The 144179-nt window shown below is 30.5% G+C and overlaps 2 protein-coding genes across 3 annotated transcripts; one reads left to right on the forward strand and one right to left on the reverse strand.

Moving 5' to 3' along the window:
* The first annotated feature begins 56654 nt into the window (after positions 1-56654).
* Positions 56655-64546, forward strand: 7B2 (Secretogranin_V domain-containing protein 7B2). Its single transcript, XM_088270114.1, has 6 exons — positions 56655-56847; positions 58202-58319; positions 59206-59423; positions 60690-60841; positions 61901-62142; positions 62915-64546. Exons 2-6 carry the CDS (start codon positions 58242-58244, stop codon positions 62996-62998), a joined length of 774 nt encoding a protein of 257 aa, XP_088126240.1. The 5' UTR covers positions 56655-56847; positions 58202-58241; the 3' UTR covers positions 62999-64546.
* A 230-nt stretch (positions 64547-64776) lies between these two features.
* LOC148303330 (uncharacterized) lies at positions 64777-112234 on the reverse strand. Of its 2 annotated transcripts, none has more exons than XM_088270122.1 (2): positions 111781-112226; positions 64777-67987 (listed from the first exon to the last, which is right to left on the reverse strand). In XM_088270122.1, the coding sequence occupies exon 2, from the start codon at positions 67985-67987 to the stop codon at positions 67178-67180; it is 810 nt and encodes a 269-aa protein (XP_088126248.1). In that variant the 5' UTR covers positions 111781-112226; the 3' UTR covers positions 64777-67177. The 2 variants fall into 2 exon arrangements, with proteins under 2 accessions (XP_088126248.1, XP_088126249.1); XM_088270123.1 differs by having other exon boundaries at positions 64920-67987; positions 112152-112234.
* Positions 112235-144179: the final 31945 nt, after the last annotated feature.

Below are 144179 nucleotides of genomic sequence, written 5' to 3' on the forward strand. Positions count from 1 at the left end.
TTTTTCTTTTTGTGTGTTTTTTTTCTTCAATTAACATGTACAATAGGTATTTAATTAATTTTTTAACAATTTTAATATGTTGAATTTATTCATTATTTTTCTTTATAATTTTTGTAGTTCGGGCTTTGTGATTTGCTTAAAATATACGGTTCAAATAAAAGGCAAAAAAATACTTTGGTCCGAATTTTTAATTTCAAGAGCCTGCAGATTTGGATTAAAAATTACGAAATCCGCAGTTATTAAATTAAAAAAAAAACATTTCAAAAAGCTTTAATCCCTCAGAAATACGTGCAGTTACAGGCATCGGCACTGGAGTTGACTCGAACAGTACCAACACAAACAATTTGCTTGTATTCGGAATGTAAAACTTACTACTTGTTATTTGTCATGTGACGTAACCGCCCCATAGACCTATGTATGTATAATACATGCATATACGATACCATAACCTGGGTACGTATATGTGCAAGTTAGGCCAACACTGATGGAAATGCCTGTAGGTACCTATAGTAAAACATATGTCTAAAGCTATTCGTTGTTGTGTATTGAGTATATTTTTAAACTTCCTCTCTGATTTATTTTATTGGAATAATTAATTAAATGACGATCGTGGGTTATACAAAATAGGGTAAAGTTTACTTTTAGATTCTATAAATAAAATTCTAATTATACTTGCTAATAATTATTACGAATTCCGGGAATGGGTTGAAAACAAAATTATTTCTGAAGTGTTTTCGCCTTGAATAATAATGTGAACGTGGGAAGGTATCGTTATTGAATTATTTTGAAGGGTTATTTCCATATTAAATTATGGTTTCTCAGGGAAATTATTTGTCTCTCGTATATTTTCTACCTCTCACGTTAAGTTTTCATTTCTATTCTTGGATTGAAAGCTCGGAGTTTTGAGGGCTATGGAATATTAAAGTCCTTGTCTCTGTGCTGAAATTCGCTAACATATGTTATAAATAAACTATGCACTTTTAAACATAATGTTAAGAAATGTTATTAAATATATATATTTATATGTATATAAATATATATATATATATATATATATATATATATATATATATATATATATATATATATATATATATATATATATGTATATATATATATAAATATAAATATATATATATATATATATATATATATATATATATATATATATATATATATATATATATATATATATATATATATATATATATATATATATATATATATATATATATATATATATATATATAATATATATATATATATATATATATATATATATATATATATATATATATATATATATATATATATATTTATATAGGGTCCGCCATCTAAAGTTTTTTTTTCAACTAGTGCTTATTTCGTGAATGGTAACACTTAGCTCATGTCTGATTTGACAGATAATTAGTTTTATCCTTCCGCTAAGCGAATATGGTTGTGTATACGCTTGAACAACGCTGAGAAATATTGCGACATTACTTTGAAAATCATGGTAATGTTGCAGAATGTGTGCGAAAATTGCGTACGGTTTTTGGAAGAAGAGAAGCACCGTCAGCTCCGTATGTTCGTTATCTTGTGAAAAAAGTGAAAGAAACTGGCATCCTCATCGATAAACCAAAGCGTGAAAAGCCAAAAACAGTGCGTACACCCGAGAATATCGATGTTGTGGCAGAAAGTGTGCGTGAAGCGCCATCAACATCAATTCACCGTCGTTCTCAACAATTGAACATTTCGGAGACATCATTGAGACGAATTTTGCATAAAGACCTTGGTATGACGCCATACAAAGTCCAATTGGTTCAGGAGTTGAAGCCAACTGACCATCCAATGCGTTTTCGCTTCGCTGAGTGGGCCTGCGATCGACTTACAGAAGATGCCGATTTTGCCAAAAAAATCATCTTTTCGGATGAAGCTCATTTTGATCTTGGCGGGTATGTAAACAAGCAAAATTGTCGTATTTGGGGCACAAAAAACCCGCACGCATACATTGAAAAGCCGGTACACCCAAAACGAGTCACTGTTTGGTGCGGATTTTGGTCCAGAGGCATAATTGGGCCATTTTTCTTTGAAAATGAGCAAGGAGTGGCCGTTACAGTCAATGGCGATCGTTATCGGGCCATGTTGAACGGATTTTTGTTCACAAAAATTGAAGAAGAGGATATTGGCAACATTTGGTTTCAACAGGACGGCGCTACGTGCCACACAGCCGAAGCTACACTCGATGTTTTGCGCCCTGTTTTTGAAAAAAAAAAGTTATTTGGCGGACCCATATATATATATATATATATATATATATATATATATATATATATATATATATATATATATATATATATATATATATATATATATATATATATATATATATATATATATATATATATATATATATATATATATATATATATATATATATATATATATAAAATATTTAACTGGAAGAAAATATTTCTATATTTGATCATTATCGCAAGCAATTCAGTAGTACACATATTGTGCATAATTTTTATCACTCAACTAGCTGTATCTGACCATGGATTGCTATGGCTCAGTCTGGTTGAATGTAAAAGAAAGAAAATATAAAACACACATATCATAATACGTTTAATTTCACAATGCTTGTGAATCATTAGAAACGGTATGTGAAAACATTGGCTAGAATTGCACTGTCCATCAAAAGCGATGTTTAGTATTGGGTGCCTTGCTGTTACCTTCATCAGATGACGCTAGAATTGTGGTAAAAAAGTGATTAAAAAGGCATGTTTTTACTTCTCACTGGTAAAAAAATACCTGTCAAAGGTATATGAAAGACACGCGTATTTGAATGCAATGCAGTGTTAAAATTTCAAGCAATCGGTTATGTACTTGAGAAGAGTTAAGATTTTGAACAAACTAATATTTACATTTTTATTTTTTCAGACGTTTTAAAGTTAAAAATATTTTAACGCGTCTCCTATAACGTGATAAAACTCAAGAAAAAATCCAGGATTTATGAATAAGATTTGGAAGAACGCAAAAAAATTGTTGAGTATTTTTTAACTACTACTACTACTACTACCATCACGCCGTTTTCCCGCAGGGGTAGGCAGAAAGGATGGAACGCCACACTCTTCTCTCCTGACATACACTCCTCGCTTCCTTTACATCCATACATCTAGTCATACATGCCCTCCGATTACGCAGACTTTTACGCAGATTTTAGGTTCTGATTGATCTGATCGTGCCAAGTCTTTTTCGGTCGTCCTCGTTCTGTTTTCCCTCTCACATTCGCCAGATATATTTTCTTAGTCATTTTCTCGTTATCCATCATTATTATTTTATGTTACACAATATTTTCCATATAATGATGGAGAAACTTTGGAAGTATCTATATATTATTTTATATAATACGGAATTGAACGATAATGCATAACACACTTAACAAGAGAAGTAGTTGTTATATTGAATTGTTACAACGTAATTCTATTGAAGGGTAGAGGTTGTTGGGAATAATGCAAATGACGTTGATTACACAATCAGCTCTTCGTAATACGCTATAATATTATGCAACCAGCAATGCATAGTAACATATTTCGAGTATATTATTTATTGATTCGGCATCAACTTTGTGGAATTACATGTGAATTATTAAAAAAAAAAACACTTGTATAACCCGTCACGTCACAATCTTTATTAAGAGTACGTGTCCTTCGAACTAATTATGCGCGGAGTTCTCCTATGTTTCCAATGGCTAATGAGTACAACTCATGTTTTAGCCAAGTTGACATTTCCAATTGCGGAAAATCTGAGTTGAAAAGTCGAATGGTGAGCATATTGTCCTCCCAGGATCTTTAAAATCTATGCTTCTCAGCATTGTATGTATGTCCTTACTAGAATCAACATCACACACACACACATACACAAATTCATTCATTTGCTAGATCTTCACTGAATATTTTGTACTAATCTTTATGTTTCTGTGGTTAACTATAATTGGCTTGTTTAATGTATATCTTTTAATTGTTTTGTTTTACATATGTTGCAGTTGTTAACCCAAAAAATACCCCTTAATGAATTTTACTTCATTACACACGACTGGTGTCGAAAATTACAGATGCTTTTATCTACAGATGAATAGTAAAACTATTTCACCGGTAAATGAAAATATATGTAGTGTGCGAAACTAGTCGTGTGAAATAAAATAAAACTCATTAAGTGGTATTATACAAAAATATAATGTTTAAAAAATAATCAATATTTTTCGAGATTTAAAATGATCTTTCAATCTTTACCCTTTTAAAATAGGTATATTTTAAAATAAATTTCAGAATAAACATTTAATTAATTAATTGTAAGCATAAATACGTAATGAGCAAGACAACAATTTTCACAGTAAAAATATACAGTAAACAATTATGATTAAATTACACGTCATGATGATACATTTAAAAAAAAATTCATCACATATTTATTTAATTCACATATTTATCAATCTAGAGTGCAGGCCTGATAACTCAGGTTCAACCCTCGGTCTACCTCAAACAAAACTGTTTCTGGGTCCAGTAGACCCTTATGTAAAGTACGAGGAAGTACTTTTTTAATTTGTAATCCTCGTGAACGTTATGTACTGATGTTACATATGTTAAATCCGACATTAATTTCGGAATGGGTCCGTTAGACCAGTTTGATATACAGAGGGTTAATAAAATAAATATTGAGTTAAAACTGTGTTGATTCCATTTGGTAACTTTCAGAAGAGGAAGAATAAGAATTGATGCATTTCAGAGTTCATATATCAATTTGTTAAATAAATTTTATATAAAGATAAAAAGTATTATCTGCATTATACAAAGTAGACTGAATGCAGTCGAAATGGGATCTCTCCGACGAATGTGCGGTAAAACGCTGTATGATAGATGCTGTGAAATAAGGTAGGAATGCAAAGCTGCGATAAGCATTATCGACACAAAAAAAGATTGTTTTGATGGTTTGAACATGTGGAACGATTAAGCGAGGAAATATCGGTAAGTCTAATAAATGAGGCAAATGTAGTTGGAAAAAGACCGAAAAAAACTTAGCACGATCAGGTATATCAAATACTTGAAAGCGGTCAGGTTAGGGGTCGAAACAATCGGCGGGTGTGTATGAGGAGATGCATGAACGTGGAAGAGGCAAAGAATGTTTGCAAAGACAGAGTGGTGTGGCGTTCTATTCTCTCTGTTAGTTTAGTTAGGTAGTTATTAATAATATAAAAATATACGCTTGATGTAGGTACGTACCTGCAAAGGTATTATGTCTCAACATGTGGGTATTCGTTATCTGGGGTTCTGGAAATTCCGAACGAGTGGTATATCCCCCATTATCGATGTTACAAAACTTAGGAGAGTGTTATGGACGCTTCGGATGGATTACGTTGCATACCTGGCGAATGCTTACTGATAATATACAGTCAATTATTATATCCGTTGTTGAAGGTGAAGATTTTGGTTGGTAATTACGAAATAAAGATTTACTGCCAAGCTTACTTAGGGCTACTGCCGACGGGTCCTATTTAATAAGACGATGCGTAACAAAGGATTTTAAGTAATATTATTTACTACTGGTACCTACTTAATTTTTTCATGTAGATATGATGGTAATTTTACAATGAGATTATGTTTCATTATTAGGTGGTTTACAAAAAAAAAGGAAGTTGTTAGTACAGTAAAACCTCGATATAACGGACCTCTATTTAACAAACTTCGTGTTAATATTATTCATGCTGTAATTCAAGTGTCACCGCATGTAAACATTTTTTAGCGGCCACGATTATCACAAATTATATCTCAAAACTTCAAAAGTGACTACATAACTTGGTTCCTATTTCAAAGCAGGATAACCGAGAGCAAGTGCATCGATATCAAAAAGCAACGTCACTTCACGACGAGTGTCCGAATATACAAAATATTTTTGTTAGTGTTCTGTATTGTTTTTATATTTAAATACAGTGATATTTAAATAACCCAGTTTTATGATTTATTTACAACCTATTATTATAAAACAGGCTTTCGGTTTTAACGAATACCCCCTCCAGGTCCGTTATATCGAGGTTTCACTGTACTAACAACTTTTTTTTTTTAAATTTTCAAATTTTTTAATTTTTATATTCAGAAACGCATTTGATTTGAATCATACTCTTGCATGAAATTGAACATAATTTTTATCGGCATTAAAAATATAATAAAATAATTTAGATGTTATCTGCGTCCGTAGTATTATAGTGGTTAGCGCGTTTAGCTACGGTTCTGGAGGCCCCGGGTCCGATTCCCAGGGTTGGTTAAAATAAATATTAATACATTTTTGATATCTCAACACAGATTATGAAGAATATGGAAGTCTGGGTATTTATAGGGTTTGTCATAGGGTGGTGAAGTGATCACTTTATACATGTATAACATTCATCATTCCACCACCACACTACCACATTGACAACCACACTACTTAAATTTTAGAAGTCATGCTTATAATATGATCAATCTTACGACATTCCATGATCGAGGTCACAACAGCCAATAATTTAATATTTTAAAAAGAGACTTGAAACTTATTTTAACGCAATAAAGAAAAAAATCAGTTATCCGTCTAAATTGAATTAATTTAAAAATATATTTTCATAGCGAATTTCGTATATTTTTTCATTAATTAATTCGGAACTTATTTTGTAGTAATATTTATCAAATTAAAATTTTAATTTTACTTGGTTAGTACTAGTAATGGAAATAGTGATATTTACTGAATAAAATTTAAATCAAAAGCTTTATTTTTTTATATGGAAAAGTTCACCCCAACGACTGACGTCACATTTAGTAAAACGCCAATCCGCAGGATTTTATTTCAAGCTCGCATTAAAGCCTATCAATGAAAAGGGACAATACTTACTGTGTGGTGTAGATAAATCATTCTAGTAAAGCAGGTTCCCTTTTGATATATGTTTCTCAAATTATTTAACGGCACTTTGACTTGAGCATCTTATATGACGTTTTCGGTGGCTATTGATGTTCTTCGATTAAAACATTGAAAATTACGGCACGTAGACATTATTAAATAATGTTGTACAATTATCTATTTACAAGTAGTAATTAAAAAAAATATATGGTAGAAAAAATATTATAGTAATTGATTGAGGATTAAATTTTAAATGCTTTTTTTTTTATTTCAGGCAACACTGATTTAAGAAGTTTAATGTATCGGTGTCAATAGCATTATTACAAGGAAAAAAACATCCAGTCCGAAACTAAACACAAGACTTTTGGAAATCTAATCGTGACAAAAAAAACATCATTTTATGGTATGTATTAGTATATATATATTTATAATATTTCATAAAAATACAAAATAAAAATTTACCTTGAATCACAAATGACATAATTTTTAATGATTCATAAATAATATATTTTGACATCTCAACATAGATGAAGAAGAAAATGGTAGAATAATCGGGTATTTAAAAGGCTTACGACCTGTCAAGTAGGCTGGTTTAAGTAATCACTTTATGTACGTGTAACATTTTCCATAACCATTTTCCCATGATTGTACTTAAACCAGCCTATGAAAAATCGTAATCCTAATAAATACACAGACTTCCATATTTTTTTTCATCCATGTTGAGATGTCCTTATGTAAAAATAGCTCAGTACAAATAAGTAAGTAAGTGGAATAAAACAGAATTGTGAACAAGGATTTCCACACACCCAAAATGTTGTCAAATGTATTTATTGTTTTATATGGAAGCCATTATTTGTATTAAATAAATGATTCAATGATGGAGTTAAGATATTCTTGATTATTTGTTTGGTTGACAGATTCACAAGTAAGTATAAATAATAAAGCACTACATATTTTGTAGAGGGACCACAATTTCACCGAGGAATATTTTTCAAGCAATTGAGTTATTTTAGAAAGTGGAAGTGTAATTGAATTTGTCACGAGGTAACATCTCAAGATGTCTGTCGAAGGGATAAAAGCAAACCATCTTTATTCTCATGAACAGTAATATACAATATTGACAATGTAATGATATTATCCTAACACTGTTTTTCTGGTAACCCAGTTACTTTATGATAACGACGTCACAGCAACTAAAAGTAGAGCGTTCACGAATATATGATGGAATCTTTATTAAGTTTAGGAATGCCAATCAGGTTCATATTATTTTAGTTATTAATGTAAAAGCTAAAAGCCTATCAAGAACGTCTTCTTCTTTCTCCTTTTTATAGATTATCAGATTTGTTTGTTCTGTTTTTTATTTTGTAAATTTCCACTAGTGTTTGTACCCTGCTTAAAAATACAAGGTAAATAACGAGTAAAAGATTTTTACATACATATTTACTAAAGTGTTTTCAAAGACATATTGTATGGAAAAAATGTAAAGCAGTGCAGTTCAGCCGCTCTAGTTTTCCATACTATGGCTCTATATTTACTTGTACAAGGTAAAATAAACGTATGTATAAGACAGAAGTTATTACATATAAATTATAACAGAAAGTGCATTTCAAGTGCTTAAAAACTAACATTCATTAGCTCCGGGTACACACATGTTGATACAATACAACTTCTTTTTTCTTGAATGCTTTTCGCTTTGTGGCACATTTTATAAACTTTATAAAATAAAACACTTTAAACATACGTAAAGTGCATTATTTTATAAACTTTATAAAATGGTGCACTTTACGTATGTAGCTCATAAGTTGTCATTTGGAGTTGACGTATTTGCTACGCAATGCACAATAAAAACAACATTTAAGAGTTTTTTAAATCATATTTTTAAATCATATTTTCATATGGTGTACGGAGTACGTGGAAGTTTTTGTTAAGGGAAGGGTAATTAACTATCAGTGTTTCAATGTTTTAGAATTTAATACATAACCCTGATGATGACAAGGTTCTTGTCGAAACCAGTTGGATAAAGTGTACCATTAAAAAGTGGTTAGAACAAAGTTGTTTTATTTTATAAAGTCAACTAAATTTTGTTTATTCTGTTATCAGACTCTTGTGATGTGGACTGCCAGCTGTCACGCCATCGCTTTGGAGTCTTCCAAGTGGTCTTCTTCCGTCTTGGTTTTCTTGAAGATCAATTCGAGCCAATCTATTTTCTTGCATTCTATTGACATGGGCATTCCAGAATTGTCTTCATTGCCTTCCCCATCTGACTATATCCTCAGTGCTACATTTTCCGAATTTCCATATTCCTTATTCGGTCTTTTAACTTATTTCCGGTTTTGCACCTAAATGTTTTAATTTTTGAATTTCTTAGAAGAGATTTGGTGCTTGGGTTATGACCGCCATAGCTGATCTCAATTCGAGATGAGAAGAAAGGAAGGTTTATGGGTAAGGCCAGCTCCCTACCCATAAATTAATACCAATCCTCATAGAAACTTTATCGAAGAAAAATAAATGTCAATAACGATACAAAAATATGATTTGTGTGGTAAATTCATCAAATTTTGAGTGTGTCCAAATCCTTGTTCACAAATCTGAGTTTTTCCACTCAGGAGTCATTTTATATTAACATCTCGACATGTATGAAGAAGAATATGGAAGCCTAGGTATTCACAGGGCTTAAAAAAGGGGAAAAATCATAAAATAATTGTTTTTCATTTTCAATTTTTTTAATGAAGAATTGGCTATTGGCATTCTGAATATTCATTTATTTGTTCAAACTTTCATCACTCGCTGATAAATAAATTCTCCTTGTTCTAAATCATCCTTTTTTACAGCTTTATCCTGGTGATGACAATCCCAATCAGTATTCCATTAATCATCAACAATATTATCAGATAAAACATGACAAAATATTTTTTTATCTTTAACAAGTGGTCATAATTCCGCGAATATTTATTGTTATGGAAAGGGATCGTTTGATTGGGCTTTTATTTTCCGATAACTTATTATTTATCGTTCAAAAGGGTAATATCATAATAGCCGACATACAAAGTTGATCCCTTGAATTCGTCTTCCACTTAACAAAAAGGAAAATAGATTTAATTTTTTTCTTCAAAAATATTAGCAATATTAAAATATAACCACCCACCGAGGTATCTTACATGAGATATACACTAATATTACTAATATTTTTGTAATTAAAAGTAAAAATGACTAACCACAAAGAAAATACTTTAAATATTAAGTATATTGAGAAAAGGAGAATATTAAACTGAAAACACAAAAAGTTAGTAAGTTAATTTTTTCAAAGAAAAAATATTTGAAGCATTCACTAAACACATATAGCTTTCGAGTCTGTCTTTATACTGAAGTAGTTACCGCATTCGGTTACCTCGCTGGAGGTCCTTCGGAGTATTTTCATGCTAACATTTATTTCAAATGATCATAAATCTGAAGGGCAAACTGATTTCCTTCCCTTAATGAAATAAACTATCAAGATAATACTGTATCGATCCGATGTAGTTTCCTATGGACCATTGGGTAAGTACTTATACGCACAAGGGTTTTACAAAAAAATAATACAGTAAAAGCTAAACTCGCAGTTCACAAAGGAGTCCTGATTCCAGTTATAATGTATGGAAGTAAAGTATGTAGTTGGCTAAAGAAGGATGAAAGTGGATTGAATGCAGTCGAAATGCGATATCTCAGACGAATGTGCGGTAAAATGATATTTGATCGATATTCAAATGGTGAAATAAGGAAAGAATGCAACAATGAATAAAATAATGAAAGGTGTGTTTATATGGTTTGGAAATGTGAATATAATGAGTGAAGAAATTACAGTTGAACAAATGCATGGGGCGAATGTAGTTGGAAATAATAGCAGAGGAAGACCCAAAAAACACTTGGTATGATCTAGTATTTTAAATGTTTGAAGTCGGTCAGGTCGGTTCAGGAGTCGTAATAAACAGCGGGTGTGTAAGAGCAGATGTATTAATGTGAAGATTATATCTCTACCTACCCCTGCGGGGAAGTAACGTGATAGTAAGATAATAAAAAAAATACAGTCTGACAAAAAACAGTGATTAATAAATATGAACCGATGGATATTTACAACATTTTCAGTGTGTCCAAATGTTTGTTGACAAATTTGGATTATATTCAATTATGGGAGTATTTTTCATATTATTTTTTGACATCTCATCAAAGATGAAGAAGAGTATGGAAGTCTGGGCATTTACGGGCCTGACAACCGTCATAGGCTGGTTTAAGTGATCACTTTACACACGGGTAACATTCACCAATTCTACCCATTATTGACAACCACACTACTCAAATTCTTGGAAGTTCTATATATATGAACCCATTTTGAAACAGTGTTCTTAAATCACTAGAACTTCACTGGAGACATCTATTGGTAAGATGCAAAGAATTTGAGTAGTGTGGTTGTCAATAATGGGTAGAATTGGTGAATATTACCCGTGTGTAAAGTGATCACTTAAACCAGCCTATGACGGTCGTCAGCCCCGTAAATGCCGAGACTTCCATATTCTTCTTCATCTTTGATGAGATGTCAAAAAATAATACGATGGGTATTTGATTAGAAAAAGTGTTGAATTATATTAAAATATTCACTCTTGTATTTTTAAATTGAAAAAAGGGTTCTAAATATGCTAGTCAAAATTAATTATATTTTTTGGTAACTGTTTTCTGAAAAAAGAGAGTGATATACATGAATTCTACGTTTCATTTCCTCTGAACGAGACCCATTCGCCCACTACAAAATCTTTACTTTGATCAACTAAAGTACCGTACTGAAATTTCCAGAAATATTTCCAGCAGTATCTTTAGGCGGGTTTGTTGTAATAATGTTTTATTGTAAACAAAGAATACGGCTAACGCAATGTTACTAAAACGTAGAGCTTGGGATAAACCTTTAATTTAATACACCGTCAAACATACATTTTCAGAATTTTTACTCTTATACTCAGTAAAATGCCACAAGGAAAGGAAATTAATTACCATGCTTTAAGAAGGGTAACACTAAATTATAAGCTTAAATGATAAAAATGAAAATGATACTTTCTGGCGTTTCTCATGTGTGTGATTATAATCCAGGATTCGGACCTCACATACTAATAAAAGAGTTTCTGCTCAATAAAAAGCTTATTTTTATCTCACCAATAAATGTCTGTAGTGAAGTTCTAGTGATTCATGAACGATGTTTCTGAATTGGTTTAGATATATATAGAACTTCTGAGAATTTTAGTAGTGTGGTTGTCAATAATGGGTAGAATTGGTGAATGTTACACGTGTGTGAAGTGATCACTTTAACCAGTCTATGACGGTCGTCAGCCCCGCAAATGCCCAGACTTCCAATTCTTCTTCATCTTAGATGAGATGTCAAAAAATAACCTTAAATTTAATACACCGTCATTTATATATTTTCAGAATTTTTACTTTTATACTTACATATACTCAGTAAAATGTCACCAGGAAAAGAAATGAAAAACCATACTTTTTATGAAGGATAAGACTATTTATTAAGAAAGTAAAAATTTTATTACGGGTGCTAGAAAGTGTTTTCCTTGTTAATTTACTAAGTCACCTTTTTTTAAAATTTAAGTAAAGGTTATATACAAAATATTTTAAATAGTTCGTTATATGATTCTTTCGTTGTCATAAAGTTATGTATGGTTTACTTCGGACGGTTTAAAAGTTTATAAAAAAATTATGCAAGCAAAAAGAAAAATTAAATATTTTAAACTAAACTATCAACAATGTATTTTGTACATTAAAAACATTGTTTATTTTGTACTCTGGTAATATAACCCTCTCCTTATCATTTATCGTTCACTTTATGTTATACCAATTTACCAGCCTTTTACATTGGAATAACAAAGTATAAATTCAATGTCAGAATTAAAGAGCATCTAAAGTACCTATCTTAATAATAATAATTTTCTTAATTTACTAATCACCTTATATCTGAAGTCCAGAATTTTAACAAATTAAAGGGGCATAGAAATTTCACATGTAAATAAAACTGTTGTCGTTAAGATAATTTTGAAGAATTTGAAATAAGTAACGTAATTAATAAAGTCTTACCCATAATAAAAAAAACAATAAAATTTATATTCAAGTCCACTTTAAAAATATTCCTACTGTAATTGCTTTATCTTCTATCCCTCTTTTTCAAATAATATTAATAATATTTTTTTTCTTTTATATAAATAATTGACCATAGAAAATATTCTATTGTTGACATTTGACGAGATGTTGGAATGGTTATTCTGAAATCGGCAGTCATGAAATAGTGTTTTTAAGAAGTATTACACTTTTTGAATTACCTAACGTCCAAGTGACTCTGAAATCTAGCTACGGCTTATGCAACACCGCTTATCATGACCCTACTCAGGCTTCAACTTTTTAAGTTTTATAGCCTATGCCTACTCGTGAGTGGATTTTCTCTTTATGTTTAAAGTTACTATAATTAAATGTAATTTATGAGTGCAAATTCTAGGCAAAAACACTCGATAAGAAATATTACACAAAGGAAATGATAAATGATAAACATAGTGTTCTGCGAGTATCAACAATTATTTAACGTAAGAAAGCGTGAATAAATAAATACTTTGAAAACTATGTTTATGTATGTGTGTATATTAGGGGTTAATTAAAAAAATTCGTTTAAACTACGTCAAAAACTATTATTATCAGCCAGACTTGAATTCCTACAACTAGGCACGTAAATAATGCACAAATATCTTGCGTAGAGGCATTTTGTTGCTTAATAATATGATAAGGTAAATTCCATGAAAATAGTTGACACCTGAATTCCGCGAAGTATTTTATAGGGTGCGCCTCAAAACCTTAATATTCATACTAATACGGCGGTTTCACATGAAATCTCTAAAACTGAAAATGACATCAGACTGCCTACTGACGTCACACGATATGATTAGCGAAGTTATGAACCAACTGCGTACTGATGTGGCTATCGGTCGTAAACTGAATCCTGATGAAACATTTCGTAAAAAATAACGTTTATTTTATTAAATAATATGCACATAACTGCATAAAAAATAATTTTACCACGATTAAGAAATAATGGCATTTGAGATAGTATAATTTATTAATTTAAAAAAAATATGCGGAATCTACTTGCATATGATAACATCATTGTATTACATAAATTCATTAAATATTAATGGTGGAGAAAATATATTTTCCCGATTTAAAGAATGATTAAATTAAAGATATATTTTTATTCAATTAAAAGGAATGTACTGAAGGACGAACAACTTTCGGCATTTATTAATGAATATAAAACAATGCAGAATATTATGGATAAAATATGTTTTTTTCATTGTTGTTCTTGTATATTTTTATGTTGTTTTTGTTTATATTTATGTTGTTGTAATAACCAGCTAAGCCTATTATTGCAGGAGCTTTGTGTGCTGGCAGGATAGTAAGGTAAATGTGAAAATTACATAAAAAAATCAAACTTTTTGAAAATAAATATTTCTTAAATTCATCAAGCAATTAAATTATCAAGCAAAGAATCCGCGACGCCAGTTTCGCAGTGGAGCGTCTAGCCAATTACGCTACGACGCCCGTCATCGTCATAATCAAATTTGGATATCGAATATTATATCATATTTGGATTATTATCGACTGTCAAATAATGAAAATGTTTAATGGCTCTTATGATTTAATATTTTTGTAAAAAAGATTTTTGAATCTTTATTTTAGTGAATAGTTATTTTTTAATAGTTATTTTTTAAAATCTGGATTAACTATGGTTTCAATCCGGATTGTACTATAAATAAAAATTGTTTGAAATTTCAGATCGATTCGTAAAAGGGTAAAAGTGGTCCTAGTCACTATCACTTTTGAACGATAGGTCAATACCCCAATGCAATCTAAAACATGATTATTTAGAAAGCAGGTAAAAGAAATTGATATGAAGAACGAAAAATATTTCTACATTAAATTTTCCGAATAATTGAGACAGAGTCGTGCATGTAGTTTCTGATTATTATTTTTATTTCAAAGGTCTCTAGAAAACATTTAGATTTAAAAAATTCTTTGTATTGTAATTTGTAATTTTTTGTATTGTATTGTATTGTATGCATTTAAAAAATAAAGCTAAAGCGTTTTTTTAACGTTGTCTCATTTTTAATAAATTGAAAAGTTGCGTGCCGGCACAGGATGATCATTTGACCTTTTGGAAGGAAAAACGAGTGGTCTATTTGGTGAAAATAGGAGAAAAAATTGTTATGGATTATGAATACTAAAATCATTGAACTGTACAAAAATATAATTAACAGTGTTCGTAAAAACATGACGAAAATCACATCTGACAAAACTATTTTATATCAAATTACTTTTTCCAAACAAGGCGAGATAACATTTTTTCTTCTCAATGGGAAATAAAGAGATAACACGAGTTATGATATTATATTTTTTATTCCAGAGAACGTGGAACACGTGTGTAAAAGGAGAAGCACTGTCTTCAGCCTTGACATTTCACCTTTGCGGGAACAACATGGTCGATTATTTAAATTAGTCGTACACACGTCCTTTCAGCGGGAGTCCAGGATAAATAGGAATGAGAACACAGTAGTTTGTGGTTATTTTAACTAATCTAACCTTTTTGGTTTTTTAAAGTGCAATCAGTTAAGAAATGTACTCGATGTTTAATATTTATAAACTTTGTAAAATAAAAGTAGTTTGTTTTTAACTACTTTTTATTAGTAATTTTCTCCAACCGATTTCAGTAATTGTCAGTAAACAGGGTTAAAAAGTATATGTTTAATCCTGACGATGCCAAGGTTTAACTTGTCGAAACCAGTTCGAGAAAAGTACCAGTAAAAGGTGGTTGAAAACAAAAAAGTTTTATTATTAAATATAATGTTTATAAAATGTGCCGCAAAGTATCTGCGAAAAACATTCAACAAAAAGAACATTTAAACTAAAATGCTATGTTAATCTTAATTAATATTTAAATCCAAATCTAAATTTTGTTTCTGATAGACAAAAATGCGATGCTATTGGAGAACATTTTCTTTAAATGATATTATTATGTGACATATATAATTATTTGCATAAAAACCAAAGGATTTGAGTGGTATTTTCATTCCGTAGTATTGAGATCTCTGAATCTGTGGTTATAGGTTCCCTTTGAACCATATCTTTAAAAGTAAACCACTTAGACGTACCCGAAAAACAAAATTGAATTAAAGTACGGATACATTATAAGAACAAAAGCTTCATTGATTTTCAAACAAAAATGTTTGAACACCGAAAGCTCTCTTTCAATTTAAAAGATCTCTTATATTTAACTTATACTGGCTCAAAAATATCTTAAAATCAGCCTTAAAGTATTGAATTTAACTATTTGTGCAGAAATATCACAGTTAATGTGAAAAGATTAACAACAATTTAAAATTCAATAACTGTTTATTAGTTTACAATAAAATGAATATTGAATGGTAAAGATAAAAAAATACCATGATAATATGCGTGCACAGTAACACAATTTAGAAAAATATGTTGTTGAAAATTACACATTGCCAATAGTGGCCATTGTTGTTCATGCACTTCGGAAGCCAATTTTTGAACTCCGTCTTTGGCAAATGATTTTTTTTACGCATCGAGAGTTTAAACTTTTTTTTTGTACATTTAGGATTACAACAATTAACCTATATTTCATTGAAATCATGGTATGATAATTTATGCTTGTCCGCAAACAAATGAAAATTTTAAATAAGATTTTTGTTTTGTATTGGAATTTCACTTTATTCTATAGTTGACGTGGCGAGGGAATGGTTATTGAAATTACACGACTGCCGAAACTGGCAGCCGTATTTTTAAGTGGTATTACACAAAGTGAACGATGAATAATAAGGAGAATGATATGTATTACCATACCACAAAGTTAATAATGCTTTTAAAGAACAAAATAATTATATAAGAGTTACGTTATACTTTCCAAAATTTATTCAAAAATAGAAACATATGTATGTGTATATAAAGCATGTAGTCTTATGTGTAAAAGCAATGCATGAAAAAATTAATTGTTTTTCTCTGCCGAATAAATAAAATTCTGCTTGCACACCATAAAAGTGAACCCTTTCCATGACAATCACGGAATTAATGTTTTTATAAAATGCTTCGGCAGCAAATGCATGAAGCAAACCGGTGTCGAGTAATAAAAACTGAATGAGATAGGGTAATGAGAGAACACGACACCACTACCTCCACGCCCCTTCTGCTCACACAACGACCCGCTAAAATGTGGTAGATTTTCGTTCCCAACCCCATTAATTTGTTTTTAAATAAACGCTTTTTTTTTAATAAAAAATATGTTATTTGCTATTTCCAAAGTATGATCCAGGTATTTATTTGTATTTATTTAAGTTAATAAAATAAAAGTAGAAATTTGTTTGTAATCGCTTTTTTATTGGTACTTTTCTCCAACCAGTTTCGACAAGAACCCTGTCAACTGCAGGGACGACAAGGTTCTGAAGATGACAAGGTTCTTGCCGAAACCGGTTGGAGAAAAGTACCAATAAATATGTGGTTATAAAAAAAGTTCTAGTTTTATTTTATAAAGTTAACAAAATGTGCCACAAAATATTTGCAAAAAAATAATGATTTTTTTTTAATCTAGAGAAGATCGAGTCCAAGAATTATTGTCGATTTTTACACAAATTGACGAATTACCATAAAATCAATGATTATTTTTTATTTTCTTAAACACGACAACACTACCTCCAAGTCCCTTCTGCGCAATAACATCCCGCTAAAATGTGGTAAATTTTCGTTCCCAACACCGTATGTACATTTGTTTTTTAAATAAACGCTTTTTGGAATTGGATAAAAAGTTTTTTGCTATTTTAGATTTTTTTAATTTACCGAATTATCGACGATTTTTTAATAAATTGACGAATTATAATAAAAGAAAAGTTATTTTTTTATTGTCTCAACTAAGAAATTTTAAAAAAAGTGTATTTTGTGCAAAAAAACATAGTATTTAATATATAATTTATATATTTTTCCGTTAATATGTTATTTTCACATTTTATTACTATGATTGTTATTATACTTGAAGCTTATAGTTACTATAATTGTTATTATACTCAAGCGCCCTTGAGGTAGTATTATACGAAAATGGCGCTATATAAATTATCCAAATTTATTATTTTTATTATAAAAGTCATTTCAAAATAAATTGTTTGTTTTTTTATTATTGAAATTGATATGAATTAAGTGAATTAATTTTTTTATTGTTGTTTTAATTAAGTACCAAAAAGTAATTTGTTTAAGAATTTAAAATTGCTTATCATATTTTCACACAATCAATTAGCCGTTAAATTACTTTGGGTAAAATAAAATTCATCTTTGCTCAACCATAAATGTTAAAATATCTCTAAAGGAGATAATAAAAATGAAATCCTTAATCCTGAGAGATTTGCTCCGAAAATGAAACTCCCTTCAGAAACCTTTGTGCCTAAAATAGAACGACTATTTTTAGAACCACTTTTGATTTATGATGTCTGTACTGTACCTACATGGTAGCCGTTTTCGTACAATGGAAATTCGGAAATCTGTTCGAATTGAAGTGCGATAAACTGAATATTGTGTAAATTGTATTTTATTATGAAAATAATTTCCTTACTGAGTGGTTTTCTTTCTCCCCTTGGAACTCCAATGGCTATTTGTGATTTCTCAAATCCGTCTAAGGCTCTTGATTGTTTCAGGGTATATATATATATATATATATATATATATATATATATATATATATATATATATATATATATATATATATATATATATTATATATATATATATATATATATATATATATATATATATATATATATATATATATATATAAATATGTGTATATATAACATATATATATAAATATATATATATATATATATATATATATATATATATATATATATATATATATATATATATATATATATATATATATATATATTGTTTATGCATAAATCAATGCAAATAATTTCACAAACGTGCTTTTGCTGTTGCGAGTCCGATGCCATGGATTCTTTTTCCACCAGCAATTAGAAACTGTGTGAGTAAGATAATTCTTTGGAAAAAACTAAGAGCGCCTTTGTTGGGAAAATGATTTGTACAAAATTTTCATTAATTGAATCACAGAGTTTAATGCTACAGTAGAATTAAAGAGACATTGAGGTAATATTTAAATTGAAAAAAAAAATAGTTCATATTTACTTATAATTTGTATATTTATTTATTCGATAACCTCATTTCGATAAAACTGAAACCATGGTGAAGTATTGTTAGTTGCCCCGATATGTGCCGTCGAAAAGAATAATATTTTGTTGTATTTACGCGTCCCGAGGGAAGGATGGGAATTTTCCAACCTTACAAGGAAATATCTGTATTATGAATGAATGGATCACATCAACTAATATATTCATTTTTGTGCGGGCCACTTGAGGTCTTTGTGTTAGCTACATTCGTAGATAATATTTTGATATTAGATTTTTTTAATAATGTTCATAATAATTAATTTTATTGAGGCTGTCAAGTCAGAAAGTGAATCGAATCAAAATATATATTAGAATTTTCAGAAGAGAAATTACAAATTCGAAGAGTTTTCATGTTTTAGAAAATTGGCAAGAGAATGAAAAATTGAATTAAAAATAACAATATGAATTCAATTATTTTATATTATGATAAAAAAAATACACATGCATTTGTAATTCATTAAAAGTATAAATATAAGATATGTTATTAAAAGGGCACCATCTTTAAAATTAATCAAAATCATTTGAGTAGGACATGTTTTTTTTTTTTTAAAATTACTATTAATGAAAATTATTGATAATTTAATAGTGATTTTACTCCTTACTAGAACGTAAGCTCACATGGAATCAGAAACTTAATTGATTAGCGTGTCGAAATCTTATTTAGGAATGATGAATCTTATTTAGGATTTAGGAATGATGTAACACACTCAAAATGTTGTAAATAAATTATCTGGTCAAATTAAGCTTAAATAATAATGATGAAAATTATATTTTCTGACGTTTCTCATGTGTGTGATTATAATCCAGGATTCGGACCTCACATACTAATATAAGAGTTTCTGCTCAACAAAATGTGTCTTATCATCTCACCAATATATGTCTCAAGCGAAGTTCTAGTGATTCAAGAACAATGTTTCTGAATTGGTTCATTTATTTCCAAGAATTTGAGTAGTGTGGTTGTCGAGAATTGGTGAATGTTACACGTGTGTAAAGTGATAACTTAAACCAGCCTATGACGGTCGTCAGCCCCGTAAATGCCCAGACTTCCATATTCTTCTTTATCTTTGTTGAGATGTCAATTTATATATATATATATATATATATATATATATATATATATATATATATATATATATATATATACATATATATATATATATATATATATATATATATATATATATATATATATATATATATATGTATATATGAATATATATATATATATATATATATATATATATATATATATATATATATATATATATATATATATATATATATATATATATATATGTATAAATAAAATAACTTTATTATTTAATATATAGATATTAACCATTATAACATTCAAATAAAAGATAAATTCTTAACAAATTCGACCCGTGCTCGAAATTTTGTCTACCCCTGAGGAAAGAACCGATGAAATTAGGGAAAGTTGCGCATGCGGGTAGTGCTGTCTTTTTCACACAGCAATAATTGTATATTGCGCCGTCCCTGTCTGGCGTGGGCGGTAGCTCTACCTAGGCTCTTGTTCCCAGGCATTTTCCCAGCCATTCTATGCGGCAAACAGTTTTTGATAACCACACTTCGATAAAAGGGTAATATTAAAATGCCGACGGTAAAAAATCACCTTTGCAAATGATTACATCCTTTTACTCGGTTGCTAAAAATCGTTTTAGATGTTTTAAATTTGGGGCTCGTTATAAACTTAAAACCAGGCTAGGAGAGAATTTACTTTCAGAACATGTTTAAAAAAAGGTTCACACAAAAAGGTGAAACAAGTACGAGTAGAGATATACAATTTTGTATGAGTAAAATGAACTTTTCGTTTAATTTTTCGTAACTTTCCGTGATTTTTTTCCGTGATATCCTGATCTTACCTTTAGTCAGTATTACTGCGGGCGGTTCGCGAGCCGCCCCCGCTCTACGAATATAAGCCTCCTACACAGGACGAACATTAAGAACTTTTCAACGAAAAGAAAACCTTATTAATAACGGTTTTATTTAATATCGGCTCGCTTTGATGTCTTTAGAACAAGGTGGCTTTAGCAGAACTGGAATTTTCAACAGAAAACAACAAATATTATATCCAAATGCGCGTAAGAGATTTTCAGATCTCCAGTGATCATCGAAGTTTTAGATATAAAAAATTCTTAATTTCCAATGATAAGAACTAACTTGCAGTGAAAACTTATGTAAAATATGTGCAATAAACTCATGAATACAGTTATTTATTGTATATGAAGTTAAAAAAAAATATGATGAGCATACTGCATACTAAATATATGTTTTTTAATTAGTCAAATTATGTTACAAAATAACTTAAGAGCTTGTTTTTTTCCCAAAACCATGTTCATTTATTTTCACATAAGTGTAAACATATATTTTTTGGTTTTGTTGAGATAATTTATTTCAATGACGGGAGGAAATTTTAATGTTTATATATATTTAGATTTTTGAAGTCTTAATCACTCCTGATTTTATAGTTATATATATATATATACTTATTTATATATATATATATATATATATATATATATATATATATATATATATATATATATATATATATATATATATATACATATATATATATATATATATATATATATATATATATATATATATATATATATATATATATATATATATATATATAAATATATATATATATAAATATAAATATATATATATATATATATATATATATATATATATATATATATATATATATATATATATATATATATATATATATATATACATATACATATATATATATATATATATATATATATATATATATATATATATATATATATATATACATATACATATATATATATATATATATATATATATATATATATATATATATATATATATATATATATATATATATATATATATATATATATATGTAAGAATCGGTATGTTTGTATGAGGAGATGCATGAATGTAGAAGAGGTAAATATGTTGCAAAAACAGGTTGGTGTGGAGTTCTATTGTCGCCTACCCCTGTGGGAAAGCTGCGTGATACCATAAATGTAAAAAAAGGATTTTATAAACAACTACTTTCGAGAACATCTTAAGTGTATGTAATATACTTATGTAGATCAAAGAGATGAATTGTGGTATTGTGTTTAGTATAGCAGATTTGGTTCGCTACCCTCTCTAACTAAATTAATTTTCTTTTCTTTTTAACATAAAAAAAGAAAACAATTTAATTTTTTTTCCTAAAAAAAAACCTTGTGAAATATGGGAATTAATAAACGATTTAAGTTATTAGTTTTACTATCGATGTAAAGCTATATTTAGCCTCATTAAATTTAAACCATTGCATGATGTAAATCATTATTCTACTTGAAAAGTAAGCGAAGGTTGTATTTAATATAATATTCCTAGAATAAAGACGTCACCGGCAAAAATGATAATGATGGGCGCGAAGACGATCATCACGATTTGTAGACATGAATAAAATTAAACTGGTAAAATATTCAGGGAAAGGTATTCCGACTCCTGGTTGGCTTGGCGTGTTTCATAAACATTAAATTGAGAAATTTATTCTTTGCGTGGTTGGCGAACTCGCCGATTTCGTTATTATCCTATGAAGAATTATTCAAATTAGAGCTATATTAAGAATTTGAAACTAAAAATACAAGGCGTTCTGTAAGCTACCTCACGTACGTTTACATTTTACGTACTTTTTAGACGCGTGCTAATCAGTTGGAGGGAAAAGATTGACGATTATTTTTTTTCTCTTCTAAAATGTTGAGCTCATTCGTACTATATTTAGACACGACGCAATTTGATCAAACGAATTGAGTTAGTTATAATTATTATTTTTAACTTACTGTACTTGGCAAGGGTTACTGTAGTCTAGTCTGGTTGGACGGAAAAGAAATAAAAGATATAGCTTGATATTTTTATCTTTAATTTCACAATGCTTGTAAGTATGCAATATTTTACCAGCTGTCAAGAAGCGCCCTGCTGCATGAGAAATGTTTTTTTTAGTTTTGTGTGGGTGTTTTTACTGTAACGTTAAATAGATGTCGCTGCCATTGTGGAAAATACTTTTTTAAAAACACGTTTCTGCCTCTCACAGGTAAAAAAAATAACAGTAGCTGAGTTAAAATTTGCATACATAAATTATGTAAAGAAAGTAACTAAATTTTACTTACTTTCTTTACAAAAGTAATATTTTTTTAACGTAGGCCTTTTTCTTCGTTCATTTCATTTAGTTTAACGTGTAATTTCATTTTTAACTATTGACAAATATTCAACGGTATTTCCTATTACAGTGTTTTTGTTTGTCTAATCTACGATGAATTTGTATAAATTGTACGAATTTATTTTATCATTAAATCTATATTTATTTAGAAAATATACATATTTTCCAAATATAACGCACATTATAATAATATAATTTTTTTAATAATTATACAAATCATTAGTGGATTTCATGTCATTTATTTAAAAAACTATTTTTTTGGGCTATTACTGTAGCTAAATCTGTTGCAACAACTGATAGAATTATTTTCAATAAAAACGTTCTCACGCTTGACGCCCACTGAAAAATATTGATTATAATTTGAAAAATTGTCACTGAAATTTTTCTCAGGTATTTTACAAACAATATAAATATATTTTACATATAAATATATTGTATACAGCCAATAGTTCGATGGGAACGTGTAAAGTGAAGAAATAAAATAGCATTCTACATAAAATTTCTAACAATGAATTTGTACTTAAACTAGCAATTTAGTGCATTTCTTAATTTTTTTATTTATTATTTTTTTATGAAAAAATGAACGTTTATTTTAAACTGTTTAATTTTTCACAAAATAATTTGACTCACCATCAGAGGCGGTATTGTAACTCTTGAATTTTCTTGAAATATGAACTTATCCAATTTTCACTGATGTGTTTTGACTCTATATCATTTGTGGTCCATAGATTTTTGCTTCCCTATTTACTGTGATACCGAGATGTTTTGCTTGAACTGGTTCGGAAGGATATTTGCATATTCTCGTACACTGCGATGTACACGTGTTATATAGTGAATGCATCCTCTCAGATTTATTTCATTTACCGTTAGGTTACATACCATTGTAGAAAGTGCATAATTTAGTCTCATTCTTGATTCTATTTTATGCCGTGTGTTAGTTTATTCTGGATTCTCACAACCCCCTTTAGACTCCGTTAATGTTATTTAAGTAGTCTTACAAGTTTTGCTTTCTTTTTTGTAAAAGCTCGGTTACATCCTAAATTGAACTAAAATACATTTTTAAAGTTTTTCTCTCTCCTAAGACCAAAATATATGTTTAAAAGTATTCTAGTGGCATTCCGTCTAATAAAGTTTTTTGTAGACACAATTATTTTCGTAATGGTTTTTGATATATACCCAATATCTCTTAATTATTCAGTTTTATGCACAGTTTTTTTTTGTCACAGTGTATTGTTTGTTTTTTTCTGTCCATCGGTTGTCTGAACTATAGGGTCCGCCATCTAAAGTTTTTTTTTTCAACTAGTGCTTATTTCGTGAATGGTAACACTTAGCTCATGTCTGATTTGACAGATAATTAGTTTTATCCTTCCGCTGAGCGAATATGGTTGTGTATACGCTTGAACAACGCTGGGAAATATTGCGACATTACTTTGAAAATCATGGTAATGTTGCAGAATGTGTGCGAAAATTGCGTACGGTTTTTGGAAGAAGAGAAGCACCGTCAGCTCCGTATGTTCGTTATCTTGTGAAAAAAGTGAAAGAAACTGGCATCCTCATCGATAAACCAAAGCGTGAAAAGCCAAAAACAGTGCGTACACCCGAGAATATCGATGTTGTGGCAGAAAGTGTGCGTGAAGCGCCATCAACATCAATTCACCGTCGTTCTCAACAATTGAACATTTCGGAGACATCATTGAGACGAATTTTGCATAAAGACCTTGGTATGACGCCATACAAAGTCCAATTGGTTCAGGAGTTGAAGCCAACTGACCATCCAATACGTTTTCGCTTCGCTGAGTGGGCCTGCGATCGACTTACAGAAGATGCCGATTTTGCCAAAAAAATCATCTTTTCGGATGAAGCTCATTTTGATCTTGGCGGGTATGTAAACAAGCAAAATTGTCGTATTTGGGGCACAGAAAACCCGCACGCATACATTGAAAAGCCGGTACACCCAAAACGAGTCACTGTTTGGTGCGGATTTTGGTCCAGAGGCATAATTGGGCCATTTTTCTTTGAAAATGAGCAAGGAGTGGCCGTTACAGTCAATGGCGATCGTTATCGGGCCATGTTGAACGGATTTTTGTTCACAAAAATTGAAGAGGAGGATATTGGCAACATTTGGTTTCAACAGGACGGCGCTACGTGCCACACAGCCGAAGCTACACTCGATGTTTTGCGCCCTGTTTTTGAAGATCGCATTATCAGCCGCAGAGCTGATGTCGTTTGGCCACCTCGGAGCTGCGATTTGACACCGTTGGACTATTATTTGTGGGGTGCCCTCAAAGATAAATGTTACGCCGACAAGCCAGAGACAATTGACGCTTTAAAGGACAATATTCGTGAAGCCATTGGTGAAATACAGCTGCACACAATCGATAATGTGCTTAAAAATTGGACCGATCGTGTAGGCTACTGCATGGCCAGCCGAGGCAGCCATTTGAATGAAATTATTTTCCATTATTAACCGGAAGGATTGTACTTATAAATAAAAAAAGAAATTTGAGAAAATATTCAGTAGTTTTTTTTTATAGCATTTTCAAAAAAAAAAAGTTATTTGGCGGACCCTTTAGTAACATATTTTGTTTCAACGTGGGTTTTAATTAATTTTTTGATTTGGTATTCATTTTGCGGTAGGACATGATTCAATTTTAAATAAAGGCACTTGTTTATTACTGTTTGAGAAAATAAACAAATGTCTTTAATTAATATTTAGGTATTAATTATAAGAAGTATGAATCGCTTGAAAAATTTATGATAATTTATAAACTTGTTATTCTTATAAACAATCATGATGGGCATTTTCTGCGTTTATAAATTTAAAATACTTTTATTTTTTTAAATAAAAATGTTAATAATATTAGTATATAACTACTCACCGAGATTTTTATGTCTACCGGTTTCGAGACGTACCCGTCTCTTCGTCAGGACAATCACTACCACAGCATGCAAACAATACCACCCTTCACCACCGTAGCACTATTTACACACTCAAAACTACACAAAATGCCTAACACGTTAAATGTCTAACACATAAATATGTTATTTTAAATTCGACAGTATAACATACAAATTTTAGGCTTACCTATGATGTATACTGAAAGTATGGGAGGACTTGTGTTCAAACATGTGTTACAGATAAGGTAGTAAAATATTCTCCCTCAGTAAGGGTAAAGAAGTATTAATATTTCGATATTAGTTTTTCGCTACCGTAAAATGGGCACAATTACATTCCTTGGGTGGTTTTTATATTATTTAGGATAATGGCATTTTCTTCATACCTGTGCATATCTGAGTACCTTATATAATTAAAATGAAATAAAATTTCAAGAGCTTTGAGCTTACTTTAGTGTTATTTTTTAAATAAAGTAAAACAAATAAACACTCCTAAAATAATGGCATTGAAGATGTTGGAATAAAGAAGAGTTTTTAAATTTCCTGGATAGATTGGTACTATTGTAAAATACTCCTGTTCCTTGGTGAATGCAATATTTTTTTACCATTACAAGTATAAATTTTATCAATATATTTATGTCCGCAAGTGATGTCTCTTTTCAAATCAGCTTTTTAAAATTCTTTTCAAAACATTTTTAAGATGAAATATTTATGTTATAACTATCATAATATTCTCACATACGTCAATTACGATGAAAATTTAGCATGTGAGTGGAATCTCGACATCCGTGGAAACGAAGTTTTCTGATTTACGTCTTGTGTAATATAAAATAAAGGCACAAAGGCAGGATGCAATTTTCCAGGAAGTATTGCACTTTCCAGAGTTTAAAATCATCTATGGCGCCTCGTCGTCTTTATGGATAATTTTCCTACAACTTTCTGATAACAGGGAGGCTCTTTACAACACAACCATTTATAAAAGAACTCTATTTTATATTTATATATCTTTAAAAAAATAGAAGTAATGTATTTCTCAAATGTTTTTCGTAAAAACCACTATTTTACTACTTAAAATAAAATATGGTTAGATATTACAACTTCCTGTCGAATTAATTAATGAAAATAAATTGAGTAATGTAAGTTATGTATCTAAAAACATTCAATAAAGTGATTAGAGTATAACATTTTGGAGTTCCTTTTAAAATAAAATTAATACTTTCTTATTTCGCACACGTATCATGAAAAAGAGTATTACTGATAATAAAAATAGAAATGAATATTTATTATGTGTACCTAAGATTGCTTCAATTTTAAGACTCCATTAGAATATTTTTATTAAAATATCTCAACGTATAAAAATATCGTCTGCTCTTTTTTAAATTTCAGAATTCTTTCAGGACTCCTAATATTATTATCGACGGAGGGAGGGAATAGGGAATGCAAGCTTTGTTTTCAGATATTTCATCGGTATATCACACAGTAACGGTGACTTATAACGCGTCGAAAAATTACTAAAATGTATAAATTTATATCTTTGTAGATATGAATATATGAGTTTTAAGTTATTTATTTATTTGAGATAAGCATTATCGATAAAATAAAGAACGGTATGTAAAGATAGTTTGAATGAGTGAAAAAAGGATAGTTAAATTTATACTTGTAATGGTAAAAAAATATTGCATTCACCAAGGAACAGGAGTATTTTACAATAGCACCAATAACAAAAAATTTAGGTGAATGTGTTTGGCAATAGAATCAGAAGAAGACCAAACAAAATTGGCATAATCAAGTATTTCAAGGACTTGAATAGTCAGGTTAGGAGTCAGAATAATCGGCGGGTATGTTTAAAAAGATGTATGAATGAGGAAGAGGCGAAAATTGTGTGCAGATTGGTGTGGCGTTCTATTCTCTCTTTATACCCCTACAGCGAAATGGCGTGTTAGTTATTTAGTTAAGTTTAGTGTTACTTATTTAGTAACTTAAAGTTTTTTTAACTGAGAATATTATCTAATCGTATTTTATATGATAAGAAATTAATAACAAAAGACCGAAAATGATTGGTGAAAGCTCGCCTGGGTATTATATGTTCGTACCATAAATCAAGTCGCGCAATGACAGGAGCTAAGTTTAGCTTGAACCTTGACACGAACGAGGTGAAGGGAAAATAACTGCAGGGTAGTTCGTTGACCGAATGAAATAATATACCAAATTGTTTCCAAATACGTCATTTGAATAAAGAGACCCTTTTCTACACGTGTTGACTAAAGAAGGAAGTTAACATCGGGCGCCATAGACGTAGACCAAATTAGTATTTTGAATTCAGATTTGGGTAATATTAACCGCAGAAGCTGTAATGAATAACATTTCCGGGTGTAAGAGATTTATTTGTTTATTACGGAATTCAAAAATAAAACACAGAAATTCGATCGGAGCCATGTAAATGATTTTGCCATTTGGGAGCATTGAAATACAAAAAAAGCATTTTATCTTTTTTATCGTGTTGGAAAAGACCAAATGTATTTTGAATTAAGAAATAATAATATGAAATACAAATTTAATTGAAAAAGTATGAGAGTAATAAAAATAATTTAAATATATATCTGTATTTTTTGTTGTTGGATTAATTGTATACCATTTATTGTATAAATCGTGTTGGAGTTAGAATTTTTTTTATTGATTCGGCATATTATGGTAATAACCATCCATTTTCAATTTGAGTTTTACTTGGTAAATACCATTATTTCTTTAAATCTATTATGACACGTGTTTTGATGTATTCCGCATCACACGGTGTTTGAAAATGATAATGGAATACATCGAAATAAGTGTAACAATAGATTTTTATAATTAGGTGTATTTAATCTGTAAAACTTAAATAAAATATAAAATAAAACAATTTGTCAAACGTTCTTTCAATATAATATTTGAAAAAAAATAATTAGATTCGCAAACGATTTTGGAAACTAATTGGGTATATTATACCATATTATAAGCCCTATGGTGTATAGGGCACCATCTTAAATGGACTCTGCTTTAAAAACAGGGTGATCAGGTCCTGTGCTCCATATGAATATAGGAATGGAAAATGGAATACAGTTGACGTAAGTGAAAAAGATCAAGATTATTAATGCTGTATGGGAATGGAAATGAAGGTATTTATTTGGTGCTCACCTATATTTGTAAGTTCGTAATACATTGCATAAGCTGAAGTCAACGCGGTATTAAAAACAGGGATCTTGACGTAAGTGGAAAGATCAAGATTATTAATGCTGTATGGGAATGGAAATGAAGTTATTTGGTGCTCACCTACATTCGTAAGCTCGTACTAGATTGTATAAGCTCGAGTCAACGCGGTATGAAAAACAGGGATCTTGACGTAAGTGAAAAAGATCAAGATTATTAATGCTCTATGGGAATGGAAATGAAGGTATTTGGTGCTCACCTATATTCGTAAGTTCGTACTAGATTGCATAAGCTCAAGTCAACGCGGTATTAAAAACAGGGCGATGGAATATTTGTGGTGGGATACAGTTAACGTAAGTGAAAAAAACTTAATATTAATAATTAATGCTGTATGGTTACGGAAATGAAGATATTTGGTGAATACCTATTCTCGTAAGTTCGTTCTAGATTAGTAAGCTATACCATTACCTATAATACGTACAAGCGCTTTGAGTGTAAACATCATTTAAAATACTGTGGAACAATATTAGTAACTGTAAAATTATTAGAATTTTATTGTATTAAATGATGAATTTTTTATTTACGTATAACGTAATATATTATACTAAAGGCAAAGGGAGCTACTACTACTTCTGTACTATGTCAGTTCCATGTAATACTGATAGGAACTCACATTAATACTTTTGATTATGAGTTCATTTCTGGGAATGCCTTGCCTTTCCTGGAAAACCTTTGTTAGTAAATTATTGACCAAAAATGGAGCCTTGTTAAAGTAATAATTATTTCGCTTGGATGCTTTGTTGTTATCTAAATTCAGTAATTACATAAATATTTAACCCTTTTTAGTTGTTATTTTCTTAATTAAAAAAAAATATTTCGAATATGCACAATGCTTCTAAGTTATTTGTTTATACGTATAATCATCGTTTTCCCACCTTAGTATCGTCATTTGTAAGTGAATTTAAATAAGGGATTCTAGGTTCTAAAAGCAGAATAGTTTGTAATAGTGGGATATTATCACTATTTTGTTGTTATTGAGAAATCAATTAATATTCGAGAGTTATTTGATTATGTTGATATTAAATTTTCAATTACGATTATTGATTTAAATCGTCATCATGTTATGAACAAATGAACGGGAAAAATATGCAAAGCTTTTATCCTGAAATAAAAGAAAATATTCTATGAGTTTAAAATATATAAGACAAACGTCACAAAAAATCAGGATTTAAAAAAAATAAGAGTCTTATTTTTAGAACTGTGCCTTAAATAAGTTATTTTAAAACCAAGAAAACTTCGATTGTAATCAGCAATTAGTGTCTGTAGATCATGAAAACTTTATTATATCTGAATTTGTAAAAACGAGGGGGATGAGGGTCATTCGAATACTTAGGAATAAACTGTCATAACAGTTCGAAGTTAATTAATCAATTTAAATATATTTGGATTCATATCTTACACTCTGAATGGTAATTAAAAAATATATTAACATTGTAATTACAAAATATTAATATTTTATAATATCGATACTAAAATAATCATTAAAGGCAAAATAGAGGGTCGACAAGGTATAGGCATAGGACAGAGATCCTGGCTCCGGAATATACGAGATTGGTCAGGGATCAGGACCGTCGAGGTACTGTTTAGAGATGCCCAAGACAAGGACAATTACTCTCAAGCGATAGTTGACGTCAGGGAGACCTGTAATGACAGGCACAGAAGAAGAAGAATATCGATTATAATCACACATATAACAGCATTACCCTTATGTTTCTAAAAAAACAATTACTAATAAAAGCCATTAACAAAAACATTTCAAAACTTCTGAAAAAAATAAAGAAGTACAAATAATAATAATAATACTACAAAAAATATATTTATGACTAAATTTTTCTCCCTTTCATTTATGTTCCCCGATGAAAATAACATTCCACGTACTTTTAATTAAAAAATTGAAAAATTAAATGTTACAGTCAAATGAATCAAATATAGGTATCGCATTTTTAGACTTTTAAAAACAGCGGAGAAATGAAGAGTGATTTTGAATTACATTTTAAAGGCAATTATGATTTATCATAAATATATCATCGCAAATTATTTAAAAATGCTAAAAGTATTTTTAAATAAATAATAAAGAGAAAAAAAACATTCATTTCCGATAAGTACTTTTATGTCATTTCTATGTAAAATTTTCATGGATACCTTAAATGTGTGTAGATAGGCAGACAAACGAAAATGACGTATTGTATTCGTTAGTAACAAAAATCCTGCAAAGTTTTAATAGGCTAGATTTTTCGGCTAAATATACCCTTCGTTTGCTTTTGTTAGCTTAATCCCAACATGTGACCTTAATTTGACTCGTGCACGGCTACGTGACAAAGTAACAAGTTTCTGAACAAAATTCTCATTGGTTTTTCTCAAAGCACATGATACACGTGTTGCTTTTCATTATATTACAAAGCTTTTTGGGGAATTTTAAAGTAAAGCGTTGGGCTTCTATGACCAAAAATAATCAATTTCAAGGAATTTTTTAATACAAATAATTTTATAATGCAATCGAATACTTTGTGTTAGGGTGGAGCTTTCGTGATAAGAGTGATCTTACATTCTTTGATATAAAAACTTACATTAATAAATATCGATAAAAAAGTAAAGAGAAATGTTAACTATCAATTTTATACATTTATATAATTTAATATATCAATTTCATATTTGTGTATTATTGTTAATCTGACTTCTAGCAACACCAATATAATATGCAGAAAACAGTATTCAATGGCGTATATTCTCAATTTATATATCATAATCTTCCTCCCATTTTTAATGTTACCGAGACGTGTTTTCGCTAGTAAAACGTAATGATCGCTAAATTACTATTTTTGATTTTGTTATGATCTGTATTAAGTTGTTATCACCGTTATTCAAAGTAGTGTTCCAATGATCCAGAAAATTACCAAATACATAGTCAAGACAAATTTTAATCATTTAAATATGACTACTAAATATATAAAAATTGACTCAATACTTAAAAAAAGAGAAACACTTGACAGTAAATTTATACTTTATATAATTATAGTAAAAAACAACGGATTATTTTTGAACTTTATGAAATAGAACTACTTTGTTTTTAACCACTTTTTTTATTCATTTATTGGTTCACTTTTCTCCAACCGGTTTCGACAAGAACCTTATCGTCATCACGGTTTATGTACTAATTCTAAAACACTTTAAAAATGTGGTTAAAAACAAAGTAGCTTTATTTTATAAAGTTTATAAAATGTGCCACAAAGTATCTGACAAAAACATTCAAGAAAAAGAAACAGATAATTTTATTATGAAGAATTATAATTTTAACGAAAAAATGAAATATTTATACAAACATATCTTTTTAAAAGGATCTTATTTTTAAAGTTAAAGAATTTGAAGGAAGGTTTTATTTTTAAACATACTCTAATTCTTTTAATGTTAAATTCAATTTAATTTATTCGAAAACGGGCCATCAGGATCCGTGGGAATCAAGTTGAGGGTATTTACGGAAAATCGGATACACGAATAAATAAAACAAGGTTTGCGAGAATTTACAATTTTTGTATTTAGATTTCTTTTAATATTCTCGAAATTGAAATTAATGATTGATCCCGAAAATACATTAATATTCATGAATCGCTTTATTCAAAATTCAAGATAATAAACGCCATTCCCCGATATAACGTTCAATGTATATTCCTGAGCACCTCCAATCAATTATTCTGAAATCGTATCATCCTTTGAATGAAACGTCTAAATATAGAACTGAATAGGGCTTTACAGGAAAGTTTAATTAATCCAGGGTACTTCTGCAAAACTGAATGCCTTTCTTTAAAAAAGGGGGAAAAATAATAAATATGATTGAAAAGCTAGGTATTTGTTTTGAACCTGAGAATATTCAATTAAAACCGTTGGTTTCCATGAATTTAATAAATTCTTAACAAAATGGAATAATTTAGAAGTAACACAAGAAAAAAGATTATCCATCGTATAATATTTGCAAAAAATTTGTGTTCAAATATTTTTATATTGTAATCCTAAATAAGAAGTTGGTTACTAAGTAATTGCGAATTCAAGTGATACAATGCATAAATTTATCCGAAATTAATTCATAATAAATATTTACAATACATCGTGAACTGAGGTTATGAATTTTGATTGTCTGCACACTTAGGACTGTTAGAAAAGATGAAAATATTGATTATAAACGTAATCGCAAATTAAAGCATTTATATTTTTTTTAAAACCTCAATGATTTTCAAAAAAATAATTTCAATAATTATGGAATTCATTTTATGTTATCAAACATGTTCCCATTAAGTAAAGGTATGAACTCTTTGAGATTTTTTTCGATTTTGTTAAAATTAGCATAGAGTATACGTACAAACTCAGGCAACGTAAGAAGGCATCAAGTAAATAATATATCTGGCTTACATTTATCAATATTAGAAATATATTTGTAATCAATCTTCAAAAAATGTGAATACAGTTTTAAAAGTGAAATTATATTGTGTTTATCAATATTTTTTAATACCTAAGTTTTAAAAATGGAAATAAAGGATGGAAAAGGAAGATTTCAAGGACTGAAGTTCAAGTTAACACGTGAGTTTCAGTTATCAGCGAATCGACTGGATATTTTAGGCTGAATTATTTCAGCGATTAAATATGGTACCAATATATAAAAATTCACTACACACTGAGGTATTCGGGTCACCAGATGAGGTGAGGGTATTATATGATGATGCGTGAACACCTCGCTCTTTGTATTCTTCGGGAGATTGCTTAGCTATGAAAGTCGTACTGACTTGATTCAAGAACACTGTTTATTCATTTAAATTATAAATATAATTCATAGTCAAAGAATCTAAAACTAACTTAAAAATAAAAATAACTGGATTGAATAAAAAAAGTCTTAGCTCTGGATGCAGTTGGTCGAATGGGCAGGTTAAAAGAGAGCGATTGTAAGTGTGTAAGAACTTTTACGAGTATAGCCTCCTCTACGTCACTGTTGTCGTAAACTCACGGCTTGTTGTAAACTTGAAGGCTTGGCAGCTTTGCTCTCCGTTTAGGAACCTACCTGAGTCACCACAATCCGAAATTACACCACTTCTAGCAGTCATTCATAAAACACTTTTGTTTATTACGTCGGTTTTACAATAAGCTTTGAGTAAATTGATGTTGAATAAATACTAAGTGAAAACATGGCAGTAAATAGTGAACTTTTAAATAATTATTTTCTTCTTCAAATGTTAAGATTCTGATATTATTACAGCAAAAATCAAGAACTGCTTGTATTCCATTCTTCAGATTTGTGTATGAGATTAATTTAATTCTATTATAACGCGCTGTGGTTAGCCAATCACATAAATAGTAGGCTCTCCAAGTTGATGGCGCAACTACTGAAATGTAGTTAACTAGTTTGAGGGAGGTTGTTTGAAGAAGGCTGTACTCAAAGGAGCTAGCCAGAATTTATAGCGCGCACTTTGTACTTAAGTTAAGGTTAGTGTTTCAGAGCGTTGTTAATATGAGTTAAGGTAAATGAAATACGTATTTTGAAAATGTAACAAGTCTACTCTTTGTAATTTACAGGACAACTAAAATGGATCTTGTATAGAAAAACGAAAGCTTTTTTTTTATCTCGAGTGTCATTTCTTTTTCTTGTTTTAAATTTAAGTGTATAATTTGAGAGAGTAAGATGTTTTTAAAAAAATGTAAAATGGACTTTTTCAAATTGTATAAGGTGAATTAAATTTTTTATTATAAATTGTGTAAGGTGAAGTAAGGTCAATTTAATACGTTGAAATTAAACTTATAACCAGATATTTCTTAATTTGATTTTCTTTACACTTAATAAAGTTATAAAAAGGATAACAATTTAATTATTTGCTAGACATTTCTACTATTTACATATCTTAATACTTGTTACGCTGTTCCTCTCTAAAAAAGAGACAAAGCTCTTGTGCTTGGAAAGGGACTTACACTCAGTGTTTATTGTTCATACTTAAAAAGTTTTTTTATTGTATTATTTTTTTATATATTTTTCAATGATCAAGTTTAAAAGACATTTCATTTATTTAACACGTAATAAAAATGCAGAAACCAAAAATAAAAATATTCGCCAAAGAAAAATGGTGACTGATAAAAATAAAATAAATTTTACTGAATTTTGTACATAAATATGACTTGTAACATTTTATAAACATAGAGTTCAACATATCCTTTGAAACTATAAATCTGAGATTCAAGGGATTGTTGTTTATTGCGTTATTATTTATGTAGAGAGTTCCATCATTTTTAATTATTTATACTGTTACGTTCATCGTAGATCGTATTCAACAAGAATTTCTTTTATTATTTAAGAAGTGGGGTAAAACATGGAATGCCTGCTTAGTATTCTTCGTTGCGTTTTATATTGTACCTACATAACAGATATTTAATACATTTAAAACGACGTAAATATCATTTTAATGAAATTATATGTCAATTTTACAAAATAAATGTTTGGATTCAACAAAATTTTACAAATATGTCAACATACATAGTGTAAATATATGCATACTATATGTACATGTTTATTCCATCAGATGAAAATACCATCAAATCCAGTGGTGTTCTTCTACTTCTTCTTTTTAATGGCTTTTCACCCATCTTGGGTGTTATAGAAAGGCCAGTGGCGTTCACTGAGTTTAAAGTCAATGTAAGGAGTAGAGGTGGGTTGTAAAGTAATGTAGGCACTATTTGGTAATATAAGACAAGCACTTGTTGTGTTCCTGTATGGACCGCGAAAAAGTTGGTAAGCACTGTTTTTCCTCCTATATAGAATGTACACCCCTGGCTATATCTATAAAACTCGTTTGTATTAAATTATCGTTGTTATGGAATCAAAAATACCAAAAAATATATAAAAATTAATTTATTACAGAATGGAAAATATTTTTTAATTATTACTTTTTATTGAATTTTAGTATGAGATAATTATTCTTTGAAGAAATGTCAACGATATGTATTACATGAATAGTCAAAAGACTTTGTATGGACAAAAGCAATATATATATATATATATATATATATATATATATATATATATATATATATATATATATATATATATATATATATATATATATATATATATATATATATAAATATATATATATATATATATATATATATATATATATATATATATATATATATATATATATATTTACATATATATATATATATATATATATATATATATATATATATATATATATATATATATATATATATATATATATATATATAAATGTATATATATACATATATATATATATATATATATATATATATATATATATATATATATATATATATATATATATATATATATATATATATATATATATATATATATATATATATATATATATATATATATGTATATATATATTTATATAAATGTATATATGTATATATATATATATATTTTTTTTTTTATAACTCTTTATTCCAGCTTGACTAAGTGGTGGGTGCAATACTTAGTCAGCCATATATGTTTTACAACATTTTATTTAAACAATGAAATTAGAAATAAGAAGGAAATAAGAAATTGAAAGAAATAATAAAAAAATAAAAATAAAATAAAATAAAAATTAAAATAATAATAAATTTGGAGAGATGTAGACGAAAAATTAGCTCGCTGGCAAACGCAGCACTGCGCTCCAGTGCCGCCACATGTCCAGCCCCCATCTGTGCTCCACAAGCCGCTTTATGATGAGGTTGGAGCTCTTCATCAGCCTCTCCCGGAAGCCTGCCACTCGGTGCCTTAACAGGCCATCCCAATGTGGTAGGCGTGCTGTGGCAAACATACCACTCGCGCTGCAGTGTCGGGGTAACTTCATTAAAGCTCTGTAGCCGTTATTGTAGCATATTTTCATGCTCTTTAAGCTTCGTTGTGTAACCTTACACCATAGTTCGCTGCCGTATTGCTGCGTACACAACACTTGGAACAGTCTATTTTTTACCTGCGCGGAGCAGTGGGCAAAACGGCGTGTCAGCATATTGGACCGCACGCAATGAGCACGATACTGGCGCTTGATGTCCTCATCATCCGCACAGTTCTCCTGTAGGATATGTCCCAAATACTTGAAGCTACTTACCCGCTTAACTTCTTGTCCACTTATAGTTATGGGCGGTACCTTTAATGAGTAATTTTTGGGTTTAAATACCACAAGCTCACATTTTTTGGCGTTGTACTCTAGGCCGTTTTCTGTGGCATAACATTCACAAATGGCAATAAGTTTACGTAGGCCAGCTATCGATGGTGCCATCAGGACCATATCATCGGCGTATGAGATGGCATTCACTCTCCCTCCTCCTATGGAGCATCCCGCATTTACTTGGTTTAACCTATCATGTAATGCATCCACGTAAAGGTTAAATAGGCTAGGAGATGTGATTCCACCTTGTTTGAGTCCTCGCTGAGCTTTAAACGGAGTTGAGGTTTCGGTCCCCCATTTTACTCTATAAATGAGATTTTCGTTCCAGTTTTTTAACATGCATTTCGTCGTAGGACATTCAATTGATTTTTGTATTTTTTCTTCCAAAATGTGATGTACTACTGTATCATATGCTTTCCTGAGATCCATAAAACAGGCATATACTGGCGTATTTCGGCGCACATATATATTTATAGTATTTTTAACAGCGAAGACAGCTGTGTCCGTTCCCGATCCTTTTTTAAAACCAAATTGGTTGTCGGTCGTTTTTAGGTTTTCAACAGCTTTCTCCATCATTATGTTTTCTATGGTTTTTGCCGCCATGGTGGAAATCGCTATTGGCCTGTAATTTTCTTTTTCTGTTAAATTTCCCATAGGATTTTTTGCAATAGGTATAATTATTGACGTACACAGAGACTCAGGTATGAACGAGTGCCGGAACATTGCTGTGAAAGCTAGCGCCCACAGTACGTGTATTCTCGCGCTAGCATATCTAAGGTACTCAGCACAAATTTCGTCTCCTCCGGCGGCTTTATTACATTTCAGTGACCTAATGGCAGTCTGGATTTCCTTCACTTGTATAATGCAGGGACTCAGTGGATGCATATTGTTAGCATTTTTATTGTAAATATTACAATTTTCCGCACTTCCTGTTTTCTCATACATTGAACTGAAGTGGGCTTTCCATAGTTCGCTGATTTTTCCGTCACCCGTTATGTTATCAATTTCTGTGGGTCTTGTAGCTTTGGACGATCTCATTTTATTTGTTTGTTTCCAGAACATTTTGAAATCAGCAGTAAGCATATTCTTTGCCAATATATCGGCTTGTATCTGTTTTTTATTCTTCACCACCGTGCGTAGATTTGTTTTGAAAATACTTCGCGTTTCCGCTCTCCTCTGGGCAACTGGTCCTGTAGACGGTTTTCCCTCTATGAGCCACGCTTTGAAGGCATTTCGTGCATTAATATGGCTTTGTTTTACTTGCTCATTCCATCCTGGAATGTTTCCTGAATTTTGTTTTCCGCTTTTGGGCCCCCCTGCATTCACTTTAAATGCAAGTTGTGCGGCATTTCGCATAGCTTTTATCGTACTTTCGTAAAATTCTTTAATAATGAATTTATGATGTGGGTTTATACACTGTTCACATGTTAAAGCTTCGTAAGGAATTATTATTTTCTTAAAGAGCGACTCTGTCTTATCGTGGTATTTCTTCAGTTGTATTTGACTGTATTTGTTCCAATTAATTTTTTCCTCATTTATTTGAGTATTACTTTTAGATGTATATTTACACTTCATCTCCACTTGTATGTGTAGTGGAAAATGGTCGGACATCTGTTGGTTGTCGTCAATATGGATATTTGTGATCCGCTGTTCGAGCGTACTGGATATTATACAATGGTCCAACCAAGAGGTAGTATTATGCGCCTCACTGAAGAACGTAAAGGAGCTGATGTCGAGTTTTTTCACGTCATAGATACTATACTCGTTTTCCTGAGAAAAGGCATCTAATTCCTCCATGAATCTACTGTGTATGGGCGCATTGAAATCTCCCATACAAATTAACTCATTCACTTGAGTTTCATCTACGATAGCTGTAACTCGGCTCAAGATGTCCACAAAGACAGGCAGGTTTTCGTTGCAACATACTGGCATATAAACATTTACCAATAGAGTGACTCCGTGGCTATGTTGTATGGTTATTGCCGCCATCCGATCGTCACCACATTCGATAATAGTTACATTAGCAATTTGCTTCCTTACCAGTATGGCTACGCCTCCGTGTGGTCTTCCCTGAATTATTTCCTCGGAAGAGTTCATTGCTGATGTTCCAGTGGCCAGAAACTCCTCGTGGATACTATTCAGGAAGTTTAAGTCGTCCTTCATCAACCAGGTTTCTTGTAGGAGAAGAATGTCAACATTGTTGCAAATTTCGTGTATACCCGGTGCTATGCGATGTACTGATTTACAGTTGTAGGAACATATTCTAATGGAATTGTTCATGATGAAATATTAGTTTTTTTTTCGCTATAAAAAAATCGTCGTACAAAAGAGTACTGTGGCCAAATATCTCCGTTTAGTGTGGTACTATACATGGATTCAGGAACTCCTATTTTAAAAGTCTTATAATCACCCGATTTTGTTTGTAACTCCTCACATTTATGAACGTCCACATCTTTTGTTTTCAGAAAGTCAATGATCATCTCACAATTCGTTTCTAGACTTAATCTCGATACCACTAAATATTTAACATTTTCTATTGCCTTAAGCCCAGACGAGACATTACTGCCTCGTATGGCGTTTTTATTTTTGAATTTTGGGCGTTTATTATCGTTATTATTGGAGTTATTTTTACTCTTTGCATTTTTAACGATTGTCCACTGGCTAGAAGATTCAGTAATATTATTTACATTTTGAGTTTTGTTTTTAGTGACATCTGTCAATTCATTTCCAACTATTTCGCTATAGAGCGTTGGTGGCTTTGGGTCGCTGTTCACAGATGGCGTTATCTCTTCGTTCGGTATGAATTTTTCATGCTGTCTCCTACCTACATTATGGTGGTCGTTTACGTTATGTTGACGTTTAATTTCTGCCACTTCACATTTCAGAGATTGGATCGATTCCGAATTCTTTGGCGTTTCAATGTTTAACTTATGGATTTCGTTCTTAAGATATGTTAACTCTCTAAGTAGAGAACTCACATCGATATAGTCAAACGTGATGGGAGGCAGTCTATTGATGTTTAGCACAGCGAATTTGGGCAGAGTATCTGGGTCTGTCTCTCTCAGAATTTTAATAATATCGTTGATATTACGTTTCTTCTTACCTTCGCCCACTCTTCTGGTTTGTGCAGCAGGCACGTAGGTTATTAAGATTGCCTTTGCGGCATCTATTTCGTCTTCCTTGAAGAATTCACAAAGTTGGCACAAACTGACTTCGTCCATAACATCCATTTTCTGCTGGATAAAGGCCAACACCTCGTTCACCACAATTCCACAAGAACATCGCGACGTCTTGTCGTTCATTTTCATGTAATTGTTTTTGTTTTTACTCGTAAAAATAACTTTTATTTATTGATTTCGCGGGACGATAAAATAATACGTGTTGTGTACGCCATCTACCGACCGACGTATATTTGTATATATATATATATATATATATATATATATATTATATATATATATATATATATATATATATATATATATATATATATATATATATATATATATATATATATATATGTACATATATATGTATTTATATATATATATATATAAATATATGTGTGTATGTGTGTGTGTCTTCATACTACATGGAGACTTCATTTATATTTTACCAAATCAATATATTTCACTGTCTTTTTACTTTATACGGAAAATGTAATTAAGAAAATTTCAAAGAATTGATTATAATATTTCCCGGAAGGAAAATTTTCTGTAAGCTATTTCAAGGAAATGAGGGGATGACAATTCAGTTCACACCTGGTACAAAGGTTATTCCAAGAATCTTTACATGCCGCTACCGCATTTAGCGGGAAATTCTCCATTTCTTGGGAAATTATTCTATTCTTGTATTAAAAATACATAAAATAAAAAAAAATATAGTTATTTGACATATGAAATATTCAGAATATAAATCTACAAAAATAATATCAATTATTGTTTAATGGAAAAAAAACTTTAGGTTTCATTGGCGCCAATCGAAACCGACGGTAAATGTGATCTTTAAAAGTGAGCTTTATTATAAATATTTAAGTAGGTTACTAATTAAGATATGAAGTCATTTGATTATTTAAGGTCATCTTATTTAATGTCATTTTTATGATTTTCAAAACAAAAATAATGCATGTTTGAATTTGTAACATCATGAATACCTATATCATGTTACCTGAATACAAAACATTGAGGAAAAACAATTTTGTAAAATATATAAAATTCAAAATTCGTTATTAACTTTTAATTTGGAGACTCTTTTTTCATACCTATTTACAGTTAATATGAAAATTAATATCTTATATTAAAAGATTTGTTTTGTATGCTTTTTTTATTAGTCAAATTATATAAAACTAAAATACTTACTGGTGTTATTGTAAAATAAACAAAAAATAGAGTAGAAGTAAAATTTATTATCATAAATTAGTTCTTGATGCGATTTTAGGTTCATACATTTTTGGAAGAAAAAAGCAGAAATCAACCATGTATGCTTAATATTGTTTCATCAAGGATTGATAATAAAAGAGAATATGATAAAAGTTTTTTTTACTTGTGTTTATTTCAAGAACACCCAAAAAACGTTAAGAATATTTTTTACTCTGGCTTACATTAAGCATATTTTTGTTGCATCATCTTTTGACCTTTGCAAATGTATATATTGACATAATTGAAGATGAATTGTGAATAAGAATGATCACAGATCAAGATATTCCAGTACTGTAAGTAAAACCTACAGAATTAGGTTTGTGGAACGTGTTGAGGGTTGTAAGCAGCCACTCATCCCCCCATTTCCTCGTCTCCTTAACCTCTTTAAACCTCAGGCAAATAAATATCACTGTTAAATTTTATTTTAAAAAAATAAACAAAAATCGTACATTCCTTTATTCTATTTTTATGATTTTCGACTTTTCGGTTTTTGACCCTTAAAATGAATAGTTCATATCGGATCAATGTGACATTTATTAACTTAATCGTTAATTAAATATAAGTGACGGATTTTATGATAAAGGACATTATTACTTTTGTATGTATAGAAAATTGTGATTGTTCTTGGAACAATCACAATTTATTATGAAGGTGATAAATATAATTATTGCAAACTCGTATTCGTATCACACAGTAAAAATTAGAAATAAAAACCACCGGGTATATGTAGAACTTATTAGTCAATATCTTTGACGAATATAAATAAAATACACATTTTAAATAATAATTTTATTTCGTTAAGGTATATCGATCGGTATATATCGAAATGTATTGAAACACGTATCATTGTATATTTTTACGATATAGGGATATTAAAGTAGTATTATGTACAAAAGATAATGATACAATGATTAAAGAAAACACTTGTTTTTTACCACTTGTGTTTTATTATAGACCACATGTTTCAGAAGTTAAACTTCCATCATTCAAGTCTGTATAGTAACTTAAATATTAATATAAAATTGTTCTATAAATAAGGAGAGGGGAAAGTTAGGGGGAGAATTTAAATTTAGAAATCCAAAAAAAACTTAATTCTAATGATAATTTATTAAATAATATATTGTTTCAAAATTCTTCACCTTTGCTTTCCATTTTTCCTTTGTTTTCAAACTCTGCCCTTGACTAACCCCCTCCCCCTAACTTTCCCCTCTCCTTATTTATAGAACAATTTTATATTTTAGTTATTATACAGACCTGAATGATGGAAGTTTAACTTCTGAAACAAGTAGTCTTTAATAAAACTCAAGTGGTAAAAAACAAGTGTTTTTTTTAATCATTGTAACATGTCTTACCACAAAGTTAATGCTAAAACAATAAATAAAAGATAATAATAGTCATCAGAATAAAACAAATATAAAAAGTGTGATTTTCGCTACGTAAATTTAATAAATGTCGATTATTTTTAAAATCAAACACATATACCACAAAACTAAAGAGTTATATTATATTTTACATGACTAGTTTCGAAAACTACAGAAGTTTTCATCGACAGGTGATTAACAAAACTAATGAGCAAAAAAATCTGGTATAAAGAGAGGTAGGTTGGGTAATAACTAGAGTGGCGGGTTAATGGGACTTTGTTAAGTGGGAACATAGAAAATAATGGCGAAGAATTTTGGAAAAATATATTATTAATTAATATTTATGATTTATACTAGGTAAACGTACCAGCAGAGGTACGAGATATATTGAATTGAGGTATATCGATGATTTTTATATTAATTTCATCATTTGCATAAAAAATGAAATAATATAAACGTTTCATGAAATGGTTAGATAAAACATTTTGAGTGTATCCAAATGGTCAATAAAAACGCTTCTTCGTCTTACCAAAACATGTCTCTATTTAAATTCTAGGGATTCAAGTACAATTTTTTGAAATTGGATCAAATATATAGGACTTCCTAAAATTTGAGTGGTGTGGTTGTATCATGGGTAGAATTAGTGAATGTTACAAGTATGTAAAGTGATCACTTAAACCAGTCTATGACGGTCGTAAGCCCCGTAAATGCCCAGACTTCCATATTCTTCATCATCTTTGACGAGATGTCAAAAAATAATATGAAAATAACTCCTATAATTGGAGATAATCCAGATTTTGTGAACAAGCACACTAAAAATGATGTAACTTAAGTATAATTCAGACACACTAAAAATGATATAGTTTTACTTGTTAAATTATAAAAGATAAAAATGAATGAAAAATGAGTATTATTTTGACATCTCAACAAAGATGAAGTAGAATATGGAAGTCTGAGCATTTTGAGGGCTGCTTTAAGTGATCACTTATAATTATACGTGTAACATTCACTAAATCTACCCATTTTTCTCAAATTCTTCTTCATCTATGTTGAGATGTAAAAATAAATTTAAAAAAAATGTGTTTAGATGGTGTTAACGTGTTATCCAGACTCGCGTCACCGCCCGCGCATTGGGGGTTAGTTTCGGTAGTTGTAATGGGGTGAGTTCGGCCCTTTCGGGCTAAAAATAGAACCGGCGGCAGTGAAAAGAAGAATAGCCCCTGTGCTCAGAATACGCGAACATCGTCCACCATTCCCCACTCTCCTTGGCCATTCTGTTTGGTATCGTTTTAAGAGTATCGGCAAACAGCTGCTAGATATGGGTTCTCAATTATATTGATGACCTCGATAGAAAAAGGATATTGTATTTTGAGTGATACGTCGTAGTAGGCTCTCTATAAAACGCGATGGACAGGAATTTTTTGTTGAATAAAAAAACAAGATTAAATAAATTAAATTTAATTTTAACAAACAGATCGAAATATCTAGGACTTAATCAACTAAGTTGAAAGTATTAATTTATTAGGGTTTTCAACAAACTAATTTCAGGAAATCAGTCCCTCATTTACAGATTATTAAAAACTTATGAATGCAGAAAAATCGTTCGGTTAGGTAAGGTTTAATAAGATGTGTTTGAAAATATTTATTATCTTTAGATGACTGAAACTAGACTTCTAGAACTAGCAGTGTTAATTGAAAACCCTTTTATAGCAATATTACTATCTAAAAACATTAATAAAGCAAAATTTATTAGTTGATAATAGTCTAAATTTGTTAAATTTAAAGTACTCATATAGTGATACAAAATATCCAAACTGATGAAACAAAAAGTAGCTAAGACAAAGAAAAACTAGAGTTAAATACATATTTTCATGTATCACTCAATCATTGGTTGTTTGCCCAAAAATACAAAATTTATAATAATTTAAAAAATATAAATTTGTTATTAAAAAAATTAACAGGTATACTTTACCCTAGCTATACATATTTCTTAGCTTTTATAGTCAGTCGAATTGGAAGTAAGATATGAAAAAATGGTGACAAATATTGACAGCATTCTAAATCTAATCTTCCTTGAATTGCATTTATCTTAAAGTAAGAATAATTGTTCAATGATTCGCCAATCGAATTTTGGTTCAAAGTAAAGCAATGTAATAAAAAACCGAAAGCTGTTTTTTGATCCTCATTCAATCTCAACTAATTGTAATAATTAAATATCCTGAAATTGTACTAATTCATACTCATATTAAATTTATTTTTTTATGACACAACTTAAGATATGAGATAAATATTTTTAGTATGTGCTCTAGAACCAATTCATATTTTTATTAGGAGGTTTAAAATAATAATTTTCAAACTAAACACTTAGGTCATAGGTACAACATGAAAAGTTTTGACAAGAATTGTTATATTTACAACGTCCAAAATAGTACAAGCTTTCGTTATAAACGTATTTACTAACAAACAGTACGCATAAATGTGTTGAACACTAAATTATGAATGGGGCGGATTGATAATGGGATATTTTTTAATGGCAGTGATAAATATAGAAGCTTAAAGGTTTCACAATCAATAACTAGTCACGTCAATAACCATCAAAGGGAAATGGCTTTCACGTTTCAAAATGTTACTAAGGTACTAAGGTACTCGTAAGTACTTGTTTTATTAATAGAAAATAGGTCGTGAAGTAATAGCTATAAATAAAATTATCAATACTTCAGATATAAAGTTCGTAACATAATTTACGATATTAAAATTTTAGTATCATTGTGTAAACGACAAGCGAATTGAATCAAACTACAAACAAATGCCATACATTTTTTTTATGGATATGCTAGTCCTTAAATGTGAAAGATGCACTTAAAAATATGTTTTTTTTTCTTGAATGTTTTTCGCAGATACTTTGTGGCACATTTGAGTATTTACATGTTTTAGAATTAGTACATAAACCCTGATGATGACAAGGTTATTGTCGAAACCGGTAGGAAAAAGTGTACCAATAAAAAGTGGTTAAAACAGAATTGTTTTATATTATAATGTTTAAAAATGTTACCTAGCTCCATTTTACTGACCATTATAACCTGCATTTTTCATTTTTTCCCATTTTTGTACAACCCCTTCCTGATTCCATTATATGTACACGTGTTTCAGGAACAGATATTCTGAGTTAAAAGTTACCCAATTAGATATATTGATTAAAAAATACATATTTGCATGAATATTATTATGCACTAATTGTAACCGGCCACACATTTGATGGAAAATAAAAGGAATAGAAAGCACACATTTTGAGTATATTTCATTTCAAAGTGCTTATGAAGCAATGAAAATATAAAAAAAATCTGTCAGCACCCGATAAAGAGCTCGCTCTGGGCCATAAGAAATGTTTGGTCACGAGTGTTCAATTAAGATAATTTTTTTCTTAAAATTATAAGATTTTGAACAAACTAATATTTATTTTTTAAATATTGTTTTTTTTAAATATGCTTACCGTATTTATCACTTCATATATCATTACGGGTAGTAAACTCGTAGATATAAACTTGGTCTTATTTCTTTACACTGTTTATAAGGCATTTTTTTTATGTTAGCACCTTTTTGTGCATAATGATTTCATTAAAGCTTTTTGGTTTTTCAATATGGTCGTTCAAAACATTGGTTGAAATGAAACATAACAAAAATAAAATTTATTGGTATATTATCATTAATTAAACTTTTTACAAAAAAAACTATTAAAATGAGGTGTTAAATATATTTTTTAGCAATATATATCTTGAAACGATTCCGAAACAATTACGTGAATGAAATTTTGAACACATTATTTATTAATAAAATTTCTCGATACAACCTTTTTTATTTGATTATTTTTTTATTACGGAATTAAATATTATATTATCGTGTTAAAAATTTCAGAGAGTTATATTTCTACAGTTTTATGGCAAGCATCTCATTATAAATTTAACGTTTTATATATCTTCGTGCATTTTGCGCACACATAATTTTTCATATATACTTATTCCAGGCCAGGGGTTTTGATTCCGACATCATAAACGGGGAGAAAACATGTTTGTCGTGATACACGGAAAGAATTGGCGAAGGTAAGGACGAAATATACAGCCATGACGTCATGAAGTAGGTTTCATAATAATTTTCAGACGTCATTCAGCACTTAACAGGCGTCGAAGCCAAGGCAATCAAGCACAAAAACTCATACAAAAAGCTTTGTGAAATAGAGGTGGAAAAAGGGTGGGGGAAAAATCTTGCGAAGCTGTAAGAAATGCGTCATTGGAAAAAGGGAGAGAAAAATCAGTAATATACATTGTATCATTATTTTCTGCATCTTACATAATACTAATGCCAGTGTATATACAATTGTAAATACAGTGTATATACATTGTATATATTATTGTTACGCTCGGCTACCGTACTGGAAGTCCCAGGTTCGATTCCAAGGGAGGGGGTTAAATAAATATAAGTGATTTTTTCACTCTTATATTTATTCAATATTCAATAGCGAGGTGATTACTCCAATCCCTGGATTGGAGTAATCACCTCGCTTTCCCGTAAGAAACGCATCAATACGATGCAGTGCCCTATGCACCATTAAATGCGGATAAGGAGTAGAAATGGAAGAATATACGAGTCTAAGTTTTGTATACAATCAAGAATAGTTTTGTATACAATCATTATTCATTAAAAAAAATACATTTTATGATCCACAAAATATTTATTTACCATAAGAGCTATTTCATCTTTAAAAATACTGTCAGTGTCGTGTTGTGGTCCCGTGGCTAGTGTCGCGGACTCTTAAGTCAGAGTTTCTCGGTTCGAGCTCACTCTACCACAATTTGATACCTATTTCTTATAACGAGCCACTTAGGCTCATAGAAATAGTATGAAATTAAAATATTTGTGTAAATAATAAAATCGCAAATATTTTATTAAAAAAAAACCTACATGAACATGTTTTAGTGTTTTTTCCAAATTCCGTTTGTAAGAAATTTGTACTTAAATATGTTTCTCAAAAGTTTGCGACACAGTTTAATAATGCCTCTTCAAGGAAAGGCTCTCACTGAGATAAATCCCAGTGAGAGTCGTTGATTGCGTCCGATTTTTATAAATTATATTAAACATTAGACATTCAAATTTTATAGGCCCTCGAATTTATAATACGCTCCCACAAGAAATATTATGTTCAGTTGGAAATAAATTCAAAATGCACACAAAAGAATGGCTCCTAAAAATTGGAAGATCCCAGCTGGAGCAGCAAATAAAAGTTTGTGTGTGATTAATCTATGTGTCAGTGTTTAATAATTATATAATAATTTTTTATAATTCTATAATATTACTCCTTTAGATTTTACTTTTCTTTTAGTTAAACTCTCTATTTGCTTTCATTTTATAATTATTATTTCAGTCTTACCACTTTTATATTATCATTAAAAATATGGAAAGCTGTATTATAAAAAGAATAAGCATACCCTGCCTACCTCAGAACAGGTATCTCTAAATACCTAGTGAGGATAGACGGTGTCCAATAAAAAAAAATGTATGTATATATATATATAAATATATATATATATATATATATATATATATATATATATATATATATATATATATATATATATATATATATATATATATATATATATATATATATATATATATATATATATATATATATATATATATATATATATATATATATATATATATATATATATATATATATATATATATATATATATATATATATATATATATATATATATATATATATATATATATATATATATATATATATATATATATATATATATATATATATATATATATATTTTTTTTTATATATAAATATGTATAACTTAAGTACAAAATTAAATTAAATAATAAACGCCATTCTGCAGCACTGAACCTGAAAAAAAATATTAAATTAAGGTACGAATGCTGAGTGACTTATAGAATTTGGCAAAAGAAGGATGAAAGCAGAATGAACGCCGTCGAAATGCGTCCCCTCAGACAAATGTATTAAAAAATCGCTGAATGATACAATTTAAAGAATTAAGATAGAATAAAGGAACATTTCGAGTGTGTCCAAATACGTATTTGGACACACTCAAAATGTAGTGTATTTATATTCGGTAGATGTATATTACGGCGTGATGGTAGCAGTATATTTATATTTACATATATCGCTCACTCCTTTCAACAACGTCATAAATAAAAAATCGTCAATTTTCAGTTGTGCATGTTTTCGGAACGCCCAAAAAATGTACTATATCCCAGCAAAAGTGGCATATTTTTAACTTAGTATTTACCCGCTACAGGGCAGAAAGTGTTGTTTTTGCATTTTGAACAAAAGGCATTATTAATTTTTTTTTTAAAATACAAAATATTTTTGAAATACCTAAAAAGATCAGTTGCATAGTAAAAACTTCAATAAGTGGCTTGATATTTAATTTGAATACATTTTATTATATTTTTAAATTTTAAAAACGATTTCCTGAAAAATCTTGTTTTTTGATTTATAACGTTGTTGAAAAGAGTGAGCGATATGTATAAACTCGAGTATATATTAGGCAAATGTGGTTTTAAATTCAAAGGGAAAAGTTAGTATCACAATGTGTAGTGTGTACTTTCAGGGAAATGTCCTCGTAATGCAGGTCACACATTGTAGTGTGTAGTATGGCGCAGCTAGCGGATGGGTCATGGCCTTAAATACCTGGATGCTCGGACCTCGAATCATAATGGATTTTTGCAGAGAAAAATCAAGGCTGCTTCCTGTAAAATATGCCATAAAAAAAAATACAAAATGAATAATAATTTATAAAATTAAACAACTTTGTTTTAACCACTTTTTTATTTTATTATAAATACACTTTAAGCAACCGGTTTCGACAAGAACCTTGTCATCATCAGGGTTAATTAAATTCTAAAACATAAAAATACTTTAAAAAAAAACATTATAATACTCAAAGTCAATTACATTACTCCGTATACCATACGATAATAGGATTTAAAAAATATGATTTCAAAAATCTTAAATGTTTTTTTTTTTACTATGCATTGCGTACTATTTATTATAAATCTCAGGCATCGTACAATGTGTCGAATGTAGAATACATGTAGAAAAGAAATCAAAGTTTTTTTCTTTTTTTTTCTTTTTTGTTACAATAAAATAAAAAATAAAAAAAATGGCTGGAGTAGGAGAGAAAATACTTTAAAGTGAGGTATTCTACCGTTTTGCAATTGTGAGTCGTGTTCCAATAAATGTTTATTTGGAAATACCCATGTATATTTTTAGCATATTTAATATACATATGTATATTAACGATTTTTAAAATTAATTTAATGTTTTCATTTATCCCACTATTCGAGATTTTCAACATAAAAAAAAAGCTATAAGCTTCTTCATACATTTGTGGGTGTGTGTATATTTATTTATAAATAGGTTACAGTGTCCTATGTACCTACTATTGAGTGCGGATATAGGTTGGAAGAAGAAGAATATATAATGAACAATTTGAAAAAAAAATAGTTCTATTTTTCCCGGTAGTTCTATTTTTTGCTTTTATTTTTATTGATGTTCTTTAATTTCATATTTTTATTTTTACTGTTGATATTTTTGATCAATGTTATAAATATAACAAGCAATTTACATGACAGGTGTGTCGTGACGTAGTTGCGACTGCGAAATTGGCGTCGCGGGCTCGATTCCCTACAAATGAAAAATAAATTCAAGAAATATTTATTTTCAATTGATCTGGGTGTTTGTGATATGTTTTTCACATTTACCTTCCCCATCCTTACTATCCTACCTGTAGACAAGTCTCTTAAAGTATGTAGAGCTTTGCGGGTTATTTTTTAACAAACAAAAAATTTATCAATTTTTCGTTTACACATCGCGTGTGTTTGACATTTTGAGATAGAAAATGTATTTTTCTAAAAAATAATTAAAAGCAGCAATTCAACAAAAACTAAACGTCAAACTCACGATTTTCAGACGACTAAAAGCATAGAAAATGTACGAAAATAATCGCTCTACAAAATTTCCAATCATTTTACACTAATGCAAATACGACAAAATAGTTATGAATAAAGTTTACAGCTATCTCTCAATATTGCGTAAACAGTGTTAAATTACGTATAAAATACAAACTAAGCTAGATAATAATTCGTGATTTGACATTTACTTTAAATTGGCAATTTTAAAACCATTCAAGTTCCTTTAAAGAAAGCGTCAATTGAAGTCTATTTTTATATATTTTTTGAAATACTCATAGTACTCATTAAATTGCCAAATTGACGTTTCGATGATGAAAAAAGGCCTGATATTCTACGTTGTAAAAAGTTTCTGAACATTTATGAAAATCTGCCTTATATTTACGGAAATTACCCGTCTCCTTGGGGTAGTGGTTGGAGCGTTTGGTTAAGCTGGGTTTATTTTACAGGGAGGTCGAAATAAATGAAAGTGATTTTTTAACCTAATATTTATTTTTTATTACCCTGGACTGGTACCTGAAGCTTAGGGCTGATCATTTTGCCTTCAGATAATTAACGATCAATGTAACACTGCTTCGATGTGATGCCGTGCCCTATATACCCTTTAGTGCGGATAACAGTTAGAAGAAGAAGAAGAACAGAGAGGAGAATGCTTTTCCTTTCTTTATTAACGATACTTTATAGAGTTCTGAATATCTATTGATTTTTTTTTATTTATGATAAATTCCGAAAAAAAAATGAGCGAAAATCTAAAATTGTCCCTATGGGATCTCATTAAAATATGGTAATTCCAACATATTTTACAGAGTTTTCATAACATATGGATGTAATAAAAACTCAGTTTTCTATCAAAATTAAAGGAATGTCAACTGAGCCATATTTTTCCGATTGACGTCATACTAAGGTGAACAGTGTAGGGGAAATAAAATAGGTGCCGATCACGGACTACACAAGGTTACGTATGGACTAAAGAAAGTATATTAAACTGGTATAAGAATTGATGGGGTGCCGTCAACAAAAGTGAAGGACTTAGGACATTACTGTTATGTAGAAAAGGAAGTGATGATGGGAAAGTGGGTAAGATAAAAATAAAAGGACCATTGACTAGCACTGAGGCCAGTGATCATACAATGTGTGTAATTTGAATATTGCTAACTTGTACGAGTCCTTTGAGGAAAAACTATGCTTGACATAAAAACTGATTCGTTCCACATGTTCAAACCATTTGAAACTACCTTTATTAATTTTGGCGATAATGCCTTGCATTCTTTCATTATTTCGAACATCTATCATACATAGTTTTGCCGCATATTCGTGTCAGGGGATCGCATTTCGACTGAATTCAGTCTACTTTCATCCTTCTATTGCCAAGGTATGTTTTTCATATTGAACAATTACCTATTCCCAAAACAACAGAAATAGAATAATTACAATTGGTAGATTTAAATGTCAAAGGTAAGTATTTTTGTTTTTCGTAACGAATAGAGTCGATATACAAATTTAGCTTAATAACACATCATCAATATTTAAAATACCAATTTAAGGGCCCTCGGGTAGTATTTTCTAAAAGTGGCAGTATAATTATCCCGAAAATTATTTTCGAACACAAAAATAAATTAAAGCCCTCATTTAGACAATGATGGTACCGATATTGATCAAAAGTATCAATTAATCATTTGACATGCGACAGTAATAACATAGTAATTTTCTATAATTTACTTTATGACGTAGGTACTCAATATTCTATCACGATATACATACCATAAGTTTTTTTTCTTTATATTTAGATGTAAACTATTTTGCGTTTACAATAATGTGCCTCCTTTAGAACTTCTTTATTGAGATATTCGTTGGTTAGTTGTAGGCCTATCATAAGTCATGAAATTGTGGACGATATGCCCGAATGATACGATCTGTTTAAAATGTACTTATTTCGATTATTCAATTAGCCTTTGACCTAACATGGTATAAATTTGATGTGTGTTTGTTCTTTGCATGGTTTAGATACTGTGTTCATATATATATATATATATATATATATATATATATATATATATATATATATATATATATATATATATATATATATATATATATATATATATATTTACATATATATATATATATATATATATATATATATATATATATATATATGTATATATATATATATATATATATACATGTATGCACATTGTAAATAATATAGATTCGTTGTTTTATTCTCATGCCCCCAAATCATAAGGTGATAAGACTGAGTATTTGGTTCATGAATATAAATTTTGGAAGGGGAGATTAAACAGGATGTAAAAACATTTACAATCCCGTATGGTATTTATCAGTATATATAAGTAATTTAACTTTTTAATGCCTTAATGAGTTTTCCAAATGTCAGTACCTACCTAAATCATTTTAATGTGCTAAGAAATTATAGATAATCCAATTCCGTTGAAATTGATCGAAATCAATGTCCGTTATTTTAAATAAAACCAATAAATATAATTATCGTTCGAAGCGCTAACTTTGTATTTTTATTAAATAGCTTTGAAAATAACTTTACGTTATGTATCATTATAACTAGATTATAACGTTGACTATTTTCGAAGCAATCGAGTTCTGTTTGATTCGAAATCGGTCAATGTTTTAATTGTGTTATAAAAATATTGAATTATATTTTCTTTATTAACACAAGTCAGATAGTAAAATTCACGACATTTTCTCAGTAATGAAATTGAATAAGAGTGTAATATAATTTTTCATCAATTTAACAGCATACATTGGAACCTTGGATACTTTTTAACCCGTTTCAGATCCTTGGTAAATGATAACTAAACGAGTTCTCTCATTTGAGAAAAAGAGAAAAATTGTATTTTTAAGCACGCAAATCATATTCCAAACAAAGGTCCTAGTGTGGATGTTGCCCGCTTTCATAATTTATCACGCAGGGAACCTATAAAAAAAGTCACGTAAATATAATGTAATAAATGTACCACGAGCATATTTTTTCCGAATGGAAAATACTCCAAATTATTGTATGAGTTTCAAGCATTTCATGGACGTATATCTATGTACAACTGTACATACTTGTATATCCAAACCATAAAAGCCTTCTTCGAGACTAGCGACATCTATTGAAAATATGTATTTTTAATTACCCATTTTAGTTTTTTTTTGTAGAAAGATGATCGCTGTTATGAATGAAATTCTTTTTAAAGTATTTGATTTGATAAAAATTGTAGGCTTTGAAGACTGCAATAGATTAAAAATGTGTAAGAAAGTGATGTTCACTTTTATTCACGGTTTTATAAAAATTAGCACAGTAAATGCTCCTTTAATTCAATTTTTTTTTTCTCTTTCAAATTTTAAAAAATTGTCAATGTAATTTGTTTTTTCATTCATTTTACTTTTTACTAAAATAAATGGGGCTTTTAAGTGTTGTGAAACATAAAAAAATGAATATGAAATAATAATCAAGGTTCTAATCGTACTATGAGAGACATCTGTTGAAAAAATTCAAAGTAAATATGTAGAGCCTTCGAAAGCAAGCTTGAAAAAGCTTTTGAATTTTATCGAAAGAATTTATTTAACCCTTTGGCCACTACGGGTTGGCACATTATTATAAAATTGTTTTATGTGTTAACACGTGTAACTTAAAAAAAAAAACTAAAGATAATTTTTAACTTTGTTTGGCATTAGTCGACAGAGGAACAAACTACTGAGAGCACCAATCATTGTAAGGTCTTTTTAACGATGTTCTTTTCGTGTATTTTAATCCGTTAAAAGACAATTGGCTTATTCTTATCATTACATCAATTATAGAACTAAGACCAAGTATTTGACCTTTTGTCTCTGATAACGATGTATTTTCAATCTATCAATGTAGTTTTATGACGAATGTACTTAAAAACGTTGTATGATAGATGTTCGAATGGTGATATAAGGAAAGAATGTGTTAGAATCGCGGGCTCTTAAATCAGAGTTTCTCGGATTGAACCCAGTCTACCACAATTTAATACCTATTTCTAATAATGAGCTCAAAAAATATTTATGAAATATTTGTGTAAATAATAAAAATAACACAAATATTGTTGAGATGGTATGGGTATGTGAATTGAAAGACCGAAAAAATGTTTTTTTCTCAAAACATAGCCGCACCCCAATGGTACATGCTGCATCATATAAACGGATTGTTATCTTGATTTTTAACATGTGAAGAAAAGGTGACCAGCCCTCCGCATTAGGTACCAGTTCAGGGTAACGTTCAATAAATATTAAGTTAAGAGTGAAAAAAATAACTTATATTTATTTGACCCCTCCTCTAGGAATCGAACCCGGGACCCCCAGAGCGGTACCCGGGCATGCTAACCATTATACTACGGAGGCGGCAAATTTAAGGAAGAAAGGAAAGTTAAACAAATTCATGAGGCGAATGTGATTTGTAATAGAAGTACAGAAAGACCAAGAAAAACTTGGCAAGATCAAGTGTGTATGTCAGGCGTCGTAATGATGGGCGAGTACGTGTGAGGAGAGCATGAATGTGGAAAAGGCGAAGATTGGGTGCAAGACAGATTAACGTGGTGTTCTATTCTCTCTGCCTACCCCTGCGGTGGAGCGGTGTAATGATTATTTAGTTAGTTTGTTAACAACGTAGTTTTAAAATAAACATGATGTCGAAAAAAATTGTAAGTACATTACAAAAATCATTATTTCAGAAATCTTCCACAAAAGTTATTTTTAACATCTAAAGGCGCCGCAAATATTATACATTTTTGATAATCATTACGACGCCTGGTTATCTCGAATTCTAAAAATATCTATCGACCATCACATAAATAGATATATAGAGACACCAACAACCGTTGTTATTGCGCAGTTTTCAGTTACTGCCATAAATTCACACTGTTTTCCATTAGACGCAGAGTCTGCGTACGCTTAGAAAAAAATCTTAGACTGGACAGTAAAATGATACCACAACCAAAACTGTTGAATCTTTTGTATAGGGCAAGTACTTGAGAAGACTTTTTGATGAAGTGCGTTTTCGATGGAAGGTTCTAGACGTCAGAGGGTTGCTGGATTAAGTGATGACGGCGGATCCCGTGACAGGTCTGACGTATGAGAGTGCTGGAGGGCTGGGCTCTGGTGGGGTTGGAGGTAGCTGAAGGGGAGGGGTTCACAGGACGCAGGTCGATAGAGTAGGACACCCACATAATAAGTCTGTGCGCGTGCGCCTTCTGTCATCGATTTCAACTCAATGAATTTTCCGAAACACACTCCATTCGTGGATACTTGTGTTTGAAGGTAAGTCTGATTCTGATTCTTTAAAACTAAACAATTCATCATAATTTTACATCTAAAATAACCGAGCCTTGGATATATCTTTAAGAAAACATTGAATTACCCTAATTCACAATAAAACGTTTGAAATTCAGGTTTTAAATTTGTAGGAGTATACAGTAAGGTACCGACGTAATTTGTTTCAACCTGTTACGACATCATTTGTTTCTACTGCGTATTTACTAAAAATACGTAAAAGGATACTGCCAAATAAATATATTATGTATAGATATTTTCGAAATATTTTTTTACTATTGCGTCATTTTACCCATGATAAAATATGGATACTTGAAGAAAAAAATGTATTGGGTAGGCGTACATATGTAAATATGTACATCAGAATGTAATATTTTCAGTTAGTGTATGTAAAAAATTCGTAAAAGAAAACATCATTGTTCCTGATAAAACATATTACACGTTTTACTGTTTAATATTTTATTATTTTACGTTAATAGTTACTGTTTTGCTTTTATTAGTAGGATTTATTATACAAATGAAATTTAAAAAAATTTAAATGTAAAAAATCATCAACTGAACCATATATTCCAAGTCTGAAAATATTAGTCTTACTAAAATAAAAGTCGTAGAACATATGTCTGCCCAGATGCCCAAATTCATTCAACAGTCAACAGGTGGAACCATTGTTTCATTGTCCATATTTCAAACATTGAAAAATTTGTATGGAGCACATTTCGTTTATATGTTGTAAATCTAGAACAAATTCAGGGCGTTTTGTTGTCTTCCTATTAGTAAAAGTATTTAAATATACTTATATATAAAGTATACTTTTAAATCCTATGAAATTGAGACACGACGAGTTTATTTTTATATATTGTTCCCTGTCCGATTTTGGAGTGATATTAAATTTATGTGGTATTATTCGTTTTTAATTAACCATTTTTATGAAATATAGACAAATATTCTGAAATTCCTTTTAAAAATTTAATGTAAGTCCTTGTAGCATTCAAGTCACAAAGAATCGATCCGTTAAAGGATCGTTTATTGTTTCAGCACCCTAAACCCCTTTAGTATCCTTAATTTACTTTCTCTTGAAATAACTAATCTAAAATTAAACAATGACTAAGACATGTATTTTTGTTCTAACATATTCTAAAAAATTACCAAGGTATTTATATATTTCTACCTTTAAAGGAGTAATACGTTTATAGATCACATATATTTCAGTAAAACTACTTGTGGTTAGTTAGCAATTTCAGAAATAAAATGCGAAATTTGTATTGTATATAACTACGAGTGCGTGTACCACCACAAAAACCGAATATTTTAGCCCGAATTAAATTTCTTGTAAATTTTTCAGGAATATCTCTTCAGCAAATACTGGTTTCAGTAAAGGCAGTATGGCGCTTCGAGTAGCGCTCGTAGCGCTCCTTGTTACAGGAGCGCTCGCATATCTACCTCATGATGCCGGGCCAAAGGTAAATTTATATTTTTAGTGACAAAATATTAGTAACAAAAGCAATATGTAACGATAATTTGATTTCAGCGTGTTAACTACGTAGTGTAGATAGCTTCATTTGAACAATTATTATTTACTATGAGATTATTATTTAGAGGATTATTCATCTTACATCATAATTCCACATCTTTTCACACACAGTATACCTAACATACGAAAGAAATGTAAAAAAATGCAAATATATCTTTGTCAAATTAATGCAATATGGATTAATATATATGCAATAATAAATCAAAATGGCAAGCGTCACACAAGTGTATAAAGTGACCACTTAAGCAAGCAAAATGCAAGGTCGTCAGCCCTTTGATTCTCATACTTCCATCAGCTTTCGTATAAAAACGATAAATTCTTCATCTCAAATTCTTCTTCTTCTTCTTACCCATATCCGCATCCAATGGTGAAAAGGGCACTGCATCGTGTTATCTTGATCGTTAATTACATGAAGGAAAGGTAATTACTCCTGTTCTTCAGGGACTAGTCCAGGGTAATTTTACATAAATATTACAGTGTAAAATCACTGATTATTATTTTCACCCCCCCCCTGCAATAGAGCCTGGGACCTCCAGCACGGTAGCTAAACACGCTAACCGTTACACAACGGAGGCGGAGAAATCATCTCAAATTAAGACCATGAGTGTAAGTCCCTCTCCAAGTACAAGAGCTCAGTCTCTTTTTTGGAGAGGCACAGCGAATCTAAAACTAAAAGTTTGCCATATTTATAAATGTTTAGAAAACGTATTATATTATACTTAAAAGTGTAACTATGTTAATTAAAAAAAAAAAGGTGTTTTCCAAATCATCTATATTTTCCATATTCAGTATTAAGGTTTTTTTTTATTCTTCAGTTCGTCCAGGATCATTTCATATCCGACGCACTCTTGCGCGAGGTGGTGGAGAGGATGGGGAAGGACTTGGCCGATACAGCTGACTCCTACGTGGACTTCCCCGCTCCCCTTATGTCCAGGGCTACCAAGGACTTGGAGAGTGAGCAGTTCGACTACGACTCCCTGTCCGACGGGAATCCCAACCCTAGCTTGAGGGATCAAGAGTACTTACAGCACAGGTAGACTTTAAAACATTACATAATACACGTCTTTGTTACAAAGGTGGAGATTTGTGGTCCCGTAGTTAGTGTCGCGGACTCTTAAGTAAGAGTTTCTGGGTTCGAACCCACTCTACCACAGTTTGATACCTATTTCTAATGAGCCGCTTAGGCTCACAGAAATAGTGTGAATTTTTTGTAAATAATAAAAACACAAATACTTTACTTTAAAAAAGTTACGTGTCTATTGTAAATGATTTTCAGTAATCAGGAGTTCTAGCTTGTAAAATTGTTACGTTTTGGTGCGATTTAACGATTTCATGTTAGTTTAACATAGGTCACGTTTTGTCGCAATTTTAATTAAGATTTAGATATAATATAGTACATAGAACAGATTTGCATTTAAAGATTTTTTGTGCAATATTGGAAATGTATCTTTTTGGTGAGGACCTCCACATAAGGCATTAGAAGATATTAAAAAATATATATATGAAAAATTTAAAATAATCATGTAAATACGTTACCTTATAACATTCACTATTATTTTTTAACCCTTATACGCACCCGGTGGTGCATAAGGCACTGCATCATAAAAATGCAGTGTTGAAACATGAAGTAGAGGTGATCAGCCCTTCGCTTCAAGTACCAGTCCAGGGTAATATTGAACAAATATTAGTGTGAAAACATCACTTTTATTTATTTCACCCCCCCCTGGGAATCAAACCCGGGACCTTAAGTACGGTAGTCGAGCGTGCTGAGTATTACAGTACGGAGGCAGACTATCATTTTAAAATTATATGAAGGAGGCGAAAATTATTATCATCTCCTAACAAATATAAAATAAAGAAATAGGATATACGCACTTACATTTATCTCATATGGTATTTAAAAACATAAATTATTATTCTCTCAGTATGTACATACCGTAGTCATACAGGAAAAAGTGACCAAGTGCATTTTTTACAAAAACCAAATCGTTGACTTTCTGATATCTTACTATGTACATATATCTGATATCTTATTATATCTTGATATCTTACTCTGATATCTTAATATTGCCCTGAAAATAATCCCAAAGGATTTTAAACATGTAAATATAATATATTGACTTGTTAAAAATGTCTAACTGCATTGATGTTTATTTTCTTGCCAAGCAAAAGTAACTTAAATGGCCCTTCTGAACATTTTACTTTTTATTAGTTGGTCACTTTCTCCTGTACGACTACGATATATCAGCCAAATTAATTATGCTTGTTTTCGATGACCTATTATTTTACTATCCTCTAGCACTCTTTGGGGACAATACGTCAGCGGCGCAGGTTCGGAAGGGTCCAGGGTGAAGCCTAGTGTTGCTGGAAGGCCCCCAACACAGTTGAAGCCCGATACCACTCTGCCTGCATATTGCAATCCACCTAACCCCTGTCCCGTTGGATATACTGGTAAAATAATGATTTTAAATGTGTAGATATAATTTTAAACAAAAAAATATAAAATAACATTTTTTTTCTTACTTTTGAATGATTTTATGGCGATTTACTTTATTTTCTAGACATGGATCTCCGTACCGTAATTTATCCTTTTCTCAGTCGGATATGTGTATTATATTTACATATTATATGTTGAACAGTTATGCAGTTAAAATCTTTAGGTGTCTACAAATGTATGTAAAACCTTAAATTAATGTAAAGGAAATATAAAAGTCACTGGGCTTATTCTTGAGATGACATTTCCACTAGACATATCGCTCACTCCTTTCAAAAACGTCATTATCAAAAAACTTTATTTTTCAGGAGATCGTTTTTAAAGTTGAAAAATTTAATAAAATGTATTAAAAATAAATATTGAGCCACTTATTGAACCACTTATAAAACCTGAGTGTTTTTTCTCGATTGGAAAAATAAATAAAATATTAATTATTATTATTACCAATTTCGAAACATTATTCTTGAATCACTAGGACTTCACTAGAAAGATCTATTGGTGAGATAAAAAGAAGCTTGTTATTGAGCAGAAACTCTTTTATTAGTATGTGAGGTCCGAATCCTGGATTATAATCGCACACATCGCTCACTCCTTTCAACAACGTCATAAATCAAAAATCGTCAATTTTCAGCTAAGCATGTTTTTGGAATGCCCAGAAAATGTACTATATCCTAGCAAAAGCGGCATATTTTTAACTTAATATTTACCCGCTACATGGCAGAAAGTGTTGTTTTTGCATTTTGAAGAAAAGTTATTGTTTAATTATTTAAAAAAAAAATTTTTTAATATTTTTCAAATGGAGAAAAAACATTTAGGTTTTACCTAAAAATATTTGTTGCACAGTGAAAAGTTCAATAAGTGGCTTGATATTTATTTTTAATACATTGTATTATATTTTTAAACTTTAAAAACGTTCTCCTGAAAAATCAAGTTTTTTGATTTATGACGTTCTTGAAAGGAGTGAGCGACATGAGAAACGCCAGAAAATATCTTATTTGATAATATTCTTCTTGCAGAAGAGCAAGGCTGCACCCAGAATTTCGAGAACACCGCCGCTTTCAGTCGCGTGTACCAAGCCGAGCAGGAGTGCATGTGTGACGGAGAGCACATGTTCGAGTGCCCCGACACGGGCAATGGCGACGACGGGCTCTCCAGGGGACAGGACTCTCCCTCGGCTCGCCTGGACCGCTTCCTTGTGCAGCAAATGCAGATGGACGAACATAAGAACCTCGTTGCTAAGAAATTCCACGCTAAGAAGGTAAGTCCGGTCAGAACTTACCCTTCAAAACTAGCATGCAAAGAACTTAATGTACCAAAAATTGAAAAAAATTTTAATAAAGCCTCTATCTTACAAACTTTTAAAGAAAAAACATCTACATAAGTACAAATTTCACGTAACCCTAGATTTTCTAATAATTTAATATTACACAGATGTAGAACAACAGCGGCGTTAAACCATTATACGTACGTTATCTCGCCGTTTCTCCGCAGCGGTAGGCATGGAGGATGGAACGCCATACTCTTCTGTCCTGACATACACTCCTCCCTTCCATCACATCCATACATATAGTAATCTAGTCATTAATTCCCCTTCTATTACGCCAACTTTTGACACTACCAGATTTTAGGTTCTGATTGATCTGATCGTGCCAAGTCTTTTTCGGCCGTCCTCTTTCTGTTCTCCCGCTTACATTCGCCGCATATATTTTCTTAGTCATTTTCTCGCTATCCATTCGCGCCACATGTCCATACCACATTAAACAAATGTTTTCATAAAAAAACATCGCATTCGGTGCTCATTCGTAGTAACTGCAGTCAATATTTTAGTATCCAATTTTATCGCTTATTTTCGAGGAATATGTAAATTACTATAATATGATCGATACTATCATAATAATGTAATATATCACTGGATGAAATGCATTTAATATTTTTATATACATATGATACATAAAAAAATATATTCAAACAATACAATTATTAATCTTTGGAAACTCCCTTGTAATCATGTTATTTTATGGTCATTTCAGAGTTCCAACCCTTATTTGGACGGAGAAAAGCTGCCAGTGGCCGCTAAGAAAGGAATAAGAGTTATTTTTAACAACATGGATTAAATTATTTCTTCATGTTTTCAACTCTTAGTTATGTTTTATAAATATTTAAAGTATATTTTTTTTTTCAAAAATATATTAGTTTATTCATGAATTCTGATTGGAAGTATTTCTTAAATCGGTGTAACACTTGATGACGACTTTGGCAAAACCCACGGACTACGATTTGACAAACTTTTTGAGTTACATTTTAAATGCGAATTTCCATTATAATGTTTTAATAATTGATATCGTAAAAGTAAAAAGTAAATCACAACTAAATATTGTAACTTTCATCAATGTTGCTGTTCGTAATAATAATAAAGTAAATATATGCATTTGCGTCTTAAAATATACTTAACTTGATAAATACTTGTAATTCATATTAAAACTTATCGGTGTCTATATGTGAGTTTCTGTAATAAGGTTAGGAAAGAGCGATTAAAGAGTTTGTCCTTGGAAAATGTAATTTTTATGATAGTTAACTTTCTTTTCTATTATAATTATTCTTTTGATGAATTAAAAAAAAATCTTTTTAATGATGAAAAGCTCAGTATTTCAATTTTAAATATCACATAGTGGCCCTATGGTGATAAGCATAAAGATGACATTGCCCATATGGTATTTAGTCATTATCTATGTTTTCACCGATATGTGATATTTAATTTGAGAATCGTTTTCTTATATTTAATGTGTTATGTTTATATATTTTTGATTGAGCCAACGTATGTAAAATCATATCCTCGAATTGATTACTTAGAGAAAAGTTTAACAAAGTTTAAAAAAAACATCTGGGGCATTTATTTTACCAATATACTCGTAAATATACGTGTGTGTATCGAAAGAGTTCTACATTTGATTCCAGGATAAAATAATCATATGTTTGGTGATGATTGATTATAATTTATCATTTTTATTGGTGATGAAGTACATGATCGTGGGCCTCAGTGCTTCTCGACAGGTCCACGATTATTATTTCATACCATCGAGAAAGTTAAAATCATTCTTACGTTTTCTAGGGACGACAAGAGACAGTGAATGACTTGACATAACGTAAGTCATTAAAATCAATTATTGAAAATATTATCCTAATCAATAAAAATGAATTTAATTTTGAATAAACAAATATTATTTTTCCAAATCAAAATATATAATAGTTTAATGATTTCCAAAAAATTAAGAATATAAAATAGATTTAATGGTGTTAAACTAGTCTAATATTGATCTTTTTCTTAGAATAGAAGCATATATTTTTTTCTGAGGTGGTTTTTTGCGGCTTTGCACTAATAAATATTGTAGAATCCCTTAAGTGAGAGGTGGAGGTGGATTAGTATAATATTTGTAAGAGGAATCAACCCTCTGGCGCATATTGCAGTAGAATTAAATCATATATTGTACTTAGTGATTAAGTGAAGGAAGAATGCTGACCCAAACATAGCAACACGTATTATGCATGAAATTTTTAATAAATGTTATTATAACCTAACTTATAATAATAATTATAAATTTATTGAATGTATGTTACTAATAAAATAGTCTAATAAACTTTATCTTCTTTTCTGATGCAAAAAACCTCTTTTTTATGTGTTGATATTACTTTGTATTTTTTTCAGATTGCACAAACAATATTATAAATTTAAAATAAAAAAAACTTGTAGACTCAAATGAAATATAAGAAGTCCATTTAAAAAATAATCTTTCCGAAATCAAAATAATCGCCGTATTTACTTGAGGAGGCATGGATTTGGAAAAAGCAAAAACCGGTTTTTTCTTCATTATCAACAAAGTAACGAATAAAAACATTTCTTTATTCTAAATTTTATTTATTTATTAACATCAGTTAAACAACATCACTACAACTTTATTACAAAATATTTAGATGACTAAACTAAAAGTAATAAAGCTCTAAATCATTAATTTAAATAGTGTAAATAAAATCATACAATACGAGTATATTCACAATTTCAGATGGTATACATTTTGTTTTTGGATGTCTATAAATAAATACTTACAGATTTATATTAGTTTCTTAGAAAAGTTTTTGCAATAACAAAGTTAAAGTTGTTTTGTCACGTAAAACCATCGGCCTTAAAAAACGATACAAATATCTACCTACTTAAGATTAACAATATCCAGATGGCTTCATAAAATTATATACACTTAAAATTCGTTTGGTACAATTATCGTCTTCAAGCATTTACAATGGGAATTATGAAATTGATTCAATCTTCGTCGAATAATTAGAGAGAATTTTTCTTCAAATATTTTCCGTTACTTTTCACAGGCTTACCACAAGTCGGTAGAAATACTGAAAGTAGTTCGTACTATTGCCGGTAGATGGTGGTATAGGAAATAGATTAAGAAAATTTTATTTCGTCTAAAAATTTAAGCATGATATTTACATATTTGAGACAATTTCAAACATGTTACCAAAACTGTTCCGTCGGCATTGATGCGTCTCTTCTTTGTCGTCATCCTCGTGTTTGAGGGTCGTGATAATCCTGGAGTGGATTTCGCTGAGTCATCAATCTTCTCCACTCTTCTCTGCCTGATGCTGCCCAAAAAGCGGAGGGAGTGCGTGTAGTCTCTTTGATCTTCGTGATGACCGTGATGATCGTATCAAGCTCTCCGAGATGATGAGACACCTCAAGATATCCCTCATCTTTAATACTTTGCCCCCATTTCAGATTTTAAAGACAAAAACTGGAGGCGCGTTGCAGGAGCCTGGGTAAGGACCAATTCGACATCGGATCCATGATAGTTCATAAAAAAACTCTCACCAGAGGTGGTATCATACATGATAAAAAATAGTGAAGTACATTTGTACCACAAACCAAGCTAGTACACAAAATGCTTAATTAAGGTCTGTTGACGGTAGTCAACGGACCAAAAGTGTTTGTCATATTCTCTTACCAGGAGAATTACTTTTCGATGGGTATTTGATCCCAATTGTAGGACGTATTTACGTTGAATAACGAAATCTATATTCTACTTTCGTACTTGATGCCGTAGTTAGGGCTAAGTAGAATATATATTTATTTTTTTATACAATGTTTACACGTGGACTCGAGAAATATTAATAGTCCTTTTGTAATTGGTCATGAAAACGTGCCTCTTGCACTATTAGATAGAGAGAAACAAGAATGAATGAGTACACGTTATAATTTTCCGTTAACAAAAGTCGTCTTGAATAAATAATATCTATACAATATTACTTGCAACTCGATATTTTGAGGTAATCTAGTACAATAATGGTGATACATAAATCATCCAGTATGACAATGACGTAAAAAACTACACAAAAATATAATATGTTTACTACAAAAGTAAATGTTTTCTAGTAAAATGAACTTATTTTAGCTTTCAATTCCCAAATATTTAAAACATACAATGGCACAAATTATTTTGTCGGAATGTTAATCCAAAACATAAGAAGAAATGAGTTATTAAAGTTCATTTTTAAATAACCCTCACTAGGTTTTCAGAAAAACAAAGGTAATGGGATGCGATACAATAATAATTTACTTTAAATGTTTATATATACCTAGAATTGTTATACATAACCCAAGGAGTTTAATATCCCAGTTAATTTTAATGGCATGAAATAAAAAAAAATAATATCACACTAAAAATAATATCACTAATAGTAATAATCAGTATACTCAACTCTTTCATTATATTAATTAATATGTATTCAAGGTACTAAAAGCATATCCAAATATTTGGTAGTCAGAGAAAGCTCCGAATAACAATTCTGTCTGTTCACGTTTTCACAAAGTCAATCCGCATATTCACTTTATTGTAAAATTCACTATTTAAAGCAATTCTATTTCTAATGTATAAATCTAATACAGAATAACCGATTTCATATTAACAAAATATTATTAGGAACATAACATGCGTAATGCACATCCTATCACTTATCGATAAATTATTGAGGAATGTACAAAATATATTTTTCAAGCACCTTTGGTGATGAATTCTAAAGTAGGTATACTATGTAAGCAGTAAGCCTAAATGTTGTATCGTATAGGTACTAAAACCTCTGAACAATAACGATTTTATTTGCAAAGAGAATGAAGCGATCAATTTATATTCGATGGCTTCCATTTAATACTCGCACTCGCAAATAATTCCATCCGCGCCATCAGCAAACATCAGCGCGATACTTTGGGCATCTCGAGAACATTTTCTGTTATTTCTTCAATTCACGTCAGCCGTGGTGCATTTGCACTGTCGAATTCTCTGTATTCGCTTCATTCTAAACGGTGGACTTAACGTGGGACATTCGAGCCGGACGCTGATCCAAGTGAACTTTTTTGGCTTGCAGAACGAACAGGACTTGAATGCTGCTCCATTTTGATCCATATCTTCCCTTTCATCTTCAGGGGAGAGTGGTGGTTTTGTACGACGCCTGCGTGGGTTTTTAGGGATATAGAAAGAGTTACATTGACCGTAGCAGAATCTGTTAATCACTGTTCTAGTGATACATTTGTCTTCTTTAACCCTTTGTACCAACGGCTCAGTTTTGCACCAATCCTTTTTCAAGTACTGTTTCTTGGTTACGACTAAAGCGTTTTTGCTCGATTTGAGAAGTTTGTGTCCATTGTATCCGAGTTCGGCTAGCAATTGAGGGGATTGGAAAGATGTGTTATATTGTTTTAGTAAGACATCTATGCCTAATTTGTTGCTACTATCCCTCGGTTTATGTTTCTCATATTCGTTGTTGTGTTCCGGAGGTTCGTACAGAATGGCTTGTGGATTGGGCTCTAAAAAATCTTCGTCCAAATCGTTTTGTGCCAAGTACCGTCGCTCCGCTCTCGAGGCATTCAGTCTCCTCGCTGCCAGAAGCCTCTCCACTTCTTGCGTGTTGATGATTTCTAGAATGGAATCAGACGATGCTGCTCCTCTTCTGTACGAAGCCGCGTCTGTTGTAGACGTCAAAAGTAATGAAGCGCAGCCTAACCACCAAAAGATCATTTTTTGACTGGGCTTGCAGAACGTTAGAATCATCTGGAAAGAAAAGAGAACGTTTATTAGTAAAGCAATCGCAAATACTAAAAAATGCTTTAAAATTAATATTTAAAGCATTTACATTTAGATAAGTCATTTTTACATTTTTGTTTACAAAAATGTTAGTAAATAACCACTCACCGATATTTTTATCTACCAGTTTCAAAACGTACCCGTCTCTTCGTCAGGACAATCACTATACCAGCATACAACCAATACTATACGTCACTACCATAGCACTATTCACACACACTTACCTTATGTGTAGTTGTAAGTGTGTGAATAGTACTATGGTAGTGACGTGTAGTATTGTTTGTGTGCTGGTGTAGTGATTGTCTTGACAAAGAGACAGGTACGTCTTGAAACCGGTTAGCAAAAATCTCGGATAGTGAATGTATACTAACATCAAAAATATATTTTTGCTATTTAAAAAATATATAGTTTAATATGGTGATAGCAATATACATTTCCAATAATGCACAAAAATCCTTTAAATGCAAATCTGTTCTGTTTACTGTATTATATCGAAATCATAATAAAAGTTGCGACAAAACGTGACCTAATGTGTTTAACCAATATGAAATCATTAAATCGTACCAAAACTTAACAATTTTAAATACTAGAATTCCTGATCATACGGTGTTTGAAAATGATGCGGAATGCATCGACACACGTGCCACAGTAGATTTTAAGAAATAGTGGTATATTCCAAGTAAAACATGAATTAAAAATCTACATGAAATCATTAAATCGCAGCAAAACGTAACAATTTTACAAGCTAGAATGCCTGATTACTTAAAATAATTTATAATGGAAATGTAACGTTTTGGTGAGGACCTCCACACATACTGTAACATATACCATATGCCATATTTTATAAGTAAGGTGTTTACTGGGAATTTCATCTAGAGCTGTGGAGATTGACCCTAGAGCTGGTGGGCGCCGCCTATACTGGTGAGAGGGCGGGAGTGAAGGAGCGACGTTCATGAAGTGGCAGAGCACGGACGTGGTGAAGAGGAGAAGGGGAAGGGGGCGATGATGTCACTAGAGCCGTGGGCAAGTACTGATACTCAAGTGGATACTTTATGGCGAAGGAAGACACCTTTGGTTTTTGAGCTTGGTAGGTAGGTACACAAGTTCTAGTTTTAAATATAATTAAATTTTTTTAATGATTTATATTTTAGAAAAAAAAGAGCATTCATTTATGTTGTTTATACTAATGTAAAAAAAGGATTTTCGCATGAATCAACGATTTAGGTAAAAAAAAAATCAAATGGAATCTTATACGGTTACGCATTCATATTAACTTTCTCATTAGAAATTATTTAATAATTTTATCTATAAGAATAAAAATATTGCTCAAATTCCTACTAGAATTTATATTAATAAGATTGAGTTGAATTAAATCTTAAATAATATACAGTAAGAAATTGCTGATTACCTGTACGTTAGCAAGCACTAATTCACAATAATAATGATTAGGATGTATATCAAGATATATTAGATATCTCAACAGAGACGAGGCATATTTTTATACAACAGGATTTTTTGGGCAGAATGGTAAAAGTTTCACAATAAAGTGTTATCAATTGAGTCAGGTAAAGCCAGGCTATAAGCTCTATGAAGCCCAGAAATCCATATTACTCACTTTATAAAATATTGTTCGTCTCTGTTGACATTGAATATTTTTATTAAAAAAATTCAAGCGCTCTTGCTTTTTCTAGTCTACATCGAAAAATAAAATGTAATATGAAAAGTTAAAAAAAGGAGTTGTAATTTATTTTATTATAGAAATAAGCTGAACTGATAATCCTCTAGAAAACAGTTGATGTTTTCTGCTAAAACCGTATTGGGACAATTTTTGTCGTAGGATTCCTCCATTGATTGTCTGCGTCATTTGTTTAACCCTTTAAATACTGAACAACTAAAATAATATTGATTATATATAAAATAATATTTATTATATTATTGAGTATAATATATACTAAAACAACTAAAACAACATAACCAGTCTGATGATGTCGGTAACGACGAAACCCGGTCGCTGGTCAAATAAAAAAGTGGAAAAGCTAAAAATATTGGTTTTAATCTAATAATAAATTAAAAATACAATTCCATCACGAAGTGTCAGTGGATAATATAAATCAATTAAAATAATATTTTTATAAGGAATAAAAAAAAAAATAAAGAGTAATATTTATTACCCCATGAAAAAACGTTAATCTATCTAACGCAATTTTATCGCATTAAGTTTCTAAATAAATCATCCTTTTTTTCATTACAACATGTTGAGTGTGTCCAAAAAAATCTGTAATTTCTCCACAAGTTATTTTTATATTTTGACATCTCAACATATAATAAAAATATGGAAGTCTTGGTATTAAATAAAAGGATATCTGCTAATAAAACTTTCCTTAATCCAACATGGATGGCTGTTGTAAACTCTTATCTACTGTATCATGAGATTGAACAATTTGAAAAAAAGGGGATTAATCGCTTTAAGAAACTTGTCTGCGGGTAGGATAGTAAGGATAGAGATGGTAAATATGAAAAATACATCACACAATTATGTATTTAGGAGTTCCAAAAAATTGAGCAGGGTGGTTGTCAATATGGGTAGAATTGTCAATGTTGCAAGTGTGTAAAATAACTTAACCAACCTATGACAGGTAATACATAAGCTCCCAAACTTCTTTATAAATTGTAAACTATAAATAAATACTAAAAATTTTATATTCTTCTTCGTGTGTCGGGCTGTGGTCCCGTGATTTGAGTCGCGGACTCGAGTCAGAGTTGCTCGGTTCAAACCCACTCTACCACAATTTGATACCCATTACTAATAATGAGCCGCTTAGGCTCACAGAAATAGTATAATTTTTTTGTAAGTAGTTAAACACAAATATTTCTCTATTAAAATAAAAATTCTGTATCGTCATTTAAAATGCATTCTTTTTTCATTTGGTCGCGGTTATATCCAGACCTACCGTTAAAATGCGCCTGGCATTCAAAAGGTTAATACAAATAGTCTGAGATTGTGTATTTATGTATTGAATTGCGTTTAAAATATTTTATTATTAGCTTATACAGTGTTGTAAACATATCACGGAGACGCTAATTGGCACTAACCTGACGTGAATTACGAATCGATTTTAATGAAATCGGCGCTTGCTGTTATTGCATTCTCCTACAAAACTTCACAAATGCATACGATCGAATTGTGCGTATTTTATTTTGCGGCAAATTTATTGTACGCTTTATTTGTTGCACGAATCTTGAAAACTGGTAAGTTTATGGGTGATACTTGTCATATTTATTGCGGTAATTTCGTGACCCTTCCTTTTAAATGTTCAAATATATTATCCCATTCATAATATTATGTTCTCTTCTTTTGGACAACATTGTTAGGGACAAATTGTCAGTATTTAGTAGTAGATATTTAAAAACATATTTGGTATTAAAATAATCGATTATTTGGTTCTTTTTCTCGTTATTAACCTTGAACTTTTTTTATAGGTTTGGTGCGGATGTAAAAAGGAAGAACAAAAACTATTAGAATATTTATTTTAAAATATTAAGTTTCTATAAAATATGAAATACTAGTTTTATATTTAATTTAAATAAGGTTAATTTATTATTGTAATAATATAAATTGAAATCTAATGATGAAAATAATGAGAAATTGTGGTCTTACTAATTTAAATAACTAACAATAGAAATACTAGAATGTTTTTAATATCCAATGAATTCAAGGTTGATGGTAACTGTTAAAGATAGATGCACATTGATACCTCGGGTTACGAATACCTCTTGTTACGACCAAAAATTCAGTGACGGATGACGAAAAGGAACATTCTATATTAGGTAGGTACGTTGATTGCTGAAATATGTGCAATGTTTCAAAGAAAAATATACACCTAATTAAAAAATCATGGCGCCATTGGTTGCTAATGCAACGTTTTAGATGTGTATTAATAAATTTTGTTATAAAAAAATCAGGTTATTTATAGAGATATTTTCACGAAAAAAATGACTACGTCTTCTTTCATCGTTAAAACGTTTCATGATTTTTTTGTATTTTTAAGGATTTCTAATATGAACTACGTATATTCTGGGAGTTAGTAATGGATACATCCAGTTTACATTATTTCTTATGAGAAAATGTGTTTCGATTTACAAATAATTCGAAGTACGAACAATATTGCGAGACAAATAAAGAGCGATTTGGAAGATATAAATATTTAAAAAAATCTTTAATTTACAGAAGTTACAGCATAGTGCGCATAACACATCATTCTCTCAGGGGTTCAGTGGTAATCTGTGTCGATCCGAACAGCAAAACAATAATGAATGAAAATTTTGCGGTTGGTTGTATTGCAACATGAATGGATTATCCAAAAACCCGTTCCAGGCCACAACTGCAGATATACGAGAAGTGAGTATGAGAGTCTATCAACCCAGTGACGGGATGCGATGAGATAAGATGTAGATATTATGTAGACAAAAGGTGCTCTCAAGGATCATTCAAAACTATCCTTGGACATGTGAAAAAAATGAAACTAATGTATCTGCATCATTCCTTGTAAGTAATTTAATTAACATTTAAAAAAGATGATTTACTAAAAATGGTTTATTGCTTCATGAAAAGAAATATGATACATACAATCTTACTCAAATCTACTGTACTTATGGATCTGGGTGAAGATAGTTAGAAATATTGAAATAAAAAAAACCTTAGTAAAAATTCAATTTGTTTCATTGATATCCAAATATTTGGATGTTTTAGGGTCATATCATATTTTATGAAACAAAAATCATAAAAACCGTAATAATGATAATTTCTTGAGTAGTTTAAAAAATAATAGGGGAAAATAGTATTTTCTCGTGATTTTTTTTTTGCTGAAACTTAGTTGCACACAAAATGAAACTCCTACATTGTTTTTAACCACTCTTCTTTAAATAAACTTGGTATGAAAGTGGTGGCAGTTATATTTCATACAAGTATATTGTCTTTTTCTCTCCCCCCTTTAAAAAATATATTCAGGAAGTGCTTCTGAGATTTTTTTATTTGATTGCAAAATTATAAAGTACCTACCTGGTAAGAAATGATCACTATAAACGATATTTTCTGTTTATTGTGCGCACATTACTTTTAATACTATGTTTGTATCCATAATTACGCTGAATATAAAGAATGTGAAGTTTAATGATTATAATAATTGAGAAAGAAATCCTTGGTTTTAGTTTAACGTAAACAAAGTCGTAGAAATATACGTTTAATGGGTGATAAAATTTCCGATGAAAATATTATGTTTTATTTTGGAATAAGTATTTCTGTACACATGCGATTTCAGAATTTTATTCACCAAATTATTAAACATGAAGAAAACTTGACGCTTATACTAAAATTATCAAGACATTTATTTATTTATTTATTATATTTTTTTAAATAACCAACGGAGTCCTGGTTCTAACCCTTATGCATGGAAACGCAGTGTAGAGTTGGTAAAAAGCATGACGAAAGTAGACGGAATTCAATCGAAATGCGATCCCTCTGACAAATGTACGGTAAAACGGTGAATTACAGATGTTCGAATGGTAAAATAAGGAAAGAATGCAAGGCAGTGATAAACATTATCGCTAAAATTAAGAAAGGTATATTGAGATGGTTTGGACATGTGGAACGTATGAGTGAGGAAATAAGGGTATAAGAAATTTATGAGACGAATGCAAAGGAAAATCGAGAGGAAAACTTTGTACGTTCAGGTATGTCAAAGCGACCGAGTTAAGAGTCGAAATAATCGACGGGAATGTATGAGGAGATATATGAATGTAGAAATGGCGAAGATTGTGTGCAAAGGCATTGGTACGGCGTTCTATTCTCTCTGCCTAGTCCTGGCTAGAGCTTTTCGTAATAATCTCGCTAAACATAACGAATTCGTGTCGGGTTGTGGTCCCGTGGTTAGTGTCGCGGACTCTTGGGTCGGAGTTTATAGATTAGAGAATTTTTCTGATAATGAGCCGCTTAGGCTCACAGAAATAGTATGAAATTGTAAAAACACAAATTAAATTTTATAAAATTAAACAACTTTGTTTTAACAACTTTTTTATTAATACAATTTAACCTACCGGTTTCAACAAGAACCTTGTCATCATCAGGGTTAATTCTAAAACATTAAAATACTCTCACGTTTTTAATGTTTCAGAATTTAACTAACCCTGATGATGACAAGGTTCTTGTCGAAACTGGTAGGTTAAATTGTATTAATAAAAAAGTGGTTAAAACAAAGTTGTTTAATTTTATAAAGTTTATAAAATGTGCCACAAAGTATCTACGGAAAACATTCAAGAAAAAACAAATTAAATTAGTTTAAAAAAAATACAAATTCAGTTGCGTGTATTTGCATTCGATTAGTTAGTTAGTTATTACGTTTGGCTCATGAGAATTTCCTCACATTATAAAGATGCGTATTTGTACGAGGATCACATAAGGCAGCGTGAGGCTGTCCGCAGAGCGGGGAGGGGGGGTGACCAACCTGTTTCGGATGAATGGTACACCGGTACACACGCTGTACTGTAACATACAATATGCCGTGGAGGGGGCATGAATGGCGGTGGGTGTGATCCCACGTGCTTGCGGACCAGATGGGATCAAGTCGGATACGAGAGCGATTGCTTCGCCAAAGAAATACGTACCTTTTTAAAAAAAATCGATCCATTCCTAATTTAAGGTTAAGTTATATTATTTTGAGAAATAAAAAGACTTTTTTTATCCACTCACATTTTTACTAACAAAAAACTAGTTTCGGCAACAACCTGTTGCCCTCTTCAGGGTTTAATTTATGACAATTTTTTTTGTCATTAATTAAACCCTGAAGAGGGCAACAGGTTGTTGCCGAAACTAGTTGGTTGTTAGTAAAAATGTGAGTGGATCAAAAAACGAAGTCTTTTTATGTCTCAAAATAATATATCAATATGATCCACAAAGTTAAGGCTTTCAATATTCAAAACATAAGTTGAGTTTATTTTTTCTTAAAATTAAACACTCGTATCATACCACTTAATGCGTTAAATTTCATCACACACGACTAGTTTCGAAAACTAACAGACGTTTTCATCTATAGGTGAAAAGTTAAGAGAGTTTTAATTAAACAAGGGTTAAAAAACAAATTATACAAGTTTTTGATTTAAAAAAATCAACATGTCATTCCACAAAGTTAATGTCGAATCAATAAATATATAAGTTTTAGTTGGTTAACACCACTATTTAGAAATAGCGGTTTTTACCAAGTAAAACTACTTTTTACCAATTTGAACATTGAAATATTTTAAATAAGTACAAAGTAATAGAAATAAACATACAGTATTCACAAATAAAATAAGCTGGTGAAAGTCTCAAAATTCGAAATCCCGATGAATTCTTTCGAATCGACCACCATAAATTCAAAATCATGACGCTTGGTATAGGAATTTGATAGATAAAAGAAAACCAACACGATGCTTTACCAAAGGGGTAGGCAGAGAGAATAGAACGCTACATCAATCTGTCTTCGCGCACAATCTTCGTCTCTTCAACATTCATACATCTCTTCATGCACACCCGCCGATCGACTTCTGACTTGACCACTGTCGAGTATTAGACATACCTGATTGTGAAAATTTTCCTTGATCTTCCTCTGCTCCTTTTTCCAACTTCATACATAAATTTATTTAACCCTTCTTTCCTTACTCACTTTTTCCACATGTCCAAACTACCTCAACACACATTTCTTAATTTTATCGATATTGCTTATCTCATCCTAATAATCTTTCCTTATTTCACCATTTGAACATCTATCATACTTCGTTTTGAGAGAAGGCATTTCGACTGCATTCAGTCTACTTTCATCCCTTTTTGGCAACTCTATGCTTCACTCTATACATTAGGGTTGGAACCAGGATTTCGTTATATACTGCCAGTTTAGCTTTTGATGGTAGGTTATTTGCTATTATTGATTTCAGTGCACCATTTACTCATTCCCAGCATTATTATTATTTTATTATTATTTATTCAAAGAGTATGTATACAAATCTTCATTTATTTGAAAAGAGACGTTGACAAGATAAAAATAGTGTTTACCAGATATATCTTTTTTCCTTCAAAATATTGACTTTGTGATGAGCGCATATTTCCATATTGCAAGGACGACCATGTGTTTTGACGATTGGCCAGCCTGTATTATTCTAGAGTAGGCGCCTTATTTATCTTCTGAAGTGTAATTACTCGACTGCATGGGTGGAAGAATGCCGAGGTACTCGTGTATGCGCATATAAAAAAAGCATTTTGTTTACTTTCTTTGAAATTTCTCAGTACGCGCCGGCATTTGAACCGCAAAGAGGATTACAGGGAAGTTTTTCCGGTTTATAACCGTCACGTGTTTCCGATTGCCCCTTGGCCGCAGACTAGAGAACCATCCCTTGGTATAATGGACCCTTGGAGCCACCCTTGCTTGGGACAGTAGGTCTCCTTAGCATGTGCATCATCCACTCATAAACTGCACATGGTCGTCTGCGTGTTATTTTCCTAAAAAATCCTCTCTTAAACCACTTTACAAAAATATTATGTGCATAATTTAAATTATTTATTTAAAAATATTCATACACTACGCTAAAAACTTGAAAATGATAAATAAAATGATAAATAACTCTAAATGATACATAGGGCATTGCATAGTTTCGAAGCACTGTTATCTTGAAGGTAAATAACGTGAAGGCTAAGTAATCAGTCCAAGGTTTCAGGTATTATTTCACGGTGATAATAAAATAATATTAGGGACAAATATTATTTATATTTATTCTGACCCCCTGTGAATCGAGCCTGAGACTAAACGCGCTAACTACAGATAAAAACTATGATGTATTAAATATAGCATATATAAAATTACAATTTACCCTTTCGTATGTAACATACATACGCTTTATTTTCTTTTTGGTGCTTTTACAAAGACGAGATAGGATTTCTTTTTTAAAGAGAAAAAAGGAGAAAATTAAATATGACTAATACGTTAAGACGATGTAAAAAATAAACATTGTCAAATAACTGTTGTTAACCACCTTTTTAAAGGTTTATTTTTTTTCAACCGGTTTCGAAAAGAACTTTGTCATTATCGGGGTTAAACATGCACATGTTTAACTCTGATGGCGACAAGGTTCTCTTCGAAACCTAAGTTGTTTTTATTTTATAAAGTTTATAAAATGTGCCACAAAGTATCTGCAAAAAACATACAAGAAAATAAACATTGTTTTTACTAGAAGTCTGCAAATTGTTTACTATTTTTACCGAGAGTTAATTTAGTCTGGATTGGACCACGACCACCTACGTTATCGCAGACAGCGGCGCTAAGATGGGCGTCTGACAGCCGTGAAGATTGTTTCAACATTCTCATTTTTGGCGGGCGATGAGATCCGTAAACTTTTTATTGGTTTTATTTTCACACCCTATTTCGCCTTTCGGTTTTGTGAAAGTCGAATTATTCTGCCCGAAGCGGTCGGCGTACCTATATGGAGTTTTATTAGTATACTTCATCGATACTTGAAATGAAGAAGAACGGTGCCGAACTTGATTATATGCTTGTTTTGCAAACGAAATAGTCTATGACATAGGTCGGCAAAGTATGGCTCCTGAGACGCATGCGGCTGTTTGACCTGTTAAGTACGGCTTCGGCACAAATATCCCCGGGAAGGCTCTTTGACTGTACGACTCTATATATTTATTAGTATTATTAGTATACTTTTTCGATAATCAAAATGAATTCGTCTTTTCGTATAGATAGAATAAAAGTATACTACGAATTTGATTCTTTGTTATTTTGTGAACGAAATCGTCTATGACATAAATCGGTAAAGGGCCTTTTAGTTGTTTTACCTTTTAATTGTGGCCCCAACACAAATATCAGCGGAAAGGCTCTTCGACTCTACGTATTCGTGCGAACAATCTTTTTGAAGCATGAACCTTATTAAAAGCAAACTGATAAATTGTCTTATTGACTAGAACCTGGAAACATGCCAAAATTAACGATATACAAACCTGACTCGATCGAGCTTTCATTATAAAGTATAAAAAAGATACAAGGACATTAATTTCACTAACTGATTCGGAAGTCACTTTGCGGTAAAATCTATCCATTTTTAATTTAAGTTTTACTTAGTAAATACCACTATTTCTTCAAATCTACTGTGACACGTGTTTCGATGCATTCCGCATCCCGTTGTTTGAGATTTGCAGAATGCATCGAAACACGTGTCACAGTAGATTTTAAGAAATAGTGGTATTTACTAAGTAAAACTTAAATTAACAAAGACATTATTCACAATAAGTAGTGTTTTTATGGATATTTATTGATTCGGCGTTTAATTTGTAGAACTCAATTTTAATTTATGTATTAATTTCTAAATCAAACACAGACTTATTGAGTCTACTAAGTTGTATTTTATTAACTAAAACACATTTTCAATCGGCATTCGTTTGAAAATGCCATAACTAGGTGAAACAATTGTCACGATATAATTTTTTATGTGTTTTTGTTAATAAAATACAACTTAGTAGACTCAAAAAATCTGTGTTTAATTTAAAATTTAATACATGAATTCTTATGGATACCTAACTTTTAAAATATTTTTATGTATCAATGAGCTTTTTAAGTGTGAAACCAAGTATCACACTTACCTTTGCGCATACCATTATTTTCTCCGTTGTCTTCCACACCTAACGGCGTCTTGGATCATATTTATCTTATTCTGGTATTCCTTATTCTATCTCGAAGACTCTCGTCAACATGCTCCTGAGAGTCTTCATTGCTGATACTCTTTGCGCGTTTTTTGTTACTGCACTATCCGCTCTGCATTCGATCCCATATGCCATTGTGGGTCGCACACCAATAGAAAATTTGATTATTATTTTTATTTAAAGTAAACCCGAATTACAAACTCGTATACCGTATAAAGGTTCAAATATGTTATACAATACTTGTATTGTAAAAATAAGATGTTTTATTCTGGCCCGTATGTGGGTAACCATACAAGTATATTGAAAGTGAAAATGCAAAATTATATTAACAAATGTAATTCTTGCACTATGGACATAAGTTCAGCATTTTACGGGCGAACTGTGATTTGGAAATTGAACCCACGACATTGGAATCAGTAGGCAGAGTTTCACCCACTCAACTACAAAGCGAACTACATAATAATCATGCACTGCAATGAAGTTAGTACGTAGACATACATATGTAGGTATCAAACACACGATTTCCAAAAAATGTTTAAATTATAAGACTCAAAATACATAAACACATTAAATAAAATCACATACCTCTGTCGTTCAAAAGAACTTTTATTATGCAATCAATTGTACAACTTGCATTCAGTATCTACAGTCATTAAATAAAGAAACTAAGTATTTAAAGAGTTATTCATAAATGAATTCTGAAGGTTGGTTGATCTGAATTAGATCGCATCATTTTATATTATTTTTTTCAATATTATTTTTAGCAAACGAAGGAAATTTAAATAAACTAGAAATTATACAAAATAAAGCGATGAGAATAGTTCTTAAGAAAAATAAATATAGCAATGTAAAAAAAAATGAGAGATGAACTAAAATGGTTATCTGTAAGAAGAAGACTTAAATTTAATATGTTGATATTTATACATAAATTTTTTCACGATAAATTACCAAAATATTTTAAGGACAAAGTTGTCTTAAACAAAAATTGTCATGAATATGCTACTAGACAAAAGGATAAAATAAGACTACCATTATTGAAAAGAGCTGAGTCGCAAAATTGCTTGATGTATAAGGGTTTAAAAATGTGTGATGAGATGCCTGAATGTATGAAGAATGAAAAATGTCTGAAAGAATTTAAAAATAAATGTCTAAGTTACTGTAAGGAAATGTAAATATATAAAGATGATGTAAATGTATATAATAGTTTATATTAGTTTTAATATAAGCTAACTTAAGAAATAAAAAAAAAAATAAAAAAAAATCATTTGGCCATAGCGTATTTGAGTGTATGTCATAAACAATTTTCATTCGTATACAGTGTGGCACAAATTTAATCACCATATCGGAAAATGTTTTAATTTTTGCAAATGGCATCGAACGCCAATCATATTTGACATTTGTGAACTAGACAGCAGTAGTGTACAGATTCAGGATAGCGCAAAATTAATCATCAAATTTTGTTTTTGAAGGAGAAGGAAAGGAGAGGAATTAATAAGGGTGGTTAAAGGATTTTTTTTCTAGGTAAGATGTTTAAAAATATATTTATAAATATACATACATACATATACATACGCATACATACTCACACACACATATATATATTTTTATTATATATATATATATATATATATATATATATATATATATATATATATATATATATATATATATATATATATATATATATATATATATATATATATATATATATATATATATACATTTATACATATACATATATATATATACACATTCATTATATATACAGAAAAAAAATTGTCATGCACCGTTCACCCCCCCCCCCCCCCATAACATAACTAGGTTATTGGTGGAGAGTAAACAGAGTATGACAACTTTCTACTAACCTCTTTTTTATCATAGCAATACTTTTACATAAATAAGTATGGTTAAATGTGCCTCTGGCACGAATAAACTCGGTGAGGGCAAATTACTGTTATTTGTTATTGTGTGTATTGTGAAAAATTAATGAATGAAGTGGTAAATCATTTATCTTATTTGATTTCTTAACTGTGAGGTATTATGATGTTATAATGTGGCACACCAACAACAACAATAAAAACAACTGGCAGTTGTTACTATATAAGTTTCATTATGATTAGTGTTCTTTATGTATCGCTCACGTCCGCTTTTGTGCCGTAAAGTGTCCATAAAATGTTTGGCATATATTCAGAAAGTTTGTGTGAGGATGATCAGGAATTATTGGCACTGACAGAAACTTCAAGTGGTTTCCAATCTCGCGCGGGCGTGTTCCGAACATAACTGCTCGGGCAGGCTCGGCATAATGATATTGTAATGATGGCAATTTTGGAAATAATCGTTAGAAATTCATTTTTATTTTTTGACTATTTTTTTTTCTGAAAAGACCAACATTCACAATGTAATCGTATATTATAGATCGATTTTTTTTCAATGTAGGTATGTTAGAATTCGTAACTAGTCTAAAATAATTCTGTAGGTTGCATCAACAAAGTATTGGATTTTGTGGTAGAGTTTTCTTCACACAACATCGCAACGTCAAATGTATGTTTCATTTTACAGTTATGGTTAGAATGGACTGCTAAAGAATTACAGATAATTTACTGAAATCTTCGTTTGTGGTAATACCTGTTATACATATGTATTTTGCTTTCTGCCCTGTAATTAATTTTTACTTTTTAAATGTAAAAATGTACTGTATACACTTATTTTTTGATGATCGTTATGTTACAATTTCCATGCTTTTAATAATTTATGGTCTTCGCTAAATGCCCATAAGTGTGCATCAGTGAGAAAATTTTAATGCAAAAATAATGTCCTATTTCATTAAAAATATTAAATCATCGCGAGTCATCACATCACACCCTATTGAGATTAATTTTTCCATTTTTTCTTTTTACTTTGTCGTTGATTATAATAACGACGAAACATTTCCAACGCATAATATAGTTTAAATGCCGTATGCAACATTGTAGTATAAATGCCGAACCCTCTTCTAGTGGAACAGAAGGTCTGCTGATGACAATCAACAGTCCGCCTTCTCCCGAGGAGTTTTACGTGGTTTTCTCCCAGCAATAAGCAAATGCTGAGAAGTTCCTGATTGGCCCACACTAGATTATCCCTCCTGTTCTCAATACAGATTCAAATAAAAATATATTTAATTAGCTAGAAGAAATAAAAATCCATTAAATAATCTATAAACCTTGTATGTAATAAGCAAGATAAATAATAAATGCAATTCCCATCTAAAAAAAAACATAAGTCCGAATTTATGACTCTTACTTTAACCTCTCACCTTTTGTATGTATATTTTATCACTTAAAAAAAATTATAAAAAATAATAACAAGGAACAGGTCTTCATCCTTCAACGTCGTCAACGTTTTTTCACGCCCCAAGGACATAAGGAGTTGTGTCCTTGAGACGTTGAATGATGAAAAAGGGTGCATCGAAACACGTGTCAGAATATATTTTAAGAAATAGTGTTTTTTACCAAATAACACTTTAATTTTAAATTGATGGAATAAATATTATAATCCGGCGCTGGATGTATACATCATATGTATATACTTACTCACTTACATATGCTTACTAATTTTGTGAGTTATCCCGCTTTACGTCGGGGCGCGTTGATAGGATGCGTAGGAAACAAATCGGCACGTAAAAGCTTCGAGCTTACATTATTATAATACCTGCAGTATGAAATATTGACCGCGCCTCCGTCACGAACTGCGAGGTGACATATTACCAATGAAACACGCTATGAATTTGTTCGGAAAAGCTATTACACGCGAATTAATTTATCAATATCCGTGTACATTAACTATTTGCTGTGTTAATTATTATTACAACTACACTGTGAAACCGCACAGAGCTCGGAGGTAATATTTTACAGTCTCCTTATATTATCTAGTTGTGAAGAGATTTTATGGTTATGTTATGAACAATCGCATTAATTGTTTTATTGAAATATATATTTAATTTTAGTTTTCACACTATTGTTTTACTCTTTGAAATTATTGGAATTATCTTCATGAATAATTACTGAATACTAAAAATAAATCACTGGAGTAATTGAATAATTTATTTACATAAATATATATAGGTATTCTTAAGTAGGTACGTGGTGCGTAAGAAAATGATAATGATAAAAAAATTGAATAAATTAATAAAGTGCATTAATTTCATAAAAATATTATATCTACATTTTATTAGTCCATGCATTAACACCATATAGTAGCATAAATATAAACACTTGGTATTTTTTAAGTCAAGATGATGCCGCATCAGCTCATTAAGTATCTTGTTTAAAAATTTATTTTTGTGCTTATTTAGTGCTTATTTTAAAAATACTTTTAATAAAAAAAACTTTTTTCTCTTATCCGCACTCGATGGTGCATAGGGTGTTGCATCATACAAACGCAGTGTTATCTTGATCGTTCACATATGAAGAAAAGGTGATCAGCCTTCCACTGCAGGTACCAGTCCAGGGTAATATTGAATAAATATAAGAGTAAAAAATCACTTATATTTATTTGACCACCATCTCAAACCTAACCCGGGACCTTCAGTACGGTAGCCTAGGGTGCTGACCATTACACTACGGAGGCAGACAAACGTAGATTTTACTGGTTACTTTTATTACGACAATAGTGATTTTCTCAATACTTCATAAAGTTCGTGACTTTGCTGTTGCGGTACCGATGGCATGGAATGCTCTACCACCGGCTGTTCGAAACAATGAGAATAAGATAGTCTTAAGAAAAATTCTAAAAACGCATTTTTTCCTATTCATTTCATGTATGTCAAATACTTTAAACGGTCGGGTCAAGAGTCGAAATAATCGGCAGGTATGTATGAGGAGATGTATGAATGTGGAAGAGGCGAATAATGTTTGCAAAGACGTTATGCATGGTTAGTAGTATGGCGTTCTATATCTCTGTCCTACCCCTGTGATGGTTACTTAGTTAGTCTATGTATTTTTAAATTCGTCCAAATGGGAATGGTCTGTTTTGGTTACTAGACATTTTTTACGACGCGGTTAGGAGAGCGCGCAAAGAACTCGTACAAATTGTTTTGATCATTAGTGCATATTGTTTAGTAAAATATCACATGGATCCATTCAGTTCCGCGCTACAAAGGGGAGGTGCAGGCATCATGCGGTGAAGGAATTTCTGGCGCCGTCAGAGCGCCCACTTTGCGCCAGGGAGGGCATAGAGTATTGATGCCCCGTACTATTCTTATTCCTCGCACGGGGATATAATACAGTACAGTAAAACCTCGATATGACGGACCTCTATTTAACGGACTTCAGATATAACCGGTAAAAAAATCGATCAAATCGTAGTGTTACAGGAGAAAGTGACCAACTAACAAATCGTAAAATGTTCAGGAGGGCCATTTAAGTCACTTTTGCTTGGCAAGAAAATAAACATCAATGCAGTTAGTCATTTTTAACAAATCAATATATTATACTTACAAGTTTAAAATCCTTTGGGATTTTTTCAGGGCAATATTAAGCTGCAGTAAAATATCAAATAGTCAATAATCACGTTTTTGTAAAAATACACTTGATCACTTTCTCCTGTATGACTATGAAATGAAAAAAAAAACGAAAATGTTCTTTTATTATTATCCATGTTGAAATCCATATGTTTTTTTTTGAGGTCAAGGGATCTTGCATCCCTTATGTCACTGCGACCATATTAGGTCTATTGTGGCCTCCCTCTGTATCACAGCTCACTCCCAAGACCTACGTGTGTCATGTAACTCACGACCCGTCTTGGTGGTAGGAGCTTCACCTTCTCGGAGTCCAGTAGAGGTCCTCCAAGGATGTGACTTCGTTTGCGAGCGAGTGCGTCACAATTATAGAGAATGTGGATTGGCGTTTTGTTATCCTCCATACAAAATCTGTATACTGGGGAGTCATGTTGTGTTGCCGCCTGTAAACAATTTTTAGCGGTTTTTATTGTTTCGTCATTCACTTTGTGGTAAGACATGACAAAATCAAAAGTAAAACACTTGTTTTCACCACTTTAGAATTAAATTTTAAAGACTAGCTTAGTGTAGACTAATGCTACAGATGCCTCCATCTACGGGTTTGAATATGAACTATAAAGTTTATATTGAAACCCGTAGATGGAAGCTTATGTGGCTTTCGAAATTAGTCGTTTAAATATAATACTCAAATTGTAAAAAAAACAAGTGATTTTAGAATTTTTAGCGGTCAGCATATAATAGATCGTATCATACGTCTTGTTTATTTATATCTTAATACACATATAAAAATATCAGATTGGCAGTGACAGGGATATTGAAAGCTTTTAAATGTAAATTCACAGTAAAATCAAGATACAATTTACTTTCACATTTTTAATAAATTTCTCAATTTACTTCACAAAAAGAAGGTCTGTCAGGAAGCCTAGATGCTTCTGTATCTAAATACAGTGCTCATATTTAAATAAAAAAGTTTTATTTTTAACTTGAACTTTCGGCTTTGCCGGACACCCCCTCTCCAGATTAGTCCGTTATATCGAGGTTTTACTGTATTCACGATATGCAGGGGTAAACGGCTCGGTTTAACAGCACCATTGTTCCGCAGATACCATTTGATGTCATTGTGTGCGCACATCCTAGAAGCCTTACAAAGGCACCGGAAGCATGCGTGCCCGGCAATAATGAGTCGGCTCTTAAAAAAAGGATCAAATTAGAAATGACTATTATCCTTGACACTTTTAGCTGTTTGAAAAAGGAACAAACAAGCGACATCGGAATGTTAATCTTTATTTTCACGCTTTCGTCCTCACAAAAGCGGTAGTGTGAATTATAGAGGTGTGAGAAGTCCCCCAATATAATGTGAAGCAACCACCTGAGACAAGAGATAAGTATGAAGAAGAATCTTCAAATTCTTCAAGGGCGGTGCGGATCCTAGAAAAAAGCACTAAATAAACTCTTTGTTGGCAAATTATTTTAGTTCTTCCGTTTCTATACATTCAAGGTAATTGCTACAAACATATTTGTGTTTTTAAATACATTTGTTAACTGATGTAAGGAAGTGAAGCATGGAGTTGGTAAAATAAGGATGAAAGAAGATTGAACGTAGTCGAAATGCGTTTTCTCAGACGAATGTGCGGTAAAGTATGATAAATGTTCGAATGGAATGCAAGGCTGAGATAAGCATTATCGATAAAATTAAGATAGGTGTGTTGAGATGGTCTGGGCATGTGCATCGAATGAGTAAATAATGGATAGTAAAATAAATTAATGCGGTTGGAAATAGAAACAGAGGAAGACCGATAATTGTGTTTATATGACCAGATGCATGAATGTGGAAGAGGAGAAAATTGTGTGCAAAGACAGATTGGTGTGGCGTTCTATTCTCTCTGCCTACCCTTGCGCTTCAAATTAACTGTGTAAAGTACGATACAAATAAAAATGTAACAATACCTTTTTTATTATGCTTACATTATCTTTAATGTTAGAATCGATAGATGTAGTTTGCAGTCACATTATTGTGTTATGGTCCATATTCCGATATTTTTAATATTATCACAGTGATTTCAGGGTGGCCTAGAAGTAGGTTTTTGTACAGTTCAAAACATTTATTTTTATTTTTATATTTTTAAATATGAATTTTTGAAACTTAATTTATTTAAAATAAATAATAAATCAAAATAAAGTTTAGAATTCCACGCTTTAATTTTAATATTTACAGAACCATACGTGTCGTAAAATAATTTATACTCGTACATATGATTAAAAATTTTGTGAACGAATTTGAGAGTAATATTGATGCAATAATGGAAACGGTATTTATATTCTTCAATCTAATTTTATCTATGTATTTTTCACCAATGAAAAGGAATGAATAAAAACACAATCAAGATTTATGTGTAGAAAATATTATCCTTGATTTTAATGGCGACTTTGATGAACTAATGAATAATAAAGTGCTCTGTTGCAATGATACTTAATTAGTTTGGTCTACACTTATGATGATTAAGAGGTAATTTCAACAAATTACGTTCAATGTATTACTGGCCTTAATGTGGCCATTTTCTAGAATCTGTAGGTGCTCTTATTGCCATAATATTATTAAATCAGACGGACTGGTGCATACGAGTTCATACTAATGGCAAACAAAAATCCTGTCTTCATTAATAACATGCATCAAAACACGTGTTATAAAAGATTTAAAGAAAAAGTGATATTTACCAAGAGGTATTTATGTAAATTAAAATGGATTAAAATGAAGTTCTCGGTTTAAAACCGTTATTGCGTCATGTAACAATATATTTCAAGAAAAAGAAATATTTATGAGTAAGGATCAAAAATTGAAAATTGAAAATTATGTCTTGTAAATATGGTAAATTTTAAAACAAGTTCCCTGAAGGAAATTAATTATTTTCAACATTTTGAGTGTGTCCAAATACTTGTTCACAAAATCTGGATTATCTCCAATTACAGGAGTTATTTTCATATTATTCAAGTGTAAAGTAATGTTTAAACCAGCCTATGACGGTCGTCAGCCCCGTGAATTCTCAGAATTCCATATTCTTCTTCATCTTTGATGAGATGTCAATTTATTTAAATATATTATTTTATTATTATTGAATAAAAAAAAAATAATATGATTTCTTTTGGCACAAAATTTTGTTGAATGAAATGTAAGCTCTATTCAAAAAGGTGAACCCTTATCACCACATATTTTTCAAATTAAATTACTGATTACCTCAACTTTTTGCATTTCATATATTGGTCATACATTGGTCTCAGGCACTATGAGATCCCGTGTGTACAGAACACGAGGCGGGAGGATTAATCTTCTCTCCTTTATAAATATCACGCATGCGTCGCCCAGAATTTACGACGGCGCTTAAAATTACACGCATACCTCAAATCTCCCATTCACACTATATATTGTGCTCTTTTTTGTCACTTTGGAGATTTACATTCCATTCTTTTGATACGGCAGGACGAGAATTCGAATAGGCCGAGAGGTTCACCTTTATAGAAAGGATCTCTGATTCCCATCCAGCGCTCTATACCGATTCGAGGAACACGGTCTGACTAACCTTATTGTCAGATTCACTATAAGAACGCGGCACAATAGTTCGTTTGGAAACGTTTACATAAAAAATGTACTAAAAAAATCGGTATTTATAATGAAGCCGACTTTGTGAAGTGTTACAAAATAAATAAGGACCTCTAAGGATTACTAATGGACCATTATACTGCCGCATATTTGTTGTATTAATTCCTTTAAATACGACCAATAAAAACAACCTTTACCGTACGTTCAAAGGATACGTTTAAGATTTTAGAGATTTTATCGCCGGGATTTGATACGGAGAGGCGCTAAGCCATATTGAAAGCACATATTTTATGATTTTTCAATGCGATTGGCTCTTACGAAAAGTCGTTTGGGACGTATCCCGAGGCTTATATTGTTATGACTTCGACGAAGTTAACATCTCTTCAAATCTTATTGGCTGTTTTCGGCACTCAACTCGTGAACATTCTACTCGTTTACATTAAATTAATACAATTACATATATGCTTCTGAAAATGTAAGTATTATTATTATTTATTTTAAACTGACTTAAACAAAGAAATAATATTTTAACATGTATCTTTAAATCTAAAATTTTAAAAATTAATTATTTTAGGAATTTGTGTCATTAAAAAAATTAATCAAGATTTGTTTTTTTTTATTATTTTTTTTATTTCAATAAATTCATATATTTTATTTGTGACAAATTTAAAGGTTTATTGTTTTATTTCATAAATTATAATCATAAGTTCGGTTTAAAATACATTTTTTAAAACGTACTCACTTCCTCAACACGAGCAGTAAAGGTGGTAGAGTAGTACTATTCTATTAGAGAGATACTTAACTTGTTACATATTATCATTTAACATTATTTGTATCATGCCTTATATTGTGACGAAAACAAAATAAAATATTTAATATTATGATACGTTCTTATATTAATTAATATATTTTGCTGTCAAACTTGTCAAAATTAAATATTTTATGAAGTGTATTGTAGTAAAACGCAATGGGGCTTCCTATCTCATTATGTGGGTTCTTATAAAATTCACTTTCGGCTAAGTTATGCGTATTTTTAGATTAGGAAACAAACTAAGACCATATCTGATAACCTGCATACAACCAATGCTGAATAGTAAAGAGAGAGAGATGCGTCTAGGCACCCACATACGATCCACTATAAATAGAACTATCATACACCCACTCTATAGGCAAAACCAGCTAGATCTTTCAGAACCCGTTGATACCCCATTCAAGCCATTTTTTAACAATCCAAAAAAACTCAGATAATAAGGCAATTAAATCCTATTGACGATTGAGTTTTTGTGAACCTATCAATTTTGCAATCGTTTAATCGAACAGAGTGTGGATAAGCACGGTAAGGTGAATAGGTAGACGTTCGACTGCGAAACTGATGTCCAGGGATCAATTCCTGCCGATTGCAAAATGAATTCGATAATATTGATTTTTAATAAGTCTGGGTGACTGTTATGTGTCTTTAACATAAACCTTCCTTAACCTTACTATTCTACCTCTGGGCATGTCTTGAAAATAGCCTTTTAGGATTATTACTTTGAAAAAAGGATTTTTAAATTGTAATGTAAGTATCTTAAAAACGTATCTATTATCCTTTTAAATGAAACGTAGTTAAAACAGCAAAAATAGTGTTTTATATTTTTTCAAATCCGGGTCAAATGAATTTATACTCTGTTCGGTTTATTTAGACAATTTCAGAAGAAAAAATCGCATAAAATAATGACAAATTAAATTATAATATTTCTCAATATATTCAACACGTGTGTAAAAACTTAATTGTAAAAAAAATCAGCTTTTAAAACATGTAGATGACAGTTAAAAATTCGGTGCACATTATGCAAATATTTTGTAGTTTTTTAGGAAGCTCAACATTATTATTGGGGATATTTCGAAAGCAAATTATCTTTTAAATATGTAAATTAGTCAACCGTAAGATATTATTTTCAATAGGTATCATAATGTTTTTCACATATTCTAATAAAAAAATATTGAGCATTAAATGTAAATAATTAAAAAAGTAAATCATATCATTACAGAAAAACTTATAAATATACGGACTAACGAATTTGATTTAATTTGGATAACATAAGGCGTTTAAAAAAGACGAATGGAGTGAAAACAATGGACACCAAGATTAATGAAAATTGATGGTGGTGATGGAAATACAGTATTATTTCATTGAATCAATAATTTATGATTTTCAAGTGTTTATTGGAATTACTATTTAGAATTCCGGCGTACTTTTTGATTTTTAGTTATTGTTGTTTTGGATATTTTTTAATCATTTTCAATATTTTTTAGTTATATACTTTACTATATTTCACATAGTTTTATTGAGTTATCAAAAGATAAATTGAACAATAAAAGTATGAAATGTTATTTAACCACGCGTTTTTCTAAGAACTAGCAAATAAATACCTACACTTAAAGTTATACGATATCCACACATTATTTCCAAAGCACGTAAGACTTTGTAGTCTAGTGATATGTACATTTAACTCCCATGAGTAAAGTCGCAGGTTTGATTCTCGATGGGGTGAACAAAAAATAAAACCTTGTGACTTTTCGGTCATACAAAATGAACCAATTTAATCAATAATTTTTATTAAAAAAAAGATACAATTTATCAATTTCAACTGCCAAAATTATACATTCCGACTGTAAATTATTGGATTGTTTAATTTTGTTTTTAAATTTAATTACCACGTTTTTTCAAATGTGAAAGTTGAGTTCTCGGCATCATCTATAGTTGAGATGAGTAAGATTTTGTTTGAGTTGAGAAACTTCCGAAAATAATTTACATACTAGGAGACGCTAGAAAACATGATTTTTTTTATTAAAATTATAATTTGATGAGTTTATTTTTTCACAAAAATTTGAGTGTGTCAATGCAAAATATGTGTGTAAATGTTGAACGAACAATTTAACCAAAGGCCTTTTATTTAATATAAGCATGTTCATTTCAATATTATAGATGTTTTTAAAATAAAACAAGATGCAAACACGCTGTGTATATTTGAGAGCGATTACAAAGTTGCCACCATTTGAAATTATAGATAACATGGCTATTACTGACTTGTAAAGCGATCTACAATAATGAATAGCCGGGGTTCTGTTGTGTTCGCCATTGGTGTCTACCAAGATGTAATATAATGACCAGAATGTTTGCGTATGCGCCTCCATTGATATTAATAATGGAATAACCACTTGAATACCACCTTCATTCAGCGCTAAACTCCGTAGTCATTAAGTTCCACAGATCCTATTTATTATCTATAATTCACAAAGCTATTAATGCGATGCAAAACTAACATTGTATTTATTAATAAAAAATATTGTGTTTGACACCTCCCACAGCGACCACTGTTTCTTGGCAACGAGGATAAATCTTAATGGCTTTGTGGTTGAGTGGGTGAAAACTTGCCTAATGATCCACAGTTGAATGTTCAATTCCAGAAACATTGAGGAATGCAATATTTTTTTCATATAAGTAATTATGAGAACGAAAACAAGGAAATTTTGGTATCAAAAAATTTATACGTCATATTTTCAATAAGTGATTAAAATATATCCTAAGAGCCAAATTATACTAAAAGCAAAAGCTTTTGGATGAAACATTAAAAAACGCATATTTCTTTTAGGAGAGTATTCTTAAACAATTACAATACAATGTCGAGTATTTTCTTAATGAACATGGAAGAAAAGGTTTTTTTAATGGAATCTTTTAATACGGTGATTCGATAATCGATAATTGGAGGAGAATTAAGGGTAACATCCAATGACACGTCACGTTTATTAGGTACGTTTCGTTACATTAGAGAGAATAAAAATATAGCATGGAGAAAAAGAGCTACAAATTTCGACCTCACGGGAGTGGAGCAAAAGATAGAGACGTAAACACACGTTACAAACCGAAATAATAAGATAGTGTCGCGCATCTATAATATAATATATTAGGAATACCGAACTAGAATCTCAAGGATATGATAAATTTCATACACCGTTCCCTACTGATTAACAGATAAAAAGGTGCTAATGCCCTTGGTAGAGGTGAAGATAAAATCCCTATGATTCTCGGAGGAGATATTAACGTAAATTTTGAATCAGATGATTCTCTACTACTAACTCGATAAATTTGGCGGGTCCATAGAAACAAATCTGGATTAACGATATATGCATTTTTCTCTCTTTGTCTCTAAAATATCGAATCACGGACATGTATCTCATACTTTAGCCATCACACACAATTAAAATACCAGTATCACCAATTGAACCATCAATCAATGATAGTAAATATTAAATAAAGAGAATATTTTTAGACTAAAATTTGTACTGTTGTATTTCTTTTGAGATACCTACTCTCACTCTATCTCACATTGAGTATCTCTTATTCTTTATTTTTGAAGAAGTTTTACTTTTATTACGTGTACGGCGATGCACGCGATTTTTTTAATTAAAGAATAAATTTCTATCAATCGTTAATTATTTTCATCAATATGCAACAAAAATTCACTAAATGCCAAATATGTAAACAAAAAAAAACAATGGCTTCCTCATTAAATGAAACACATAGTGGAAACAAAGTTTGACGAAAATTAATTTTGACACATGCATGATCAAAATCATATAAATTTAACATAATTTTCATATCGTTCAACTGAATTTGAATGTTATTTATTGGCATACTTAACGTAGTTGTTAGTGATAAGTTTTATACTTTCATAAGAACTGGACTTTTTTGACAAGAAAATCACGCACTGAAACATAGTACTAATCTTTACCGTTTATGTTACAAATATAACCGCGCTTTTAGAAATTTTCTCGAACCGTTTACTCATAAGTAACAGATAAAGGGAAAGGAGAAGCTATCTCCAATATGCGGAATGCTTCAAACTGTATTTCTTCCATGATTAATAAGAATACTATAAACTGCAGACAGGAGAATATAAGACAGTAAGATATATTGAAAAGTAAACTGTTGTGGGAGAAAACTAATTACACAGGTTTCCATTTGAAATGCAACTCATTGAATCGATGTTAGAAATACAAACTTAGCTTTGCAAAGCTGTTGGCGTAATTCTTTTGTTTTTGTTGTTGTTTCAGTTTTTAAAAAATGCAGTCAATGGACATTTTCAGGTGGGTTACAATGATCGAATGCAATTATTTTTGGTCCATGAACAAATAAAAATCATACAAATACATGTGGTCAAATCACAAGCAAAAAAGATGTAATCATTCAATTTATGTAAAAAATGCCCCCATATGTACATTATTTCGTAATAAAAAATGGCGTTTTCAATATAGATAAAGTAGGATTTATAAATACTGTTATTAAAAGTATCAAAAATAAATTTATTTAGGCACAAAACCATGATATCACATCGGCTTAATTTCTTAGTAATAAAACTTCCATGAAGAGAATGTCAGTAATTCTTTCCAAAGAAAAAAAAATCATTGGAAAAACGTTACAGAAACAATAGACAAGTTAATTTATCACGATATATCGTAAATACGTGTTGATAAATTTGTATTATGTATCTTTGATTAATGTAAATTGGTAATTGGTTTTTAGCTTATGCAAGGTATTAAAATGGGTAGGTGTCAGTTTTTTACGATGAAATTCATCATTGTTGATATTAATTATGACAGAGTAAACTCATCATTATTATCATATGGGCGATAACCTCAGTCACAAGCTGGAATTTTCGTGTTGAAATGGCCCAATATGCAAGAAAAATGGCGCTAAGAAATATGTAATAGAAAAATTGACCTTCTACAATACACATTTGATAAACCATAATAGATGTGTGGGTTCTACGTGTACGTGTATACATTATAGAAATGGAGATAACTACATGTATGCATAAGGCTATATATACATAATGCAATACGTCTAAAATAATCTCGGGAACTCAACACTCAGGTCTTGTTAAAATTAAAGTGGTATCAAAAATAGTTTATTCGTGGAAAGTAAAGTAACTCATTTTTAAGTAGTTTCATATCTATTTATGTAATATATATGTGTAGACTACCCAGTATTCAGTAATATAAAATGGTATGTTGTTATGAGAAATAATAATGGATCTTCAACGTAAAATATTATGTTGATACGAGCATTATGTCTGGCGCCACAAAATACATCAGTTCCACAAGTGCAAAACTTTAAACGCTAGTACTAAACGCCAGTTTGGAAGTGTTTAGCATCTGTGAGTTGTAAAAATGACTGTCAATAAAACTTTGAGATAGGTATTTCTTAAGGGTATTTTAACTATTGTAGATGTGTCTTTGTATTGTAACATATATAATTTAAAAACGTTACATAGATATGAACATATTTTTAAAATGTTATATGTAAGGTTTATTTTTAAAGTTGACGGGGATAAATACGAATAAATTTTATATTAACAACAAGTACGCACTTGATTGTGGAATAAATGATACATTTTTCTAAAAATATAATGTTACAAAAATTACATGCATATTGAATTAATTTTCTTTCAACTAATAGAGAAGTCTTGCTTACTGTTGAATAGTTAATGGTTTTTAAAAATGATTTTTTATTTATCTATTTTAAAGTTAGTATTTATTATGTCTGAACCACACACTCAAAATATGTATTTGCAAAGTTATTTTCATTACAAATTTAATGTTCAAAGTTTTTTAAAAGGATAAATCGTAGGACCGTATAGTTGAAAATTTGCCCATAATCTTGAGATCATATGTTTATAAATTTAAATGTTTTTAAAAATAAAAAGAGTTAAAATATTCACACCATACACTAAATGAAAAAATTACCTTTTGTTGAAAACAAGGACAAAGGTTTTATATAAAAAAATATTTTCTGAGTATGGCAAACTTAGTGCTGGCTTTTAAGAGTCGATTATTATAATATCTAGTCCGAAGCTTCTATAAAATGAATGATTGATTCTCGGACCTTTTAATATTTCTCAACATTAGGACAGCCTGTAAATATCGAAGAATATAATAATCTCATCGGTTCCGGTGCCCAAATGGACCATGAATAGTTATTCATGGCGCCAGTGCTGTAAGCATTTTCCAGGAACATCTGTCATACGTGCGAAGGCCAGTAACTGTCATTTCATATACTCAAATACAGGAATGTATGCTGATTCTCTGAAAAAACGTTCAATTCCTCATGAAAAAATGGTATAAATATGTTGAAGTGTTTTATTTATAGTGGAATTAAATGGCAATTTTAATTGATACTCAAATACGAGTATTCACACTGTAGATATAGTCACTATCCTCTTGGAAACGATTGACATAGTGATATTTATGAATTATGTGTACCACATATTCTATCATTGTTGGTAAATACCTACTTTTATATTTTTTGGTCAAATTCAATAATAGAGGTAGCAATTAAAACTAAAATTATACATAAAATGTAAATTATATATTTTTTTGACCCATATACAGACTACAGTGTCGAAGACATTGGAAGTAGTAAGCAGTAGGTACGCAGTAACGCAGTAAAAGGTGATTATTAGAAACATATAACCACCATACAACCACATGCCCTAGCCATTGCCTCTGCTACAATGTCTCTTTCTACCAACTATACATCTAAAATTCCCTCTCTGTTCATCTTCGTTCTTTCAAATATATTCCACGAGTATATCATAGAATTTGCAGTGCAGGATTCATGACTGTATTGCCTTCATATAATTGGCGAACTAGCTAAAACTGCGTCTAACCGATGCGGTGCACTATGCACCATTAGGTATGTAAGGGATCAGAGTCAGCACATATCTTAAATCACTTTAAACTTAGTAAATGAGATATTTGAGAACAAGTATTTTTAAACCATAAAAATTGTTCATAACATTGTAGTTTTGTTGTAATAGGGGAAATTACTAAACTACGACCAATATATCCATGTCTTGGCAAACTCTCTGTAAACTTGGTTTCTGGGTCTAAAACTGTAACATCTCGATAAATTATCTATGACTGTTTACATAATGTAAGGGAGTGTGCGGAATAACGTAATAAAACCACAATGATGTTCGGATAGTCTTTAGTTTACGTATGCAAGTTGTTCTTTTCGCTGGTGTGGAATTTTAAACCGCGAATTCTGCATGCACCTTCGACGGGATGCATAATTATAACTTGGAAACTAAAACAGGTCGTAAATTGTTAGAAATTTTCCAGAAACTTAAGCTTTGCTGTACCGTGGCATGGTCGAGAAGGCCATTACGGTCCGTCATAAGGACGCTGTCCAAGAAACTTGGACAGTTTCATCTTAATGGGAAAATGGAACATTCTTGATTTTAACAAATTTATTTAGGTTGCACGTAACATTTGTATCAGAAACTCTACTGGTGTTATGTAACGTTACCGTAATATTTTGGCTCCCTGAAATTTGATCGACGGATATGTAGTATTTGGCCGAATGGGAACATCACCGTCAGACATTTGACAGAATAAAATTTTTAATTTACAACTTGTATACTTTCTTTACTATACGTATATAACTTATTTTTATTATTCGTGTTAAGATTTTTTCCAACACAATATAATCAGGGGTAAAAATGTCTGTTGCAAAAATGCGTTAGTTTTAAATTTGAAAAATTGACACTGAGATTTTAGTCAGTGGTTTCATCAGTTTTTGCTTTAGACAATTTACAATTTATCAAAATGATGCAGACGAAGATAGGGATGAAATTAAAATTAACTGGTTTAGTTTCATCTAAAAATATGAAAATAACAAATAATAATAATAATAATAATTTTGTTGGTACATTTAATCTATTCAGTACTTTAAAAAAAATCTGCCCCAAGGGCCAGAAGGTTATTTTTTATAAACAAATAATCTCAATTTCATAAATGGATTCAGCAGTAATTTTATGGTAAACTATATATATTTTATTTCAATTTTACTTAGTACTACTTACGTAAGTAGGATTGTTTATTAACATTTATTATGACACGTGTTTAACAAGTAAATTTTAAATAAAAAATAAATAGATTACCATAAAGTTACGGCCGAATCCATTTATGAAATTGGGATTATTTGTTTATAATATAATATATATATATATATATATATATATATATATATATATATATATATATATATATATATATATAATATATATTTATATATATATATTTATACATATATATATATATATATATATATATATATATATATATATATATATAATATATAAATATATATATATATATATATATATATATATATATATATATATATATATATATATATATATATATATATATATATATATATATATATATATATATATATATATATATATATATATATATATATAGTTATTCCTTTATATCCTAGTGGTTTTAAAAAATATATACGATAATGGCACTATACAAATTATCCAAAATGATTAAAACCAGAGAGCAAAGATAAAACATTTCGTGGAAGTTGGCCCAGCGCTCATATTTACTTTCTTAATTTTATCGACGAAAGAATTAAATTAAGAAGAGGAGATGCATGAATGTGGTAGAGAATAATGTTTGCAAGGACAGGGTGGTATGGCGTTCTATTCTCTCTGCCTACCCCTGCGGGGAAGCGGCGTGATGGTAAGTTAGTTAAATTTAAAATAATTTAATTAAATTTAAAATAAATAAAAATTGTGAAGACGAAGTACTGTCATGGCGGTATGATTCCATGTCATGACGAGTTATGTCGTAGGTAATGCTCACCTACGCCCACGCCTGTCCACAATCCTTCCTCATTTCCATTTAAATATGTGTCATTTCACATGTAAAGCAATATGTAATTCATTAAGATTACTAGTGGCGATATGCTCGGTTTTAATGCCTTAAGGATTATACGACTTGAAACAAACGAACGTAACATTAGCGACATGACGTCAATCCGGCTGAGCCGACAATATTAGGAATTAAGGTGGGCATCTAATAAGGTAAATATGTGATAATGAAAGTTACTACGTTATAAAATTAGCAATACATTGCGATGGGAAGCGTATTCATTCCTCTAAATAGCAGAAACCACACCTCTCAGATTTTGAATACGATCATGAGTTGGAGTGAATCAAACGCAGCCATAAATATGGCCAGTGAAAAATTAATTATAATTTATATTTGAAGTACTAACTTAGTGATTTTCCATTTTATAATTAAATTATAACTTTGTTTTACAATCACTACAAATATTTATAGTGATTGTAAAACAACAAACATTTATTTTATTATAACTTAATTATAATGTTTACCGGTTTCAAAACTGACTGCTTCTTTATCAAGACTGATTAATACTATTTTTTTTAGTATTAATCAGTTTTGATAAAGAAGCGGTTAGCCACATAATAATAAAGTTATAATAAAATAATTATGGTGATTTTAAAAACAAAATTATATTTTGTTTATGAAAAATTGATTGTTTATTTCATAAAATTTATATTTATTTGTTTATAAAAAAATAAAAATTCGTTTACTATTTACTGTGTTTCCTCGAAGTGCTTTGTTTTCGGATCTCTCCAGTGATAGGGTATTTATCTAGTAGTGTTTTGTGTATTTTTATATAGTGTATAATAATAAAGATAAGAAGGTTTGGTTTTTTGGAGGAGTGCGGGAAAATGCCTGTCAATTGTCACGCTGAGGCTTGCAACCCTGTTGCAAAGAAGAGGATAGCGCATGAATGTGGGATTGCGTAGTGGAATATAAGAGTCCGTATGGATGGAAAAATGAATGAACTGTGTAATGTGATGGGCGGGTATGTATGAGAAGATGCATGAACGTGGAAGAGGCAAAGAATGCTTGTGGCGGTCTTTTTCCCTACCCCTGCGTGGAAGCAGCGTGATGATTAGGAGTAGTAAATAAGTAAAAAAAATTCTCCTTGATTTACGTTAAATAATTTACTATTAACTGTAGATAATGATTAAATATTGATGATGATATAAACTATTAGGGACTATTATAGAAATCGAGATAAAAGTATTTGGCACAGTTCCATTTTCTTCATACGGGCATCAACGGTCATCTTCCGATTGGTAAACATCATAAATATTGAGATTTTTATTGGCATATAAAAAGAGATGAAAATGTTGAGATAGTAACACTGAAATTTCAATTGAAAAATTGAAACGATCTTCTTGCATGGAATATATGAAAATCTAGAAAATTAAAATAATATATGTACTTGCCCTTCTATGGAGTGTATGATGAATGTTACACTGTGCATAAACTCATCAATAAGACTTGTATTTCTATCTCAATTACTTTGTCATATCTGGTAAGATACACATTTGACAACAACACCTTGAGAATGTTAAATGTAGTATTTATGAAGGAACAAACTTACTTGATTTATACAATTGTAACGTAAGCTAAAATGGATAATGAAAAATAAAATTCGAAAATTGGTATCAGAATGAATCAGTGTTTAAAAAAAATGTTTTATGTATCATGAATGCAACGAATCCATGTTATAAATACCGAATTGAACGAAAATTTTTATATATAAATTCAGGCATTTATAATACACATTTGCGCAAATTATATTTACTCCTTAAGAGCCTCGCTCATCTTCGGGGTAGCTTTTACAAACTTGTACGAGTACGGATAAATAACCCTGAAAATGTCATTGTTTCTATTATCCTCTTCCTACGTATTTTTTAATCTATTTTCTTACCCACATAATAATAATATTTATCAGAGTCAAAATCTTTAAAATAGAGAGACAGGAAGAAACAGGGTGAGAGGGAAGAATTCATCATATTTACTCATTTGGTTACTGTTGATAAACTACTAATAAATGCGTGTGTGTGCATATAATACATCGCGATTTGCTATTTTTATGTTGTATGGGTTTTTCTACATATGTATGTATGTTTGTTTTGAAGAAAATTCCAAGTAATAATAAAAAAATCTAACATAGAAATTTTTATGTTATTTTGAAACTAAAGATGCAGACGAAATGGAACGCAAAAATGGCAATACAATTAAAATCCAAAAATAACATTTTTCGATGATCACAACAATGTGGGTTGTTTCATAGAATTATAAGACGTTTATGATCCAATAAAAAAGTTTTATTTTCATTAATTGTTTGCATACTTATACGGTGACGATATGTTTATTAGGTACAAAGGTGTCGAGATAATATTCAGGGTGTACGTAAACGATAGTGTCATCAATTAGATTTACCTACATTCGTCTACGAGGAATTCAAAAGTAAACAGTTACCCGATACGGTTATCTGTACTTGTCCACTTATTGACTGCCAATGAACGAACAAAAGTGTGCTTAATAAGCAAAAATTGTGTTTGGATCGATATTGGTGCAGAATCAGTGTGTATTTATTACTATATGGCGCCAGTCGAACTGGAATTGTTTGTTATTTACGGAACAGTTTCAAGAAGATATGCAGATATTGCAAAATAGCTAGCTACGAGAATAACACAATTTCATTAGTTTAGTACGCTGCTACCCAAACTGTGGCGCACGTATCACCTGAAGTGTACAAGGATTAGCAATGCACTTTTCCAGTATTTTTATCTCTTTAGTAATTTCTTGATTATCATACCTGTCTTCCGTTCGCGGGGTCTGAATTTAGGTACCCACTAAAGTATTGTATACTTTATATTTTTCCGTCGATATCTACCAGAGTAAGGATTCTAAACTAAATTAATTCGGCAGTCACTTTGTGCTGATATCTATCCAATTTAAATTTATGTTTTACTTGGTAAATACCGCTATTTTTTAACTATTTTTTTTGGAGTTGTTCTCATTATTTGCCATGTTTACGATGAACTAAGCTTAAATTCAGTGAAATATTTTTTATCATACATATCTAAATAACTTTGTGAGGATCGGGTAAGATAATTGGCCTATTCATGATAACTTATTATTGTGATAAGAAGCCTACATAAAACTCAATAGGAGAAGACGGACTGTCACTTGCTTCTCAACGCAATGCCCCCCTTTTCTCTATCTAAAATTTTCGGCATTTTGTGTCTTATTTTATCTTATTTTGTCTAATAACATTATCCAGAATCCTACCCTCTCTCTCGACAAGTCCCTATGACTTACCATCACAGATTCGATATCACTGTAATCCTTTTAAAAATGTCTGTTATAATACATAATTTCATTTGAATCTAAGTACAGGTAATAACACATTAGAGAGTGTTGTAGTAAAATAATTCAACTATTTTACAAAAGGATAATATATCTCATCATATTGATGAGTACAGTAATTAATCTTATGCGACGTATTGTTAGATATAATTGGTGTAAATTTTATTCGAAATGTGGTCCCATAAGGTTGAAGAAGAGGTATTTTAGCAACGTAATCTATTTTAACAAACGAAACTATTTTCATTTATTATGCTAGACCCGTTTATAAAGTGTCCCGATTATTCACAAAATCGTCAGAGGCATCGATCCAACATTATTCGTTATCTATCAATGTGGATTAACTCATCACTGAGTATCGCCTCTACATTATACTTTACAATGACAGCTAAGCAGGTATAATGTGGAACTCGCGATATCAATCGACGCTCTTAGGATCGCTTCTAGAATTCCTCAAAAACGCAATGATTATTGCATTTTAACCTAAGTACATGTAATAGAATATTACAGTGTTTTGGTAAAAAACTTAACAATTATACAAAAGGATAAAATATCTTACTATATTGAAGGGCATAATAATAAATTTAGTATGAATTATCGTTAAATATCGTGAGTGTAAAGAATGTAGGTCCATAAGTGTCACTTTGTGGTAAAATCGATAATTAAAAAAAAAAGTTTTATTAATTAAATACCACAATGTCTTAAAATCTATTGTGATAAGTGTTGCGATGCTTTTAGCATCATTTTCAAAAACCGTAAATTTTCCAATTTTCAAACACCGTTACGGTATTCGAAAATGATACTGAATGCATCGAAACGCGTGTCACAATAGATAAAAAGAAATAGTGGTATTTACTATGTAAAACTTAAATCATCTATTTCAACAAACGCAACTATTTTTATACTGGATCCGTTTACAAAGTGTCCCGATTATTCACAAAATCATCAGATTATTCGTTATCTATAAATCTGGATTAGCTCATCACCGAGTATCGCCTCTACATCATACTTTACAATGACAATTAAGCAGGTATAATGTGGAACTCGTGATATCAATCGACGCTCTTAGGATCGCCCGTGTTGATGCATAAATTATGGTTTGTTCGTGAATATGTAATTCTTTTTGTGATGTTTGTCATCCAAGCTGACTACACGGAGAACACACGATGACACATCGCAACCGATTGACATCTCGGTGAGATGACATCAATGCACGATTGATTAAACTATCATTCAACGATTCATTACGGAATTTAAATCCAATGAGATTCTTTGTATCGTTGGCGCCGGGTAACAAGAATAAAGTATGTTTTTCTTTTATCTGCACCCATTGGTACCTGAATACTGCGTTGGATGGGTATAATGCCATGTCAAATATCATGAATAGACGTCTGTGAGATGGATATATCTAAGTAGGTACATACATTTCATATCATATAATATACATGTGTGTTTACCATGTTATATTTCAATGGACACGATTAATTCTATAAATACAGAAACCCAGTTTTTTCTGAGCTAATCTATATTTGATAAAATATAGGCAGTATAAAAATATTATTTATTAATGAAGCATTGGTACAAATTAGTAGTGTCGGAATCGAACCAAAAAAGTAAGGATACGGAAGAGGCTTATATCTAGCAATGGAAGACAGAAGCCTTAAGAGGAAGAAGTGGTGTTCAATTATACATAAAAGCTCGTATGAATACGGGCATCCAATCCCGAGTACCCTAGTCATTACAGCTAATCTGCTTATCTTACATTTCTTTACACATTCCTTTTCTATTTTTTCATAGATGGCAGTGATATTTTTCACTCTGAGCTTTCACTTACGACATCCTAATCTCAAGAAATATATTTCAATCTTATGTATATAAAAATCTGGAGCGCAGGACTTATAACCATGCTTTAATATAATAAACGATTAAGTTCATTAAAGTTCTATTGTTAAAAAAAAAACATGTATTAGGTTTAGTTTGATGTGTTAATTATGATTTTTTTTGCTTTGTTGGGAGGTGCTTTCTTGTGCTGTGTGAGAGAGTTGCATAAATATGTTTGAGAGTCATAAGTTGTAATTAATTAATATTTCTCTGTAAAAGCTTCCATAACTTTTTCTTTATATTTTTATACCTGAAATTTACCCAATCTCAACTAATTCAATCTAAAGGATCTCATTTAATCATTCGTAGAATTTAATTAAAATGAATTGTATAGGAGTAGATTTTTATTATTGAAGAGGATTGAGCAACCAAAGAAAGTTTTCCATGGGCTTTATTAATTAGTTTCGTTAGTTATGATCCACAATGTGGTTTTTCCGTATTGAGCGTGGCGATCGTTTTCTCATGTCATTGTTAACTTGATTAGCATACATTTCCCATTAATCCCAACATCAATTAAACTCAACCCAAACACTGTCGCTTAAATATCGGCTGAACATGTTCAGTGCTCGAACTAAACGTCGTGCCTTATTGAAACGAGTAAATTTCATGCAATTACATTGTCAAGCCTTTCGACACGGTGTTCACGGATGTGAAAAAGCAGGGAAGCCCAACCAGTGATATATTGCAATCGGTCCAACCGCGTAGGAGTTAGAATAACACGAAATACATCCGTTTAATTTTACGCAATCTAGTACTAATTAGAACACTATTCGCTTGGATATATTATAATTATTGTTTAACCCTTCGACCAATAGCCACTTATGAGATTGAGGCAAGAGGGATATTTCTAGAACAAAATCTTGACTTCGAACCTCCGAGATGAAGACTCTCCGATCCATAACCGGAAACACATAGTAGCGAGACCAAGTAAGAAATACCGACATCCGGAGCATGTGTAAGACGGAGAATATCGTGAGGTGAGGACGACAAGGCGATATTAGAATGATTATATAAACAGAATGTCAGATGACAGACTTCCACGTATATCGCCCTTCAAGGAATCCCTGAAGGACGCAGACCCCCAGGCAGACCTCCAAAAAGGTGGAAAGACAGCTAGGAGTCAACATCCCAAGAGTTACAAGCGGAGGCACAAACAGATCCTTAGGATTTATAAAAAGAAGAAGAAGAAGAAGAAGTTTAACCCTTCCTTTACGGTGCTAAAAACTTACACTAACCCCGGTTATATGTGTTTTGTACACCATATGAAAATGTAATTTAAAAACTCGAAAAATGTAAATATTCCTAAATGTTACTTTTATTGACCATAATTGAAATTAAAATGTATCAAAATTGTAATGTAAGATCTGGTTAGTACCTAAAAAATAGAAAAAAATACATCGTAAGTAACCGCCATAGCTAGCGTAGCGGCACAACCACCCTGAACGACTAAAATGAGATCGTCCGAAACAGTAGGAAGCCGCGTGCGCGTGTACGTAAAGTGCAGCACGCACGCATACTCTGAGAAAAGTTGATTCTATCCCCGATTTTTTTTATACAATTTATGTATTTCCGTCGCTGCAAATGAATAACTTTATATCATGATACTTTTATAAAACACGTAAAAAAATTATGGAAGAATATAAAAATTCTGAGCCCGTATCTGTTATATTTTTTATTGATATTCTCATTTTTAGAGTCAAGTTGTAGTAAATACATGTCACCGGGAGGGAAAGGTTAATACGGTTAATATAATAGTATTATTGTATATCGCTCACTCCTTTCAAGAACGTCATAAATCAAAAGTCGTCAATTTTCAGTTGTGCATGTTTTCGGAATGCCCAGAAAATCTACTATATTCCAGCAAAAGAGGCATATTTTTAACTTAATATTTACCCGCTACAGGGCAGAAAGTGTTGTTTTTGCATTTTTAAGAAAATGTATTGTTAAGTTATTTTTTTAAATAAACTATATATTTTTCAAATGGAGAAAAAACCTTTAGGTTTTACCTTAAAAGATCTGTTTCACTGTTAACAGTTCAATAAGTGGCTTGATATTTATTTTTAATTCATTGCTTTATATTTTCAAACTTTAAAAACGTTCTCCTGCAAAATCAAGTTTTTTTGATTTATGACGTTCTTGAAAGGAGTGAGCGATATGTGAGGTAGTAGATAAACTATATTTTATATTATAAAATAATAACTTTTTAGTTTTTTCTTAAATATTTTATAAGACTAGTAACCGTGTTTCGCCATTACCGACATCAGCAGTCAGATGATATTGGTAAGGACAAAACCCGGTCACTGGTCAAATCAAATATGTTCATGAGGAAAAAAAACTATGTAGTTGTTATTTAATTATATAAAATCTCAGTATAAAACTTTGAACTTATAAACCAGACTTATAATATTGTTTTTATATATTTATATCAGCCGCACTTAGCCATGCGTTGCTGTAGATCGTTAATTGAATAAGCAATTCGACCATATTTTTTTAGATCAATTCAACGAAGGGATGTAAGTCTAAATCAGAGGTTCCCAAACTTTTTTTTGACTCGTAGACCCCTTGCCATGTTTTTCGATTTTTGGTAGATCCCCCCTTACCTGATATTGTTTTTCAGCAAATTCACTATCTTCTAATGTATTTTTGAAAGCCGATGTATGTAGTGCACATTGAAATATTGAAATTTATGACGTGTATGACAATTTATAAAGTGTAATAAAAATTCAAAAAATACACACATGTTAGTTTAATTTAAATTAAAATTACTCTCTGTTAAATTTAATAAATAAGCAAAAAATAAATGCTTTTAGTCTTAGGAATAAACCCGATGTCGTTGACCTCCATTTCTTTTTCATGGACCCCCAATTTTTTTCGCTGACATATACCCCTTCCAAGTGGTCGTAGACCCCTGAGGGTCGATATAGACCACTTTGGCAATCACTGGTCTAAATCACTTTATAGAGCTAGATGATACCTCATGTTTAAAGGTTTTTTTTAATTTCAATTTCCCTTGGTTAACACCACTATTTAATAAAATCTATGTTGACACGAATTTCGAATTGTCTGAATATGCCTGCCAAATAAACGGAATTAAAAGTTTTTAAAAATAAATATTTTAATTTAAATAAAAATGTTTTCTGAGAGTCTTAGTATTTTTTGTATTTTGTATTAACACTATTATTCTTGTTCTACTTATAAAACCTATAAACCCTTATACCCTTTACTATGACTAAATTATATTGTATACCCACACACAGGCCATGCCTTTGTGGGATCTTTTTTTGGATTCATTTTTATATTTTATTAATATTTTATTTAATTTGAATTTATGTTATGTAATGCAAAATAATAATAAATAAAAAAATTGTCGAGTCAGATGTTAAATTTCATGGTTAAAATAGGCTATTGAAACTGAAATTTGGTTTGAACTATTTTTAGGTTGAAGAATGCGATTAATATAGGACTCGACATTAGAAAAATTCATTCATCGGATTGAATGCTAAAAATACAAATATACGACGATACCACCTGCAATATTGAATTCTAGTATCGCTCATTTCATGCTTCATGATAAAAATGTTATAGCGGACACACGGACATGGCAATTAACTATTTCTTTATTCTTCTAACTCTTATCTGCACCCAATGGTGCATATGGCAGTGCATCGTATTGACGCAGTATTATCTTGATCGTTACTTACATGAAGGCAAAGTGATCAGTCCTGCGCTTCAGGGACCAGTCCAGGTAATATTAAATAAATATTAGAGTGTAAAATCACTAATATTTATTTTCCCACACTCCTCAGAATAGAACCTGGGACCTCCACCACGGTAGCTAAACACGCTTACCATTACACCAAGAAGGTGGAAAATTCATGAATTTCTTTATTAATAATATAAAATGTATCATATCAAGTGCAAGTATTCTACTTGAAAGAAGATGACTTGTAGTTTATAATTTAATTTGAATTTTAATAATTTACAGGTATTATATGTCAGTTAATATTATATCGTAGTCATACAGGAGAAAGCAACCAAGTGCATTTTTTTTACAAAAACGTGATTATTGACTATTTGATATCTTATTAGCTTAATATTGCCCTGAAAAAATCCCAAAGCAATTTTAAACATAGATGTATAATATATTGACTTGTTAAAAATGACTAACTGCATTGATGTTCGATTTCTTGCCAAGCAAAAGTGACTCCTGAACATTTTACGTTTTGTTTGTTGATAACTTTCTCATGTACGACAACGATATACGAAATTAATTTTTTTATTAGTTTTTCACTGCAAAAATCGTAGTTTCCAATAGTAGCTCTTTATAGCAGCAATTCATTGACTAGAGTTTGTAATTTGTTTAGAATTTGTAATGAGTATATTTGATTAAGTTTTGTTTGTGATAACAAGCCAAAACATTCGTTATTGACGGTCTGCATTGTAGCGTTGGCGTCAAGTTTATCTCTAAAGATTAGTACTTCTACTACTAGATCAACTTTGTTATCTTGAATTAAGTTATTCATAGACTTTCTTACAGAACATAAATTTAGTTATAAACAGTTATCATAATTGATTATATCAGTAGTTCAGTTATGATGTATCTATTAGAGATAATAACTGTTTATATGTAAATCTACTAAATTGTTACATATTTTAGGATTTTGATGCAGTTTCATTTAATAATTTTGTTTTTTTTTTCTTATTTGTCTAGTTATTATTAAAAAAATTATCATTATTACTGTATAATAAGTGTCTCAACGTGAGATGAAATATTTACCTTTTATATTGAGATATGATCCATAGAGTGAATAATCCAGTATCTGATTTAATAAATAATAATACATATTACTGTTCAAAATATGAATAAATTGTAATGTGAACTAAGATTTTTATGGTATCGGTTAGTTACAGACATGTCATATATATTCTCCTATCAACGATTTTGACACTTATCGGAAGGATTTTCTTTAGGGCACAAAATTGTCGTAATGGATGTTGAGGGTTCGTTTCCCAAGGGGAAAAAATAATTTAAGTGATTTTTGCAATCAAATATTTTACTTCGTATTATCCTAGACTGGTACCCTAAGCGCTGGGTGGATCACTTTCCATTATGTATTCAACGATCAAGATGATATTCATTATGCACATTGCAGTATCCTATGGACCATTAGATAGGAGTAAGGCTTAGAGAGAAAGACTTTCATTGTGGACATACCTTTTTTTTGTTTGGTACAATAATTTATTAATATATTCTCCTAACGACGTTTCGGACGAAATTTCGTTTTTTTCAGTGCACAAAATTGTAAAACATTTTTTTAAATAAATAATAATTAATTGTGACTTCAAATTGTATCTCAAGAGCATAAGAGATGAGATAAAACAACACGTACTTATATTTATGTATAGTATATTCAATTGGCTTAAGGGGGAGCTACTAACAAACACAACGTAAGTTTTTAGCATCCGAATATAAGCATCTGTGTTAGTACTCTATTTAAGTCTACTCCGACGGAGTTGCTTTTCAATTATTACCAACAATATTGGCATTAAGGTAAAGAGGAGTAAGAAAAAAAATTAAGATCTGTCTAACTTTTTGAAAGATCAAAATAGGCGCCGCTAATAAATTATTTAATACGAAATGGTTAAAGCAAATTTGAGTCAAAAAAACCATATGTTATTTTAAAAACACTTACAAAATCGAAAGGTTTCACCGACAGAGAATCCATCATTCTTCAAATAAATCAATTTATATTGATAACTTGATTTTTAGCTCGAACGCCAAAAAACGGTATTAATAAATTCTGTCACGTTAAAGTTTTGGCAAGTCGATGAGCCAAAAAAGTATTTTTTCCATTGATAATTCGGCAATTTGTATGAAATGGCAACTTGCCAATAGTATTCGTGTAAGCAACTAAACAGTAATTATAAAAATTACCCGAAATATTTAATATCTCCGTAAATTAAAAAACAATTATTGGTAATTCATTACACTATCAAACATCAATTTATATCACCATTTAGGAAGCAATTAATATTGATAACGTACTAACGTAAACATAACGGTTCTCAATGGGAGCGATTTATATGAGTATATACAGGATGGTGCAAAATTAATCACCCTATCGGAAGGTGTTAAATTTTTTGCAAATGGCGTTGTACGTCAATTATGTTTCAAATTTGTAAACTAGACAGCTGCAGTAAACAAATTAATTGATAAAACTTGCACAAATCGTATCAATACTGGCGGCAGCCACTTCACGGATATCATATTTTCCAAAGATTTCTATTATCATTATATTTTTAATTAATGAAAAAGGAGGCGAATGTAGTTGGAAAAAGAAGCAGTGGACGACCGAGGAAAACTTGGCACAATCAGGTATGTCAAATACTTGAAAGAAGCCGGGTCAGGAGTCGTAATAATCGTCGGGTATGTATGAGGAGATGCATGAATGTAGAAGAGGCAAAGAATGTTTGCAAGGACAGAGTGGTGTGGCGTTCGATTCTCTCTGCCTACCCCTGTGGGGAAGCGGCGTGATGGTTAGTTAGTTAGTTAGTTTTATTCAAAAACAAAATTGTATGATTAATTTGCACAACTCTAAAGTTGTTTGTATAGTTCCAGCTGCTTAGTTTACAAATGTCAAATATTTATATGATTTTATAAAAATTATAACATCTTCCGATAGCGCGATTAATTTTGCGCCATCCTGTATACGAGTTAAGATTAGTTTTTGTTTGTTTATATTTATTTTATTTTATGATATGTTTACGTTTGTGATTTCATATATAAATATTTAACATAATTGCATCGATTGATAATTTTTGTATACATAGAATAATAATGACCTGAATTTAATTTTCATATGTAATCATAGGACCAATTTATCCTCTTAAGTTTTCTTTCACTCCTAAATCAGATGCCTTAAATGTGTATTCCTTTCCAAAATCAGTGAAATATCTTGGTATCGTTACGAATTACTATCCTGGTATGAAAAGGTTCTTTTGCACTTTGTTATTCTAAAATACAACAAAATCTTGTTCCGACCCCAGAAAGATAAATATGTCTCGATCTCCCCTACGTTGTTCCATGTCTAGTGGTAATATTTGCTATCTTGACGCCTATACCAAACTTATCGATCATATGAAGCGTCTGCAAAATTAAAGCATTCGCTGTATTTTCGACCAGAAAATATTGCCATGTACCGTTTTCTTACAATGCGCTAAAAAGCCTCATTAAAGTCAGCACCTCTCTCACTATTTTATGATTTTCTATATGAGCGCGACCCGAGTGCACCATTTATCTTGTTGAGAAATCTATGTTTGTTTTTGACTATGGCATATCGCTTAGCTTTTATCATGAGATAATTACCCTATTTTCTTGATTCCATTTTACATCATACCACCGCATTCTTATAACTATAACATTCTAACATAAATTAACCTAAAATTGAATTTTATCTGATAACCTTGATGAAATATCTTAATATACATCGTTATCAACATATTAATCCATCATATCATTGCTTCCTATTATGATCGTTTCCCTTTTCTCCGCTTTTCAAATATAGTTACTAAAATTATATAATTACTTAAATAATAAAAATACTTAAATAATTCATTACCCGACGAAGATTGGCAAATATAAAAAGGCTATATTCGTTTAAAAAACATTTTCATAGTTCACCTAATCCTGACCTACCTGATACTTTTACCACCATTACAGAAGCCTTCTTAGCACAATGTGGTCAGAAAGACAATATAAATTGTGTTGAAAGTCTGTAGGAGGTAGTAACATATTTATGTGCTTTACACTAAGCTCCATTACTAACGTCATCTGCTTTTTTCTTTCACGTCATTGACAATCAAGTTATCTCCGTATCGATTTAATGCTGTATGGTCAAAAAACAGTTATATAAAATTCGTGTCAATGTTACACTCAACCGGCATTATAAAGGGATAAAAATATTAAAATTACTTCCTTGATTAAGATAATGCTGAAAAAACGGATGTTTGTTTATATCTACTATAAAACGGGATAATCGAAGAGGAATATTGAAAATTGGATGCAAATTGTTTTATGTTTTTTTTTACGTAAATTAGATAAAAAAAATCGTTTGTACAAAGAAATTGAAGGAAATGTGATATCGAAGTGTCGAGACTTTTACAGGGTCACGGCCTGTCATCAGCTGGTTTAGGTATTTACTTTACACAAAAGTTACTTTATTCTCGGCTTCGATTCTCCCTCCTCATAAATTGCATGATCCTGTGAGACATCTATAATGCATTTCTTGATAACAATTCCTAGGAAGATAAATTCAGTATTCGTGTACTTACAAAGATTTCACATGAATATGTACATCGTGTATTAATAAATTTAAACCCTACTGCAATAATTATGGGTAACTTTGGACAATTTTAAATTCCCCAATAACTTGTGCCTTGTTCCATATACATATGTGTATGTTTACATGTATAAAAGTTTGTTTTAATGTTTTTTTATTGAACACACAATCCCACAAGATAAATGCATTTTTAACAAACAAAAAAATCATATTTTATCAATTGAGAAATTAAATATTTTAAATTTGGTTACGTTTTTGCTTTTCTTATACTAGGTGCAAAATCTGAGTTGTTTTATTTTCAGTAGATCGTAACAACAAAATCGTGTAATTGATTGATCGAATTCCATTCTTATTTGTTAAATTTATAAAACAGTACAAAAAAATTGAATTTAGAAGTAGTGTACAATGTTTTTTTTTAAAATTTATATTATATTGTATTTTTTATTTATTTTTAATTTATATTATATTGTAAAATTATTGCTAGTTTAAAAAATATGACTAATTATCCAAGAAAAAAAATAATTGCAAAAACTTTTACACTAAAAATTCAAAATTTCCAAATTTAGTGTTTTAATACATTTAATATAATTAATCTACTAAGATAAACAATAGAAAGGTACTTACTTTTAATTTTATTTTGTTAGCGTTCCGCAAAACATGAATGCCGCCAAAACAGTTTTACATTACAATTCAGCCAAGAGCCAATTGTAGAACTTTAGACAACAGAACGTAAACACAGTTTTAAAAGCAAAAATCACACGTAAACATGACAACCCGAATAATCCATAAATGATTTAAATACGATTGTCAAAACACAAACAAGATAAGAAAAAAAATCAATTTAATATAAACACTTATGCAATTATTGTATCACACTTAATCAAGTACTTTTGACGTAATAAGCTGTTAAAAAAGTTACACGATAGCCACAAAAATTGAATAAGAACGTATTTGAATTTCGAAATTCGAAAACATCTGAATGCGAGAGTCGGTACCTGGGAGATGCGCTCAACAGGCCGGCAAGTGTGTTAGTGAGCGCCCAGCGCCGGCCAGCGCCGCGTGCGGCCGTGCGGCCGTGCTGCCCTCCCTTCCCCTCCACAGCGGAGAGAAGCCTGCGGAAGCTCACCGAGAATGGCGCATGGCGCTGTCGGCGCTTATTTTCCGGGGCTTTCATAGAGATGTAACCGTACAGGTATAACTTACCAACTAACCATCAGATATGATAGATTATACGATGTATGATAGATGTTTGAATAGTTAAATAAGGAAGGAATGCAAAGCTGAGATAAGCATAATTGATAAAATTAGTAAAAAAAGATTAAGATTTAATTAAAGGTGTATTAAGATCGTCTGAATATGTGGAACGAATGAGTGAGAAAAGAACGCTAACACAAATTTATACGGCGAATGTAGTTGGAAAAAGAAGCTGAGGACAACCTAAGAAAAGTAAGTACTATCAGGTATGTCAAATACTCGAATTAATCGGGGGACATGTATAAGGAGATGCATGAATGTGGGAGAGGCGAATAATGTTTGCAAAGACAATGTAGTATGTCGTATTATTCTCTTAGCAGCGTGATGATTAGTTAGCTAGTCAGTTTTAAAACACATTTAAATCAAGAGTAAATTCACTAGAAAATTCAATATTTTGAAAATCAAAACATGTAATGATTTTTTTGTGGAAATTGTTTTGCCTTCTGATGGTATCAACTTGTTTTAAAGAAACCAAAACATACGTATTCAAATACAAAATTTGTAATGTTGGAAATACCTTTAGATTTATTAAAATTGTTGTCCGCCTCCGTGATATAATGGTTAGAGTGTTTAGCTACCATGTTGGAGGTCCCGGGTTTGATTCTCAGGGGGGAATCGAACCCGGGACCCAGGAGTGATAGTAAATATGAGTAAATTTACTCTCTAATATTTATTTAATCTTGCCCTTGACTGGTCCCTGAAGCGCAGGAGTGATCACCTTACCTTCTAGTAAGATACGATTAAGATAACACTGCGTCAAAACGATGCAGTACCCTATGCACCATTCGGTGCGGATAAGGGTTAGAAGAATACTGACGTTAGAGTTTAAAGATTATTTTAAAATAATGAATTCAGCCCTTCTGTTTAGTATTTATCTTTCACATTATGTTAAAGAAATCTTAATCTTTCTTAAAAAAATACAAATATAAACGGAACATAATTATAATATTTCAATACTTTTTATAAAGGTTTAAATAATATTCATTAATTTTGTACCACCGGGTAGGTCGAAAGGCGCCTTTGCCAATATTTGTATTGTATTGTGTTTTGCAGATTTACATTTTGTTAAAGGAAGCCTGAACTTGTACAAGCTATCAACAAACTTGAACAAAGTTTGCGGAGTAGGTCTGCTTGCCATCCAAATATTTTTCATGTAAATTTAAACGCCAATTATTTGTTGGCATGCAAGACGATTCGAATATACAGAAAATTTAAATAACTTGAACTTTGAAGACTAAATTCTATCCTAAATTTGAAATAATAAAAAAAAGGTTTAATTTTATTTTTCCTTCTAAACTGTTTCCACACCCAATGATATGACAATGATCACAGTATTAAACTGATTATTATCTTTACATAGTATTATCTTCATAAAAAACTTTTGGATAAAAAGGTTTTTTAATCACCATTTTATTACTACGCAGAACAAAAATAGGGCGCCCAATTTGATTTTAAACTCGAAATTGAGCAAATTTTATTTGATAATAATTATAAAATACGTGTATGACAGTCCATATAAAAGGAATAATCTAGTAGTAGTAACTTAATAGTCTTAAGAAGCCTTTATATTGACTCTCTGACAAAAAAGTCATAAAAGTTACCGTTCCACAGAATTTTACCCAGTTGTACTATTGTTCCACATTACGTTGAAATATTCTGCTCTTAAATGGACCAAAAACTGATTTAAATTTGTGAATTCTAATTGGAAGTGTTAAAAAATCAATGCTTTATTTTAAACATACTTACGTGCAAGTATATATTTTAAAAAAACCTATTTTTTCAATCATGAAGAAAATATTATTTGGGAAAAAAATGTTGATCCTAACAATATCTTTTAAAATTTCACATTACATTCACCATACATTCTATTTACTCTCTTTGAATGTTTTAATGACATTTAATCAGATAATAATTATAAATAACAACCTCACTTAACAAACAAAAAGTAAAGTAGAAAAAAAAACAAAAAAACTTAATATAGAAAAAGATAAAATAATAAAAGATGTTAAAAAACAAACGAAAAAATGTTTATTAATTTTTTCTCACCCTTACTGGATCCAATCGTGCATGGATAATGCATTAAACTAACGCACTATTATCTTAATCTTTAATTACAGGTAAGGTGATTAGATCTTAGATTTATGTTAATACACGGACTAATAATGTGTAGGGTGATATGAAATAAATATTGGAGTTAAATCTCTTTCAATCATAAATAATTATTTTGACCCCCTTGGGAAACAATAAGGTCCTTTAGCACAGAAGTTACATGAAGGAACTATAACATTGCTGCTAAATCTTTGGTAGAAGACTTCTAATTTTTATAATAATTTAAACGTGTACTGTATCCCATAAAGCTCGCAATTTTAAGAATTCGATAGAATTTAAAAAAAAAAATGTAATATCGTTTATTGCATGTTTTACCTTTTTGACAAATTTTAGAATGGTTGAATAATCTTATTGTTTTAGTTGACAATAGTAAATAATGAAAACAAGTTAGTCGTGCATTTTACAAAAGTGACAAACATTGCATTACTCTGTAAAGTTACACTAAAGGGATTGCCAACTGTCATCTTTGATTTATTATCCCGCCAAGACAAATTCAATGCGATGATGCATTGCCCTCTTGAATTGCAGATATGATTTCGATGTGCACTGAGAAAAGGACATTATGTAAACTCTTTACATTTACTTGATCACAAAAAATTGCTCAATTTTTACAAAAAAGTAATAATGATGTAAAACTGTTTAAAATATTTAGGTAAAAATGCTAATTATTCTATTTTTGTATCAATAATATAACATGTATGAGTATTGATATATATGTTTGTATATATATATATATATATATATATATATATATATATATATATATATATATATATATATATATATATATATATATATATATATACAATATATATATATATATATATATATATATATGTATATATATATATATATATATATATATATATATATATATATATATATATATATATATATATATATATATATATATATATATATATATATATATATATATATATATATATATATATATATATATATATATATATATATATATATATATGTATACACGGACATGTAAAAATAAGAGTAAAATCTTATGTTTATGTTGGCGTTCGAGAATAACATTTCATTTATCTATATAAGAAATAGAGAGAACTTGAAATCGATCTACCGTGTAATGGAACGTACATAATATTATACGATATGGAGAGAAGTAACCTGCCAATATGTACTTTTTCTAGTTCAAAAAACTTTTCCCGATATTCTCTCGATAGCAACTGCGTGTAAGTTTTTGCCCAAATATTTGAAGGTTACATGCGCGAACTCAGCCATCCATAAATGTAAGAAAATGATTAATTGTGAGTAAATACATTTGCAATGAGACAAAGAGATTACAGATATTTGGCATTATTGAAAACTATTGGTTTAAGTGAAATTGCTCGTATAAATGGCCCATCAATCAGAAAAGAACAAACCGAAAAAACAGATTGATGATGACCCTCGATTGGTTCAAAACTTGGAACTATCCATTATTTAAAAAAAAAGTTTAATGTTGATCCTTAAAGATCTGATTTATTATGCTTACGTATAAAAAAGGGATTGATCTCCTGAAAGCATGCCAAAAAATTCATTTAAATATTAGAAAAAAAATAATGCTATAAACTACAAGAATGGGTGATTTAATATATCAAAATAAATAAAAGTGTACACGTTCATTTGTTTAATATATAAAATACAGTGATCACTGACTGCCTGAATTTTTATCACAACGACGATTCGAATATAAGTTTGCCTCCGTGGTGTAGTGGTTAACGTGTTTAGCTACTGGGAGGTCCCGGGTTCGATATGTCCGGTGGTCCCGTGATTAGTGTCGCAAACTCTTAAGAGTTTCTTGATTCAAACCCACTCTACCACAATTTGATACCTATTTCTTATAATGAGCTGCTTAGGCTCACAGAAAAAGTATGAAATCGACATATTTGTGTAAATAATAAAAACACAAATATTTCTCTAAAAAAAAAGTTCCTAGGGCGGAGGGTGAAAATAAGTATATGTGATTTTACACTTTAATATTCCTTTAATATTATCCCGGACTGGTCCCTGAAGCGCAAGAGTTATCACCTTGCTTTTATATAAATAACGATCAAGATAACAACACTGCGTCAATACGATGAAGTGCGCTATGCACCATTGGGTGTGGATAAGGGTTAGAAGAATACCGACGTTAGAGTATAAAGATTATTCTAAAATAATAAATTCAGCCCTTCTGTTTAGTATTTATCATTCACATTATGTTCTTCTTAATCTTTCTCAAAAAGGTGCGATAGAAATTGAAATAAAAATGTTAATTTTCTTACGATGTTTTTCACCTGAGACGACATGACCATACGATTCTTTTACACGTGGAAGCTGAACGCAAAAAAGGCAGAGGCGACTGGCCGCTGAAAATCAGTAGACAGTTTGAAAGTCTCGTTAGAGAAGTATTAGATAATTTTTAGTAGAAATACTGCTGCTATACTTCGCCCCGAAATCTTTCCCGCCAGGTGTGGGGGAAGATTCTCCTCATAAATCCTATTGACAGCAACAGTTAAAAAGTCTACGAAAAATTTTGCTTTCATGAAACCTCACTGTTTTCAGCAAAATTTCACGACGACTTTTTCCCCATTGATAGTGTTTTATTTTTTTAATTGCAGTCAATAATGTTAAATACTTAAAAAAAATATGTATTAGGATTTATTCAAACAAATTGATTTCATCATCTCTATTAGTTCGGGAACCAACGACATGGTTTTTCTCATTCGCATTCGTATACGAGTATAGCGCCCTCTGTCACCATCTTCTAACGGACCAATTATTAGGAAAATATATCTCCATACCATTCTCCGTAGGATTTTTTTTTAATATTTCGACGAAATCTACATCTGAGTTTTTTCGTTCCGTCGAAAGCTACCATTTATGTGAACACGTTCATTACAAAACCTAGTGTTGGCTAGTGAAAAAAATACTTCATATTTCAAGTTGGCGAAAAGGGTTAAAATTTAATATTTATATTAATATTTTTATATGGTGTACGGAGTGCGTGGAAGTTTTTGGTAAGGGAAAGGTAATTAAGTATGAGTATTTCAATGATTTAGAATTTAGTATATAAATCATGATAATGACAAGGTTTTTGTCGAAACCGGTTGGATAAAGTGTACCAATAAAAAAGTGGTTGAATAAAAGTTGTTTTATTTTATAAAGTTTAAAATTTAATTTTAATTATTGAAATTATCTATAAATAAATATCTACGCATTCTAATTCTACTTATTTTTTAAACCCTTATCCGCACCCTATGGCGCATAGGGCACTACATCACATAAACGCAGTGTTATCTTGATCATTAACACATGAAGGAAAGGTGATCAGCCCTCCGCTTCAGGTACCAGTCCAGGATTATACTGTATAAATATTAGAGGAAAAAAACTTCTGCTTATACTTGTGAGTAACCAAATTACCTTCAAAATGTGATTTATTTTTTACCTGTGCATTAAAATTTGAATACAAACGTGACTTACATTATATTTTTGCAAAGACTTCCGAGGCGTAACTCGTTTCACGACATCCTGTGTAAAATGAGTAAATCATTCCGCACCTTCCTTTGCCTCGACTTGAACCAAGGAAATTGTTTGGTATACTCAAAATCAAATGGAGAAAAATACGAGAAAAATTAAAGTTGAGTTCACGCCCTCATCCCTGCATAATGCATATAAAGTAGATTTAACAATGAATCTAATTTTAAATTTGTGCTTTATGTATGAAGTGAATTGTGTATGAATTTTTACATAATAAAATGTTTCTTTTTTTAAAGTCGTTAAAGTTGCGTTATTCAAGTTTTACACGTGAACTTCTATACTATGGGAAAAGTATAACTGCTATCCGTCTTCCATTTACTTTTCCAAATATCAGTTTTATCTTTTTTTCTGTGCTTCTCCGATTACATTTTGTATAAATATAAGCAATTTTAAATATTTTTAAAAATAGTTCATTTTTCATGTTTTTTCAAGAATGAAAAATGTAGAACTCAAAATAATAATAATAATAAAACCCTTATCCGCACCCCAATGGTGCATAGGGCACTGCGTCATATAAACGCAGTGTTATCTTGATCGTTTACACATGAAGGAAAGGTGATCAGCCCTCCGCTTCAGGTTCCAGTCCAGGGTAATATTGAATAAATATGACAGTGAAAAAATCACTCATACTTATTTTACCCCCCTTGGGAATCGAACCCGGGACCTCCAGAACGGTAGCCGAGCGTGCTGAGCATTACACTACGGAGGCGGCGCTCAAAAATACATAAAAAATAAATAAGTGGTTAACTACCTCAACAAATACTTATTAAGATAATTGAAAATAGTGTAATATCAATCTTCAATGTGTTGCAATATATCAGCAGTATTATGTGTCATTCTATGATTTTTCGCATGCCCTAACAAACAAAATAAAATTTTATTGTTTTCTGAACTCTCTCAAAGTCATGGTTTATTGACCATATCAATCCAAAGCAGACAAAATGTCGTCGGTTGATGTCTCTGTAACGTAATAGGAATGAAATATTATGTAAAGTCATAGACACATTGTAGTTGGGTACATTCAAGACCAGAGATTCTCAACAGGAAGTCTACGTGGTCCACAAAACATTTAAGAGTTAAATTTTAGCTTGATAGAGAACAAATCCAAAATATTTGATGCGATTAATTATATACCGATGATAATAAGTTTTAAAAATATTTTTTTCACAAAATACTGAATTAAGAGCAATCTTATGAAATAATATAATTAATAAGTAAAACTTATAGTAAAAGCAGTATTTATGAGCCTGAAATGTCTAATTTTTAATTATAAACATACAAACGAGTTCATACTTATCATACGAGTATACTACAATAATTAATCAGTTTTAGGTTAATAAACGTATAATTAAAAACGAATCAGAAGGAATAGAAGAATTTTCCACTTATGAAAAAAATAGTTTTAGATTTGAGAAATAAACATAATGATCAAATACCAATACATATACAGGGTGGGGCGCGGTCACTACCTTTTTCGAAACTCTCGCCGCAAAATGACAGTTACTCCTGTAACCGACCGATTGACGACGCTTTAGTACATTTATTTTTTGTATCATTGTCATCATCATCCTATTATTATTATTATTATCCATGTCTTTATAAGCGCCCTTGAGGTATTATTTTACAAAAATGGCGCTATACAAATTATCCAAGTTATTATTATTATTATTATTATAACACGTTTTATACAAACGTGATTTACATTATAGAGCAGTATGGTTGTCAATAATGGGTATAATTGGCGAATATTACACGAGTGTAAAGTAATCACTTAAACCAGCCTATGACGGTCGTCAGCCCTGTAAATGCCCAGACTTCCATATTCTTCTTCATCTTTGATGAGATGTCAAAAAACAATATGAAAATAATTATTTCGTATATACTTGTATTATAAGTACAAACGTATATGGACAATACATTTTTAATGAAAAATGTGTCATAAAAAAACGCCTAAAAACGATAATATGTTATAAAAAAATTAATGAAAATCGGAAGTAGCCACAGGTCATACGAGCATAGGTTGAGAATCTGTGATGTCGGCTAAAACAAAAGGTCGAACAAGGTTGTATGCCAATAATAAAGTTCAAGGATGGTATGTAATATGTACGAGTATATTTTATACGTATGTGTATTTACCATATAAAAGGCTTTTCATAGCGCTGTGACTCACATTTAAAGGTTATGTTGCGATGTCACACCTTACGAGCAGGTAAAATAAGCTTGGCATAATATAACGTAATATTATAATTTTATTTATTAAATAAAAATATTTAAAGAATTTTTACATTAATTTAAGCGGAGGGCAAATCAACTTTCCTTCATGTGTTAACACTGCATTCATATGATGCAGTGCCCTATGCACCGTTGGTGAGCTGATGAGGGTTTGAAGAAGAAGAAGATACATTAAATATTATTTTAAAATTAAGTTAATTTATTCCAATTGTTTATTATTTTAATACATTATTTGATTATTCATTATTATTATTAATAAGATTTTTCGAATAATTTATTGTGCCGAGTACCTAACATACGACGTAATCTGTTCAAATGGCTCATTGTTTCGACGGACCTAGCTATTTAATAAAAATATGTCTCTAAGTTACACTTTTTAATGATAATTCTTTAAAAATATTATAAGTGAAAAAAATCAGCCATATTCTAGTTTGTAAAATAATTCGGAAAGAATTTTACATACATTTCATGAAGGTCTCTGTTAAATAAATAATAATTTCATTTTTCCATAGTAAATATCACTATTTCGTAAAAGTGGTATTTACTTTTTATCGATTTTAAAACAAAGTGACTGCTGAATCAATTAATGAAAAATAAGTAATAAACAAATATTTACTGATCTCAGCCACAGATGGTGTACAGAACTCATATTAAACTTTCCGGGAGTACAACAATCAATGACCGACTTTCTCTGGAGAGTGGGTTCTTTTTACATGAAAAAAATTACAATATCTTTATATTATGAAGATAGAAAATATGTAAAAATATTATAAAGAAAACAAAACTCACCATCTCTAGGTTTTCTTTTACGACGAAATTACACACAAATATCCACATATCGCTCACTCCTTTCAAGAACGTCATAAATCAAAAATTGTAAATTTTGAGTTGTGCATGTTTTCAGAATGCCCAGAAAATGTACTATATCCCAGCAAAAGAGCCATATTTTTAACTTAATATTTACCCGCTACAGGGCAGAAAGTGTTATTTTTGCATTTTGAAGAAAAGGTATTGTTCAATTATTTTTTTAAACATACTAAATATTTTTCAAATGTAGGAAAAACCGTCAGGTTTTACCCAAAAAGATCTGTTGCACGGTGAAAAGTTCAATAAGTGGCTTCATATTTATTTTTAATACATTGTATTATATTTTTAAACTTTAAAAACGTTCTCCTGAAAAATCAAGTTTTTTGATTTATGACGTTCTTGAAAGGAGTGAGCGATATGTCATTGCTATACAAGTAACATCATACCAACTGACGGATGAACTTCGACGTCCATTAACGTTGTTACTCCTTTGCGGAAAATTCACACCGACGTTCATTTACGTCCATACTCCCGGAAAGGTTAATGGTTTCAATTAAAGGATTACAACTTCCAAAAATTGAGTAGAGCGGTTAGGCGTTGTATGTTATATCTGTATTAAGTGATCACTTAAATCAGTTAAATCACTTAAATCAGCCTTTGACATGTCGAAAGCCCTGTAAATACCCATATTGCCATATATTTATTCATCTATGTTAAGATGCCATGATAAACATTGGACGGAAATTATGTTTTAGCTATTTGTTATTTTGGAATTAAACAAGATTCTGCTTGTGAATGTGATGACAAGTTATCACAGGATATCCCTCATTTCGTGTGGGTATGTCCAATGTTTGAAAGGGAGAGATTTAAATTTGAAAGAGAATGTGCAAAAGAGGGTCAAAATAATATTGTTCAACTCAATTTGACAAACATTTATAAAGCAATGGGACATAAGGATCTATCGGATTTGGTGGTGTCTTATTTGGAAAATGTAACAAAACGAATTAGACAATTAAAGGAGCTTTGTGGTGGATCTTGATTGATGGATTTAAACTAATTATCTTTAAATCCTTGTACATAATGGGCAAGGAAAAAATTTCTAAGGCAACTAACAAATACAAAAATAAACCCATTTGTAATTTTAAAAAATCTTTAATCGATTTTGTTCTATAATGTATAAATTCGAGATTGCGTAATGTTGGTGCTAATACGGTAATAGATTATTATTTTATGTTTTATACGTAATATTTTTCCAAGAATATTAGTTTTACTTTGTGACAACATTCGCATTCACTCTGCGAAGAGTGAATATATGTTCCATACGTAAATGTATACCTACATCCACTTACGTAGAACTATCTCTTATTCAATAAGAGATTTATATTTGGCTCCTTCTAGATATTATTTTTACATTGACGGGCTGTACATAGTGATGGCTGTCAGACTATTCTGAAATTATTGGCGCCATGTCATAATTAGATCAGCTCTTAATATGTACAAAACTACGTCTAAAGATACTATATGTTCACACATTATATTACAGATAAATACTGCTTTTATTATTTGTATATATTTCCATATCATTTTAGCTGATTACAGGGATTGCTTTGAAAAGAATCTTTCTTTCTAAAGAGCGTCTGAAAAAGTTTGTATTCAAGTACTTTTATCAACGGAAACAAAATTTTACGCTTCGTATTTTCATTGTGCTTTCTTACGTGGAATCTATGTGGCAAAATCAATGTTTTCATGTATCACTCATTTTTGGGTGCTTTGCCAATAAAAAAATCAATGTTTCTTATAAAAAAACGTTTCGCAAAAAAACAGTAAATAAGTAAGTATAAGATTTTCAATGTAAACATCCAGTAAAAATGTCAATTACCGTATCAATAAATGATTTGGGGATAATATAGAATGAAGGCGACCATCCACATTAATTCTATATTTAGTAAAGTTTGAATGAAAGACCAAATTTTCATTCAAAATCCATCTGTATTTTTGAAAAGAATGATGACTTGCTTAGTTTTTCTTTTGATATGACCCTTGAATCTTCCTACATTTTATTTTTTTACATGATCAACTTCAGTATTCAAATAAATATACATGTAAAATAAAAATCATTATTATTATTTTTATTTGCCTACTTTATTTAATGTGTATTATTAGAATAATTCAACTAACAGTTTCGGATCGGATGTATTTTAATATTTTTGAACGCCTCCATAGTGTAGAAGTTAGCACGTTTAGCTACCATGAGGTCTCGGGTTTAACACCCAGACGGGTCAAAAAAAAAGTGATTTTCCACTATAATACGTATTTAATAGTGCCCAAGACAAGTACCTACAGTGCAGCTCTTTTCATCTTTTCCGCATATGTTAAACAATCGAGATATCACTTCTTATATGATGCAGATCAGAGTTAAAATAAATTAAATACACGAGGGATTTGTGCTATTTTTTCACTGTTATAATTTGTTTAATGGATTGGTTCCATAAGTACAGGACTGCTCACCTAGATTTATCGTGATCAGTCTTTTTAACGATAAAAATAACACTGTTTCGAGATGATGTAGTTCAGTTTGCACCATTAGGTGCAGATAAGGGTAAGAAGAGGAATATTTAAAACGTTTGAAGTATGTACATATACCCAATATCAAATGTACTTACTGTCGATACGAATTATCTCTAATAGGTAAAAATACATTGTAATAATTTCGGCTTCAATAACGCGTCTAGACTGTCAGACATTTCAATCTAAATTTATACATTTTTTAATTCACCGGATTCAAAATAGAAGGATGAATAATGCTGACTGGATGGATTCGTGTGTTTTCACATGTCGGCTGATAGACTTTTCCAATTGCTAAATGCGTGTTTTAATGCATTGGTAAACGTAAACTTTTGAAAATTATAAATAAACACACAATTTTATGAACACATATAAAAATGTAATTGAAATTTTGAAAGACGTACTTGTAAATTTGAAGTAATTCATTTATGAATGTGATATTTCGAAAATGATAGCAGTCCTTTATTTTATTTTTTAAATAAAACATTTTTATTTCTACATTTTAAATGTGTTCAAATTTTTGTTCACAAATCTGAATTTCTCCTATAAGGAGTCATTTTATAATTTATATCGTGTTATGTCATTGACATTTCAACATAGATGAAGAAACATATGGATGTCTGGATATTTCCAGAGCAAACGACCTGTCATAGACTAGTTTAAGTGATCACTTTATACCCGTGTAACTTTCATCATTCTACCCATGATTGACAATCACACTGCTGCAAATTTGGAACCCGTGTACACATATAAATCATATAACTGACATTTTTATCATACGTGTGTTCTCAGTAACATCTTTAGTCGAGTTAACTAATGACCTATGACATGTAACCTGTCCTGTAAATACTTAGACTTCCATATTCTTCTTAATGTTGGGATGTCAGTACATTTTTTTCGGAACTACAAATTAATATAAAAAAAGGATAAGACCACTATGCCTTTTGAAAAAAAAAATATTTATATAAATTAATCACTTTCTATGAATAATGAGATGTGGACTCTTAAATTTGGAGTTGGCTTAACTCCAAACCCAAAACACATTTTCAATACTGTAAGCAGACGTATATTCTTTCTAATGTATTCGTCACATTTTTTTGTATTTTTTATGGACGTGTAAAGATATATAATCATAACACCTACAAAATCTATGACTGTGACCATTGACCGTCCAATGAAAATATTTTTAACTCCAATAAAACCGTAATTTGCTACGCACCGTCATTAATAACGCCATTTAATCGACTTTATAGACAAAATAGGCATAAGATTAAATATTTTATTCGTTTTAATACTCGTACGTACCTACGCACGTAAATGCATCGATAAACAATATTCGTAAAATGAAATACTTGGTAAAAAGTTAGCTTTAGCAACTCTATCGAAATTTATTGTAATGACGCGAAGTCAATCATTTTTACAACGTTCTTACTAGTGGCGATGATTTGCGCTTCCCACTATGCGTGGTTCATTCAAGCCTCAACACTGGGAAGAGTCAATAAATTGAAGCGTGCGTTTTCAAAAAAAAGTGTCAAAACGTTTATGGCGGCTGTGCGGGTGTGGGCCCGTGGCATATTCCACCCGCCCACCTCTCGATGGCAGACCCATACTGGCGATAGAGAGCCAGGATGTCGTTGCATAACGAAACAAGTGATAATTTGCCCTTACCTAATTTGTACATTTTTTTTAAAGTTGGTTAGTGTAAGATTCTTGTGTTGAGCGGTTAATTCCTGTGCCTTTTCTATCCAATCAATTTAAACCTATAAATCTAAATAATTGTTCATTACCAAAGGCATTATTCTGACTCTACACGATGTCATCCGTCATTATTTGTATGTGTTTCGTGAATGAATAAATGGGTGGACGTTAAAAAAATAAAATGTAATTTTATCAAAATAATCAAATGTCATAAAAAACTTTTATCAAAATAACAATAAGCGCTCAAACTTCTCATTTTTAAATGACTTTATAAAAGCCAATTATTCACACTTTTTTAAGGAATAAAGTTAAAAAAAAAAATATTTACTTTTTTTGCCGTCTAATGTAATATGATTTTTAAGGACATAAGTCATATTGTCTCTCAGGTACAATATTATATTTAGAATCACATCATATATTTGCATACCATTATTGAGATTAGCATACTTATATTGCGAACATTTTTTATGTAATAATTATGTTTAACAAAAAAGCTCCCGTCTGTTATTTTGTGTTTTATTATTACCAATTGAACTTTTTGATTCTGGAAAATTCAAGATAATAACCCTTGTACTAATATGTTATGTATGGGTTTGTAACTCGATTAAAAAAAGCTCAATGTACATATTTCTCTTAATTCCTTCCCTTTTTTAGAAATATAATTTTAAAAAAGTAATAACCGTTTTTGGAAAATTATGATGTTTACTTTTTGAGAGACAAATTGAAAGAAGTTACATAATTAGTGGTAAATTCGGAGGAAACTCTATAATTTTAAATATAAAAATAGGTCGAACTGATTTTTTTTAAAGCAATTACCTTGTAGATTGTGTAATATTTACTATCTTTTCTGTAATGAAATATTTTTATATGTTATTTATTTCTTATATTTTTAGTCAGAAATTTAAAAAAACATAACACAATATATGTACACACATGTATATATGATGTATAGTTTAACGTTGTAAATAACTAGTTATCAAAATATTCGTTTCGTTTGAGATATGAACTAAAGTAATATGTGAAATTCGATCTAAAGGGTTACAAGCTCTATCAATCTCTAAACATCCTTATTCTCTTTTTATAAAAAAATTTTGTCTTTGTTGAAATATTGATAATTTTTTTTTACAATCTATACGGTTATATCCGTTGAAAATAGTTTAAAAAAACTTATTTAATTATCTCTTCATCTGAAACCATGTTTTATTTTCAAAAAAAAAACCCTGTATGGCAACAATAATCATTTACACTACAAAAGTGGACGTGCTATAAATATCACCACGACAACTTTAGTTATTCCCTTTTAAAGCTCTCCAGAAAATTTACACTTATGGCACGAACGCAGTATCGGACGCCGGACGATCATATTATGTTTCCTTCAATAATATTTGTTCAGAGAAGAGATTTTGTCAATTGACTTTAAGCCATATTTGGGAGGCATAATAACATGATGAAACATAAACATTAAACATACAGCTATTAATTGACTTCATTCTCCTTTGGACACGCCAGCGACGGAGGCGTAGGTAGCTGTTTATAAAAAAAGCCTCCGCTGATGTTGGTTTTGTCACACATTTATCGCCTTGGCTCGTAATGAATGTTTATCAAAGACCCCGTTGATTTTTATGAATTAAAGAATATGTTTTCTCTGGTAATTATCTCGAGGCAGATCTGTAGTGGGCTACCGGCTAGTGATCCGTGAGAACCTTAACTCTGATTAGCGAGAGAGAATATATTGCGCGAGGAGTACAACTCGGCTTGGACATAAATAGAAGAAGCGGAGGTGGCAGATTAAATCGTCACAGTTTTGACGTGCCACTTTTTATTTTACTATGACTCTTTACAATTATTAAATCTGAAAACAATGAAATTATTATCCGTTACAGAGAAATGGCGAGTAATATATGCCATTTATTGACCTTTACAAAAAATGCTTAAAATTTAAAACGATATTTTAAACTACATCTTTATAAAATTTAGTGTCGGGTTGTGGTCCCGTGGTAAGTGTCGTGGACTCTTAAATCAGAGTTTCTCGGTCCAAACCCACTCTACTACAATTTGATACCTATTTCTAATAATGAACTGCTTAGGCTCACAAAAATAGAATGAAATTTAAGTATTTTTGTAAATAATAAAAAACACAAATATTTCTATTTTTAACAAAACGAAATATGTGAGATTTGTTGTTTTAGGTATCATAAGCGATTCGTTGAAAACTTGTTTATTTAGATTTACATATACTTGAAAGCAAAGCCAATTACAATGTACATACATTCATATATATTTGAAAAAAAGGCACAATAAACAGGAAATTTTAAAGAAAACATACAAAAAATAATAAAACGTACCTAAGAAAGAAAAATCACCAATAAACATCATGTTCTACATATAACCCGAGAGGAATTGCCTAAATCTAGTAGTGCTAAGATGAAACAAATTCACCTCTCTTGGTAGGTGGTTTTTTTTTTTTTTTCCCATCTCACATTTTTTGCACCCTGCTTATATATGCAAGGTCATGTTACGGGTACGGGATTCTTGCACTTTTGCTTTAGTGCTTTCGGGTATGCATTATTTGGGAGTAAAAAATAGGTTAGAGCAGCGTTCAGCCGCTTCACTCCACTGCATTGAGCTCCGTAAGTATTATCCGGCTCCGACGTTTATCCTCCTTCATTGTAGTTTTTCATCTCCACAACTAAACTTTCCAGGTAGTCCAAGTATAATTTGGTGACGACTCCGCTTTTTAGCATCTCCTGCGGGTTCAGGGAGTCGATGTTGTGAGCATCACACTCCATTTGGAGAATCCACCTGTTTCGCTCAAACATTGGGCAAGATCTCAGTACGTGTTCCACAGACTGAGCAGTGGTGCCATCATACGGGCAGCATGAATCAGGACGAAGGCCGAAACGGTTTAAATAGACTCTAAAGGCTCCATGTCCTGTCAGCATTTGTGTGAGAAAATATTTTCATACATATAATTTAAAGTGCTCCAAGATGTCCGGATAAAAAATAAAATTAGTAATAAGAATAAAAAGTAGTAAATTTTTACCCGTTTACCACGAACTCGATATATTCTTCTTTTTCTTCTTCTTCTGTCTGTGCAGCCCGCTCGTCGCTCTTGGGATGTTGACTGTCAGCTATCTCACCATCTTTTTGTTGGTCTGCCTGGGGGTCTACATCCTTCAGGGTTTCCTTGAAGTGCGATATACGTAGATGTCTGTCTTTTAACATTCTGTTAATATGCTCATTCGCCTTCGTAGTCGATATATAATATTACATATTATATCACCATAAATCATTTAAATTAACTATAGACCTTGACTACTTCGCAGAGAAAATATTTGGATAGCAGAAATCGCTCGTAAAGTATACTGTTACAGTATTGTTTTCCGTAAAATCAACTGATTTCTAAGAACTTTTCCAAACTCTTTCTAAGAAATTGAGGGCTCTTGTGAAAATTTATATTCTTTTGGAATAAGTATTGTACATATATTAAATGTAAATATTGAATTCATAGAATTGAGACATAAATTCCGAAGAAACTACATTTCATAAGCAAATAAGAATACGGTTACGATTTTTTACAAATGTTTAAAGTATAGTTAGAAAAACACAAAAAAAAGAATAATATTTTCTATTCCGTGAAACCCAGAAAAAATGTGTAATTTTCTTACGTAACGTATCGATAAATTATTTTTCAAGGGCATCCATAAATTATATTTTTCATTAATATACGCAGACAACGATATATAATGCTTATATAAACATATTAAATAATTTATACTATCAATCTCTTAATAGGGAGGATATTTTTTTTTGAATATGAATGGAATATGGAAGTAATATATAAATATTTATGCATAAATAAATATACATAAATAAAACAAAAAATAAATTTATTCTTCTTCTAACGGATTCTAACGGTACGGATAAAACCCAATGGTGCATAGAGCATCGCATCGTATTAACGTTAAGTAAGTGTTTTCTTGATTGCTTATATGAAGGCAAGGTGATCACTTTTGCGCTTCAGGGACTTCCAGGATTAAATAAATATTAAAGTGTAAAAATCATTGATATTTATTTTCCCCCCCCTGGGAATCGAAACCGGGACTTCCAGCACGGTTACTAAAAACGCTAACGTACACCATGGAGTCAACACCATAAAAATACAATATATAACTAAATTATTATTTAAGTGCAATTTAAAAATAAATAAAGGAATGATTGTTAATCATGGGTAGAAAGTGAAAAACTATGTAACGTTTATAAAAATAATTACCTAATCTAGACTTCCATATTCCCATCTCAATAAAAACGTCTTCATCTATGTTGAGATATCAATAAAAATCTTTATTGAAATAGTAATGTGATTGCGGTTAGTCGAAAATATATTCGAATAGATATTAATGTATTTTAAATATCTCAGAAAGTTTGTTATGATGGTCAACTAATCGTATTAACAATGGAATTATTTTAAGAGAATGGAAATATTATATTAAAGGAAGTAAAGAGGTTTATCTGAAGACTGTTTTCTCTAAATACCTTATAATGGATTTAGAAACGAACCAAAACTTTTAGAATACCTCGATTTAAGAAAATTACGTTTGTGAGAGAACTTTTATTTCTTCTAAAAGTATTCACCCTTTGTTATTTCATTTCATTATTTGAATGCTTCAACTTAAGTCGTAAAATAACATAACTTGCTTAAGTAAAATTAAATCACCTTCGCGGATTTGCTTTTTACATGTAAGCATATAGAAATTTTGTTTTGAGTAATGAGATTTCATAAATATATTCATATTTAGCTGTTTGTTTTTTCAATGATTTTTATAATAAAACCAGTAATTGATTGTATCGACTAAATACTTCGTAGAAATTGTGAAACCGTTTAAAAATATTTTATTACTTAAGTCTTTATTTAGTTAGTATTGTTGTTTGATCGATCAAATGCATAAAGAAAAATATGTATATTTTTTTAAAATTAAAAACAATTAATTTTTCGTATCGTATTTTATTATTTTATTTTAAATAAGGATATTTTTTATTGCAGCAATAAGCTAAATCGGCCTATAAACTGAATATTTTATATATTCTATATTATTCAATGGTAAATATAAGAATAATGATTTTTTTCAAGTCAGAAAATTAGGAATAAAAGTGATATTATAATTGTATCGTGAACGGTGTGGTGCTGTGGTCCCGTGGTTAGTGTCGCAGACTCTTACGTCAGAGTTTCTTGGTTTGTACCCACTCTACCACAATTTGATACCTATTTCTCATAATGAGCCGCTTAAGCTCATAGAAATAGTAAAAAATTGAAATATTTGTGCAAATAATAAAAACACAAATATTTCTCTTTATTAAAACAAACCTAATTTTTCGGTTAAAAATCTATTTAAGGTTGTTAAGTAAATTGATAACAAAAAATGTTTCTTTTTAGAGGAAGCACTTATATTATAAACTAAGACTTAAGTAATAAACAACGAACGTTTAAAAAACTGAAATAACGTTTTCTTTAATTCGATGTTTACGAATCTGTGTTTACTCGGATTGTATTAAGGAAATCCAGACGATTGTTTTTTTGCCAATGCCACGTGACAGGACGGAATTGCCAAATAAAATTTCTGTTGATGCCAGACGAACTAAGGCCAAGAAATTTATCATCCTCCAATTCAATAGGTGTCTGAACAGTGCCCACAGACGTATTTATTCCGTTTTCATACAAAACTTTCCAGTGAGGTAAGTAATATTTCTTGGGGTAGAATATATTTTCACTATTTCAAGGATATGCTGTTTTTATTATCCAACAGATTTATTATTAGTGGTATAATATTATGGCAATGAAATAAATATGAATGATATGAAGAATAATACTAATACTTAATACTAAGAATAATAAAAAGTTTTTTTTAATAATATTTTTTTCATTTATTTTCAACATATCAAGATTACAGAATCGTGTATATAAATAATATTTAAAATTCAAACATCAAATCAATTTAAGAAATATATATTTTTTGTTCGTTGTCATTTAATGACTCTGTTTGATTTATAAAATATTGTAAAAATACTGTTATATCATGAAAACTAAAATATAATACTTAATTTAATTCCACAAAAAAATGTTTGAATAAAAACAATACCATGATGTTACATAAATAAATGTACTCGTATATATGAATATATATTATTTTTTATAAATATTTTTTCCTAAGAAATTGGGTTTGAATAAAAACAATACATGATGTTACATAGATACATATACTCGTATGTATAAGTACTCGAATATATGTTATTTTTTATAAATATTTTTTTGTCACAAAAATGAAACGCGTTGTGTCGGAAAATATGGGTAAAGTTTATTCAGCATGGAGTGAGTGGAGTATTGAAATTGCTTCTTTATTTTACTATTCATCAAATAATTTTAGCAAATTTATCTGTCTGTATAATATACGTCAATATGCGTACTCAATTCAATAAGTTGGTACAAGTTTACGAAACCGAACAATGCTAGCGTACAATATTTTTTCTCACTGACACAGAAAACCAAAACTAAAAGAATAATAAAAAAAAGTTCCAAACGCATGTTACATCATTTTTCCATTATTTATGCCTTATAGATTTTCCCGGCGTAGATGGCCCGTAAAGTATGCGGTAATCATATCCTGATATATTATTATCAACCGACCGAGAACTGTAGCTAGTAGCATATTGGGACGCCGCGACGTCTGCGATAAGGCGACTACCGAGCGGCGGCGACGCTCCTCGAAAGACGCCGGAAAAACTTTCATTAATTTATGCCATCATTAAATGGGGTTGGGTAAATAGTATGCTGCCGGCAAGAAAGCTCGCATGGTTTAATTGATACAATTAGTCATTTGTCGATACAAATATTGAAAACCTTTTTTCCAAAAAAAATAATATACCAATTAAAAAAATGTAAAGCTAGAAATATAAAATGTTGAAGCACTAAAACTGGAAAATGGAATATTATTAGTTAAAAAACATTAAATGCTATTAACCTTTAATTTTAAATCCACTACAACCTTTAAACTTCAATTACTTTATTCATCTGCATTCAGATTATGCAAAGGGCGCCACATCAAATTAATCGCTAATTATTAGACACAGGTAGGGTTATAATATTATATCTAATGATACACAAACGACGGAAGTGAAATCATTCAGGGTGAAGGATCAAAAATATATGAAAAATTAAATGGATGTGAAATGTAGGAAGATAGGACAAGAAGAATAGCAGCTATGGCTGGGGTACTCATAATCGCATATCCATATTCTTACTAGCTTACATAACTCAACAACCAATTTATATGGGGCTTTTGAGAAGAAAAAAACATTAAAATACATCTTAAAAAATAGTGGTACAAACCTTTGTTTTTTTTAATGCATCTATTTTTTTAACAGCAGTTAGAAAAAATATTATTTATATTTGAAGCACTAACTTTGATTTTCCATTTTATAATTAAAATTCAACTTTGTGTAAAAATCATTATAATATTTTATAATAACTTATTTATAATGTTTACCGGTTAGCTTCGAAACCGGTAGACATATAATTAAGTTATAATAAAATAAATATAGTAATTTTAAAACAAGGTTACATTTTAATTATAAGAAAAATATAAAATAAAAAATACGTTGCATCCAAAGAATGGGAGAAAATTAATTCGTATGGTTGAAATACATGCATTGATAATTAATACCAAATGTATAGTATTTATTCGCAAAATAAGATTCATTTTAATTTTAAGAAAAAATGATAAGTAAAAATAAATGAGCAGCGTAAAACAAAGGATAAATTAATTAAAATGCTTTAAGTTATAATTAGTTTGTTCAGTTAATTTATTAGGCAGCAAATATTGTGGATATATATTAAAAAAAAACATTTATCATTACGGCTGTATTTTAAGTACATGCATCATAAAAAAGCACCCTCTCTTGTTCCGCTAAGAAAACACATTTAAAGTTTTTATTTGAAGCTTCGCTAACCACATCTCCAAACCATTTTGAGTTTTTCGAATAAAAGGCATAAGGGAACTAAATGAATATATTTTACTAAGTTTTTAGGAAGTAAGGAGCCATTTTAGTTACAAAAAGCGACTACAGATGATGCAAAAGACAATTGCTGTCAGTTTTTTCGTCAAATAAAATAAACCGTTCCTAAAAAGTAAATCAATGGAATTTCATATAAATATCCAATTATTGAAAATATGTTTAAAGTGAATATTATGAATTTATTCAACCTAAATATAATTAATAAGACAATTAAGAAGTACCCTGTGTTGAATAATTTTGATAATATTTTTTTGTTGATTAACTGCCGGTTTTTTTAATTCATTTTATATACAATAAAATTAAACTATATTTCCGCCTCTATAGTGTTATTAACGCTTTTGGCTGTCACGTTGGAGATCCCGGGATTGATTTTCAAGAGAAGATAAATGAACACTTATTTTTCAAAACAAATATCGGTTCTTTTCACTCCGAAATTTATCTAATATTATCCTGACACTTGAAGAGTAGGACTGATTGATTCCCTTGCCTACGAATAATAAACGATCGAATTAACACTGCATCAATTTTGATACGGTACCCTATGTATCAATGAGTGTGCATAAGGGTGAGTAGTAGTAGAATCTTTTAAATTTATAATTTATATATTTAATTATTTCGTCAAATACATAATTACAAATAACTTATTTCAATGATGTGCCCTTACTGAGTTTTATCGTACCGAGGGCACATTTTACTTCATGTAATTTGTATTTTTCACGTCCTATCGACGATTTCGGAAAGTGGTGGATATGATATTTATTTACTGAAGACATATTGCAAAGAGATGCATCACATGATTTGTTTTTAATTTGTTGATAAAAGCAATGTCTACTCTGAATAATACGTATTTTCAGATATTTTCAAAAATACGTTTTATGGGAAATCTGTCTCATTTTTTAACATTTTTTCTTAAACCATTAGTAATAAGCTTAACAAGTGCTTCTTTTTTCTTTTTAAAGACTCTTTCCATGGCGATTAAAGTACTTAAATACCCTTCAAGTATCGCAACACGAACCCTCGCCATGGTTACTGAGATCCCAGATCGGTTGCCATGAACCTTCCACTTTACATAATGCTATACAAAGCATTGTATCCTTCCCGATTTCAAGGAAATCGAAAGAGATTTTAACAGTGATTCTAGTGTTGAAGAAGATAACATGTAAAATATCTATTTAAATGCGACCTTTAAATATGTATCAATCAAATAAACCAAATATAACTGTAAAATATATGGACCTACATAGATAAAAAAAGGTGGTTATAAAATTTTGTTTATTAGTTAATAAGTAACCTATACATAGAAAAATAGTTAATACATGTATCAATATTATGCATTTGCAAAAATTTAAGAAGGAATGTAATTTAATTTAAAAGAATAATTAAAATTTAAACTTTTAATACTTTTCTAGCGGACAAAAATGCTGGTTTTTAGATCCCTTATAATTAATGATATGATATTTTCGGGATAGAAAAACTCAAAAATTCTAAGTTCTTTTGATGATATTGACTTCTTCTAAGATGTAGACATATTTTAGAGAAGTTTAGGTTTGTAAATGACTTTAAACTATTCGTAAATTGATTGAAGACGGACCAAAAAAATACATTTCAAAATACTTGTAATCTTAGATTTTTCTAACTTACTAACTAACCATCATTCATTTTATTCAAACCCTTATCCGCATCCCAATGATGCACAGGGCACTGCATCATATAAACGCAGTGTTATCTTGATCGTAAACATATGAAGGAAAGGTTATCAGCCCTCCGCTTCAGGTACCAGTCCAGGGTAATATTGAATAAATATTACAGTGAAAAATCACCTATATTTATTTGACCCCCCCTGGGAATCGAACCCGAGACCTCCAGAACGGTAGCCGAGCGTACTGACCATTACACTACGGAGGCGGACAAAACTAACCATCACGCAGCTATATCGCAAGACTAGGCAGAGAGAATAAAACTCACGAATTTGTCTTTGCAAACAATCTTCGCGTATTCGCCATTCATGTATCTACTCATATATACCCTCTGATTATTCCGACTCCCGACCTAATCACTTTCATGTACATATTTGAAATACACAATCATAACAATTTATCTTTGATCTTTTTCTGCTTCTATTACTAACCATTTTGGCCTCCTAATTTTGTTTTACTATTCTTCTACACTCATTCGATTTACATGCCCAAACCATTTCAACATACTTTTATTAGTAACAAATAATTTTAAAAAAATTACTCAATTAAAAGATGATAAGTAAATATTTTATAAAAATATAAATTACTTCGTACGGGTTCCACGTGGCAAAAATTTGTATCTACTTAAAAAAAACATTATTTGATACTACGATCGTTTGTTGAATTTCAACTGCATATGGACATTGGGAAAGAAATACTATAATAAAATAAATAATCTCGTTTTTCTTTCCAACGCCCTATCGCATGTATCTTAAACTCGCAAAAAACCCAAAACACATTACACTTACATCAGTAAAACTCGAGTTAAAACACGTCTTAAATAACCAGTTTGTGAGCTTTTACAATCCCACGGAAAGCTTTTAGGCGCCCCCAGAGAGTGTCTAGCGTTTACCATCTACCTCTAATCGTACTATGGTATGCACTATTTATACCTACACACTCTGGCGCCCACTCGAACTTCCCTGCTTCTTTATTCTTTCCTCCCTCTTGCAGCATCTTCCCTGACAACGGGTACCCCTAGCCGAGATATGGTGAACTAAACTTAACAGAAATTTTTAATTTTTCACTCGGTAAATACCACTATTTCTTAAAATCTATTATGTCACGTATTTCGATGCATTCCGACTCATTTTGTTTAAAAACGCATCGAAACAGGTGTCACAATAGATTTAAAAAAAAATTGTGGTATTTACTAAGTAAAACTTAATTTAAAAATGGATAGCTATGACCACAAAGTGACTGCCAATTAATGAAATTAACAGATTTTAGCTGATGAAAATGTTTAAAAATTTCTTAGGTAAAATAATTACCGGCTTAATTATATAACAAACTTTAAAACAGTATCTGAATTAACCAGAGCAATATATGCAGGCGTCAAAGAGTCAGTGTTGTTTTGCAACACGAAAATATTATTTCAAAGGATATAAATATTAATCATAACTTTAATAAAAAATATTTTTTTTGCAGATACTTTATGGTACATTTAATAAAATAAAATTTACTTGACTTTAAGAAACAGCGGTATTTACCATGGGAAACTAAAGTTAGAAATTAATTGATATTACCGTTAAGTGACTGCCGAATCAATTAATTTAAAAAATATCTTTGATCAACAATTATTTATATATTTTTTATATATGCATCAGGAGATAATAGTGTTATAATTTCGTAATGCATATATATTTAAAAAAAGTTAATTAAAGATACTTTATAAATTCATTGATTCGGCAGTCACTTTACGATAATGTGTATTAATTTCAACCTTTATATATATATTATCTTGATCGTTAACACATAAAGGAAAGGTGATCCGCCCTGTGCTGCATTTACCATAACAGTGCAGGGTAATATTGAATAAATATTAGAGTAAAACATCACTTTGATTTATTTGACCCCCCCCCTGGGAATCGAACCTGGGACCTACAATACGGTAAAAGAGCGAATATTAAAATACTGTTACATGTGAAATATTGTTCCTTTTAATTGATGTAATACACATAGTAATAGAAGTGACAATAATCTTTAAAAGTGTGACGATTCTATTGACAGAAACCATGCCTGGTATGTGAAGTTAAGGGTTGATAAACAGGCGAGTAATGAGCGCTTTGCTACCGCAAGTCAAACACAAGCCTATTTGATTTCCTTCATTTCAATTGCTTCTCCCGCGGGAACCGATGTCTAGTATCGGCTTATCGCTGCGAGTGAGTGATAGAACACGGTCTTGTGTTGACAGGAAGGATCGCCGGATCGAGGCGGGGATGGGCAACCTTTTGAATTAAACTTTGCACATCTGTAAAATTACCAATACTTTACGCAATCACAGTGTATATATGGATATTATAAAGGAATGTGAGCCTGAACTAGGGATATTTGAAAAAAAAGTGTTCTTTAAGGTGTTATGGACATGTGGAGCGAATGGGAAATGAGAGATTGACAAAAAAAAGTATACGTGTCGAATGTGAGCAGGAGAACAGAACGAGGACGGCCGAAAAAGACTTGGCACAATCAGATCAATCAGAACCTAAAATCTGGTAGTGTCAAAAGTCCGCGTAATCAGAGGGCATGTATGACTAGATGCATGGATGTGAAGGAAGCGAGTAGTATGTCACGACAGAGGAGTGTGGCGTTCCATTCTTTCTGCCTACCCCTGTGGGGAAACGGAGTGATGGTAGTAATAGAAGTAATATATAATATATTATCTACTGGATTATTCTTCGTTTAGCATTAAAATATTTCTTGTCCTTTAGTATAATATTGTCCTTGAGACAAGGAGTATACAGTTATATTTTTTTGTACACTTTTCTTCAAGAGACAGTATAACATATAAACCTACACATTTATAAGTAGCAATTAGAAATATATATTTTTTTTTAATTACGAACAATGTACCAACGGTTTTCTTATTTTATTGAATGATTAAAAATCGAATAAATATATTATTTAATTGAAAGCGTTAAGAAAATAAAACTTTTTGGTTCTATGCCTATGATTACACATTTGTAAAAACGCAGTAGGTAAATAAAATATCGCATGAACCTCAATTATGAATTGAAAATTTTCCAGGGTTAACAAATATATTTGTTTTGTTTTATTTTATTATTTTTTTGTAGTTTTGCTCTTAGGTATTACAAATGTAGTGTAGTTTTGCTCTTAGGTATTACAAATATCCCATCGACATGAGTTGAGTAAATTTATTTCACTGAGTTGATATTAAAATTTTTTAAAAAAGTACCAACAGTTGTGAACCAATGCCCGAGAGGATTAGAGACTTGTGTTTTATTACTTTTCGACGACGCTATCTACTCACAGGAATAAGTATCAGAAAAGAGTAACTTTAACGCTCTTCTAGTTTCTACCGAGGCGTGTGGTGTATAAGATAAGAAACATTTCCTCTTTTCCAGAGTAAGAATGTAGTAATATTGCTTGATGGCGTGATATTCGGAGATAATTGCGAGAAAATCAAAATTCACATATCACATACAAGGATTTTTGAAGTATTTTATTATGGAAAAAAGGAATTTCTTTCTGTAAATTTTTTAACGAAAAACTAATATTGACAAATTACGAAAAATTATTTAAATAATTAATACACTTGTAAAAGAAAGCTATTGAGTTCTTACAACAATTTTAGTTTCGAGAAATTTCACCTTTTTATCACTATGTGTTGAGAATATGAATTGTTTTTTTTTTTATTATTTTATCTCATAGCGTTAATGTCTTGTCGATAAATAACATGACATGCCAATAGTTTTCCCTTGTGTTAGCTAGAGGTTCTTGATGAAAGGATTTTATATTCATTAAACGTTGAAATAAATGGAAAAGCGATTGAACGTAATGGAAAATGACTAATGTCCGAGAAGATGCAGAAGGTAAGTAAAGAAATAATCCAAACTGATTGAATTTAAAGTACCATTTATCGAATATTACATCATCGACATTACGACCATGGTCTTGAAGATTTTTTTATCAAACTATAAAATATATATATTTATGAACAGATTTACACTTTCTTCAATTTTTAATCGCTTTGAATTCAGATTATTGTGTCGTTGATTTACGTATTATATACAAAATCTATACTTATGTTTATGAAATTCCGCATGGAACTTCTACACATTAGATCAATAGTAAAAATAATTATGATCCAGGATTTGGACCTCACATACTAATATAAGAGTTTCTGCTTAGTAAAAAGCTTCTTTAGATCTCACCAATAGATGTCTCTAGTGAAGTTCTAGTGATTCAAGAACAAGGTTTCTAAATTGGTTCATATATACAGAACTTCCAAGAATTTGAGTAGTGTGGTTGTCAATAATGGGTAGAATTGGTGAATGATACACGTGTGTAAAGTGATCACTTAAACCAGCCTATGACGGTCGTCAGCCCCGTAAATGCCCAGACTTCCATATTCTTCTTCATCTTTGATGAGATGTCAAAAAATAATGAGATTAATAACCTAACATATGGTAAGTACGAGTACGCGTATGTAATTTCTAGTGCCGCTGTTATTACTTCTATTCCGTTTTTAATATAATAACCCATTCTCCTTCCGTTTTTTTCTTCTTACAAATATCAATAAAATTCTTCATTTATAAAATCACCCTGCCTTCATATAATCAACGATGGATTCAACCCTAAATAATGTTATTAAAGAATGAAAAAATAATTTAATCAACAAAAAATGATAACTACATTTTAATTAAGTAAAAAATTATAAAAAAATAACGAATCATGGATAAAATGTTGAAATTAAGTTTAGTAAAATGATTCGCGTCCTACGACGACGCCTTAGGGAGTATGGAGAATCCGGTGGGGTGAGTGCATAGGTTGTAATAGGGTGGAAGGGGGTGGAACTGGTGCTGGTACCGGGCACCGATTCTAATGAGGGAACCTTCACAATAATCCGGGAAATAGCCCCGGGACAAAAGCGTCAATCAGGATATTAGCGAGTCCCGGGAATCCAGGAAGTCTATAGAATGGCGACTGTATGCCTTCATTACGTTATGTCTCATATTTGGTGGGTGACTTTAATGACTCATGTTATAAAAGAGACTCTTCCACCCGCGGATGAATGACGTAACTGAGTGAGGATTATTTTTTTACTCTACTAGCTTTGAGTTGGTACATGTGAGTCTGTTTACTATGTAAAAATAATGTTATACACAGATATTATAATCAGGTTAACACATTTCTATAATGTTATAAAACTCCGTTCATATTTTGAATAAATTGAAATTGTCAGTCCCTCTCCAAGCACAACAACTTAGTATCTTTATTGGAGAGAACTGCGTTATAAATTTTAAGATTATTAACTAGATATATCTAGAAAATATTTATATTATTAAAAAAAATCTCCTGTTACTATTAATCAAATCTATATTAATACTATTAATTAAATCTGAAAAAACAGGTTCAACGACAAATTTTAAATCAATGATGATTATTTTAATTTAAATTATGAAAAAATAGTTAGTTGAGGACATTTTATGTATGTACATTTCAAAATAATTATTTTAGGTAGGTACTTGAATATAAAGATATGAAGAAGAATGTGCCGTACCTATGAACACTAAACACACTCGTATATCACGAACAAAATATGTATATTAGATAATACGTAAACATTTCGATAAATTATTAAGACGGATAAAAATTAAGGGTGTTGATTTATTCAAAAAATTATCAAGTAAGTACCACTATTTCTTGAAATCTTTTTCGATACTGGTATCGACGTATTCAATAACATCATCAAATATTATTTCTGTGTTTAATAATGATGTTTACCATATCTAACACATGTCTCATTACATTTTAAGATATATTAGTACACACCAAGTAAAATTTTAATAATAATAAATAATGATATAAGCACTAAGTGGCTGCCAAATCAATAAATGGACTAGAAGTTTATTGTATTTCTTCTAAATAATATAATGAAAAAATGGTTTATCATTTTAAGTGCTGAATTTAAGAGCGAACTATACCCATGTGTAAAATTTCTGATCTTGCTTTTAAGCAGCTTGTCGTATGGACCACAACTCATCGAGAAAAATCCCCTCCGAGCAAGACAGTTTATCGTCTCATTAGTTTGCCGTTATGGGAAACTTCTACGGTAAGTCTTTAATACTCGGAAACTAATGTCATATGACGTGCTTTCAGAAACAATATATAACGAAATTTAACTTAACGTAAAAAGAAATTAATCATCTAGACATTCTTTGAAAAATAAGGGATTGAGAATGGCAATATGGCATATTTATACGATCACTGTGTGTTATATATAGTTCATTGTATGTTTGTAAAATTATCCGAAAAAATAACTTCAAGTACATGAATCAAAAGTTTCGACTTAAATTACAATATTTGAGTTTAGTACTACAAACTACAAATAGGAAATAGCTCATAGCACTATGACTGTTTATTAAATGATTCGGAAAATGAGTTTCACGTGCATGTATAAAAGTTTTGAAATTTTAATTCTCAAGCAAAGATAAATTGCCTTGATGTTTGTATTAGTAAACGTGTTACTTTTTGTTGCTTTCCATTACAAAATAAATATATGTCCACAACTTCGAAATTGGAATAAAATGATTGTCAATCATAGTTTAAATAGTGTAAATGCATAAAGTTATCACTAAAACCAGCCAATGACAGTTGTTAACTTTATAATAATCGCAGATGTCTTCTAACTTATCTCAATAACGTGTTCATCCATGTTAAGATATAGTACAAACCTTGAGAAACAATGAAGTTTAATTAATGGCTTTAACTCTATACACAATTATTATTAGAAATATTTAATTAATATGGCTACTATGCTGGCGATCCCGGGTTCGATAATAATTATTTAATATTACCCTGAACTTGTATCTGAAGCGCCGGACTGATTACCTTGCTTTAATATAATAAACGATCAAATTAACATTGCATCAATTAAATGCAGTGCCTTTTACACCATTCGGTGCAAATAAGGGTCTGTAGTAGTATAATTCTAAAAAAACCCTTTGAATTTGAAAAAAAATCCTATTACACTAGGACAGATGTAACGGCATCTGGGACCCTGTGGAGAATATATACGTCTGTAAAGTAATATAAGCCTTATTTTTATTCTCCTGTACTTTGTAAACAAGTGCCTACGGGTCTATGCTAAGTGTACCTACAGTAGGTCCAGCACTGTTTCTGGTATTTAACTATAGAAAGAGTATTAAGGGTACATCAATCGAACGTCAGTAGATTGTGAATTAGGATTACATTTGGTACTCGCAAAGTGCAGTCCAAATGAGGTACATATGTATATGGTAACTATCCTTCTCCATACATCAGCATGCGCCATTTGTTTGAAGTATCTAAGTGCGATTTGTTTACCAGAAACTCCCTAAACGGTTGAAAAATGTTTACCCCGCCTTCCCCTGCGGATGAATATTCATTACAGCGATTGAATCCCAACCGTGAAATGAAGTGTGATGCTGATGAAAGCGTGGGAGATTCGGGGGGTGAATTTTACCCCTTGCGTATATTTCCCATGGGGGCGCATTACCCGACTTCCATAACTTTTAAGCTACATGCTTTTTCCGTGGTTGCGTTTCGAAAATGATTGCGGTGATGGACGATGTACAAATGGAACCATTTCCTCGCGAGCAGGTACATACATTTCAAAAATATTATTCTAGAAGTAATAACTACTTATTTGAATGGAAGCCTTTTTTCGAAAAATGTTTGCAGTATTGCTTTTACCCCAATTGGCAGAATAAGTTACTTCACCCACCTCTAACAGTACATATAATTATTTATCATTTTTTAGTTTTTTAGTTCATATTCAAACCCGTAGATGGGAGCATCTGTAGTTTCAGAAACCAGTCGTAAAAATATAATACTCTATAATACTCATAATAAAATAAGTATTTTATTAATAATTAAATCATGTTTTACCACCAAGTGAATGTCGAAACAATAAATAACATAATATAATCCATATTGCAATAAACACCCTTGTAAAATAATATTTAGTATTATAGGTGTCTCAACTTAAAATGAAACATTTATTATCTTTTATATGAAAAACATGGAAGTCTGAGCATCCCAGGTCTTACGACCTGGCATTTGGCTGGTCAGTGATAATAAACAATACATATTTCATCTCAAGCTGAGATAGGAGAATTATTCCACTGAATTATAGAATAAATTTATTACTTATCCAGTTTTCCAGTGAGATTTTGTCAAAGAAAAAAACATTTTTAAGCTTTTCTTATTGTTGGAAAATAGTAATCCTGGATTATACGTTTTAAAAATGTAATGTTATTATATAATCACTTTTTATCTTATTACCACTTAACTATGACGTCAAAACTGACATTGATTTGTTGTATTAATATGTGAAATATGATAATGTATTCATTTGGAAAATTAAAAAGAAATACGCATTATTTAAATATTGATTTTTAATAAAAATATTGGTTTAGATGAGACCCGGTAAACGGTGAAATATGTTCTGATTTGGAATTGATTTTTTTTCCTATAATATAAAAAGGTATTTGAGTAGAGAATACAATTTTTTTTTAGAAAACTGTAATAGTATTTTGGATGCAATATATCTAGTACTCTTGGAGTTGGTGATGACTGATGAAGACAATTATGTGATGACGATGCGATAATATTCTTTTATGTCATCAGTCATACACGAGTCAATGATTTCACTAAATCTTTTTAGTTATCTATCTAGACACAAATTTCACTCGATAATGTATTGCGCGTACTTGTTCATTAATACGAGTCTTAGGAACTCAAATAAATATGGAAAAATGGTTTTATTATGTATTCCTTTTGAGAAATAAAGAAGCGAAAATGTTGTTTTAAAAGTAAACTCTTAAGCTTTTTACTAGTTTTTCTGGTCATATTTTCAATCAGTATAATTTTCATTACGTAAGCATTATCATTTTTTACCACTATAAAAATGAAGTGGTAGAAAATGAGGATGCTTAAGTAATGAAAAATATTTAAATAAAAAAGAAAATCAAATTGTATAGGATACGGAATTATCGAAACATGTGTCACAAT

This window comes from Brachycentrus maculatus, unplaced genomic scaffold (genome assembly GCF_059751285.1).
Source record: "Brachycentrus maculatus isolate JH-2025_06_01 unplaced genomic scaffold, ASM5975128v1 h1tg000372l, whole genome shotgun sequence".
Taxonomy (NCBI): domain Eukaryota; kingdom Metazoa; phylum Arthropoda; class Insecta; order Trichoptera; family Brachycentridae; genus Brachycentrus; species Brachycentrus maculatus.

Excerpts from the sequence above, each read along its gene's own strand:
- 7B2 (XM_088270114.1), top strand. The coding sequence starts at position 58,242 with ATGGCGCTTCGAGTAGCGCTCGTAGCGCTCCTTGTTACAGGAGCGCTC. Across the intron at positions 60,842-61,900 it reads CTGTCCCGTTGGATATACTG|AAGAGCAAGGCTGCACCCAG; the intron begins GTAAAATAATGA and ends TTCTTCTTGCAG. Across the intron at positions 62,143-62,914 it reads AGAAATTCCACGCTAAGAAG|AGTTCCAACCCTTATTTGGA; the intron begins GTAAGTCCGGTC and ends TGGTCATTTCAG.
- LOC148303330 (XM_088270122.1), bottom strand. The coding sequence starts at position 67,987 with ATGATTCTAACGTTCTGCAAGCCCAGTCAAAAAATGATCTTTTGGTGG.